Source organism: Pipistrellus kuhlii, unplaced genomic scaffold (genome assembly GCF_014108245.1).
Source record: "Pipistrellus kuhlii isolate mPipKuh1 unplaced genomic scaffold, mPipKuh1.p scaffold_m20_p_10, whole genome shotgun sequence".
NCBI lineage: Eukaryota > Metazoa > Chordata > Mammalia > Chiroptera > Vespertilionidae > Pipistrellus > Pipistrellus kuhlii.
The window spans coordinates 16,623,805-16,767,565 of record NW_023425405.1 but is presented as its reverse complement, the minus strand read 5'-3'; the positions used below and the strand labels follow the sequence as shown (position 1 = coordinate 16,767,565).

Here is a 143,761-nt window from a genome sequence, read left to right as displayed (position 1 = left end):
AAGCACTAATTAGATTGCCAGGCCATTCATAATGCTGGTGTGAGACTGCAGACCACGGGGCGGGAGGGAGGGGGTGTCGGGGGGCAGTCAGCCCAGAGCCTACTTCTCAGAGAAGAGGGGAGAGAAGGGCTGGAGCGCCAGCTCTGGGCCTGCTCGGACCCAGCTGGTGCTCTCTCAGTTTCTTCAGCAGACACATCAGCTGTGTGGAGGGCACTGCCAGGGCTGCCCATCTAGCTTGGCCCTGTCTCTGGCCACGGCACTGGCCCCCCTCACCCTCTTCCAGACTCCTGGGGAGACCCCAATTCCTTGCTTTGCTTAAACCCCCTTCGCCAGCCCTTGGATATCAGAGCAGGAACAATGCATGGACCCATTCGCTCCAATCCCCCTCTTCAGACCTGGCAGGAGGTCAGCCTGACACCACAAAAGCTCCTTGTCACAGCCAGGCATTGCTCTCCTGTCAAATCCCTGTTGCCAACAGACAGGGGATGAGAGGGAAGAAACATCTCCAAGTGGCCTTCTGTCCGGAGAAGGCTGAAAGAGAGCCAAAGGTGACATCGCTGATATTAAAACCGAGGCAAGATCATAAACGCCAACCTAACGCTGGGAGCAGCTGTCAGTCACTGTCCTCTGTCCCCTCTACGATCTGACAGGGAGATGTGCCCCCTGGCGCTGACTGAAGGATGCTGGGAGACACCCCAACTCGGCTCCATTTGGCAGTCATTGTAAAGTGAACCTCACTAACAAGGGGATGTCTGAGACCTGTCAGAGGCTGCTTCTTGCTCCTACACACACACACACACACACACACACACACACACACAAGCACTGATCACAAACCCAGACATATGCACTGATTTTCTGCTTTGCAGGTATCATCAAGGACTCAATATTCAAAAAGACTGTGTTTTGGGTTGTTGGTTGGTGTTTTGTTTGTTTGTTTGTTTGTTTTTTTGGGGAGAGGGCATTTGGTTGCTTTCGAGTAGAATCTAGGCAATATCTTGAAGGTACTTTATATGACAAATGCAAACTCTATTACAAGCACTGGGGGCAGGAGGATAGACAGAGAAAGAGAGAAAGAATTGCAGACTACCTTGCTCCCCAGCCCACCCAGGAAGTCCCCACAGGCCTCCAACAATGCGAGAAGCTCTCAGTGCTGACATAGGGTAACCAACTGCTCCTGTTTGCCAAGGCCTGAGAGGCAGAACTTGTAGCCCTAAAACTAAGACAGTTCTGGACAACTGGGACAGCTGGTCACCCTAAGAGCAGGATTCCTGTGTTTAGAGATTCTTCTCTTTGGGTGAGACCATATTTACTAGTAAAATACGGCAAAATTATAGAGGCCTATGCGCTCGTTCCTGTACACCATCTGCTGAACATTACTTTCCGCATTAACATTCATGCCACATAACGTGGTCCAGGATTTTACACTCATGGTAACACCGGAGATTTTTTTTCAAGGACGGTTTTGAACTATCTGATGACACTGAAACCCATATTGATGCAAGCCCCCTGTAGAGGGTCTGAGCCACCAATAGCTCAGGGCTCAGAGTGAAACCTCCAGGCAAAGCCCCTCGTCTCTGCCCCACCCCAGCATCCAACACAACAGTGCTCACCATCACGCAGGTCTACTACTTATGAGGGGCAGGGAAGAATTGGGTCTGCAAAGTGAAGATAAGATCCAGGTGAACAGGGAAGAGCCAGGTCTGGAAGGTGGAGATGAGGCCCAAGATGGGTCTGCTCAAGACGCAGAGCTCCTGCCTATCTTGGGAGGGGGAGAGCTCGGCCGGCACCCGGCAAGTCCAAGGTGAAATATCCCGTGGCTCTAAGAAATCCTTTTGTGTGGAGCAGGTATATCTGAGCTTCATTCTGAAGACCAGGCATGCTTACTTAGCACATGGGATCTGAGAGACGAAGCATATTTGAGACAGAGCGACAGAGTGGCTAAAGGCAGGAACAACAAACATGTATGGAGTGTCACTCTGAGCAAGGAGGCTGTGCCAGGCTCTGGGGTAAAAGAAAGGGCATGGAGCTGTGCCGGACCAGGGCAGCTAATTGGCTTTGATTTATTTATTTATTTATTTATTTATTTATTTACCAAATGTGACCTCAGCCCAGCACAGCCCCTGCTCAGCTGCTCTCCCTGTACCCCTGAACGTCACCCACACTCTCACAGGAGCATTTTCTCCATTTGGTGGGTAATTAAGAGGCAGAGAAATGGGGGTGAGGGAAGGAGGAGGGGGACCCTGGGCTCCACGCTTCAGGGAATTGCGTTAGGACTCGACTCTGGGGCCCTTGTGTCCTCCTCCACGGGGAGTAGGGCAGCCTTCACTGAGCACTCAGTTCAATGCCCTGGACACATTGTTCCCATCCCTTCACTGAATCCTCACAAAGTCCTCCTGAGGTGGATGTGTCTGACTCACTGTGGCCACGAGGGGCTTGACTTACTTGATCTCCAGAGGTCCTTTCAGTCCTCATATCTGAGATTGCATGAAAGAGTTTCCTTCTGAGGATCGGTAACAGGGAAAGAACAAGAATCATGGTGCGTTAGTTATCTGTTGCTGCATAACAAGTAGCTCCACGGGTCGGGAGTCTGGGAGCAGCTCAGCTGAGAGGCTCTGGCTCAGGGTCTCTGGGGAAGCTGCTGTCCAGCAGGGACTGGGCCAGTGGCCTGGAGCTGGGGTCCCTCCAAGCTCTCAGCTGGCCTCAGTTTCTCACTGACTGTGGGACGGAGGCCTCAGTGCTTTGCCGCATGGAGTTCTCCAGCAAGCTCCTCACAACCTGGCCGCCTGCCCACCTCAGACTGAGCGAGCAACCCAAGAAAAGAGAGAACGTAAGAATCCCCTCTGCCTTTTATGATCTATCAGCACCCACATTACCACTCACGCCTCGTTCTGTTCATTAGAAGTGAGTCTCAGGCCCAGTTCTAGCCTTGAACATGTGCCTTGAACTCAGCCTTCAGTCTGAATCCTGGTTCCCAGCCAGTTAACAAACGTACGACCTTGGGCGAGTCCCTTAGCCTCTCTGAGCTTTAATGTCCGTGTCCTCGCCTGTAAAATGATGGCAATAATGACGTCCTCACATGGTGGTTGTGTGCGGAAAGTGAAATGATGGAGCATAATGAGCTGTCATGAAATAGTACAATAGTTGTTATCATGCTCACCTCATGGTGATTCTTGCCCAACTTTAGCAACAATAGGAAGTCACAGAAGAACAGGAGGCACTAGAAGAAATATTGAGAAATTTGGGAGAAGGGTGAAGAACCCAGAAAATCAGGAGTTTGATGAGTAAGCACCTTAGTTTTTGCTGGTGGTGGCAATTTCAACAGGATTATTGCATGTTCTTTGCTTCCACTGTAAGTGTATTTGTGTTATTTTAAATAGCACAATGAGGTGATTTATTAGTTTTCTATTGCTGCCATAACAAATTACTGCAAATTGCGTGGCTTAAAATAACACAAATTTTAAGTGTTATTTTATCTCACAGTTTCTAAAGGTCAGAAGCCCAACACAGTTCCAACTTCACTAAAAGTAAGATGTCAGCAGGACTGTATTCCTTCTGGAGACTCAGAGGAAAAATCGGATTCCAAACTCATTCAGGCTGTTCGATATGTAAGCACCACTCCTTGCAGGTGTCGGGCTGGGCTCCCTGCTTCTCGCTGGCCAGGAGCGGGACTGCACCTGCCCCCTAAGGCCTTTCTCGGGGCTGTGCCTGGACACCGAGGTCCCACAACAGCAGCTGGGCATCAACTCCTCCTCTGGCTCAGAATCTCTGCCGACCCCTTCCTCTGCCACTCTCTAGCTGCAGCCAGAGAACATTTTCTGCTTTTACCTAGGTATGGGTATGATTAGATTGGGCTCAACTGGGCCCAATTATGCATACTAATCTCCCTATTTTAAAGTCTAAAATCTTAATTACATCCGCGAAGTCCCCTTTGCCCTATAATCAGTCACTCAGAGGTCTCAGGGACTCGGGCATGGCCATCTTTGGGGACATTATTCAGCCCCCCCGCAGAGACTAAATCCCTGGTCTGTAATATTGTAGAACAACCTAGGTTGTCAACGGGTATAATAACCAAGAGATCTAGACAGAGGGACAGGATCCCGACCCTGAGAAGGACTGACAAGCGTGCCTCAGATCCCCTGAGACAAGTCTAGCAGGTAAGTGAGCCAGGTAGAAATTTTTGACCGAGGCCACTAGACAGAAAACCAGCTCCAGGCATGGTACATGTGTAGTTCTCTGCACAGGCGTGGGGTTACTCCACCCATGAAGTCAAAGGGGCCTGGGGCAAGGTTGGCTAGACATTGGAGCTGCTGGGCTCCTTAGCATGTCCTGACTGCAAATAAGGTGGCCTGGCCTTATAAACTGCCTTCTAGAGCTTCCAGCTGGAAAGTGTTGGGTTTGAAGGTAGAGAGCTAGGCAAATCCTCACAGCCCTTTCCTGAGTTCGCATCTGGAAATGCAACAGGGAGAGGAGGTGAGACTCACAGACAGCCTTGTCTGAGCACTGCTCCTCGGCATGCATTCCAATACCAAGAGGTGCAAGAATGCCCATTGGCTTTCTTTGTCTTTGATGTATGTGTTTCCTTCATGTTTAAAGCTACACCAGTTCCTTTCAGCCCCTAGACTACAGATGTCTATTACATTGCTGAACATTATCAAGGGGAGAAATGTAAAGTCCATAATTCAATGGAAATAGAAGCAGCAGGGCCCTCCCGAGACCGTATCACCTTGGTGTAATTGTTTTGGGTCGCATCACTCAAGGCAGCAGCAGCAGGTAGGTGGAGGAGATAATGAAGAGAACCCGCAGCCTGCACAGAAAGAGATTCAAGAGAAATCCCATCTCTTATCTCCCTCTCCTCTGTCACCAAAGAGAAAGGGGAGGCAATTGTTCAGGCTTCCAAAAACAATGCTGTTTCTTCTTTTCCATACTCCCTTCCTCCTCCCTGAGGATGCTTTTCCTCCAGCTTGCCTCTCCCCACACACAGTTCCACTGATGCCCTGGGATGGCTCTAGAACCCCAGTGTGCGGTGCACTTTGCCATCATTTCAGGTGGCAAATCTGGCTCTAACTGCCCACGTGCAATGGCTCTTCCTGTGCTTTTTCTCATCTCTGCAGCTACGAGTGGTGAGGGTGGGAAGAAATGAAGCCCAAAGTTCCAGAGTCCTATGGATCCACTGAGCAGGGTGGGTGAGGCTTTTAGAGATGGGTTCTGTGAGAAAGCTCTCCACTCTGCTCCCTCTCAGAGATGAAGTCGCTGGTGGTGTGCTGAGCTTGCCTCTCGCCAGTTACCAGATGCTACGACTCCAGCATGAGCACAAGACCCCCGCCCACTCTGCCAGGAGCCTGCGGTGTGACCTCTCACAGTCTCTCTGGAATTCAGTGTCTCCGTCTACAACGGAAGGGGCTTGGGTTAGATAACCCCCTTTGCAGCTCAGTGAACCTCTGAGCCCAGCAGGATCCTCACTCTCTCCACTCCTCAACTAAGATGCTTCACCTAGTAAGACTGAGAAATAAGTGGATTTCGCATCTTACCCTACAAACAGTCCCTGTGGGAGGACTCGCCTCTCTCCTCCTCCTTTCATGTTTTCTAATGTGGGCTCTATATTACTCTTACTACTGGATGGAGCGTGATGCTTCAGTGTCTGCTAGGCCTGTCCCCAGCTAGACTATGAGCTCCTGAAAGGCAAGAGTGGTGTCATGATCCTTTTGTATTCCCACAGCACTTACCACGGTGTAGAACTATAATTCCCAAATGCATCACAACAAAAAAGGCAGATGCCCGGGCCCCATCCCAGACTGACTGGATCAGAGTCCCCAGGGGTAGAAAACTACCTTCCAAATCTCTGTGGGTGATTCTAAGGGGAAGCCAGCTTCGGAAGCCACTGGTAGTGGAGAGCATGCAGTAGGTACTCCAGTTATTGAAAGCACATTGAAATCCAGCAGCCTAGTAGGCCCGATCAGAAAGAGAAATGTGTAATACCCTTGTGTCTAAGGGTAAGAAATGACAGCTGTCCTGGCCCACAAGAGAGCCTGGCCCGCTGTCTTCCTGTCCCCTTCATCACCGGGTTAGCTTTCTCTGGAATGGCTGCATTTGCCCTTCAGGATAATAATTACTAGCTAGAGGCCTGGTGCACAAAATTCAGGCAAGAGTAGGCCTCCTTCTTCTCTTTCCTCCCCTCCCCACGCCCCAGCTTCCAGCACTGGCTTCCCTCCAGCACCTGGGACCCAGGCTTCCCTCACAGCCCTGGCTTTGTCCGGAAGGTTGTCCAGAAGAATGTCTGGTCTAATTAGCATATTATGCTTTTACAATTACAGATGGAATAGCGATCTCACTAAATTAAGAGCATGATAATGTCAAAGCTCTAAGGCCCTGGAAAGGGGGCTCAGCTATTAAGCAAGAGCAGCCTGAGAAGGGAAGGTAAAGCTATCAGTGCCCTTTGCCAACCCAACTTTCGTGCTGCATACTTTCTAGATTCAATTGGGTCCTAAATGCTGTGATGTGAGGAGGGAGTGGTAGGAGGGGAGCACTACAAGGGAGACAGAAGCAGGAAGAAGAGAGGACAGAGAATTCCTGTGTACAGTTTCCTAATCTCCCTCTCTGCCTGAGTCAGTACCAGAGAAGGGAATCATCATTGGCCCTCTGCCCTTGACCTGCTAACACTGGTAATAGTTCCCTTGATCTAGACCAGCCTCACAGCTCATAACACGGGCAGGTTATCGCAGCCACGTTAGTTCTTTTCTCTCCATGACCGACACGTGATTGCCACAAAGGAGAGGGTAGCGCAGCCGCCCGCTGCAGAGGGCAGGAGTTGGCCAGGAGGAAAGGGCCTTGTTGTGATTAGGATACTGTAAAGCGGGAACGTGAGACATAAATGTCAGAGCAGCTCAAATCTTGATGGCCTGAAAGACAGCAGGGGCAGGGGACCAAGGTTGGGTGAGGTGTGTGTTGGTTGAGGTGTGTGATGTGGGCCTGGAGAGAAGTCAATGGGCCAGGACTCAGTTCCCAGACCAGTGACATCTGAGATGGCACTTCCCAGGAAAGGGGAGGACTTGTGAACTTGAGCCAGGCAGGCAGGGACAACTGCATTGCGGGCCTTAATAAACTCAGCAGTTCTCTGACTGTAGTGTGCATTAGCATCCCCTGCAGATCTGGTTTAAATTCAGATTCCTGGGCCCCACCTTCAGCTGTGTTTGCCCTACCACCCTGGAGTGAACTCCAAACTGGATTCCGGTGGGTGGGGGAAGCCAGATTCTCCCTTGAAAATAGCACTGAGCCCACTTCTTAGCTCCCACCAGGCATGCCACCAGGGCCTGTACAGCCCTCAACTGCCAGTGGGGCCTGGACGTCTAGCAGCTGCCCACGGTTTGGGTAGCTAAGCCCACACCGGCAGGAGTTGTGCTCTTGCTCTGAAGTGCTTGGCCCACTGGGCGAGCTCTGGGGAAATTCAGCCCCGGGGATGTATCAGGAAGGTGCTGATACCTGAGAGCGCAGAGAAAATGTGACCAGGATTACGTTACCCCCTTTGAGCTGGTCAGGTCAGATTTCCAGATGCAGGGAAGGCCTTCTGGGGACAAGGCTTCACATGGCCAATATCATCACAGTGCTCTACTTTGGACCCTCACACTGCCCTACAAAGAAAGTAAGAGTGTGTGTGTGTGTGTGTGTGTGTGTGTGTGTGTGTGTGCCCAGCAGCAGTGGATTCCCTGAATGTGCATGTCCAGAACTCTAATGAGACTATTTACTTTTTTTCTTCCTTTTGCCAAGGATAAAACCTTTTTACTTTATAAGCATTAACTGAACACTTCCTCTGCATTAGCACCATGAGAGATGCAAAGGCCCTTACCTTATCAGCACTTTCAGCCTCACCAAGGAATTTTGCAAGATGGGAATGCATTTCACTCCATTTCTTTCTAATCCATTTCCAATCAATGTCCCTCCACTCACAGAGCCCAGATCATTCCCATTTGGGCAGTATTTGCTGACCAGCTATAACCTGCCCAGTGTTGTGCCAGGTGATGTGTAGTATACCAAAGAAGCATGATAACTAGTTGGGGGACCACATTTATCATGCATCCAGCTAATTGGAGAAGAATAGGAGATAAATGTATAATGCCAGTAACATGTACATGACTCCAGGATCTTTCTCCCAATTCAGTTTTTCTCAAACTAGAGAAAATTAATATCCCCTACAAGAAAAAAAAAATTTCAAGGGCCTTCCATTTTGACTTAAAATTTTTATAGCCTTACTTGCACATGTATAAACATAAAACTTAGTGTAAAGTTTTAAAATGTATAAACAAATACCAAAACAAATTTATCAATTACATACCAAGAAAAATTCATGAAAAAAAAACCCAGTAATATTTGCATTAACAAAACCAATTTAGTTCATCCTGTTTTGCTGAAACCCAATTAGCGGTGTTGACTTCAATAACAGAAAGTGATAGCCGGAGGGCCGGTTCTTTATTTAAAGGTTTGGCTTTGTGGTTTGGCTTTCAGAATACTAATTCAGAGAGGGCCTGTTTACACAAGAGTGCTGTTCAAAATGATGCTCGTGGTTGCAAGGCTTTGTCTGCTCCTTCAGAATCATCAGACCTTGCACTTGACCCAAACTTGCCAAATGCTATTCTCAAATGACTATTTTAATGATGTATATCATCTGATAACACTGTAAAACTGTCTAATTCCACTGAAGTTAAGATTAACATTGTGACGCTCTCGTCTCATTAAATGTAATCCCATTATTGCCTGTTTTAGGAAAGAAACAGTTTTTTTGTTTAATGTTTTGTGTGTGTGTGTGTGTGTTTTTTTTTTTAATTTTTCTAGTTTTTCTCAAACTAGAGTAATCAATATCCCCTAAAAGAAAAAAAATTTTTTCAGGTACCTTCCATTTTGACTTAAAATTTGAGCCAAACTGACAACATATGCCAGGGAGCAAGATCTCAAATGCGCCGAAACCGGTTTGGCTCAGCGGTAGAGCGTCGGTCTGCGGACTGAAAGGTCCCAGGTTCAATTCTGGTCAAGGGCATGTACGTTGGTTGCAGGCACATCCTCGGTAGGGGGTGTGCAAGAGGCAGCTGGTCAATGTTTCTCTCTCATCGATGTTTCTAGTTCTCTATCTCTCTCCCTTCCTCTCTGTGAAAAATCAATAAAATATATATATTTTAAAAAGATCTCAAATGCTCCAGAAAATCAGGAAAAAAATCTTTATTATAAATTTATCATTATACTTACTTTTAATGAACTGCAAGTTACAAAGTAGTCAACTCAACTGAGCCACACAATGTATCTGCTTATATCTTTTGATGGTTAATTTCCTGTGTCAACTTGACTAGGCTGAGGGGTGCCCACACCGCTGGTAGAACATCATATCTGAGTGTGTCTATGAGCGTGTCTCCAGAAAAGATTAGCATTTGAATCAGTAGATTGAATAAAAAATTGCCCTCACCAACACAGGGGAGCATCATCCCATCCATTAAGGGCCTGAATAGAAAAACAAAAGGTAAAGGAAGCAGAACTGGACTGTCCCTCTTCTGCCTTTGGACATTGGTGCTCCTAGTCTTGGTGCCTTTGGGTTTGGACAGGAACTACCACCGGTCTCCCTGGGCCTCCAGCTTGCAGAGGGCAGACCATGGGACCTCTCAGGGCTCCATAACCATGTGAGCCAATCCCTCATAATAAATCTCTTTCTATATGTCTCTATATATCCCCATTGGTTCTATTTCTCTCCAAAACCCTGACAAATGCTATATTAAAAATAGGTAATATGCAAATTAATCCTCGTGCCATCACAAGATGGCTGCCTATGATCAGGCCGGCAGGGGGATTAGTGAGAGATAACCAAACAACTAAACATCAGGCTGCATGGGGTGACCAGGCCAGCAGGGGGTGTTAGTGAGGGACAACCAAATGACTGTACAGCAGGCTGTGTGGGGCAACCAGCTGGCAGGGGGGGCTGTGAGGGGTGACCAGGGCAGTGGGGTGGCGAGCAGTTGGGGGCAACCAGGCCGGTGGGGTAGAGGGGATGCAGTTGGGGGTGACCAGGCCAGCAGGGGGGGCAGTTAGAAGCAACCAGGCCTGCAGAGAGGGGACAGTTAGGGGCGACCAGACTGACGGGGGGGGGGCAGTTAGGGGCAATCAGGCTGACAGGGGGGGCAGTTAGGGGTGATCAGGCTGGCATGCAGAGTCAGTGAAGGGTGATCAGGCTGGCAGGGAGGGAAGTTAGGGACAACCAGGCAGGCAGGCAGGTGAGCGATTAAGGGACTGTGATGCAGGATTGTGAGAAGGATGTCTGAGGGGTCCTGGATTGGAGAGGGTGCAGGCTGGGCTGAAGGCCTCCCCCCATTGTGCATGAATTTCATGCACCAGGCCTCTAGTGTATATATGAAACAGCAAGGATGAGGGTTTAGGCTCTGTGGCCCTCAACAAGTCTGCACATTAGAAGCCATGAGATGGCTTCGTTCGACCACCTCACTTCCTTATCTGAAATTGCAAACCTTCACTCCTATAGCCACTGTGATTTAATTTGGCTCCATCTCAGTGCCAATCAGATTGTATACAAAGTGTCAATGCAAGCACAGAAGTATTCTGACGGTTTTGGTTAAAGGATGGTTATTTAGACAATCTTTGATGAACATTTTTAGATTTTTACCAAATAAAAATCATTAAGTTAAAAAATGTATTGTAACAGAGTCACAAAGCCCTGAGAATGCTCTCAACCCTACCTTTAGGCCTTCATCTCCCCTGTTTATCCATGTCAGGGTACATTCACAAGAACTGGGTCAAGCAAAAGGCTGAACTCAGGGTGCATTCCCATTCACCAGACCTCCCAGGTTGGAATGTCCAATTACTTTTTGGAAAAACCAAACCCCTGTGCACTGAAAGTGACCACATTCCTACCACCATTTCCTTTCCCCCTTAGTAATTTCCCAAGTCTAAATCACTCAGATTGGAGAAGGGTGCTGAGAATTCTCCTAGATCATCACTGATGGCCAACACAGAACAATCCCATGGGAACAGCTTTGGAATTTCTGATTTCTCAGTGCAGTGGTCGGCAAACCGTGGCTCACAAGCCACATGCGACTCTTTGGCCCCTTGAATGTTCTAACTCCACTTCTTCAAAATAGACTCGCCCAGGCCAAAAACCGACTTCTGCACATGGGCCACGAAGTTTCAATCACACTGTACATGCGCGCCCGCACGATGGAAGAGGCACACTCAAGGGGCCAAAGAATCGCATGTGGCTCGAGAGCTGTGGTTTGCCGACCACTGTCCTAGTGGATTCAGAAGGATTTTTAGTTCAGATTGCCTTTGAGATTCTTCACTTAAGTGGGTTAGAAGCATGGCTGTTCCTTTCATTGCTGGACTTGTTGAAACAGACCCATTTACACACACACACACACACACACACACACACACACACACACCAAGCATTAATTTTCAAAGACAGTAGCTTTTACGAGAAAGGAAATATTTCCTAACTCTCTCATAATCTCCAAGGTGCCATCTTCCTCCATGAGGTTAGAGAATCACATTATTGTAAAGAGTACTGTTTGCTTTTTCTTTAGTCTCTTCGGGCTTACAGAATGAGGAAAAGATCACACATTCCTTAGCAGCTGTTCCCTCAGGAATAAGACAGGCTTTGAATTGACCGTCCTCAGTGAGGACTCGTCTACATTCTCCACCAATGGCTTTGTCCTCTGAAGACTGGCCACTGAGGAAAAGGAAGGCTGAGACTCGTTCCCCATTACAAGTATCACCGGGTCTCCAAACAGGCAAACATCAACATTTTCTAAAGTTGCCAAGGAGGCTGCATGGACAAGACGAGGGCTGAGTCAAAACTCGAAGGGGCAGTAGGCTCAGCATAGGTGTTGTGGAGATGGGGGTAGGGTGGGTGGGGAGAGAAATAGGAATGAGAATAGGCATAAAGAGCCTGGTGTGGGAACACGCTGGAGCGGGAGAAACAGTGGAGATGGGAGTAAATGACTCCAATGGGGAAGATTATAGAACTACTCAAATACTAGACTGATTTTAGGCCATCATGAAAGTACTCTATTTCCTTCCGTAGAAAAAAGAGAATTAGAAGTGACATATCAGACAGGCAGTGGCAGGCAGAATGGATTGGTCTGGACATGAAGTAAGAGTTGTTGCAATGCCAAAACCAGTTTGTCTCAGTGGGTAGAGCTTCGGCCTGCGGAATGAAAGGTCCCAGGTTCAATTCCTGTCAAGGGCATGTACCTTGGTTGTGGGCACATCCCCAGTAGGGGGTGTGCAAGAGGCAGCTGTTCAATGATTCTCTCTCATCGATGTTTCTAACTCTCTATCCCTCTATCTTCTTAAAAAATCAATAAGTTAAAAAAAAAACTATGCCTATTTAAAAAAATAAAAAAAAGAGTTATTGCAATAATCCTGGTGATGAAGCCCTGATTGTTAGACTTTAATTCTATAGAGACAAACACTGTCATACTATGATAAATCCAAAGTCAACCAGTGTGTCCCATAAGCAGGAGTTGCTCAACTAGACAGGTTAAATAAAGTCTAGTCACAGGAGGTGTCAGTAACAGAGGCCTGGTGAGGATGACAAAAGTCCCTCTTGCTATTCAGATGATGTCACTCCCATACACTTCCAGCTCAAAGGGCGATGGTCTCCAGTGTTGTTGTTTTTTATTGTTAAAATATGTCACCAGAATCTCCCAGCACTTCCCCAACTTACTCCTACTAGCCAAAAGTGGCAGAGAGAGATGAGGGAAGAAGCAAGCCAAATCGCTCCCAGAATCACATGGGTGGTAGACACTGCTGATGACACTCATACTCTATGGCAGTATCAGTAGTCTATTGTCACAATGCTATTGCATAATAAACAACCAATAAGCCCTAGTGGAGTGCAACAGCAAGCATTTCCTTTTTGCTCAGGTTGGCTAGGCTTTCCTGGTGATCTCAGCAGGCTCACCTGTGTTTGACAGGACTGCTGGGAGCCAGCTGGTTTAAAATGGCCTCACATTGGATGACTCAGTTCTGCTCCATGTGGTCTCTTATCTGCAAGGAGGCTAGTCCAGGTTTGTTCACATAGCAGGAGTGAAAGAAGGCAGCAAACAAGTATTTTGCACGTCTATGCTTTCATCCATTTTGCTCTGGTCCCATTGGCCACAGCAAGTCACATGTCTCAGAGTCAGAGTGAGTGGGAACTGCAAAGCTGCAAGGTAAAAGGCATTCATGGGGCCATTAAGGACATCTCTCTGTCACAGAACCTAAAAGAAGAAAGGCTGGAAGAGATTAGAATCAAGACCTTAGATGGAGGAAGAAAATCTCCATGGCTGTGTTAGGAAGAGAATGGTGGAATTGGTCACCAGGAGAAGTGAGTCTTGAGTGTTAGAAAGACTGATGAGCTTCAAAATTGACCTCCCGGCTTGCCTTCTCCACCCACATCTGTGAGCAGTGCAAGCTTGGGCAAAGGATGGTGATTTTGAAGTTCACAGCAGGTTATCACAAACACTTTTGCTTTCCTGACCAACTGGACCTTTGCCTTCCAACACTCAAACATGAGGTGTTCTCCTTAAATAACCTCTCACTTGACTTCATATGCCTCCCCAGCTACTGGCATTCCTGAAATGTAAACAAGAAGAGGCATCGATGGTTAGCAAGGAATACTGGCAACCATACATGGTTGTTCCCTTCAAACTAACTCAGTGATGCTTAACTTGGGAGCAGAAGGACTTGATCATAACCAGCTGAGGAGAGAAGGGGTGAGATCTTCACCTCTCCCTGTCATTGGCAAAGACTACAGAGGTTAGAATATGAGACCATTGTGTATTTTTAAATCTGGACTCTGAGGTGTGGCATAATCCAACAACATGCCCAGGGTGTCTGCTGCCTCCTCAAAACTTAATGAAGAGAAATTCCCAAAGTTGGTTTCCACTGAAAGGGCCATGCTGGGAGCAGAGGAAGGCTCTGTTTTGTGGAGACATGGAGGAAAGACCTGAGGGGAGCTGATTGAAGCAACGGGCTTGGGAAACAGCACAAGAAACGCCTGGCCTATGAGGGAAGTAGGAGCCAAGAGATGTGAATGGCCTCCAGGGCTAGCTCAGAGACATGGGAGAAGAAATGAGGGGCCATAGTCAAAGAAAGCTCAGCAAACAATGCTGGAGGTGACAGCTGGAGGGGACACTATCCCGGCCTTAGGGACAAGTGACCTCAAGAATGCTGTTCCAGCCCTGGTCAGAGAGTGAGAGCTGGTACCTGTGATCAAAACGGCCCAAAAGGAAAAGGTTGGCCTCAGGCTGGGGTGTTTAGGGATGGTGGACTGGCTACAGAAAACAGGGATTCCAGGACCTGCAAGTGAGCCACGGTGATGAGACTCCGAAAGTAGGAGGAGAGACAAGGAGGACCTACGGTGGACTGGTCAGTGCCTGCATCTGTGTCGAGCTGGGAGAGTAATAAGGGACCGTGTCTGTAATTTATCTGAGCAACATTTGTTCCCTCTAATCCCTGTACTTGCAGTGGGATGTCATTGTGGATGCAAATCGGTGATGTGCAGAGGGCAGGAGAATGGGCCAGCAGAGGCGAGGGGAGCAGGAGGAAACCATGAATTCAGAAGCAGGGCACACAAAGAGATGTCTGACACCTCCTTTGTCCTCTGATTGGAGACCGAGGAACCCTTTGGCGACTAATCAGAAGTAGGGAATCCGTTATAATTTCTTGTCCTTCATCTATGAACATAAAACTCAGCAGCAAGAGGGTTTGCCATAGGGCTGGTTTTTCTACTCCCCTTCCCACGGGAGTGGAATAATTAATGCTGACTCATATGATCACAGAGGCACATTTGCAAGGTAATGAGCCAGGGACTTTGACCTTAATGTTGCTCAGCTCTATCCAATTGCCCTAATGCAATAGATTATAGCATGCAGATGAGTCCAACTGCCTGGCTGCTGGCTCAGCGATTAACACTTTTCTCTTTGTCTCCTTCTCCTGGGAAGAGAGCGCCATCGTGTGTAGAAACACTGAAGTTCAGGCCATGCCAACTTTTTTTTTTTTTTTCTTTTCTTTTTTTTCTTTTTCCTGAGTTGACCGGGTTTCTGCTAAGTCTGTGCTCCCCTGTTTCATTTCCGGACTACACTGAGCATCACACTGCAAGGTGTCCCTGAGCATGTTAAGCTGTTGCCAGGTACAGGAGGTAAGTTGCATCTGGTCCCTGGAGGGCACCTTCCAGCATCGTTTGGAAGACCAGTTAGTTGTCTTCGTGAAGCAGAGAACCTGCCTGAGATTCTCCATGGAAAGCGTGTCTGTGGATTAAATGTTTCCTGCAAGCTCCTCCATTCAAGTCTGAAACGCCTTTTGAGCTTTTCTCTGCAAGTGCGTGGGCTGCCTGAACGGGCTGTGAGTACACAGCTGAGTGATGGGGAACCAGCTCCCCGGGAGGGGTGGTCCTGCTTTGAGCACCTGCTGGTTCTTCTGCTGCAAATACTTCCCTCCTGCCTGGTCTCAGAGGCCCGTGTGGCATCACCGCTGCGAGCGGCGGAGAGATGGCACCGCGGACTCCCGCACTCGCCGCTCCGGGACCCACGTCTTGGGCTCATCTGTGAAGACTGTCTCCTGCGCATGCTCATAGGTAAATAACCTGTTAAGACGGACAGAAGGACTGATGGAAATAAACTTAATTTGAGGACCCAAAACACTGCAGAAGAATCGGGTGATGCCAGGAAAGGAATTGGGAAGCAAAGCAAAGACACCAACATATCTTGATAAATTTATTTTCTTCAATTAAGGTCCCAATGGGATGACTAATTTTTTATTATATATCCTCAGAATTTTTGTAAGGCCCTGAGTGTTTTCACTTGAAAAGGACCAATAGTGAGATTGGCAAACACTTCTCCAACCAGCACAGCCCTCCTGAGAGAGTGGCAGTAACTGAGCACCTACTCTGTGCCAGAGAATTAATACAAGATCGTCCTTCTTTCTCACAGCAGCTCTGTACAGGGCATTCTATCGTTTTCCTTTCATAAATGAGGAAACAGGGGTTTTAAGATGTTCAGAGAGTCATAGCCCCAGCTACTTGGTAAAACGGTGACAGACTAGGGAGATTCAAACCGGGATCTTTGGGGCTCAAAGCATACCACTCCCTCCATACACAGTACCAGCCTGCATGAGAGGAAGCTGAGCTCGCAGAAGGCATTCTGTTGGGTGCAACCCTCATTTTGCACATCACGGGCCTCACGGATTCTGTGACTGGGGCCCTGGGCGTGTGCGGGAAAGACACCCACTTGCACTGGTGTGAAAGACGGAGTGTCTCCTCACCGGCGGAAGGAAGGGAAGAGCAGGGGTTGTGGCCACTGAAGACAGGAGTGGAGGACAGTCTGGACTCCAGCAGGAAGAAAGGAGACTCTTCCATCAGGGGTCCAGGAAGGAAAATATGCCGCCCCCCCCCCCTGCCCCTGAGGAAAATCCTGCCAACTTCTCCCATGAACAACGTCCTGGGTATGGGCACGTCCCCTGGGGTAAGGGACTCCTTCTGTGGGGGCACGAAGGGACAGCTGAGTCCCTGACCAAGGGGTGCCTGGCAGGTCTCAGGGGGCATTTTTCTGTGAGCAGGGATAGCATGGACCCCCTGCTCCCTCTCATAACTGTAAGCCCCGCCAGGGTGGTAGGATACATGCCGTATGAACAGTAGATGTGCTGTTGGGATAAAGTTGTCATCTTAACTAGCTGCCACCAAAACTTCTCTTCAAGGGGAAGCTCCTTGTCTGGAAGAGTAACTTGGTAAATTTGGGGTAAATGGGGAGCCTTAGCGGCATGGACGTGGTGGGCAGGAGAGGAAGTGAGGGGTGCTCTGCTGGAGTGGAGGTACAGTGGGAACAGGGGTGGGAGGAAGTCAGGAGGGGGATGAGAAGTGTGGAGAGGGTGTGAGGCTCCCTCCCTGCCGGCACCTAGTCTAGCATTTACATTCACCTGGTGTGAATGAGGCTTTTGGGCAACTGAATGAGCAGCTGTGGTCACATCTGGGCAGCTGAGGTGTGGGCCAGAGACACATCTAAAGACTTGGGGGCCTGGAGGCTCCAGTGGCCGACTATACCAGTCCTTCTCCGCCCTGGGAATTTGGGAAACCTGGAAGCTCAAGTTTACCTAGTGTGACCCTGTAAGGCCCCAGCAATACCGGGCTCACATAAGATGATGGAAAGAGAAAACACATTCCAGCATAGACAGATTCTGAGAACACTTCCTAGAGCAAGTGTGGGACTTACACTTGAGCTTCCTTGGCCAAAGTGGTGCTCAGAGAGCCTTCTCCCCAATTAGAGGTCACCTCACCTGTGTGGAGGGTCAAGTGCAAGAGGGAGAGAAAGGCACGTTTCCCCCTGGTTCTGAAAGTGTGGAAGCGCTCAGGGAGAAATGGGGGAGGGGAAGAGAGAGAACCATGACCCCCACTCTTAATAAAATAAAAATAAAAAAAAAAGCCTGGCTGCCCAAGCCAGTTTTGCTCAGTGGGTAGAGCACTGGCCTGTGGACTGAAGGATCCTGGGTTTAATTCCGGTCAGGGGCACATGCCTGGGTTGCTGGCTCAATCCCCAGTAGGGGGGTGTGCAGGAGGCAACCCATCAATGATTCTCTCTCATCATTGATGTTTCTATATCTCTCCCTCTTCCTTCCTCTCTGAAATCAATAAAAAATATATTTTAAAAAATTAAAAAGCCTGGCTGAGTATATTTGCCTGCAGTCAGACGAACTCAATGTATGGCTGAGGCTAGAGGATTATTCATTTTGCTGCTTACAAATGATAAGGGGGAAAAAATCCTTATTTAAATTTTGAAGATTTGGGGACTGAAAATGTACTCTTATGCTATTGGAACAATTGGACTTATTTTGGCAATTTCAATATAAATACTTTAAGACTCCCCTCTGCCTGAGGCTAGGAAAATTCTTGTGGTTTACCTATCATTGGAGCCATCAATCCAGAAATGCAACTCCAACCAGTTGGCTGACTGCAAGGTTATCACGTGATTGGCACACACCAAGTGTTTGCAGAGCAAGGGAGGGAGTGCCCATGGGCTGAGAGAGACAGCGATCATGAGCTTTGGGCCTGATAGAAAAGTAGCAGGTTTTTGAAGGCAGGGGGCACTGTGCTATAGGAGAGGGAAGTCGGTGCTTATCCGGACAGCCTCTGGCCTGTGGAAACTGGAGTGGAGGGCTCACATCCAAGCATCCCAGAGGCAACCAAGATCTTCCCAGCCCACACGCAGATCGGTTTCTCTGGTCTGCTTGTTTGCTTTCCTTTGATTCTGCTGTTCAAAGGAAATCGAGTGTGTTGATGTTTTGGATAAGGAATGTGCTTTCTGGGTGATCTAGTTCATCTGACTGTAGAATAAAATAAAAAATAAAAAATAAAAAAAGGAGGACAAAAGGAAGCAAAGCACATGGAATGCCTCACTAGAAATGGAAACATGCAAGGTTTTCATGCAATGTTATATAAACATGGATGTTCCACTGTGCTGTGTCCTCCACCTGCAACTGGTGTGAAGAGGAAGGAAAGTTCTGTAGGGAAGGGATGAAGGATAGACTTGTGGGGAACAATGTTGACACAGAAAAGAACTAACTACGCACCTTATCTCATTTAACCCCCAAAGGTAGCTGGTATAGAAGCAAATAAAAGTAAAACCAAACCAAAACAGGGTCACGGGGAGAAGTCGCATAGCTAGAAAGCATCAGAGCCAAGACCTGAGTCCAGGTTGGTCTAACGCCAAACTCCCCTCTCTTTCCATGGCCTCCCAAAGACAGACAAGGAAGACTCTGAAAATTACAAAGCAGCACAACTTCCTTGTCCATTGGCCTTGGGCCACATGTACTTACTCCTGGGAATCATCAGCTTAATAGGGGTCTCGGTTTTTAAGAATAGACGCCATATAGATGAGCTATTTTTAGCTAGCCTACTTCTATCAGGCTATGAGGCTATATTCTTTCCAGTACAATGGTGGACAAGGTGAGTAATGGGATTTTGTTCTTAAGAAGGTTAAATGCCCACATCTAAGTAGCTGTGGTATGTTGGGATAAGGGAGTTGTTTTGCCTCCTGGGACTGGCCAGAGCTGAGGAAGCAGGCTGAGGAGGCGATACAAGTTGACACATGCCCCTGAGCCCAGAAGCTGGAAGAAGCAGGCAGGAAGGTGAGCCACAGAGGTCAGTGTTAGACTCCGCCCCTCGTTTTCATTTCATTTGACTTGGACCTGACTTTAATCAGAGCCTGTGTTGATATAAGAAATGCTGAGGATCTGTCTACACCAGCCTGAAACAGCATGACGGCCAGTCAGCCATTCAACTCTTCTCTCTACAAATGCCAATGGGCCTCTGCATTTGCTGAGTTCTTCATTCTTCATCCAGATGTTTGGGTGTCCGTATGCTTAATGTACACAGATGCCAAGGTTCCCTTAGAGCCAAACACGTGGGTCACAAAACATTGAGAAGATGCACATGGTTGACTTTTCATTCAGTACTTGGCATCGTGAAAAGACAGTGAAGTTTTAATAATAAAGTCCAGGAATGGAGAGGGCTGGCAAGTGGTAGGAGGGAACAGTGCTTCACCCGGGTCAGTGTGTATTTTAAACGCCAGTGAACATTTTTATTGGACTAATGTTCTGCTTGCTCTGAGCTCTCCCATAACAAAGAGCCAGACGAGGCTCACCACGCGGCCATGATGAGATCACAGCTGCTGGGTTTGAGTCAAACTCAGATTTTACCTGATGCAGCCAGGACCGGAAGACTAAAGGGCAAGGGAAACGGTGTTCCAAGGAGATTAGTGAGCCAGGCTGGAGAAGTCTAATGCTATTGTCATAAACAAAGCCAAAGGATAAGGAATTAAGTAACAATCATCCAAAGATCAGAGGAAGGAGGGAGGCCCAAGGCCATCTCTGTGACTGAGCCTTGTGTTGATCAGATTCGGGCTAAGTGCTGGTTTGAAGACGCAGGTTAGGCAAGGACCATGTAATAGGGCCTAGATTTCCCGGGTCTGTTCAGGAATGGCTTTCTCGGGAGATTTACCTGGTCCCTGAGAATTACAGTCCACAGCTCTTCCCAAGACAATGTCTCTCTGGGTCAGTTTCAGTCTGCCAAGGACAGATGCACAAAATTCCCTGACCGAGTGGATGGTGAGGGTATGAAGAATATGTACAAGTCAGCACCCAAGAAATGGCCAGTCTTGCAGAGGTCGGGAAAGAAATGTAGGAAACCTACCCTGGAAATAGTATAGTTCATTGTTAAAATCATGGACCTCAGATTCAGACAGACCAGCATTCAGACAGAGGGCTAACTTGTTTGAAACCTCAGCTGTCCTGTCTGTGAAGCAAGCATAATAATGGCACCTACTCAATGGAATGATATGAGGCTTGAAGGGTTTGGCAATAGCTGGTGTGTATTCAGCTTTTACAGTGTGCTAAGCATCTTACGAGCATTATCACATGCTTGCGAATGGTAAGAATTTATGTTTGCTATAATAACCATCTATATTCTAAAATATTCTCAAAGGAAATATAAAATGTTTTAATCAACCAATACAAAAGACAGATTTTTAAACTGAAGTCACTACTCATGACTTATTAACAAAGCATTTCTTGAGAGGTTCCTAGTCTAGTGGAGAAGATAAACACAAAAAGAACTGCACATTACCATATAAAAGAATATGTGTGTGCTGAAATCAAGATACAAAGAGCCCTTAGGAACCAGAAGGGAAAAGGGCTCCTTGCATGTGGGTGAGAGAATGTGCCTTCCGGAGGAGAGGTAAGGGAGGGTGTGGCTGACAGTGATGGTGGGCACACCAATAGCCATCCCACCTTCCTTCCTTCTTGCTCACTTCCCAGCTAAATGCTCACTTTCCCAGCCTCCCTTGCAGCTAGAGTAGGGGTGGCCATGTGATACAATGTTGGGCATAAAATGTTGGAGGAAGACTATGGATGCTTCTAAAAATGGTTTATTATTTGATAAAAGATGAATCCACTCTTCTTACCTTGAACATGGACAAAATACTTGGAGCTATAACAGACACTTTGCAACCAAAAGAAGGACTCACTGGAACTGGTTCTTTGATGGCATGACTGAGTTTCTGCAGCAGCCCTGAACTGCCCACCTCCAGATTTATTGTGTGCATGACTAGATGCTTTCTTTAAGGCACTGTTGGTTAGCATGTATGTTACTTGCAGCAAAATGCAATCCTAACTGGTACAGAGGAGCAGAGAGCAAAAGCGCAGAGGTGGGGAAACACAGAGCACTATCAAGGAAAGGGGAATGAGCCCCATTTTGGGGGAGCACAAGAATCAGAAGGGGAAACAGAAAACCAGGCTGGAAGGTAGGCTGGGGGCTTATCTACAATGATAGGAGTTTAGACTTGGCAATCAGAAAGCTAATGAAGTTTTTGTGTGAGATAACGATGTGATAAGAACTGCCTTCTGGCCCAGCCGGTGTAGCTCAGTGGTTGAATAACAACCCATGAACCAAGAGGTCCCCGGTTCAATTCCCTGTCAGGGCACATACCCAGGTTGCAGGTCCCCAGTAGGGAGCTTGCAGGAGTTATTGATGTTTCTATCTCTATCCTCTCCCTTCCTCTCTCTCTCTAAAATCAATAAAAACACTTAAAAAAAAAAGAAGACGAAGACGAAGATGAAGACAAAGACGAAGAAGAAGAAGAAGAAAGAAAGAAAGAAGGAAAGAACTGCACTTCTGAAGGATTAAACTGTGGGTAGTTGGGTTGGGAAGACAGAGGTCCTAGAAGCTGGGAGTGTTGTTGGTTAGCATGCTGCAGAAGCGTTCAGGGGAGAGAACGATGGGGAGTGCCTGGCCAGGTCGGCCCGAGTGAAAAAGGAGCTTTTCCTCAAATCTGGAAACGTTCGGCTCTCAAAATAAAACTTCAAAGGACTGTTTTTTGTGGACTACCTATATCTCATACCAAAGGTGCTCTTATAACTTACTATTCCTCTCACTACACAAAAATGCTTTGATTCTGGCTGACAACTGTGTGCCAGGGTAAATCAAAGAGACTTGAGAGGACCATCGTCTCAGGGATGCCTTCATTTGCCACCTGGGGAGGATCTGTGTTTCAAATGTGTTTGCTGAGGAAAATAAGATGTAGAAAGTGCAAGAGATGTGAGGGAACAAAACTCCACGCTGTTAGCATCCACTTTGTGCTGAACACAGTTCTGGAAACATTCATACACTTTGCCTCATGCTTACCAGCTTTCAAGACTGGTATTACTCTCTCTTCCTTGTACAGCTGACAAAACGAAGGGCTAGAAAGGTTATGCCCCTCGTCCTCATCTACATACCTATGCGCTGGCAGGGCTGAAACAAGCTTTCAAACTCAGAATCCTGTGGCCCGCTTCACAGCATCTGTATGGGCTAATTTGTGAAGACCCAACCCAACATCTCAGAATAGGACTGTATTGGAAAATAGGGTCGTTAGAGAAACATTAAGGTAAAATGAGGCCAATGAATAAGCCTCGATCCCATGTGGCTGCGTCCTTCTAAGAAGAGACGAGGACGCAGGCAGGCACAGAAGGAAGACCATCTGAGACGAAAGGAGAAGACGGCCATCTACAAGCCCAGGGGAGGCCTCCGAGGAGCACAACCTGCCATCGCCTCCATCTCAGAGTCCCGGCCTCCAGAGCTGGGAGAAAACAAACCTCTGTCGTTCCAGCGGCCCAGTCTGGGGTGCTTTGTTATGACAGCCCAAGCCACCTAGCACAGCCTCTTGGCCTTCTTCCCCGGCCGGCCACTTTTCCCGCCACCCCGAGGGCAGGGCTGCCCGAGGACTGGCTCTGGCGGAGGGAGAAGCCGGGGCTCAGCGCTTTCTGCACCACCGGTGTGTGCCAATCTGTGAGGAAGGAGAAGACTACTCCGCTCAGAAGTGCCAGAAGGCCGAAGCCGGTTTGGCTCAGTGATAGAGCGACCCGGGTTCAATTCCGGTCAAGGGCATGTGCCTTGGTTGCAGGCACATCCCCGGTGCGGGAGTGTGCAGGAGGCAGCTCGTCGATGTTTCTCTCCCATCAACATTTCTAGTTCTCTATCTCTCTGCCTTTCTCTCTGTTAAAAATCAATAAAATATATATTTTAAAGAAAGAAAGAAAGAAAGAAAGAAAGAAAGAAAGAAAGAAAGAAAGAAAGAAAGAAAGAAAGAAAGAAAGAAAGAAAGAACCAGAAGGTTCCTTCAAAAGTAAGGGGACCAGACTTCCCGCTTTTAACAAAAATCGGGACTGTCCCACCAAAAGCGGGAAGTCTGGTCACCTTATCCAAAAGGTAAGCATAACATTGGACCCAGCGATTTCACTCCTAGGTGTGTGCCTAAAAGCACTGAAAACAGTTATTCAAACAAATACACACAAACGTTCATAGCTGCACTACTCACAACAGCCCGAACATGAAAGGCCCCCAGTAAACGCCCACCAACAGATGGGTACACAAAGGGTGGTCTCTCCCCGCGGTGGAATATGTTCAGCCATAGCAAAGGGATGGAGTACAGGCACGGACTACTGCGTGGCTGGCCTCTGGAAACACTGTGCTGAGTGAAAGCGACCAGACACAAGAGGCCACGCATTGCATGATTCTATTTATATGAAATGTCCAGAACAGGCAAACCTATAGAGACAGAAGGATTAGGGTCCGGGAATGGGGGTAGGAAGAGCAGGGATGGGGAGTCATTGCCCGATAGGTATAAGGCTTCCTTCCCCTTTCGTTTCCTTCTAGAAACAGAGAGAGGTGATGGTTGCCCAACACTGTAAATGTCCTAAATGCTACTGAATTGTCAAATATACACATTATTGTTTATGTGAATTTGGCCTCAGTTTTTCTTTAAAACGCTGGGGGCATGGAGTCGGGACCAGAGAATAAAGACCTACAGAGACCACTGAGAGAGCAGCAGATGGAGAAGGCACACTCTGCTACCACCAGCTGAGTGACCAGGGAGAGTCACCCCCACACTAGGGCCTCCATTTCTCCTCTGTGAGATGGAAAAGGCTTCCCACAGCCAGCTCTGAGTAAGCACTCTCTAGACGCCAGTACTGCTGTGCACGTAGTGTGCTGATTGTATGGATATATAGATTCTTCTCTTTTGACCTTTTTCCCCATGCATCCCGGCTTTTCAATCAGCTGGCCAGCTCAATCGTCGCCAACTTCTAAGACAAAACCCAGTGTCAGCGAGGCCAGAGAGCCTGCTGTTCTGATAGATGTGTGTGGAAGAGGGAAACGAAAACAAAGCAGTGCCGGCGGCCAGTGAGCTGGGGAGCAGAGGACGCAGAGGCTCCGGGCCAAGGTTGTTAAAGAAATATGCTTTCTTACTTCACCGCCCTGCGAAGCTAATCAACAACCCTCTGCGCATGGTACGACTTGGTGTGGAAATATGGTTTGTAAACTCTGAGACTGTCTGCTCCGAGGGAAGATCTGCTTTGTCACCATCTCAGAGTCAGGACCTGGCTGAGCACATGGCGGTTGTAGAGCCGAAGCCCTGCCCCTATGGGGAGCCCCACGGTGAGGGCTGTGGCAGTGAGGGGGCTCCGGGACCGCTTTGGGGCCAGATGGAAGGGTTTCAGGCCACAGGGGCCCCCAGGACACAGCTCCAGATTCATCCCCAAGGCTGTGGTCTCCAGGGCATGTAGAGCTGTGATGCCAGAGCCTGTTCCACTTGCCAGAGAACAAAGGACCAGCCTCCCTTCCTGCTTCTCTGGGCCAAGCTGCCAGGATTGGCTCCGGGTCCCCCAGAGAGGAGCAAGCAGTGGCAGCAGCAGCAGCAGCCCAGCAGGGCAGGCTCCTAGCTCAGTGGCCTCTGCTCCAGCATTCCCCACCCCTGCTGGCCAGCCTGGGAGCTCCCGTGCACAACAAAGAGAAATGCACAGACTCATGGAGGTACATTCCCCATGCATTCTGATGTTGCCTTGACTAAAAACACTCGTGCAAGAAAAAAGCCCAGCCTTCGCTGGTTTGGCTCAGTGGATAGTGTGTCGGCCAGCAGACTAAAGGGTCCTAGGTTTAATTCCGGTCAAGGCTACATGACTGGATTGCAGGCCTGATCCCCAGTAAGGTGGGAGGGGGCATGTAGGAGGCAGCCAAACAATGATTCTCATCATTGATGTTTCTATCTCTCTCTCCCTCTCCCTATTTGAAATGAATAAAAATATATCTTAAAAGGAAAGAAAAGAAGCCAACCATCATTACCAGGGTCCACACTGCACTGAGCCTTCTCAGTGTGCCAACTTCTATACTGGCAACAATGGTGGGCATGTGTCTATTCCACGCTCATTAGCGCTGGCCTTGTTGCCAGGACTTCTGCTGGGCCAGTCCGAGGTCCGTAGTAAACAGCAGGCACGATCTCAACCATCAGGACTAATTTGTTCATTGATCGGTTCATTCTGTTTTCAAGCCATCTGTCATGTGCCAGGCTCTGATGCCAGCAGTTTGAAATCAATACGGGGGTGTGGGGAGGAGAAATGCTCACATCTAAAATAGCTAGAGAATAATAGCATTGTATGTAGACAAATCGTGACAATTGCCGATATTCCGTAAGCGATCAGCCATTTGAGTTCATCCGGCAGCGAGCAGGGACTTGAGTCACACTGAATCCAATGCTCTCTACCCCATGTTTGTACCAAATCCCGGGGGAGCTCCTTCAGAATGCAAGTTCTCACACGTGTCAAGATGGATGAGGACGTGGAGCAACTGGAACCCCCGCCACTATGGGAAGCAGAGTGGTGGTTCCTCACAGAATTAAAAGTAGGTCTATCGTATGACCCAACAATTCCACTTCTGGGCGTGCATCTCAAAGAACTGAGCGCAGAATCTCACAGAAATACGCGTTTGCCCACGTGCACGGCAACGTTATTCACAATAGCTAAAATATGGAAGCAATCCAAGAGTCTTTGGGCAGATGAATGGACGGGCAAAGTGTGGTGTATACACCACAAGGGAAAATTATTCAGCCTTAAAAGGAAGGAAATCCTGCAATGTGTTACAACATGGATGAAGCTTCAGGACTTACACCAAGTAAAATAAGACAGATACTTGATGAATCCAGTTGTTAGGAGGTACCCAGAGCAGCCACATTCATCAAGACAGAAAGTAAATGCTGGCTGCTGGCTGGCCAGGGAAAGGAGAGAACAGGGCCGCTGTTTAATGGATTCAGAGTTTCAGTTTTGCAAGTGCAAAAGCTCTGGAGATGTTTGCACAATGTGACTATACTAAACGCTGCTTACTGTGCATTAAATTTGTAGAATTTATGGCATGAGTGTTATAATTGAAAGAGAACAGGCTCCTAGGCCCTGTCCACAGAGATTCAGACTCTGGGAGCCAGAGCGAGCAGGACTCGGGACTCTGTATTTCCCCCTGGGAGGTGCTGACTGGCAGCCAGGTGTGGAGACCTCCAAACCCAGTGTTACTTTAGAGATGAGGGAGCTGCAGTCCAAGGAAGTGAAGCGATTTGCCAAAGGCCATCAGCTCCCGAGGGATCGGCTTCTAACCCTGGCTGCACATCTGAGTCCTCACTGGCCCCCACACAGCCCCAGCGAGTCAAGATTTCTGCAGGAAGAGGCCGGAGCAATGGCAGCCCCAGAAGCTCTTCCTAGGCTGAGGCGAGGCCAGAACTGAAGAACTCCTGACCCAAGTCTCCTGGCCCTTTTCCCACTCACACGGTGGACCCCAGATTCAGGCTGAAAACCAGGATCCTGTTCTGCTGTTGGAGAGGGCTGCCACCAGAAAAGCTGCTGGCCAGTTTTGGCGGTTAAGCAGCGTGGTGCTCACCCTCTTGGGAAATAGAGGGTTTTTTTATTTTGTTTTTTTGGTGGTTTTTTTTTTTTATATATTTTATTTATTTTTTACAGAGAGGAAGAGAGAGGGTTAAAAGAGGGATAGAGAGTTAGAAACATCAGCTGCCTCCTGCACACCCCTTACTGGGGATGTGCCCACAACCAAGGTACATGCCCATGACCAGAATCCAACCTGGGACCTTTCAGTCCGCAGACCGACGCTCTATCCACTGAGCCACACCGGTTTCGGCAGGAAATAGAGTTTTGAAGAATCACAAGACCTCATGGCTGCACATGCGTGGTCTCCCCCGTCACCTGTCTCCTTAATGCCACTGAGAATGCGTGCGGGGAGATTCCCCGGAAAGGAAGGGCGCCGTGGGACTTCCGGTGCCTCTGTGTTCACCAGTCTGGGATGCAGAAGAAAGTCAATGTTTTACAAAGTGAAAAATGGCGGTCTTTTTTCATGGCATCTGGATTTTAAGTTATTTTAGAAAAGTTTTACCCATTCAGGGGTCGTACGTGAATTCTTCTTTGTTTTCTGATAGGCTGCATTTGGTCATTATATTTAAATTTATAGATGTGTTTGAAAAATATCCTGGTGCATGACACAAGGCATGGCTTACACACGTTTCCAGATGGCCTACCCAGTTGTAATAGCACTTTTTATTTACACATGCATGTTTTTTTTCACTGATTTCCCACATTTATCACATATCAAATTTATTTATAAATTTCTGAGATAATTTCTGGAATTTCTATTGTTATGTTTAATTATCTTCTTATACACTAGTATCAAACAATTTAACATTTTGAGGCTTAGTGATATTTGTGAATATCACTCATTTGCCTTATGTACTTTTCAGAATTTTCCTACTTTAGTTTTGACAGCGTACTTTAGAGTCATTTTGTCTAGCTCCAGAAAAAGAAAAAAAAGACCTGTTTGTATTTATATTGATATAATGTTAGACATTTGAATTCATCTTAGAGAATATTGACATGTCACCACATAGTATATCTTTCTATTGGTTCAAATCTTATTTTGTTTCCTTCAGAACTGTTTTTAGTTTTTTTTCCTATAGGCCTTGAACTTTTGGGGTTATGATTGTCTTTTCTCTCTCTCTCTCTCTCTCTCTCTCTCTCTCTCTCTCTCTCTCTCTGTTTCCTATTGTAAGTGGAAGTCTTTTTTTCCAATTGTATGTTCTGACTGGTTATTATTTGTTAATTCTATAGCCTGTTACCTTGCTAAATATTCATATGGTTTGAGGTACTTTTTCTGTCAATTGTCTTGGATTGTCTAGCATATCATAGAATCCATAAATAGTACTGTTTTACTTCTTCCTTTTCAATGTTATATCTCTAACTACTTTCTCTTATCTAGGCTAGGGAAGTTAATGGAATGGCTCTTCAGTAACACACATGCAAAGCAAATCCACTTAATAGTTTGGGCACATTGTCATCTGCCACACAGATGTCTCCAAGGAGCCAATGGATTGAGACTCTAATCCCTTTAGAAATCAGGATGGAGTGTAAATTGGTACAGGTATTACAGAGAACTGAGTAAATCAAGCCATGCTCAGAGAGTCATGCTCAGTTACATTTTATTACACACGGGTCCAGAGGAAAATGTCTCTCAAATTCTGGGCCCCAACATGTCTGAATTTTCCCTATTTATATGTTTTTACCTTTTTTGTCTCTCAAATATGGCATGTTTCCGGCCCCTTTTGCAAGTTCTTAAAGAGCCCCTATGTGCTGGGCCTTGAGACCTCAACCAAAGGCCTGGCCTGGTGCCAGCACTGATAATTTTGTCCGGGGAAGGTTTAATGGCCTCTCTGAAGCAGGAGTAGTCTTATTTTCCTTATTATTTAAGCAAGCAAGCATTTACAGAAGCCAAATAGCCGGGTTAAAATTTCAAACAACAGTTTTTGTATAAGACAGATGCTTCACAGGCACCAGGAAAATAATATGGAGGCTGCTCAAAAATGAAAAAATAGGACTGCCGTATGACCCGCAATTCCACTTCCGCATATATATCCAAAGAAAATACAACCAATGTCAAAGAGATATCGGTGCCCCCGTGCTCCTTTACAGCACCATTCCCAACAGCCGAGGCATGGAAACAGCCTCCGTGTCCATGGATAGATGAGGGGATAAAGGAAAGGAGATGTGTTATAACAAAACGGCATTGAACAAAATGACATTTTCATCTTTTATTTCAGTGCTCACTTTTATGTAATATGATTTTTAATCCATTGCTTATAAAATCAGAAAAGGTTTAAAGATTTACTGTAACTTGAAGCTCAGTCTCTTTGAACTCCAAGTGTCATTGAGGTTAACAAACACCAGATGCTCAAACTCTGAACCAGCTGCCTTCAGGCAGCTCTGTCCACCACCGTCATGCCTTGTGAGTTTTAGGCTCTCACGTGTGTGTGTGTGTGTGTGTGTGTGTGTGTGAGACTTCACACCACTGATAGGGACGTGGCCTCTTATGAGTTCAGTTTTGAATCAGGTGATCAGAGTTCATAGTAATCACCTTTTCTTCATGAATGTTTCAAAAAAGAGAAGTGTTTTCAAGTTGTCTTACTCAGAAGGGAAAAGCAGCTCAAGACAGAAATATTATTCTTCCAGAAATACCCTCCCCGTCTCAGACCGAGCACCACGAGCAGGAAGTCCCTGGAAAGCACAGGGCCTAGGATGGGTGGAGGTAAGTGGTAGGCTATTTTGGGGCCTTGATGTCGCCTCCTGACAGCCATGGGCATCCGTGGGCGAAGAAGGACCTGCCCATTGGACCGTGTTCCTCAGCCCACAGTCCAAGAGCTGCTGGCTGATGCACGGCGATTTTCTACAAGGAAAAACACCATCCAGATGAATGGTGGGTCTGTCTGGGCACCTGCTGAAAAAGATCTTGGTGTATTTCAAAAGGAGTCCTGACTCGGGGACTGGAGAGCTTCATTTCCAGGCCTGCCCAGGTCCCCTTCCCTCAGACTCCCCCTTGCCTCCCTTCTTACCTGCCCTCCCTTGCTTCCCCTGGTCACCTGACAGCTCCCTTGTCAGGTAGGGGTGGTGAGAGAGGACAGATGCTTGAGCCCTTTGACAGGAAGCAGAAGTGGCTGCAGACCACCCTGTCGCAGGACCCCTGCCCAGACAGGACATCTGACATCGCCAGAAACGGTGTTTTGCCGTGGCTACAGACAGGCAGGACCAGTACAACATTTACCCTGGTGTAGCCAAAGATTGCCTGGCCCACTTCTCAGATCACATCCTAGTCTTTAAATAAAAACAGTATCATATAGCTCTGATGGAGATGCAAGACAAAGAACCCTGGAGCCAGGGTGATTGGTTTGAACAAGGGTAACTTCACATCAAGGCATCTTGTTTAGAATTTAGGAAGGCATACATTTCCTTTCCCTCACATAGGGCCTGGCTCAGCCCCGAACCTGGCAGTGGGCTGAGAATAAACACAGACACTGTTCACTGGCCCCCTCTGCCAGGGTGGGAGAGCCCGGTCAGCCAGGCTGGTCTGCATGAGTTATAACTGACAACCACCAAGGATAGCAAAGAACATGTGCAGGCCTGGGGGCACCTGCGGTCCTGACTCCGAGTCCCCTCGACTCTTGGAGAAGCAGGTAAAGGTCCTCGAGCCAAAAATTGTAGGCAGCCAATAGCCTCACCTGTGTCTCCTATGAGCAACCTCAACTATAACCCAGCCTGTAGACATATCCCTAAACGAAACCTCGTTTGTTTTTCTCACGATTGCAAACATATGGCCATGGAGTCGTTGGGTATGTGTCCGTTTATTAATGGCTTCTTTCTCCACGTTGTTGCTAAAATTCTTCCCCCCCCCCCCCCAAATAAATGCCTGAGCTGTCATTCCTTTAGCTTTCACTGTATGTATACAATTAACACATTCATTTCCTCCTGGGTGGGCGTTTGTGTCATTTCCAGTTTTTTGTTATTAGCAACAGTTCTGCTATAAAAATAATTATTTTTTAAATGAGAATTCTTGTGCATCTCTCCTAATGCTCAGATGGAAGAGTTTCTCAGAGGTTACAGAGTGCGATTTCTGGGTCATTGTGGTATTCTGCATCTTTTGCTTTTCTAAATAATGCCAGTTTTCCCCCAAAGTACTAATTAATCTGGCACCAACTGTGTTTTGCTACACATCCATGGTATTGGCTGAATTAGTAATTTTGCCAGTCTGATGACAAAAAGAGGATCTCTTTCTTGTTTTAATTAGCATTCCATGATTAATGATGAAGTTGAGCATTTTTCATATGTGCTTATGTGTCTCCTTTCTTTGTATATTCTGTGCGTTAAGGGTTTCCTAATGATTTTTAGGAGTTATTTATGCATTCTGGATAATAATATTTTGTTGTTGATATGTGTTACCAATGTCTTCTCTTTGTTCGAAACTTTTATTCTTACTCTTTTTCTAGAGCAGTGATTTTCAACCTTTTTCATCTCCTGGCACACATAAATTAATTACTAAAATCCTGTGGCACATCAAAAAATCTATTTTTGGCCAAAACCGGTTTGGCTTAGTGGATAGAGTGTTGGCCTACGGACTGAAAGGTCCCAGGTTTGTCAAGGGCATGTACATTGGTCATGGGCACATCCCCAGTGGGGGGTGTGCAAGAGACAGCTGATCGATGTTTCTCTCATTGTTTCTAGCTTTCTAACCCTCTCCTTTCCTCTCTGTAAAAAAAAATCAATAAGATATATATATATATATATATATATATATATATATATATATATATATATATATATTTGGCTGATCTAAAAAAGAATAGGTATAACAATAGCTGGCTATTGTTGTGCTGGCTATTGACATTTTCTTATTTGACATCTAAGGGAAAAGAGGTCAGGGCCCCTGACTAGTCAGGTATTGCCCTAACTGGCTTCCTCAGTGGTTAGAGCATCAGCCCAAGGACTGAAGAGTCACAGGTTTGATTCTAGTCAAGGGCACATACCTCAGTTGCAGGCTTGATCCCTGGTAACAGGTGCAGGCACCTGTGGGATCAATGTGTGTCTTTCTTTCTTCCTTTCTTCCCCCCACTCCCTTTCACTCTCTCCAAAAATCAGTGGGGAAATATATATATATATATATATATATATATATATATATATATACACACACACACACACACACACACACTAGAGGTTGGGGCACGAAATTTGTGCATGGAGGGAGGTGTCCCTCAGCCCAGTCTGCACCCTCTTCAATCTGGGACCACTCTCACAATCCAGGACTGCTAGCTCCCAACAGCTTGCCTGTTTTCCCCTAACCGCTTCTGCCTGCCAGCCTGATCACTCCCTAACCACTCCCCTGCCAGCCTGGTCACCCCTAACTGCCCTCCCCTGCAGGCCTGGTTGCCCCCAACTGCCCTCCCCTGCCAGCCTGGTAACCCCTAACTGCCCTCCCTTGCCAGCCTGGTCATTCTTAACTGCCCTCCACTGCCAACCTGGTTGCCCTCAACCACCCTTCTCTGCTGGCCTGATAACCCCCAACTGCCCTCTCCTGTGTGCCTGGTTCCCCACAACTGCCCTCCCTGCAGGCCTGGTTGCCCCCAACTGCTCTCCTCTGCAGGCCTGGCCCCCTCCAACTGCCTTCCCTTACAAGCCTGGTCCCTGCCAACTGCCCTCCCTTACAGGCCTAGTCCCTTCCAACTGCCCTCCCCTGCTGGCCATCTTGTGGTGGCCATCTTGTGTCCACATGGAGGCAGTCATCTTTGACCACATGGGAGCAGCCATCTTGTGTGTTGGAGTGATGGTCATTTTGCATATTACTCTTTAATTAAATAGTATATATATTTCCTTGGGTGAGGATTAACAACAACAAAAAGAGCATGTATTTTGCCCAACCGGTAAAAAAGACAAAAAAAAACCCTTGCACTTCCCTTTGAAGGGTTCTTTGGTGTGACTCAGTCGAGTGTCATCCATGAGCCAGAAGGTTGCAATCTGATTCCTAGTCAGGGCACATGCCTGGGTTGCAGACTTGATCCCCAGTAGGGGGCATGTAGGAGGCAACTTATCAATGTTTCTTTCATGTTCATGTTTCTCCTTCTCCCTGCCTCTCTGAGATCAATAAAAACATTTTTTTTAAATAGTCAGGTATTGCATGTTTTAAAAATTCTGTGACACACTAGTTGGAAATCATTGGTCTAGAGTCTTGTAATAGTTCTTAATTAAGGTAGCAGCATTATCAGTCTTGTTCTTGATGACATGCACTTTTGTGTAATATTTAAGAAATCCTTCCCTATTTTGAGGTCTTAAAGATGGTCTGTTGTGGGCTTTTTGAAGACTTAAAGTTTTACCTTTCCCTTTGTCAATCCAGACCTGGTTTTTGTACATGGAATGACATAGGACTCCAATTTCATTCAGTTGCCATCTGGATAATTACTAAATACTCTAGCACTCCCTCGCTTTTCTGTAATTGCCATTTCTGTCATTTCATCAAGTTTCCAAATGTGCTCAGGGCTACATCTGGACCCTCTGTTTTTCCCAGTGGTGTTTTTTCTATCCCTATGCTGACACCTCAGTGTCTTAATTATTACTGCTTTATAACGAGGCATGACAGCTCCAAGGGCAAATCCCTCCCTCTGTCCTTCTTCTTCTAGGCTCTCAGCTCCTCCTGGACTTTTACCCTCCACACAACTATTAGAATCAACTTGCCAACTTCCATAAAAAACCATGTTGGTATTTTTACTGGAAATGCTTTCAATCTCCAGCTTCAATTTGGAAAAATAGACACAATTTCCTTATATGTTATTGCTTTTGTAAATGATAGCTTTATTTAATTAAATTTTCCAAATGTTATTGGTGTATAAAAATGCAATTGACTTGGGTTTATAGCTGGCAGCCTTGCTAAGCTCTCTTATGAATTCCAACAACTTGTCTGAGATTCTGTGCAAACAATCAACCATCTATGAATAATGACAGTTTTGTTTCTTCTTCCCTGGATTTTATACCTTATAATTCTCTCTTTTTTTCTGCCTCCTTGTACTGGCTAGGAACTGGAAAAAAGCAGAATTTCGTCTTGTTCTTATTTGCTAAAGGACCTGTTTTTCTATTTCATCATTAAGAATAGCATTTGCTCTAAGTTACTTTTGATACATATTTGTCCTTTATAAAGTTCAGAAAGTTCCTTTCTATTCCTGGTTACTAAGAGTCTTTATCATAAGTTGATATTGGATTTTATCAAGCCATTTTATCAAGATTGTAGGCACTTTAATGTTTCATGAAGTCTACTTATAAAACTACCTAGGACTGGCATTTTCCTAATATAAATATTTTTATTACTAATTTAATTTACTTGATTCAATGTTTCAGTGATTATAAAACTATTCCATTTTTCGTTTACTTTTAAGTCAGTTTTGCTAAATTCTATTTCCCATTAATTTGTCCATTTCTTTTTCTTTTAAATATATTGTTATTGATTTCAGAGAGGAAGGGAGAGGGAGAGAGAGATAGAAACATCAATGATGAGAGAGATTCACTGATCAGCTGCCTCCTGCACACCCCACTCTGGGGATCAAGCCTGCAACCCAGGCATGTGTCCTTGACTGGAATCAAACCCAGGATCCTTCAGTCCACAGGCCGATGCTCTATCCACAGAGCCTAACCAGATAAGGTTAATTTGTCCATTTCTATGTTATTGGTATAAATTTGTTCATAATAGTCTGTTATTTTTATAATTTCCACTGTTTCTGCTACATGTTCCTTTTTTTTATTCTTATTGATTATTTCTGTCTTCTCTTTTTATATCTGTATCAATCTCGCTGCAAGTTTGTTAATTTAATTAGTCACATCAATGAACAAACTTTTTGTATTGATAATCATTTTTAGTCTGTATTCTATATTTGTTTACTACTTCATTAATTTCTTCTCAAATCTTTATCATTTTCTTCATTCTATATTCTCAGGCAATTTTAATGTTCTTTTACTAACTTTTTAAATTAGAAGCTCAATTCCCTGATTTTAGCCATTCTCATTTTATAATACAAGCAATTAAGTCTATAAAATTCCCTCCAAATACAACCTTAGCAGCACATCACAAATTTAGATAAGTAGTATTTTTGTTTTCTTCAAGGCAGCATACAGCTTCGTGATTTATAACAAATTGAACACTCAAGTGCCACCAACTAGGTCAGATGTTAGAATATTACTTGCACCCACCAGCCTCCTAAGTGTCCTTCCCTGACTACACTGTGCCGCCTTCTCTAAAGCTGCTATTCTGGTTTTTATGGTTATTTTTTCCTTTTCTCATAGTTTTAACTCCTAAGTATTTTCCTCTTAAAATTACTGTTTATTTTTATAAATGTTTTAGTTTGATTTTCTATTTATAAATGAATTTATTCAGAATACATTTTTAACCTGTTTTCTTTCACTAAACATTATGCTTGTGAAATGAATCCACATTATTGTTTACTAGTATAGCTCTTTTGTTCATTTTAATTGCTTATCGTTCTCTAGTGCATGGGTATATATTTATTTATTTATCATCCTACTCTTAGTGGACATTGGAGTTGTTGCCAGCCCATGGCCATTGAGAATAATGTTGTTATGAACAATGTTGTAAGTCTCTTAGACTATGTGTGCCTCTATTTCTGTTCATTATGTACCTATTAGTGTATAATTCATTAGCTTAAAGGGTATGAAAATATTCAACATTAGTAAATAATAATTGTTTTCTAAAGGAGTTATTTCAAATTACATTCCCCCTAGCAGTATAACTACTGCTCCATAGTCTAACCAACACCTAGAATTGTCTTTCTTTTCCATTTTAGCCATCCTGATGAAGTATAATAATCTCTATTTGCATTTTCCTGGTTATATGATATTGAACACATTTTCATTTGTTTATTGGATTGAAGAGACTATTGACCACTGCTAAGAAAGAATTAGTAAACTGGAAGATCAATTTGAAGAAATTACCCAGAATGTAATATGGAGGAGGCATGGGGAGAAGGTGATGAAATAAAATTTAAATGACATGAATAATAAAGATTATGTAAGAACCTTCAGTGGTTAAACAAGGCTCCCATATGGCATGGGTATGGCATTGAAAGGGCACGCTCTTCCCTTTTTGTCTTATTTCCAGATTTGAGATAATTTTTCTTAACAAAACAAATCCCTACCTAATGAAATGAAACACAGCAGTAATGTTGATGACACAAAGACATGGCCACAGCTAAGGTACAATTGCTCCAAGCTAGCCTACTCAGCTTCTCTACCAGCTATCAGAAATTGGACATCCTCAAGACTCCCACTTGCACTAGGGAGCAAAGTCTGCTACTTTGTGGCACCTGTGTTTGTCCGTATTCATACTAAAGAAGTAAAAGATGGTCTACAGAGAAAAAGAAGCATGGATTAAACATGGCAAAAAAAAAAAAAAAAAAAAAGCAGTCCCTGTGACCCCAATTGGGTTTTAATAATGAAGGTACTCCAGTATTCTTCCAATAAAGTCTCTTTTGTGTTCAAAGGTAATTAAATAAGTTGAAATAAAAAAAGTAATCCATGATTTGAAAACCCAGAGAATCAAGACAGAGAGTAATGAGAGGCTTTGTTCAATCAATCAACCAGTATATTGATAGCTCTAAGGCTCTAAGTACAAGCCTCTTAGATATGTCAGAAGATCAGTTCTCATGTGTTTCTGTTAACCGGGGTTAGGGTGCTCAGCTCTGCAGTCAAGTGCCACACAGAAAACAGTTAGTTAGGACTTTGAGTCAAGAGCTGCTCTGGGCTAAGCCCATGAACTTATTTCCAATCACTGGTGTCAGATCCAGGAAGAGTGTCACCTGTCTCCTCCTCCAGCTCCGTATCATGCATCCAGTTAGCTCACAGCTAATGTCTCGGTTGTCTGTATTGATATAAAGAGAAACTTTGCAGCCCTTTAGTTTAATTTATCAGGTAAATTTGAGGGGTACAATTGTGGATTTAAAATACTGAGAGTTTACCCTGTTTCTTTTTATACTTCCTCCTCCTCTCATAGGACAGCTGACTGGGACAGGAGTTGGCATCTAACACAGGGGCTGTCAACCCATACTGGCTAACAATCTACGATGTGACCAGCTGCACCAATCAGATTCTTTCTCAGTTAAAAATATAAACTCAGAGAATAAAGCAATGGTAGCAGAAGCTGAAGCTACCAAGTTAATGAATCACATTGAGGACCCACAATGGACCACATAAAAACATATAAGATAGAGAAGAAATGTAATGGAAGAAGGAGGAGGAGACCACAAACTCTTGCTGTTGAATTTCCTACAATAAAATCATTTCTAGAAAAAAAAAAAAATACTGAGAGTTTGAATGGGTATTTTTGCTTTATATTGAATACTAGAGGTCTGGTGCATGAAATTCATGCTCTGGAGGTGGACAGGTGTCCCTCAGCTCAGCCTGTACCCTTTCCAATCTGGGCCCCCTTGGGGGATGTCCCTCTCACAATCTGGGACTGCTGGCTCCCAACCACTCGCCTGCCTGCCTGATTGCCTCTAACTGCTTCTTCCTACAAGCCTGATCACCCCCTAACCACTCCCCTGCCAGCCTGATTGATGCCTAACTGCTCCCCTGCTGGCCCAGTTGCCCCCATCTGTCCTCCCTTACTGGCTTGATCACCCCTAACTGCCCTCCCCTACAGGCCTGATCACTCACAGCTGCCCTCCCCTGCCAGCCATCTTGTGGTAGCCATCTTGTGAACACATGGGGTGGCCATCTTGTATGAGGGCATGAGTGTCAATTTGCATATTACCTCTTTATTATATAGGATTGAATGTTCAAGTTTGCACACCAATACTAGACACTAGGACAACCCTAGAAAGAACCAAGGAAAAAGGAGAGAGACCCACAGGAAAGAGGGGGAGGAAGAGCAGTGATGAATGAATGGGAAGGTGCCTGGGGAAGGATAGGCCCCTGTGAGAAATACAGGAGGGGCCAAGATGAGATGAATTGAATCTGATTATCTATGGGGAACATGGGAAAACCAGCTATTGCCAACGGTTTGCCCGCATAAATAATTCTAAAATGACCCTGGTGCAGGTAACAGCAAACAAGAGACTGGATTTGGGCTTCCATGAGAAAGCTTCTCAGAATGTGTGCAAAAACAAAAGGTCGAATTTCCATCTCAGCTCTTTTTGCAATCACATCAAATAGAAACTCAGCAGGCCTAGGGCCACTGCTGCTTCTAATTAAGGCCCCAAGGTAAGGCAGCCCTTCAGGGGGTCTCATCCCAGCAAAACACATTCCACCTCTGTCTCTAGCAGCGGAAGGCTGACGCCACTCCGTGAGCTGTGTTTGTGCTCAGCGTGCATTAAAAGTGGCAGGTGGCACCTGCCTTCCAGACACCCTGCAAGCAAGTTTACTCAGACACTGGTTCTCTTGTTCAAACAACTTCAAGCGTGGGTAACAGCTGCTACATAGAGGAGGAATGAGAAGAGCCTTTTTCCCCTTCATGTGGATTTGTGTGTGTGTGTGTGTGTGTGTGTGTGTGTGTGTGTGTGTGTGTTTGTGGGGGGGGGGGGGGGAGAAGAGGGGTGTTGTCCATAAAGAATCACTGTTGCTTTTCTTTGCAAAAACATGATATCCCATTCATCACATAGGCGTCAATGCTGAAGTTCTGGGTGCTAGTCTGGGCCTGACTTCAGCCACGTGTCTCAGGGATAGTGGTTCTCACATGTTAGTGATGGTGAGAGTCCCCTTGGAGGGCTTGCTAAAATGAGAAAGCCTTGCCGCCAGAATATCTGATTCAGTGGGTCTGAGGTGAAGTCCGAAAATGAGCATTTCTACCAGGGAATCCCGGTGCTGCCAGCTCAGAGGCCACACTTTGAGATCCACTGTTCTGGAACAAGAAAGAAAAGGAAAGAGGCAGGGAGTCCTCAGCCAGGTCACCTCCGCCCAGCCTGCTGGATTTTTTTGAGACACAGCTGGTGGACAAAGGGACAACTGTGTTTGGGTCTGAGCAGGTGGGTGAAAGGGCAGGCTGAGAGCAGAAGGAGGGGAGTTTGAAAATTATTTCCAAGCGGGAAGCAGTGTTATGAGGAGGGCCCCTGGCCAGAGAGAGGGGGACGCACAGCTTCCTGGGCCTCTATATGGGACCTGGAGGGGGACTGGGAGCCACACATTCTGGGCTTCCTTGTCTAAGGCCAGAGCTGCAGGGAGCCGCCTGCCTCCAGCCCCTCCCAGCCAGGCACCCCTCACACGCTGTGACTCCTGCTGACATGGGCTGCCACCCTAAGCAAACCCCAATCTAAGTCTGTAAATGCTCTAAGGTTGCAAAATCAAAACGCTAAGGACAACTAATCACAAACAGCCAACTGGGCCTTAAGCTACAGCCAATCAAATTGTTTCCTTCCTTTGCCTCTGCGGCCTTTTCTGTATAAGTTTTCCCCTGGGGCCTGTGGGTGGAGTGCCCCTAACCACTTCCAGTCTGTGCTGCCCTATTCTAACTGATTTTTTGTGCATGTAAACTCAACAACTTTATATGCTTCTGCTTCTCTTTTAACAAGGGGAACAGAAATACGGCATTCGTTTTTCCATATGGAGTTTCCTTCCTCACTGACCCACCTCCTCGGTTCTCAGGAAGGCAGTACAGGCTGTACTAACGAAACAGCCGTGACTCCTGGTCTCAACCACAGGGGACCAGCTACCTCACTTCCAAGGCCTGAGGAGGAAACTGGTCTTGCAGAACTTGTGATCTGAATGCAGAGGCCATGGGACTGTGAACAATGCACTGCCCTGGCAGGGGGGTGAGGGTGGGGATTGTTATGCTGGTGCCAGGACCAACCATCGACCATCGGGTGTGGCCTGACATTTGGGGGCCTTCCTGTACGCCCACGAAAGGGGGCAGAACCATATCTGCAAGACAAAGACCCCAGAAGATTATAAAAAGTGAAGCCCTCTGCGTGTTTCTTCACTCTGATTTGGAAATTACTCCCCGAGTCCACTGGTGTTAATAACGGGGTCCCTCCCCTTCTCTAAGAAGCGTGCTTGGTGTTTCTTTGGTCTTCTGTAGCAGGCCTGGTGTGAAATAGAAACGTAGAGCCCCTTGTTACAGGAGTATTACGAATTTCAAGGTGGCAAAGCAGAGCATTGGAGCAAGCATGGGGCTCGTCTGTGTATGGGGCCCTGAGCAACCGCTCTGTCCCAGGCCCGCGGGTGGGACTGGTCCAGGGATCATCTGTGGGAGCCTGAGCATTCACGTGGCAGGCTCCGAGCTCCCTAAGTGGGGCTGGGGAGCCTCCCCATTGTAGACCACGTGGAGGGAAAAGAAGGGGCGGGAAGCCAGACAAACAAGAGATGCAGTCCCTGACCTCAGAGACCCTCCAGGGCCCTGGGCAGGCAGACAGTCGCCAACCACTGAAGAACAGGTTCTCAGAACAACATGACAGGGGCGAGATGATGTGGCCAACCACTCCACACATCTAATTCTGCTTGCTGGCACTTTCCAGCAAGGTTAGCTGGAAAGGTAGGCACAGGAGACCCTTCACGTTCAAGGGCAAACTAATAAGGAGGCTCAGGTCACTGCTCTTTGCAATCAGTTCCTGGAGGCCTCCGGCAACACTGAGAAGTTTTACGTGCAAATCAAGGAGTGAACTACCTGGTCGCTAGGTCCCTCCCAGCCCTATGAACGTGTGTCCACCCTTCTTCACTACAAAGTTCCCAGTGTCTATCACATCCCAAACTATCCTAAAATTGGGCAGCTTAAAACGACCACCTTGTTATTGTAGCTCACGATTTTGGGGGGGTTAGGAATTCAAACAGGACTTGGCCATTCAATTTTTTCAGTTGCACGTGGGATCAGTGAAGGCGGGACCAAGCCGGCTTCCCTCACAGGTCTCCCTCCTTCCTGGGGAGGACGGGGAGGCTGAGCTCAGCTGCAAAGGCCCTCGGGGACAACTGCAGTGGCCTTTCAAGCCTTGGGAACTGGAGGGGGTGAATCCTTCCTCAGCAGCTCCCACGGGCCTCAGAGGTTGTTCCAAAGAGCCCCGCAGGAGTTTCAAACCATGGAAATCCCGGACCATCACTTCGGCTGCCTTCTATTGGTCCAGAAACTCCCGAAGGCGGCCCAGATGGAAGTAGAGGAAGTTGGACTCCACCTCCAATGGGAGGAGCATCAGAGGATTCGTAGTCATTACTGACCCCTTGTGGTTCCAACGAGAAGGAAAGTGGAGAACCTCAATTAGTACATGCATGGTCAAAGAAAAGCCTAGGCTCAACATTAAAGTATTAAGGAATGAATGTACATTCTGTGTTTTAAGTTAAAATGAAATGCTTAAGGTATACATGTCCTATTTTTATATGGATTCCTTAACATTTCTTTCTTTCTTTACCCACTGTGTGGGATAAGAATCTCTCTATCATAATGTGTTTTTTTGTTTTGTTTTTTTAATTTAAGAACTTAGATCCATGATAACTCCTTACTTGTTCTTAAGATTTCAAAGCACAGCACGTGTTTGCTGATTCAGTGGAAACACACATACACACACACACACACACACACAAAGTGAGTGCCCACTCATTTTGCGTTTGGGTGCGTGTGTTTTTCTCATACAATGTGGACAACAGGCCTGGGTTTCACAACATATCCTCTGAAGAGGCATATGAACAGTAAGTGTCTACAATATGTATACCCTCAAAATAAGTTGTGCCAGGCACTGCACTAAGCGCTGTATGCTATTTAATTCTACCTCCTCTCAGTTCGATTTTAACAAAATTTGACCCAAAGGAGAGAATGTGGATGGCCCGCATGGTTCATTATAATGGGATTTGGTGTCTGGTACAAGCACAGCTCAGAATGGCAAATAAAGGCGTGAGCATCGTCAGGTGGGGTCAGCAGCGATGAGTGCCTGGCAGGTGAGCTTGAGTTGCAGTAAGAGGGACATGGCCCTGACTCCAGGCGGAGAATGGAACAGACGAGCCTTAGCCATGGAAACAAGCTATGTCTGACCAATGGGCAAGAAGTAGATTTACTGCCCTGGCCAGTGCGTACAGTGGTTAGAGCGTCGGCCCATGTCCTTAAGGGTCACAAGTTCGATTCCTGGTCAAGGGCATGTACCTGGGTTGCAGTTTGATCCCTGGTCTCAGCAACCAATCAATGTGTCTCTCTCACATCAATGTTTCCCTCTCTCTCTCTTTCTCCCTTCCTCGCCCCTCCCTTCCTCCCTTCCGCTCTCTTTAAAAATGAATGGAAAAAATATCCTCGGGGTGAGGATTAACAACAACAACAAAAAAGTAGGTTCACTGTCCTAGAAAAGATGAACCGCATAGGAGTCGTGGGGAATGAAGTTGTGGAAGTGATGGGTGGGTCCCCAAGCCCACACCCTCAACACAGTCAGACTTTAATCGTTTTAGTTTATTTTTGGCAAAAATTGGAACCAGGGAGCAAAAGAACAAGCCACAGAAATCTGTTCTTGGCTCCTATCGGACAACTGGGCCCTAACCCACGATCTCAAGTCTGTTTGCGATTGAACGGGCAGCTGGGAGACCAGAAGCGCTGGCACGTCCAGTGGGCTCGCTGCTCAGTTGCCAAGTTGGAGGTTTGGGGACATTCGCCAGCAGCCGGCTCTGTACACTCTGTCCCCGCCCAAACCCACTGCAGTGATTAGCTTTGCTCATTAGTTTCAAGTAAATAATCTCCTTGTCACCTCAGGGACCCTTTATCAGAACCGTGGACATCAGGGTTTGCGGAAGCAAATGATTTTTCCCCTGAATTCCCTGGAACACTAAGTCATGACCCAGAGGTCTGAATGAAGGCAAGGGAACTTCCAAAGATGCCTAAAATGTCTAAGGACTAGCTCTGCCTAAGAGGTGGAAGAGCCGGAAATTAAAAACAAACACCAAAAAAATCCTTTCCAGTGAATACTAATCCTTTTTTCCACTCAGTGTAACGGTTCAGATAAACAAGCACGTGTATCTGCTATGCACCGGACTGAAGCACCTGCTGGAGAAATGTCCGTTCGAGGGAAACTGGCCAGCAAACTGGCAATGAATGCACCAGGAGCACCCATGCACTCCATGCACCGAAGAGCATAATGCACAGAGGGAGGGCACCTTACCCATCCAGGAGCAGCCCTGCAGGGTGTGCGGAGTGAGGAGGCAGGGGGCTGGTTCTGAGGCTTTTAAAACAACTGGCAAAAGACGTGTTCTCGTCCTGTTGTCGTTCGGGACCCCATCGTCATGCCCATTTCAAAGAAGGAGTATGTGAGAAGAGACTTCGTCTCTGCTCTGCTCCCTGGATTGCCTGTGGGGGGCAGTGCTGGCACAGTGAGGCAGGACCCTGCCAGCCTCAGGTGGCAGGACACCCTTTCCTGACCCTTTCAGCTCTGCCCCACCAAGAACTGCCAGGGGTCCCTGCAGCACCTTAGCGCAGGGACATGATCCTGGCCAGAGAGGTGACAGCCTGTTTGTAGTGCCCAAGCCTGCCTGGGCCAGAACTCCGCAAGGCATCCCCTTCATTCACCGTGAGCCTCACGGCACCTGAACGCAGGGCTGCCAACAGAAGAAGGGAGACTGGGTGGTTCAAGGGCAAAAGGAATATGTTTTCTCTTGGATTAACTGGAAATCACAAGTTGGGGAGAAACATGAGGCGACGAGGTAAACAATTGCATGGTGGTTAAGAGCAGGGACTTTGGAATCAGACAGTTCCTGGTTTAAGTCCCAGCCCTGCTGCTTCCTAGATGTAGGACACATTTCCTGACCTCTCTGTACCTCAGTTTTCTCATCTATAAAATGGGTGCAATAATAGTCTTACCCCAGTGTGTTGCTGTGAGAATTAAAGGCAGTGATATGTGTAAATACTTGGTGGTGCAGCATCTGGCACACAACAGCCCAAACGCACAGGATGCCTACATCCACCAAGGTTCTTTCCTGAGTCATCTCGATGGTTCTTTGTTGGATCATTTTTGAGACAGCCCATGACTTTTTATACTAATATATTTTTAACCAGAAAATGAAGATACTTTTTAGTAGCCAAGAAGAGTTCCTTAGGGCGGTCAGAGCTAGAACACACATGGGTGGGTACCCACCGGGAAGCAGCTTAGTTGAGACTTGGCCTGATGGTGCCCAGCCCCCACTCAGGGCGCATTCAGTGATGTGTCACGCCTCAGAAGGCACAGTTGCTTCGAACAGGCTGGCTGGAGACAGCCCCCGGGGCCTGGGGTGAGCTGAAGCAGGCCCAACAGGACTTCACCGTGTGCTCATCTGGACTAATCCATGTCGCTCTCACTTTGATTAGCAGCTCCCGTGTTCAAGGCGGTGCTTTAGGCATCACTGTCTCTGCCAGGGCCAACAGGGGCAGGGTTGGCGAATGGGCTGCCCTGGATGATGAAATCAACTCTCTCCACCCACACACATTTAGTTACAGCTCGGCGTTTGAAATGTGCATCCATACAATGACCTCCCTTGAGGCAGGCGACCCCGGACTCCCATCCCTGCTTTAAGGAGAGAGAGAGGTCTGGGAGCCGAGGGACTGGTACAGCGCCACCCACTGGACGAGGAAGGAAACCAGGGCTGCCTCCTGGCCTCCCAGTTCCAAAGCCCTTCTTGTCACTAAATCAGGCAACTTCTGTCCCCCAGGGACACGCTGCACATCCTTTCTCCTTTGAAACCCAGAGAACACGCCTCTGAGTCCGGGTACGATTCCAGGCCCTGGAGCTCCCAACCTTGATGTACGCCATGATCCAGCTACCCATTCAGAGAGAGAGTTTCGCAACTGGCTTTATCACATTCCAAATTCTTCGGTTATCGAAATTAAAAATATTCAGCCAGCTGGCCAAGACCAAGAAGAGGAGGAGGAAACCTCTGGGGCCTGCAGGCCTTCTAAGGGCCCGACTCCTTCCTTCTCCGTGGGGGACTGCACGTATCGCTCAAGGCGGTCTAAGCTCTCTGACCTGCAGGCCACTCGCTGCGTCTGCTCCGGGCCTGGGGCTCAGGAGGAAAGTGAAGCAGCACCCAGTGTAAGACGCTGAGTGCGGGGCGAGGAGGAGCCGTGGCCACTGCTCCCAGGAAGGTGGGTTTGGGGTGGAGGGCTCCGGGAAAGGCCATCCTGTGCCCAGAGAATGTCCTGAGACCCGTGCCCCCAGCTGGACCCCTCCGTGTTCAGGTGCCCTCTCAAGCGGAGGGGAAGCCACAGGTGACGCCTCGACGGGGCCAAGTGGGGAGAAGGAAACACCCAACCGCACATCACGATGGAGGGCACCGGAAACAACATCCAGATGGCGGGCCTTCCTCAGAGGCAAAGGGGCAGGCCCGCCAGGCGGGGCTATGGCATGAGCCCCATTGGCTTGCTTCTTGGGGGGCTGCAGTGGATTAGCAGTGAGGCCAAGCCCTCTGCCCTCCTCAACTGTGGGGCATGTGTTATCTACGTCCGGATGACATGCTGGAGGCCGGGTCAGTCTGCACCGCCAACTCTGGACTTGCTGTCACACGAGAAAAAGAAATCCCTTGAGGTTCAAGCCACTGCATGTGGGTTTGCATTCCCAGCAAGCCGCCCCTCAATGTATTCCATTGGCTCCCAAGGTTTGGGAGAAGGGGGCAAGAAAACATATTAGAACTGATGGGCAGGAGAGAGGACAGGAGTTCAGATGCCCTCCCACCAGCAGTGCCCAACCCAAACTTGCCTGGCAAGTTGGGGACCCTTCTGCTCCATGAGGGGGTGGTGAGTGAGGCAGGCGGCTCCACCACACCCACCTCTCCTCCCATGCCTCCCTCTCCCCACTTCTCCTCGTTCTCCTGAGCTTCCCGGCCCCTTCATTTCCGGGCCTTCTTCCAATCCACTCCCTGGAGATCAGCCTCTCTCTCACGCAGTCCCCACAGGAATTTCCTGTCCTGGGACCCATAACCCCAAGTCCCTGCTCTCAGCCAAACGTGGAGTTAGGAAGGTCAAAAGACAACTCCTTCAAAAGGGATAATGGCTTAAGATGCTGTGCTCCTCGGGGATGTGTGATTTTTAAAGAGAAGGTCATTTACGGGAGCAAAGACTTGCTGCCAGGCCGGGCATCTGGCAGGCGGCGGGGAGCGCTTTGCAGTAAGGGCCGCACCACCAAGCGGGCGGTGGCCTGCTCGGGGGAGTTCTCCTCCCTCTGGCAATAAGGCCAGCCCAGGTCCCTGCTTCTCCCCTGAAATCAGAACGCCCCTCGCCAGCTGCCGGGAAGAGAGACCAGAGCTGCCAGCTGATTACTATTCAGGAGCAAAGCAGGCCATACAGTTCTGCAGGTTCAGAGCCATCATCTCCCGGGGACACGAGCTGCAGTGCGTGTCAGCTCCGTCCTCGAATCCTTAAAAGAGTGTCGTCCCTTCAGCTGAAGCCAAACAAAAGGGAACTGGAGAGAGAACTCTGTGGTGGCAATGACCTCCGAAAGCCCTCTCTCCTTCCTCGGCTGCCTGGACGCCTGGAAGACATCAGATTCCCGGCCTCTTCTAGCAGCTCCAGGCAGGAGGAGGGGAGGGGAGAAGAGGGGAGGAGAGGACGTGGGCAGCTGTCCTGTCTTGCGTTTGAAATCGGGATGGTGCAATGCCCTCAACAGTGCTGCCCTCATCAAAGATCCGTGCTGCTTTGCTGCCGAGAATCTCAAGAAAGGGCCGCCAGATAAAACACAGGAAGCCGAGGGCGATTTGAATTTCAGATGAACAGTGAATATGTTTTTAGTAGATTCCGTGCACTATTTGAGACATACTTTTAAAAACCATTCACTCTTCATTTAAAATTTAAATTGAACTGAGCATCCTGTACTTCTAAGTGCTAAACCTGGCAATCGCATTACATCATCTCACCTCTCTCCACCTCCCCATCTCCTGGACCTTCCCCCACAGCCAGCTCTGGCCACCACACGGGCTGGACTAGTGGCCGGAGGCACAGTGGGTTCCGCGGCTGCAGAGGAGGGTGCATGGGGCCTGCAGCCGGCGCGTGTAGAATGATACCCATGGGCTGGCTTCCCTGGGAGATGCTGCCATCCGGCTGCTTCGGACGCCTTGCCTGAGGCCATGCCCAACACCTAAAAACCAGCAAACGTGTCCTGTGCCCTCAGAGGAAGCAGACTCCTCCCAAGGAGACAGTGATCTGTGTAAGGACAGCCTCCACCTGCAAACATCCATCTCCCGGGCCGCTGAGCGCTGGGAGGTTAGGCTAGACCCGTACAGCCTTTCCTGCTCTATGTTCTGTGAGTCTGTGCACCCCTGCCTCATTGGTGCTGCCCAGACCTGCCAGGTCCCAGGACACCCTGGGGCCCAGCTGCTGCCCCCGCTCCTGCTCTCAATGGAGGTCCCAGGAGGAAACTTCCCCAGCTCTTCCTGAAACACCGGACACTTCACCTGCCAACCCCTCCCCGCATCCTGACGATGGGTCCTGTTTGGAGGTCCCCGCTGGAGTTCAGACCTGAAGCCCTCTGCTCTCCCACTGGTCTTGTTTTTCTCTTACTTCCCCGAGAGCAAGCAGCCAAAGATAAGCAAGCCATTACCCCTGGCAAACCGGCATCTGTCCGAGCTCAGGCTGCAGGGCAGTCCCATGGGCTCTGGCACACTGAGGGCCAGGCAGGAGGGCTCTGCGGCTGAGTCCTCCCTGCACCTCAGCAGCTCGGTAAAATGCACCGTTTCCTTTTTTTAATCGTCCCCTGGGGATAGTTTTTATTGGCTTGAGAGAGAGAGGAAAGGAGAGGGGGAAGGATGGGAAGAGGAAAAGAGGGAGAAAGAGAGAGAGGGAGAAAAACATCGATTGGCAGCCTCCAGCACACACTGGAAGCAGGGATCAAATCTGCACCTTGGGGTCTGTGCCCTGACAGAGCTAACATTCAGTTATTATTAATATTAACCCAGTTCCACCCAGTCAGCCTTCTCACTGCCTTGTCTTTACTTCCTTTTTTGTCCTTACTTCTGTTTCAACTGTATTCTCCATCACCATTTAAGTCCAAATCAATTTGTCTGTTTGAGTTAATTGACCGGTAAAGTCCTTGGAAAAGTCAGACCATCTTTATTTTTAAAATTAATTCTCCAGTAAGACCTATTTAACTGATAGCTTATATTTTCAAGATCCACTGGACTTATATTTTGTGACTTTGTGATACGGTCTGGTTTTCTTTCTTTCTTTCTTTCTTTTTTTTCTTTCTTTCTCTCTTTCTTTCTTTCTTTCTTTCTTTTTTTTACAAAAGAAAACTCTACCCTCTCAAGCATTTTATTGTTTGGAAAACAGACTCGAAGGAGCTTTGTCCTTTGCCCAAAGACAACACTGGTGAAAGTTTCTGGGATTAAGAAAAAACAATGAGATAGGGTTTTGTGGTGGAGATTTTTCCATCTGTGTTTTACTTGTGACTTTCCCAATGCCAACAAGCCGTACTCTATAGCAGTGTCCTCCCGGGGCTTTCATGGCTGCTTTAATGACAGTATTTGGGGGCCTTTTCCTTTTCACTATGAGATTCTCAAAGTTTAATGTTCTAGAATTCTGCCTTTATCTCCAGTGTGAAAAAGCTCTTCGGCGTAGAATCTATTTCTGTTGTTTTGTAAGGATGACAAGCTGAGAAAGGAGCTCAAGGAGAAGATGCCTCTATGGACCATGACAGTGAATGACAGACTGTGGACGAAAAGGGGGTTCTGTGCAAAGTGACCTCACAGGATGCCCTGGTCATAGACGTCTAACTGGGCAGATCCTGGTGCGGTCATGCTCCAGGCATATAACGTTTTTAGTAAAGGGTCTAACTTTGCCTTAAGCAAGCCCTGCTCATTGTTTCTAGACATCTGGGTTAGCAAACTTTTGAAATACCCCTTTCAGACCTTTCTGCTAAAGAGTGACCCTCGCCCACCTGGCTTGGCTCAATGGTTGAACATCGATCTATGAACCAGAAGGTCATGGTTCAGTTCCTGGTGAGGGCACATGCCTGGGCTGCACGCTCAATCCCCAGTTGGGGGCATGCAGGAAGTAGCTGATCAATGATTCTATCTCATCAATTGATGTTTCTATCTTTCTATCCCTCTCCCTTCCTTCCTCTCTGAAAACAATAATAAAAATATATTTTTAATATAAAAAATAAAAAATTCCTGACTGGTGTGGCTCAGTGGTTGAGCATCAACCTATGAACCAGGAAGTCATGCTTTGATTCCAGGTCAGGGCACATGTCCAGGTTGTAGGCTCAATTTCCAGTGAGGGATATGCAGGAGACAGTCAATCAGTGATTCTCATCATTGATATTTCTTGTTTTTGTTTTGTTTGTTTTGTTTGTTTTGGGTTTTTTTGGGTTTTGATTTTTTTTGTTGTTGTTTTTTTACTATTTTATTGATTTGTTACATAGAGGAAGGGAGAGGGATAGAGAGTTAGAAACATCGACCAGTTGCCTCCTGCATATCCCCTACTGGGGATTTGCCCACAACCAAGGTACATGCCCTTGACCAAAATCGAACCTGGGACCTTTCAATCCACAGGCCGATGCTCTATCATTATGTTTCTGTCTCTCTCTCCCTCTCCCTCCCTCTCTGAAATAAAAATATATATTTTTTTAAATAAAGAGTGACTACCCTCAAGAGAGCCCATAATCTTAACTCTCCTATAACCCAATCTTCACCTTGCTTTCTCCCACCTTCACATAATCTCCCTTACCTTCCCTCCTTAATTCCCAATGCACAAAGGAAACTGCAAGCTTACTCTCCAATGCATTTTTCTAGTCTGTTGAGATCGTGCTTCCAAACATATCCTTATTTGACTCAAATAGATTTTTATAAAAATTCTCTACAGGTTTGGACATTCTGACATCAACTGGATGGAGGCGGCCCCCACTTCCCTCAGACAGAAGGTCATGCAGGTAATTCCTTCCTCTCCTCCAGCCTATACCAGACTGATGTTTGGTCTTACACTCAATATCCAGCGATGAAAGTTTATATTTCAGGGTCCCCCAGGGAGTTTGTTCATTCATTCACTCATTCATTCAGCCACTTATCGTATTTTGCTCATATGCCAGGTCCTAAGCAAGACATGAGAAACCTAAAGGTGAATAAGTTCCTATCTGCTACTTCAAAGAATTTACGTACAAACTAATGCATGAGACAGATACTAGTAACAAGTGCATCACAATGCATCTTTATGTGTTGAACTGAAAGAACTGACTCTCTCTTGCAGCAGTTCTTGACCAGGGGTGATGTTGTCCCCCAGGGGGCATTTGGCAATGTCTGGGGTCATCTTTGGTTGTCACAGATGGGGCAAGGGGTGCTACTAGCATCGAGTGGGTAGAGGCCAGGGATGCCTCTGAACATCCTGCCATGCAGAGGACAGTGCCCCACAGCAAACTATCCAAAATGTGAATAGTGCCAAGGCTGAAGAACCCTGGCCTGGGGGACGAATAGGATGTGGTCAGTTCTATCTGATTGGCTGAGGAATTTGAGTCCAGGCAGCTACTGGTTGGTGTTCTTGGTGTCATTGATTGGCTTTTGTTCGTTACTTCACCCTCTAGATTTAAGTTTTTTCATCTATAAAATAAAACTGGAGCCTCTGACCTCCAAACACCTTTCTGTTTAAGAAACTATGGCTTTATTGGGCCAATATTTGTGCTTTCACTGAACCCTGCTCCTGAGAGCAGAACGCCTTGGCAGGGACTGTTTACTCCAGATAAGCTGGTCTCCCTGCATTGATCCTGAGTATAAATCAGGGAGGGCAGGATGGCCTCTGGCCAAGGACTTCCAGTTAGGTCACCTCTGCCTACGTTTTCCCATCAGCAAACAAGAGCCAGGTAATTGGTCCGCCTCCCTGTGTCAGAAGGAAAAATCAAGTAAATGAAACAAGACAGGGAAATTACACAGATGCTGCTCCAGTGACTAGGTCCAAACCAGACACCCCACTTTTCCCCCATTGGGGGTTCAGAGGCAATGAAGGGGCGGGAGAGACCCTGCTCAGGACCAGCTCAGTGGCCTGGGGTGGCGGGCTGGGCTGGGAAGGGGTTAGTAACTCTTTATGTGTCCTTGGAACTGTCTCAAGGAGGTCCTCTGACATTGTCTCCCTGAGCGGAAGTTAGACTTGGAATCTTGACCACATATCTTAGGCACTGAGACTGGTGAGTCAAGTACCCTCAAATATTTCTCTCTCTCTCTCTCTCCTCTCTCTCTTTCTCTCTGGCTTCAAACTCATTCACCAAACAGAAGCGCCTTTAGGATCAATGGGTTGAGGACAAGAGGAGCTTTGGAGCTCAGGAGAAGCAAGGCCCGCAGGAGGGGGGAAGCACCGTCTGGGCCTAAACATAAGGTCTTTTCAGCGCTCCCCGGGGCTGGCTGGATGCAAAAAGGCCGGGGAAGGGAGTCGGGCAGGGCCGGCATTGGCAGCCACATTTATTTCTGTGTAACTGGGCTCCCTGTGCCGGCAGAATAGCATCAAGGTCTGTAATTGGAGTCTCCGTGTTCTTTCCACTGGAGGCCGTGCCGTCTGAAGTGGCAGAGTCTGGGTGCAATGAACAAATGGGCCCTCTCTTTATTTTTCATAGAAGAAAAACTGAAATTCAGAGACACTGAGTAACATGCCCATGGCCTAGTTACTTAAACTGCTAGACAAGGGGACTTCTATTTGTGTTGCTTACTGTTAAATTTGCTTCATTAACCACCTAGTTCCTGTTCTGTGTGCTTGTTGTTGGGTTTTGGTTTGAGTTTTCTTTTTTTGGTCTAATTTACTTTCAGTAAAATGTATAAACCTTAAGTATACAGTTCTGTCTCACACATGCGCGCGCACATGCGCACGCCTGCGCACACATGATGCACCACAAAAGATAAAACATTTCCATCCTTCTAGAAAGTTCTCTCATGCTCTGTTCCAGTTAAATAGCCACCTCCCCAAGAATTAACCACTTTTTGAAGGCCTGGGGTGGGGTGGAAGCTGAGTAAAGGGGGGCAAATTGAGGGAGGGGGAATAAGAGACATCTGTAATACTGACAATAACTAAATAAAAAAAAATTTTAAAGAATTAACCACTCTTTTTACTTCTACCACCATACTGTAGTTTTGCCTATTCTCCAACTTTATATAATGTCATATTATTTTGCTCAATATAATGTTTTTTAGGCTCATTCATGTGGTACCAGTAAATTATTTTTTTATATTGTTGGACTAGTGCCCAGGTGCATAGATTCCTGCATGCAATCGCAGGGTGAGACTGGCTGAACATGCCTGGAGCCAATCTCCCGTGGTCCCTCCCAGGCCTGCCGCTCCTTGGGCAATGCAGGTGGCTCAAAGGACATCTGTGGAGTGAGTAAGGTCCCTCTGGTAGGTGGGATCCCTCAGCCTGGCCTGTGGCAATTGGGCCAAAACCAGCTCTCCAACATCCCCTGAGGGGTCCCGGCCAAAGGATGGTTCTCCAGTGATGCACCCTGGATAGGGCTCCCTCTCCTCTGGTTCTGATGTGCATTACCCAAGAACCGCAGCTGCCAAGTCACCACAGCTCAGCAGCTTCTGCGTTGAGCATCTGCCCCTTGGTGGTCAGTGGGAATCATAGCTATCGGTCGGACAATCGCTTAGCCTTTTACATCTATAGATAATATTCCATTGTATGAACAAAGCACATTTTTATTTATCCTTCTTCCTATTGGTAGATATTTACATTGTTTTCAATTTGGGGCTATTCTGTTTATTTGACATTTTTGTTAGTTTTGTGTGCCTATTTTAATTTGTATTCTGTTAACATACATACAAAAAGGCCAAAATGGAGTCACTTTTTCTAAGTCACCTCAACAAACCAAACTTAATAACTAACCTAACTGCAGTTTTAACCTCTCCAATGAATGGAATTTTAAACCAACTAGCCCAGAGCTTCCTGATCAACACTTGTGAGGCAGTCTGCCCGCTAGACCTTTCCTTCCCCTAAGAGAAGGTGCCTCCCACTCTTTTCACTTTCTAGTCCCACTCTCTGCCTATAAAACCTTCCATTTTGTACAGCCCCTCCGAGCAGCCTAATACTTGCTAGGTGGGATGCTGTCCAATTCATTAACCACTTAAAAAATGCCAATTAGATCTTCAGATTTACTCAGTTGAATTTTGTCCTTTAACATTCAAACAAACTTTAACAAAAGTCACCCTCAGAAGGTCACAGCACGATGAGAGAGAAGGAGGCGCCAGATGATCTCTAACATCCTTTCAGCCACAAGATCCTCTAAATTAGGGGTGTCGAATTCAATCAGAGAAGGGGCCAAAATCTAAAATCCAGCCTAAATCGCGGGCCGAATGGTTTACTGAACAGTCATAAACTGTCATTGTGATGGAAACGCAGCGGAGTGCAGTGATGACAGCGTGGCGCGGGCCACATTGCAAGGCCTGGCGGGACGGATTTGGCCCGAGGGCCTTGTGTTTGACACATGTGCTCTAAATCAACTCTTCTCTCTAAGAGCTGCTATCAAGCACCTACTTGCACACAGACTTATGACAATGTTTCCTCTAAACTGCAGAGCAGAGAGTCCTATAAAAAGGCATGCAACTCCTGCACCTGTGAGTTCACTAACGAAGACTAGAGATCTTGCTCACGTACAAGAAACCCACCCATTTCTCTTTAGCAGATTATGTCTACTCTTCTTCCCCCCCCCCCCCCTATGTTTTTATTTATTTTAGGGAGAGGAAGGGAGAGGGAGAAAGGGATAGAAATACCAATGAGAGAACCATTGATTGGCTGTCTCCTGCAGGCCCCACGTTGGGGATCAAGCTCGGAACCCTGGCATGCAAAGAAAAGACTGGGGGCAGTCATTTGAATGATAATACATTTAAAAAAAAAAAAAAACTTTGCCTTAACATTTCTTTAATAAAGAAATTATTGAACCACAAAGACTTGAACCCCTAAGGGACTCAATTATTACTATTGTGTTACCTCTCGTCCAGTATGGGTACCAACCAATGAAGTCCTCCACCCTCACACAGGACCTGGTGTGGGGTATGGGATGTACCTGGGAAGCTGGGACAACAGAAGTTTCATCCCATCCCTCTCAGTCTTCATCCTTCATAGTCAGTCTTTGACCTCTCCTTTCCCCCACACCCCTCCTATTCTCCTCTCTGTCCTAATCAGTTCTGTCTCCACCGACTGCCACTCTTTATAAATTCACAAGAAAAGGGAAGAGGAAGATGTTGCAACTAAAATAGACTTTACTCAAGCCATTCAAATGCCTATACCACCCCCTCCCCCTTAGGCATTGTTTGTCCCTCAAATTATCCCAAGTGTACCCCAGGAATACTTTACACCAGCTGGCCTAATGCACCCCTGTTTTTCCAGCTCCTTCAGATCAAGATACACACCTCCCACCTCCCACCCAGATAGGGGTGAACTGTTCCCTAGAACCCTAGTGAGCGGGTAGAGGTCTCTGAGCTCACCTCTCTCATCCTTACAACAGGCAGGGCTGGTGCCTGTCTGTTAATTGACTCCTACTTGTTCCTTTCCCTAAGCTGGTCTCACCCTTTTTTGCAAATGACAAGCCCCTCTATAATCAGCTCCTGACAGCCCCCTCCCACCCATCACAATCCCTGGCCAGCACTGGCTCCGACCACACCATCCAAACACCAACGTGTTTTTCTAACCTCTCCCCAACTCTCCACCTGCCTCTCATTCTTTTAAGAACAAATTCTTTCCCCCAGCATTTCTAAATTGAGAGGAAAAAGAAAAAGTTCTTTCATTTTGAAAGAAACTAGTTGTCAGTTATTTACCAAAATCTGATTCAGAAGCGAAACCTGCCCTGGACTGAGTTTGGATTTTAAGGACAAGTTTGAGGTATTTTTTGAAAATTCACCAAAAGTGGTCAGGAGGTGAATTTGCTAAGCTGCGGTTACTGGCAGTGGGACTGCAGAGGCAGGAAATTCTCCGCATAACGAGCCTCTGCTCCTGACGCCTGCTGGGAGCAGGCACCTCCGACTCCGCCCTGGCCATGTCTCCTGGGTTCCCAGCCCAGCCACCCACTGGCTCTGAGCAGGGTGGACTCACCACTTACTGTAAGTTACAGCTTCATCTTGAATGCTCACATCTATTCATCAACCCCTTCCAGGCAGGATTCAGGGGAGATAATGGGATTTAACTGGCAGAGACACCAACCCCTTCCTCTACGAAATCTCAGCAGTGTCTTCTCCTTCTGTGGCATCGAGCCAGAGAGCAGTGAAGAAGCCACAGCACAGCAGAGAACTTTCCATCCTGAGAAATGCCTTCCAGAATCGCCCCACCTCCACCTCCACCTCCACCCCTCTGATGCCGACTCCCACCTCTCCGCACCACACACACACACACACACACACACACACACCCCACACACATACACACCACACACACCACACACACATACACCACACACACACACCACACACACACACACACACCACACACACACACACCACACACACACACACCACACACACACACACACACACCCCCCACACACACATACACACCACACACACCACACACACCACACACACACCACACACACACATACACACCACACACACCACACACACATACACACACCACACACACACACACCCCCCACACACATACACACACCACACACACACCACACACACACACACCACACACCACACACACACACCCCACACACACACACACCCCCCCACACATACACACCACACACACCACACACACACACACACCCCACACACACACCCCACACACACACACCCCCCACACACATACACACCACACACACATACACACACCACACACACACACACCCCCCACACACATACACACACCACACACACACCACACACACACACACACCACACACCACACACACACACCCCACACACACACACACCCCCCACACATACACACCACACACACCACACACACACACACACCCCACACACACACCCCACACACACACACACCCCCCACACACATACACACCACACACACATACACACACCACACACACACCACACACACACACACACACACACACACACACACCACACACCACACACACACACACACACACCACACACACACACACACACCACACACCACACACACACACACACCACACACACACACACACACACACACATACATACACACACCACACACACACACACACACATACCACACACACACACACCACACACCACACACACACACACACACACACCCCACACACACACACCCCCCCCACACACATACACACCACACACACCACACACACATACACACACCACACACACACACACCACACACACACACACACACACACACCACACAGCACACACACACCACACACACACACCACACACACACACACACACCACACACACACACACACCACACACCACACACACACATACCACACACACACATACACACACCACACCACACACCACACACACACACACACACACACCACACACCACACACACACACACACACACACACAGGATATCAGCCAGGGTCAGCCTCACCGCTGTAAAAAGCATCCTCAACATTCAGGGGACTGACAAACTGAAGGGTTCTTTGTCTCTCATATTGAATACCCATTGCACTTTATTAAATATTGCCTTGATGGTGAGTTTTTCTAAATTATTTGTCTTGGCCTTCTAGGTCATAATACTTTCGGGAACTGTGACTTACACATTTTTATGTGACTGAGATGACCTCCTTTACAGTTCCTCATACAAACAGCATACTCCAGCTGAGTCCTGGAATTGACAGTAGCTGAAAATTCTTCCCTAATCCCAAGGCCCCAACTTCTTTGCCTTTATATATCAAGAGATATATGATATGTAGGTATTAGTATGTAGGTAGGGAATAGGGGGGAAATGCAAAGAAAATTAGAAGTTTGGGAGAGGGCCCAGGTCTCGTTTAGTCCCCTCTGGCTGGCCAGCAGCAGGGGCCGGCTGGTAGCTGGAGGAAGTTTCCCTCCCTTGTGTAGTTAAGATAGGCAATGTGTCTCCTGGAAGCCACAGCTGTGATCCCTCAAGGTTATGCTCCGTCAAGAAAGCCACACCCAAGGTCTGAGCTTCTCCCCCCAGGATTCCTTCAGCTACTTCCCCAGGTGAGCCAACCCCAGAAGAACTGGATCAAGATGCGTTCCAGCACGCACCTTTCTGGACCAGAATCCTTGCCCCCTTCTGTATCAGTCAAGTGGATCTATCAGATAACTCATCTATCTATCTATCTATCTATCTATCTATCTATCTATCTATCTATTTTTCTACCTATCTATCTACCTCAAACTTCCCGGTAACTTCGTTTTGAGGGCTCAGCTGCCCACTCCTGTGACTGGTTAGAGCCAGCCTGCTGCCAATCCCAACAGATCTCTAATTCTGAACCTCAGGAGGAGAGTGTAAGTACATGTGTAGACTGTATTAATGTTCAACAAACACTTCACTTTTCCATCCTAGGGGAGAATTATAAAACCTTGCCCTGCTAAACTCAGGGATTGCCCCAGGCCTTGTTTTAGCCATTTAAATGTGGGAGGAATTGAAATGTGGTATGTATGTCACTTTGGAGCTGAAATTGTAAGAACCAAAGTATGATATAGTATATGGCTTTTCCCCTCCGCTATGATGACCAAACAGGGCTTCCTATAGAAGCTGCTCCACTAGCCAGGGTCCCAGGATGAAAACAACATGGAGTGAAGCCATAGCTGACTCATGATGGCTACACTGCCTCAATGACAGACAAACCTTTGTTGTTGCTGCTGCTAATGTTGCTGTAAGCCATTGAAACTTTGGGGTCCTTTTGTTAAAGCAGCATAACCTCGCAAATCCTGATTAATAAAATGAATATCCAGCCCTTCCCTCCCAGAACACCCTGGGACTCCTTGTGCAAATCACACATTTCCTCCCTAGAGATTTTCATATCAAAAGAAGACTCTCAAAGAAATCATTTTGTGTCTTTTCTCCAGGTCTCCCGCCTGCCTTATATCTATTGAGTCTCCACCTCTACACTGAGGTGCCCGTCTAGTTCTGTTTCTGCAGAAGCAGATTGGCGTTTTGTCTGCTAAAGAAAGGAAAAAGAGTAACACCTAAGAGGGAGGTGCCACCACTTACATTTTGCCACAGTGGCTTGCACATGGAAGACTCCTGTGAACGTTTGTTGCCTGAATTCAGCAGAGGTAATTTTGAAACAAATGAGTAGCATCATCACTAAAGTTCAACAGTCTGAGGGATAGATGGAAATAACTAAAATTTAACCCATCTAAGTCTCTACATGTGCTACATCCTGTTTCTACAACCAAATATTAAATTAAAATTTAAAACCAGCCTCGATTAGTTATTATTATTTTTTTTATATTTTATTGGTTTTTTACAGAGAGAAAGAGGGAGGGATAGAAAGTTAGAAACATCAATGAGAATCATCAATCAGCTGCCTCCTGCACACCCCCCACTGGGGATGTGCCCACAACCAAGGTACATGGCCCTTGACCAGAATCAAACCTGGGATCTTTCAGTTGCAGGCCGACGCTCTATCCACTGAGCCAAACCGGTTTCGGCTCGATTGGTTATTTTTAATCTGAGAAATACAAAAATGTCAGGCTAGACCCGTCATGCAAAACCGCAGGCTCTTTCTCTCTGGCCTCCCCCCTAGACAAGGGACCTGCTTTGGAATGGTAGGAAGTAGCCACTTCTCCTCTACAAAGCCAAGCAGCTGAGCTGATTGCACTGCAGATGCTTTAGTGACAGGCAAACCGGCTTCACAGGCTCTGCCAGGGCAGCCTGCTCCGGACAGTGCTTCCACTGGGGGAATGATCTGGTCCATTCTGTTCACTTGTCTCATCAGCTGGTGGGCCTAACCCTTAGTCCCCTGAATTACTGCTCTGGCTAGCAGAGCTGGCAATGGCTGCATGCTGAGGCCGAGCTGAATTATCCGAATGTTCCTCCCCACCAGCCCCCACACCCACCCCCTGCATGGTGGCACTCCACATTACAGGAGGATGTCCTGGCCTGGCCTGGCACACGTGTGTGTGAATTACTGAGTCATTTCTGTTGGCCACCCTTGAGGGCCGGTGACTTTCCTGCGTTGGAGGCTGGCACTTTGTAATTACAGCTGTGTTTCTGTTGTTGGACCCATTACCTCACTTACAGCCTTAAAATAGAATCCGGCCTAAAGGTTCTGGCTGCCTAAAGAGGGAGGCTTCACAGGACTCGGAACCCGGGTGCTGAGCCAGAAGGCAGGGCTTGAAGCTAGACACAAAAGTCCTATTAAGAATCAAAAACCCATGACTCCTCTCTGCTCTTCTCAGGATGGAAACAGAGCAGAGCCAGAAAATTGCCTGCTTCCAAATTAGCAATGAGAATTCACTTGGAGTTCTGTCTCCGTCTCCATCATGCTCCCATTCATCCATCCATTCGTTCAGTATTTACTTACCTACCGGATGGGATCCACTCTGCTTGCCCTCCAGATCGCTCCCCCTTGGCCACTCTACTCTGTACCTAAGAGGCTGACTTCTCTCCCCGCCCCCACCCCCTCTCCCTTTTTAAGAGGCTGACTTCTACAGGCCAGATCACCCAACTCCCTCACCCTGTGGCTATCACAGATTTGGGCTAATGGGAGGCAACAAATGGAAATTAGAAACTGGGAGAGAGGAGAGATCAAGACATTCATTCCCCAGTTTGCTTCCTCCTGGGTCCTAGTGGTCCTCTCACACCTGGGCCACGGCTGCTGGCTGGTGGCCCCTCTGCTACAAACCACTGTGGACAGGTCACTCCCCCACCTGTCCCTTCAGGCCCAGGAGTGGCATCTTAGTCTTCTCAGGCTGCTGGGACAAAGCGCTCCATGTCAGGTAGCTTAGAAGAAAATTCTATGGCCTCACTGATCTGGAGGCCAGAAAGTGAAACGAAGGTGTTGGCATTACTATGTGCCCTCTGAAACACATGGGGGAGAATGCTTCCCTGCCTCTCCTAGCTCTTGGTAGTTGCCACCAAATTTGGTGTCCTTGGCCTCTAGGGGCTTCTCTCCAATCTCATCTCCAGCAGCCCATGGCTGTCTTCTCCATCTGTGTCTCCTCTTCTCTTCTTAGAAGGACACTAGTCATATCTGATGGGGGCCCACCCTAACAACCTCATCTCAACTTGATTGCATCTGCAAAGACCCTATCACCTCCTTACCCCCCTAAAAACAAACAAACAAACAAAAAAACACATTCATGGGAACTGGAGGTTAGGACTTCAAAATATCTTCTTGGAGGAACAAATTGTAATCTATAACAAGTAGGAACTTCCTACCCTGGCTAGTCCAATGCTAGTCCCTGGATTGGTCCCTCCCTTAACCCTTTCACTCCTTGATCAATAGTGAAAATGGAATGAAATAAAGTAAGATCAGAACTTCATTAGAATTTTTCCAATTTCTTTTCAGAATGTGCCACCTGCTTCTGCTGGGACCTTGATCCAGAGCCCTACTGCCTGACCACCTTGCTGGTAGAGCACTTACCAAGTGCCAGAAGGAACGAGGGATACAGTGGTGAGCAAAACTAGCATAATCCTTGCCTTCATGGGGCTTACAGTCTATAGTTTAATAGGCTTCGTGACAATATCACAAAGTTAAATTGCAGCTGGGGTGAAACACAAAGCATAAGTTCGCAGTGCTGTGTACACGCTTAATTGGGGGAGTCTCTCTGGTCAGGGAGACCGGGAAAAGAGACATCTGACAGAATGTGAAGAATGAATGAAGTCAGCCAGATAAAGAGGGGACCTGAAGACCCTCTCTGGGCTAAGGAAAAAGACCCAAAAGAGTTAAGTCACAGCGTCCTCCAAAGGGGGATCTATCAATATTGTCATTCATATACCAATCCATCCCTGAGGGATGCTTCTCTCAAAAAAATAATGTACTGTCTCCCATCCTCACAGCTGTAAATCACAGCAGAGAACCCAGATGCAAAGCAATCAAATTAGAGAGCAAGAAGCCATCCCAGGCCATCAGGTAAAGAGAAGCAGCAGGTCACAGAGGCATAGCGGGGAGCAAGTGCCCTAGAAACCAGGAAACATGACATTGGGGCACACACCTCAGACTCAATACCTCTAGCCCAGAAGTCACAACGTCCATGAAACCAGAGGCTCCTCCTTCTGTGCTCAGTCTCAGCTGGGGTCACCCTGGAACTTCTTGTCTGCTCCCCTCTCTCCCACTCTTAGCTCCTCTTGTGTGTTTCTGACTTCTTCCATCTTCCTCAAGTCCATGCCCTCCTGTCCTTCACCACTAGCTCCTGCCCTGATTCAGGACCTAACCATCTTTCCTAGAACTTGGCATCTGCTCCCTCCTGGAGCAATCTCTACCCTGTCAAGTCCACCCTCAATGGCCCAGCCACTTCAATCCCCTGATGGCAGCCCTCCATGACTCCCTCCTCCCAATAGGCTTTGGTCCAAGTGTGGTACACAAAGCTCTCCACGACTGGCCCTGCCTCCCACTGATGCCTGGCTCATCCTTGACCTTCCCACAGGGAGTTATCTCTCCCCTCTGTGCCATTTTTCATGTTGCCCCATTCCTCTCCCACAATCTAATAAAATCCAACTCATTCCTTAAAAATTCACACATATGTCAACCTCTCCCCACAAGAATGCTTCCCACACACCCCTCCCCCTCTCGTTTTCTACATCAGATCTCCCATATTAAGTCTAACATCATGCATTTACATATGTGTGGCAGTGTCTTTTTCCCCATTAAAATGATGATTCTAGATGGCAGGAATTATGTCTTATTTGGCTGGCACAGATGTTCACAGATGTTCACAAACTAGATGAATGGATGAGCAGAGGCCAAACAAATGGCAGTTGACTGTTCCACTTCAGTGCTGGAGCCCTCAGAAAGAACAGAATGTTCCCCCCACACCTATTGCTATTAAGAATCTTCCCCCTACACACACCTCTGACTATTGCGTGAGGCCAGCCCAGCACCCCATCCACTGCATCAGGCCGCTGGAGTATAGAAGATGCTTTATTGGTGCTCTTCGTTCATCTCAGCCCCTGCAGGCAGTCTATGGGCGTGTTTATCATTTACCCAATAGTAGTTAGTTATCTTTTCTAAGCTTCAGTCGGCCAGATGCAACATGGACTCTACTATAGAACCTCCTGAACAAAACTGCCATGAAAATGGAATGAAATAAAGTAAGGTCAAAACTCAGTAAATGGTAGACATAACTGGAAAATGATTTTTGCTGATGAGAGATATGCACGTAGGCGCAGTGGGAGTTCAGAGGTGAAAATGAGCTTGAAAACTGTTGCCTTAAGTAGCATGTCCCCCCTAAAGTATTCTTTAAATAATCAATAGATCTGGAAAGCTCCACCGTCGTGATTTTACTATGATCTGTTACAAAAGATAGCGTTCTCCATTTAAGTGCATAGAATTTCAGCAAGAACAAGAAAAACATAGAGAGAGAAAGAAAAAAGAAAAAAAAATCAGTGTAGCAGACCAGAGTTTCCCAAGACTCCTTGAGAACGGTAGACATTTGCCTCTAGCTGCCAAGCTGCAGTGGTGGGAGAGACAGCCTGGCTTATCCTCTTATGAAATGAAATTAGTTACAAACACAGTTGTTCCCGGCCCAAATAGGATGATAGTCTGCATCCAGCTTAGTATGCAGTGGGTGACGGTTTGATGACTTGAGCCTGCAGATGAAAGAGTCCAAGACTGGGGCCAAGGCTGTGATTTCTGGTCCAGGTTTCCCCAGGGACAGGTCCATCTTCCCCTCTCAGCTCCTTCACTTACTGGGGTTCTGGCAAAAGTGCGGGGAACTGGGAGCTTTCTCAGCTCCAGCACCAATCAACACATGTTCCGTGGGCACCTACAGGGCACTCAGGCACATGCTAGGTCCTCTGGGCAATCCTTGCGGGTTTATTTTTTTTTAATATATTTTTTGATTTTTTACAGAGAGGAAGAGGGATAAAGAGTTAGAAACATCGATGAGAGAAAATCATCGACCAGCTGCCTCTTGCACACCCCTCACTGGGGATGTGCCCACAACCAAGGTACATGCCCTTGCCAAAACCGGTTTGGTTCAGTGGATAGAGCGTCAGCCTGCAGACTGAAAGGTCCCAGGTTCGATTCCGGTCAAGGGCATGTTTCTTAGATGTGGGCACATCCCCAGTGAGGGGTGTGCAAGAGGCAGCTGGTCAATGATTCTCATCGATTTATCTAACTCTCTATCCCTCTCTCTTTCTCTCTGTAAAAAATCAATAAAATATATTTAAAAAAAAAAAAAAAAAAAAAAGGTACATGCCCTTGACCGGAATCAAACCTGAGACCTTTCAGTCCGCAGGCCAATGCTCTATCCACTGAGCCAAACTGGTTTCAGCTCCTTACAGGTTTAAACAAGAAGTACACAGCACAGCAAAGACAATAAAATGAAAAGGCCACCTACAGAATGGGAGAAAATGTTTGCAAATCATATCTGAAAGAAATTAATATCTAAAACATATGAAGACCTCATATGACCCAATAGCAAAAATACAATCTGGTTTAAAGAATGGGAAGAGAAGCTGAATAGACATTTTTCTGAAGAAGATGTGCAAATGGCCAACAGGTTCGTGAAAAGATGTCCAACATCAGTCATCATCAGGGAAATGCAAATCAAAGCCAAAATGAAGTATCGCCTCACATCTGTTGGAATGACTATCATCAAAATGACAAGAGATAAGTATTGGCGAAAATGAGGAGAAAGGGAACGCTTGGGCACTGCTGGTGAGGATGCAGATTGGTGCACCCACTATGGAAAACAGTATGGAGGTCCTTCAAAAAATTAAAAATAGAACTATCATACGATCCAGCAATTCCACTTCTGGGTATATATTTAAAGGAATCAAAATCACTGTCCTGAAGAGACACCTGTGTAGACACCTCATGTTTATTGCAGCATTGTTTATAATAGCGAACATATGGGAGCAACTTAAGCGTCTGGCAATGGATGAATGAATAAGGAAAATGTGATAAATATATACACACACATATACAGACACTGGAATATTATTCAGTCATAAAAAAGAAGGAAATTTTGCATTAATAGCAACCTGCATGAACCTGGAGGACATTATGCTAAGTGAAATAAGTGAGAAGAGAAAGATGAACACTGTATGACCTCACTTACATGTAGAACCCATAAAACAACAAACTCATAAAAACAGGGATCAGCTAGGTGGTTATGGGGGAAATGGGTAAAGGTGGTGAAAGGATATAAACTTGGAGTTATAAGATTAATAACTTCTGTGGGTGTAATGAACAGCACGGTGAGTATAGGTAACAATACCGTATTGTATATGTGGAAGTTGCTAAGAGAGTAGAATTTAAAAGTTCTCATTACAAGAAAAACATGTGTAACTATGTGAGGTGATGAATCTTAGCTAAACTTACTGTAGTAATCATTGCACAATATATATCATGTATCAAATCAATATGTTATATGTCAATTATATTTCAATGAAACTGGGGAAAAAATAAGAAGAATAAAAATGTTTAAAGATCATTTTTATAAAAGGAACTACAAAAAGAGAACACAACAGAGGCAGAGGAGTCATCAGAGCCAGTAGGAGTAAGGGGAGTGGCTTCCGGAGAACTGATGGTTAAATTATTCACCAAGTTTGCAAGTAGAATGAAATCAGCCATGGCGGGAGTATTTTCACCAGGAACATTGGCAAATGCTACAAATCAGGGCTCCCCTTGCCCCTCCAGAACTGGTTTGCCAGCACTCCACTAAGCAGTTCCCAACGTAAAGCTTCGAGGCAGGTCTGCGTGGGTTAAAAGCCCAGCTCCATCACTTACTAGCTGGGAGACCTTGGGCAGATTATTTAGCCCCTCTGAGCCTTTCTCTTCCTGTGTATGTAGCATACAGGTATGTGCCAGGCATACTAGTAGTCCTCAGCACTTTATACATGTGAATTCACTGATTCCTCACAACGACCCTATGAAGAAGAAACTATTATTATCCACATTCTCTAGTTAAGGGAAATCGAGGCAACAAGTGATTAAGGAATTCTGCCAAGATCTCACAGCTGGTAAGAGGTAGGGCCAGGATGCAAGACAGGCAAGCAGTCTGGCTTCAGAGCCTGCCCTGTCACCTTCCAGCCCTGCAGTAGCCACTGGCCACATGTAGCTATTGAGTAAGTACTTAGAAAGTGGCTGGTCTGAACTGAGCTGTGCTCTAGGTGAAATGCACCCTGAATTTCAAAGACTTAGCATTAAAAAAAAAAAAAAGGAAAAGAATAAACAATATATCTTTAATACGAAAACAGATCACTAGGAGAAATTATAATATTTTGGATATGTTGGTTTGAATAAAATATATTATTACAATTCATTTACTTGTTGCCTTTTACTCTTTTTAACATGGCTACTAGAAGATTTTAAATTACATTTGCTCATGTTATACTTCAACTGGAAAGTATTGTCCTGTGCTGATCTTAGAGCTTGGTGTATTAAATCTTAACAAAGGAGAGCGCTGAGCACAGAGCTTGGAAAAATTAACACCCATTTTATATATATATATATATATATATGGCTAATATGCTAAGTGTCCAACCATTTGACTCTTCAACTGGTAGCTATGATGTGCACTGATCACTAGGGAGCAGACGCTCAATACACAGGCAAGGATATATTGAACAGACTGATGAATCTCAGAGGGAAGGGGTGAGCGGGGAAGGTGAGAAGAGATTAACCAAAGATCTTATATGCATACTAGAAGCCCAGTGCACAGATTTGTGCATCAGTAGGGTCCTGCAGCCTGGTCTGCAGAGATTGGGCCAAAACCAGCTCTCCAAGATCCCCCAAGGGATCCAGGATTGCAAGAGAGCTCAGGCCAGGCAGAGGCACCCTACAGGTCTCTAGTTATTAATATTACTGAGATCAATGGTTTTCAAATTTTATAGTCACAGAGAGGAAGGGAGAGGGAGAGAGAGACAGAAACATCAGTGATGAGAGAGAATCATTGATCAGCTGCCCCCTGCACACCCCCCAACGGGGATCAAGCCCGCAACCCAGGCATGTGCCCTGACCGGGAATCAAACTGTAACCTCCTGGTTCATAGGTCAACACTTAACCACTGAGCCATGATGGCCGGGCCAGTCACTCTTTTTTCAAGCAACTTCTTGTACCAATAAAAGAGGAGTGGCCTGGTCACGCTGGGCAGTACCTCCACAGGCTGGAAACCCCCAAGATTCCCCATCTTCAAGCTGTAGCATCACACATCTGCGATTTCACACAGGGCAAGGAAGTGGACAAAACCAAGGTGTCTATGGCGGTGCTTTGATAATGAACATCGATCTTAAATGTTGCTGCCACAAGAAAGAAGACAATCTTGTGATGTGTCAGGTGTTCGCTAACACCACACTGGCAAGCACATTGCAAATATATATGCGTATCAAAAAACACATTGCACACCTTAAACTTGTTATATGTCAATTATATCTCAATACAAAATAGTTAATTCATTAATTAAAGAAATACCAAAAAAATATTATCTTGGAAAAACACTACCATTTTGCTTGGGAGAATCAAAGTGGTTTGGTCCTAGGTCTAGACACAGCCCAGAAAGCAGGGTGTCATGAATGCAAAGGGAGAAAGGGGTCACTCATGAGCCCCTGGACCATTCCCTGCACATACAGCACCTATGCATGACCCCGGCACCTCTCCACTCTGCTCCCCACAACCTGCCAACTCCCATCCCTGCAGGCCCTGGCGAATGGCTCTGGCTCTGGCTGAAGGTGCCAACATCTCCAGGTCTAGCTCCAGGGAAGGACGTGACACTCAGCCCAGACAGTTCAGTGACTTTGCTGTCCTCAAGGCAACTCTGGGCTCTGCAGCCCAGCTCAGCCCCGCGTCTGGGAGCAGCCTGCCGCCTCCCACTGCAGCCTGCGCCCGGGCTCTGGTATGTGTGCGGACAGGGACAGCAGCCAGCTCTTCGCCGGGCTCTCTAACAAATTCCACGAGTCTGTTTGTTAAAGAAAAATTCCAGTGGGCGCATCCAACACATGGAACTCAAGTGCAGATTTATATTTGTCCAGCCCACTGCCAAGGAGATCACATGCCCCGTGAGTCACTCCAGATGTGCTCAAAAACAGAGTCTCTCTGTGGCCGCCCAGTCCCCCAATCCCAGGGAGAGTCAGACAGACAGGTCCCCCGCCCTCGCCCCCAGGAGGCAGCCTCTGCCTCCACCCTCTGAGGCAGGAGAGGGCGTCGGCTCTTTAGGAGAGGGAAAGGTGGGAAGAACGGTGCCGGCTCCCGGGAGCACCGGGACGGGCACACCTGTAGCTCCTGGGGTCCCCCTGGGTTTGAGGCGACCCCTCACCTGCCTGGAGGAGAAGATGTGCTGGAGGACACTGCTGCTGCTGCTGCTGTGTTACGATGCTCAGGCCACCGTGTCCCACAGATGGAGCAGGGGTGAGTTGCTTTTTACTAACTGTCTGATGCTCATCATTCTTTTTTTTTTTTTTAATACAACTAGGAATTGAGGAGAGGGGATTAAAAACCCCATTTCCTCCTTTAATCTCATCTCTGGGGATGGCTTTGTGCTTCTTGACAAGTGAGAGGTGTTGGGAGGTGATGGGGGACATGACACTGAAGGAGACCAAAGCGCTGAGGGGACTTGGTCAAGGTGGGAAGGCAGAGGGCATCCCTCTCAGCACGCCAGGGCCAAGTCCTCTTTGCTTCATGGAGTGTACACACTCCATCTCAAGCTCCCCTCCCCCAGGCTGCTGCCCTGGGCAGGCGTGCGAAGAGCAGGTGTCCAGGTGAGATGTGCTAACGCCTGGGAGCAGGGGTGACAGCTGCTCCCTGGGGGGCCTGGCTGGAGTGGACTCTCTGCAGCAGGCAGAGCAGGCCCAGCAGCAGGAGAGGAAGGGAAAGTCTTCAGCATCCTTGTGTCTACCTGCCTGCCACCCCCACCAGCACCCAGCCCTTCTCGGACACAGTCCCTCAGAGCCACATACCATCTGCCCAGGACCAGCTCCAGGTGGCAGACAGTGACAGCACCCCCAGCCAGTGGGAGTTTATTGTTGTTAGGAAGCGAGGGACCCAGAGCATTGACCGCTCATGCCGATCTGGACTGACGTCTGCCCACCCAGCCCCTAACGTCAACTAAGGTCTCTCTCCCAGAAAGAATGGGGAAGAGGCAGGCCCAGGTGTTTAGAGAGATCCAAACGAGGCTCAGGACTGGCATTGGGGGGAAAGATGAGCCCCCCGGGTCCCAAGGAGAGTGTCAGGGAGGAAGGCCCGGCCGGCTGTGTGGGGACAGAGGGCACAGAGCAGATGGTCCTGGAATGGAGGGGGCTGGGCACTGCACTTATTTGGGGCTTTATTCCCTCATTTTTACGCCTGAGGCTAGGGACTCGCCAGTTCTCTGAACTGAGCTGTGAAATGAGTGTTGCCCTGGGGTCAATAATTAATGGAACGTTTTCCTTTATTTCCAGTAAGACAACTACACACACACACACACACACACACACACACACACTCACACCACCTTACTCATCGTGTGGACAAACTTTGGGGCAACACTTGGAAGGAAACAGAGAGCAAAGAGACATTGGAGCTATGTCCTGCCACTCTCCCTACTTGACTTTAGGGGCCTTTCTTAATTAGCCTATAAGAAAGGTGATACAGCCGGGACCGGTTTGGCTCAATGGATAGGGTGTCGGCTTGGGGACTGAAGGGTCCCGGGTTGGATTCCGGTCAAGGGCATGTACCTTGGTTGCGGGCATATCCCCAGTAGGGGGTGTGCAAGAGGCAGCTGATCAATGACTCTCTCTCATCGATGTTTCTAACTCTATCTCTCTCCCTTCCTCTCTGTATAAAATCAATAAAATATATTAAAAAAAAAAAAAAAAAAAAGAAAGAAAGAAAGGTGATACAATCCACTCTAGGCTGTTCGAAAGCCCGATGAGATGATCTGATTGCAACAGGCTTGTAAACACAATAAACACGTCAGGAGCTACCCCACGAGGATCTCACAAACTTGGGCTCTGCCTCTGACGGGGCTGTGTGATCTCTGGCCAGTCTCTGAATCTCTCTGAGCCTTTGCTCACTAACAGATACCATAGTAGCAATACCAAAACTTACCTTCCCTATGTGGTTGTGAGACTCAGGTTAAAAATGTACATAAAATGCTTTGTAAACGATAAAGTGCTATATAAATGTTAGCCACTTAAAAATTAAATCATTCTATTAAAGAAAAAAAAAAAAAGAAAAAAACTTGAGATTCTCAACAGACAGTTTTATAGCAACATCCTGAGAGCAACTGCTCCGGCCCCACCCAGCCCTCACTGGGGAAGGGCCACCCCAAAAACAAGACAACCAGGAAGCGGGCCCAGCGACCTAGAAGCGAGAGGCCCAGGCGAGAGGCGGTGAGGCAGCCGGTGCTAACTAAGCACTGGATTAGTGGTGCACGTCAGTGTGCAGTCAACAAAGATACGGAGCCCTCAGGCCCTCATCAAAGCCTTCCACATAGTGCATCTTTCTTCACGTTTAACATTTTTTCCTTACTTATACGAGAATACACAATTGCCGAAATGGGAGTCACACCCAAATGTAAACCATTTTTCCAGATGTACTTACTTTTCCTTTCACCTCCATCCTTACCCCATCCCACCCCAAACCCAGGCCTAATTCCCTTTGGAAACAGCCTCAGGGTGACCACCCCTCTAAGATCCTCCTCCTCCAACAACCCCGCCCCAGCCCTCCTCCTCCCCCACCCTCTCTCCTCCCTCCCGCCTGCGCCCTCTCCCACTCTCCCCACCCGTGCACAACCTCTCTCCCCCCAACCCCCTCCCCCCCACGTGTGGAAATGTAGAGATAAACCCAAAGGGAGCACACCCTGTGGTCAGGACACCCCTTTTCTTACCGGTCACTCCCCTGAGAAGCGCTCTCTAGGATTCGGCCCTAGGAGGTAGCTTTCCATGTGCCAGGTCGCTGTTCCAGCCCCACTAGCGTGATTCAGACCAAGTGACTCACCTGCGGTGAGCGTGGCCCGCCGGCAACTGGGCACACCTGGCCCAGTCCCAGCAGCCCCAGCTCCTGCCGGAGCAATGCCGGGGGCTGGAGACCATCGGCCAGTCTTTGGAGGGGGGGGGGGGGGGGTAGAATATATGCATTAATTACCATGTAAATATATTTTTATTAAATACATATAAATTATTTCTCTTTTAAAAATATATGCTTTTATTGATTTCAGAGAGGAAGGGAGAGGGAGAGAGAGATAGAAACACCAAAGATGAGAGAATCATGGACTGGCTGCCTCCTGCATGCCCCTCATTGGAGATCAAGCCCCAAATCCAGGCATGAATCCACCCATGACCTCTGGTTCATCGGTCGCTGCTCAACCATTGAGCCACACCTCCAGGCAAATTGTTCCTTTTTGAAGCAAGGTCATAGGGAAGGGTGGCCCTCGGGTGCGTGGTGGGATTTGTCATCTCCCGGTGTCCATTGTCGTGGGTTTGCCCTTGCATCAGGATGAAGCCAAGGGCCTGAGGTGGGTGTCTAGCAGGTGCTGACGGATGGGGGGGAGCATTAGAGTGGCCCCGCTTACTCCGCAGTCACTCTGGGAGCGGGAGCGGGTGCTATGCCGACCAGGGACACGTAAGGACACGAGGAAGGGAGGCGCGCCCGGATCACCCCGCGGCAAGGACCCAGCTGGATTCTGACCCCCACCTGCTCTGGCCTCAGAGTCTGGCTGTCACTCACCCTCCCACCCTCCCAGCAGCCCCCAGACCCCTGGGGCGGCAGGACCGTCTGGCCGCGAGGAGCCAGGGAGCCGCCGAGCCGGCTGGGCTCCCAGACGCCCTTCTAGCAGCGCTCCCTCTGGACCCGGCGCCCGGGGCCGAGCACGGCCGCTCAGAAGATCCCTGTTTCTAAAGGGCTGGCCCGGGAGCAGCAAGTAAATGACATCAGTAGGATCTGGCAAACGATCTTTGAAAAACCAGAGCCTCTCCTTTCCACACCCAGGCCTTTTCCACAGCGCGGCTCCCCCTGATGCATTAACAATGTGCCTGTGTTTGGCGTGAAGCGGGCTGCAGCCCCACACCCTCCAGCAAGCCCGGCACCGGCCGGTAAAGCTCCTGGGGACCCAAGGGGTGTTTGATATGGCTCCAGCTCTGGTACACGGAACCTCTTGGGGTGGAGGAAGAGGCGGTTCTTATCCCAGATTATTAAAAAAACAAAACAAAACAAAAAAAACAAAAAAAACGAAGGGAGCCGAAACTGGTTTGGCTCAGTGGCTAGAGCATCGGCCTGTGGACTGAAAGGTCCCGGGTTCGATTCCGATCAAGGGCATGTGCCTTGGTTGTGTGCACATCCCAGTGGGGGGTGTGCAGGAGGCAGCTGATCCGTGTTTCTCCCCCATCGATGTTTCTAACTCTCTATCCCTCTCCCTTCCTCTGTAAAAAATCAATTAAAAAAATATATATTTTTTTTAAATGAAGGGAAGGCCGGGTTCCAAGTCAAAACAGACTCCTTCCTTTAGGGAAGCTTTGGCCCTTGTGTCTGAGCAAGAGGGCTTGGAGGGCTGAGGCCTGGGGACGGTGCCCGCCGTGCCTGAGACCATGTCCTCCCGGCCAGAGCAGGGGCTCCTGGGAGATGCAGGCAGGTCTGGGGCTTCCGGAGACCACACCTGCTCTCTGATAAAGAGCCAGGACCTGCAACTGCGCCTAAGTTCTAAAACCACCGTGTTAGGAAGAGAAAGGCTTAGTGAAGCACATGGTTGGACAAGAATGGAAGATCGCTCATGTGTTTCTATGGAATCACTTATTCATTCAACAAACAGTCCTGGGCAGGAAGCTGGGCACTGGGAATCCAGTGGCCAAAAGGGACAACACCCCATGCCTTGGCAGAGCTGACATTCTAGTGATGGGAAACAGACACGCATAGAAACAAAACATCTGGTTTGTCAGATGGCAATAAAAGTAGGAACAGAGGGTACCCAGGACTGTCATCTTAAATAAGGTAGTCAGGGAGGGCTCCCCGAGGCGGCGACTGAAGACCCGAAGGAACCGTGGGTGTTCCAGGCAGAAGGAACAGAAGTGCACAGGCCTGTAGCAGAAGCGTGCCCGGGGCTTAAGGAGCAGTGAGAGGGCCTGTGGCTGGGGCCATGAGCGGGGAGGGTAGCGGGTGAGTTCAGACGCAGTGAGAAGTCACATCCTGTAGCACCGGCTGGCATTTGAAGAACTGTGGGAAGCCTTCGAGAGTCCTGGGCAGAGGAGTGGCATCTGGCCTGTGTTTGCACAGAATCACTTTAGCGGCTGAGTTAAGAACAGAATGAGGGCGGGAGCCAAGGACGATGGCAGAGGCACCAGCAGGAGAAGCACTCAAGGCTTGGACCGGGGAGCTAGCAAGGATGTGGCAAGAAGTCGCCAGATTCCAGATCCATTCTGAAGGTAGAGCCAACAAGGCTCGCTGATGAGTTAGACTCAGGATGTGAAAGAAAAAGCCAAGGACGGCTCCCAGGTTTGGGGCCCGAGCAACTGAGGGAGATGGGAGGAAGGCAGAGAAGTAGGAGATGTGTGTGTGTGTGTGTGTGTGTGTGTGTGTGTGTGTGTGTGTGGTGTGTGTTGGAGGCTAGGATTGGCCCGGGAATCAGGAGAGATAACTGTAACATATCCAAAAGGAGGTTTCTGTAGGCAATTGCATCTATAGAAGTCTGGCCTGGAAAGAACAAGCTGGGAGTCAGTAGGGAAGTGAGGCTAGAAGAGGAGACACCCCAGATGAGGCCAGAACTCTGCGATCTGAGAGGAGGGAGGAGAGGAAGAGCAGTCAGTGAGGCAGAATTTTTTTTAGTCGAAGAAGTAACACGTTTTCATGTTGACGAGAAAGATCCAGTGGAGAGGGAAAAGGAACCACGTAGGAGAGAAGGGTGGAGAGGTGAGCACCGGTTTTCTCGGAGACTTCACACTTGTGGGAAAGTGGGGTCTAGACAGGAGTGCCCACAGTCACAGAAGCAGTGTCTGGGCAAGAGGCAGGTGGCTGGTGTAAGGAGGAAGCAGATGGGGTGAAATCGTCGTCCATGTCACAGTGAAATGGAGCGAGAAATGGGAGAAATGGTCAGGAAGCATGTCAGGGCCCGTGTGAGAATAACGAGGGATTTCAAGTGAGACCACGCGTGTGCGTCCTCCAGCCACGTTCAGGCACACCGGTGCCGGTGGGAAAGGTGAGGAGGCGGGTTGTGCTTTATGCCAAGTGATTGCGAAGGAGCAAAGAGGGGGCAGAAGAGGGGAGGACATGTGTCAGAGTGCGATCACAGGGCTGTAGGCACTGACATTGCAGAGCACATTATAAATCAAAGTTAGAGGTTTTTTAAATATGTGTGCTTCATTTAAGAATATGTTACATCCCATATCCACTCATTCATTCACTGTGAACATTATCCTTCCCGTAGTGATTCAGAACTGAGGAAGACCCGGTCTTTGGCAGATGTGCCTACAAAAAGATAGCGTTGTTCACTATTGGCAAGTGGGTTTTGGAGCCTGTGAGATCTGGGTTTTCATTTCAGCCCTAGAGCAAGCAAATCCGATGGCCTCGGACAAGTTTCTTTTCTTTTCTTTTCTTTTTTTTAATATATTTTGATTTTTTACAGAGAGGAAGAGAGAGGGATAGATAGTTAGAAACATTGATGAGAGAGAAACATCGATCAGCCGCCTCCTGCAAACCCCCTACTGGGAATGTGCCGGCAACCAAGGTACATGCCCTTGACCGGAATCAAACCTGGGACCTTTCAGTCCGCAGGCCGACGCTCCCACTGAGCCAAACCGGTTTCTGTAATGGACAAGTTTCTTCATCTCCGCACATGCTAGGATACTTACCTCACAAGGTGCACATGGAAAGCACAAAGCACGCTGATGGGCACCTGTAGGCTTGTGAGCTGTTGTTACGTTTGAGCTCACAATTTAACAGCTTCGGTCTGAGGTCCCAATGTGCCTTTCCACAGAAGACAGAGACAGAACATGCTGTGACACATGGTTCCTGCCCGTCTGGGCCCAATTTCTGCACTAACTCAGTGCATGTGGCATGGCCTTCAGCGAATGAATCATTTGTTTTGTGCTGGTCTATCTGACAGTATCATAACCATTCAATCTCTCCCCGAGGCTCAGCGGTACAGGGAGTACAGGAGGCGGAGACAGCTCACAGCCCCACCCCACGGCCAGCCGTGCGTGACACTAGGATTCTGGGAGTCCTTGTGTCCCCTGGTCACACCGCGTGGCCCTCCTGGCAGTCACATCCTGAAGAAATCACTGGAGACTGGGCTGGGCGTGGAGCGCTGAGTGGAGAAAAAAGAAACAAACTGGCCCAGTTTTACACCAAAAAAGTACACAAAGGCAGTGATTTTGACAAAAAGGTGTACCAGCAGCTCAATCACTGTTCAGGTGGTACATAGATGGGCTCGGGGTCCTCCTGCCAGGCCCTGGTCACCCCAGCCTGCCCCCTCTCTCTCCTCCCTCAGAGGAGTCTCTGCCGATGGCAGCTCAGGGCTCCTCCTCTCAGCCCTGCGAAGACTGGACTGCCCCAAAGCCGACAGTGAGAAGGAGCTGAACCTAAAGTGACCTCCATAAATTTGGGAGATGAGACGGCAGGGAAAGGAAGCAAACCCAGCAAAGCATGCATGGAAGGGATGTTGTGTTTGGTTGATGCCTTTTTTTTTTTTTTTTTTTTAATAGCTGGGTTTTTTATAAATCATTTCAAAATACAGGATTGGGCCTGCACTCAGAGCCCAGCTACCGAGTCACGCAGTCACCGAGGACAAGGGCAAGGCCAGCGGTTGCGGGCAGGTGTGGGATGTGTAGGACGGACGCAGACACCACAGGACAGAGGAGGCACCGCGGTGGGCGGCGGGCTCACGGGAAGGCTTCCCGGGGACAGGGCTGTTTTTCCCGCCAAGCGGGAGCGAGGGTAGTTAAAGCTTTTACGCGCCCCTCTGGCAGCTGGCCAGCCTTTGTTTGGCCGCTTACATTCTGGCAGGGTCTAGGCTTCACCTCGATGGGCAAAAACACCTGGAGTGACTGTAGGGTAGCGTTGCGCCTGAATGTTTGGACATGGAGCAGCCAGCCTGCAGCGTGCCCAGGGGAGAGGAAGTTACCTTGTCCCGTTGCTGAGGAGGGAGGCCCGGGCAGTGCTGGGATGGCCACCTAGAGCTCACTGCACCTGTGCCTGCCACAGGCAGTCAAAGCGGCTGCAGCAATTCCAGGGGTGCCTACAGGAGGCTGGGGCACTGGCTGAAGGAGGGAAAAGGGCCAGGCCCCCTTTTCAGATTCCTGTGCTCCCAACATACTTTCTGAAACAATTGTCCCTCCCCTGGCTGGTCTAGAGGCGGAACTATCTCTGGCAATCTTCCCCAAACTCTGTCATTATTTTGAAACGATGAGAACAAGGGCTATTGGGAACAACACTTCCATGATGAACCTTGGTTTTGAGTCAGGAGGTATTTCCTCCCCATCTCTTTGAGGATGAGGGGGCCCTTGGGTGAGCATGCTGGAGTGTCCTGTCCCCAGGGAAATGACTGAGTGAAGAAAGGCAGCTCTAGCGGGTGGATAACCTTCCCAGAGGCAGCCCCGGCCTGACTGACAGGCAGCAGAAAGGCTCCATGCTGGGACACGGGTCTCCCCTATCCCCCTCACCTGCCGGGTGGGAATGTTTTTAAGGCCACCGATACCTCTAGTGCCACAATAAGAGAAAGGCCGGAAGAAGAGTTAAAGAAGTAAACTTGCTCTCAGGTCCTATCCTGAGAAGAGGGTTCATCACACTTTTCGTGGGAGGAGCACCCAGAAACGGGTCACATCTTGGTCTTGGCCCAGCTCTGGTCCTGGTGTCCTCTCCCGCCAACGAGAAAGCAGAGGCAGAGCACAAACCCTCCTGTGTCTTTACTTTGCCTTGATCTCCTCAGAAGAGTCTGCAAGGCCTCCGATGGGAGTGAGCTTTGCATTTGGGCGCCGTTTCTTGGCTGTGGGTCCGGATAGCCCAATGGTTGTCCACCCTGCCTGCCCGTTATAATCACCTAGGAGCCATAAGAAGTCCCGACGCCTACATCCACCCCTGAGACGCCCGTGACAGGGCCTGAGAGGGGCCCTGTGGCATTTGGGTTTTTAAAAACTCCCAGGTGAGTCTAATGCACAGTCAAGGTTGAGAGCCACTGGCCTCACCTGAACGTGGCACCGCCTTCCATGCAGCCTCGGGCAAGCGCCCGCTGGTTCTCACCGTGGCTGCGGTTAGACGCCCCAACATCTCACCGTCCCAGCTGCACCCTCAACTGATTAGATCAGGACCCATGGAGCAGGGACAAGCACCAGCATTTTGTGCTTCTTAATCCTCACCCCAGGATATTGCCCCATTGATTTTGAGAGAGAAAGGAAGAGAGAGGGAAAGATAGAAATAGCAATGTGGGAGGAACACATCCATTGGCTGGGCCGGGAAGGAGCCTGCAACCGAGGTACACGACCTTGATTGGAATCGAACCCAGAACCTTTCAGACCACCGGCCGATGCTCTGTCCCCTGAACCAAACCAGCGAGGGCCGGCACCAGTAGATGGTAAAGCCCTGGCGTGATGCTAATGCGGTCCAGGTTTGGGAGCCAATGCCTAGGAGCCGCCTCAGACTCCTGAGCTCCACCTAAAACTGCAGGCAGAGGCCGCGAGGGAACAGAGGCAAGGCCCTACATCTCTGATTCCATGAGGAAATGGCCAGTTTTCTGGCAATGAGAACAAGTTCTGCTAAAATACGAGGCTCGGAAATACTGCTCTGGTCACGGGCTCCTTCCCACATGGTCTGAGGGAGCAGAGGTCACTGCCGGAGGTCACTGGCTCCCCCAGTGCATGGGTTTCCTCAGCCAACAGCGGGGCCCAGCGCTCGGCCTGGAAGCCTGCCAGAATCTGTGGGGGGCAGAGCCCTACAACCACCTTTATCCTACCCCAAGAGGAGCTTGTGGTATAGATAATAAATGGATGCAGAGAAAGCAATGTTACAGCAAGACTCCACCAACCAGCTCTTCCCAAGGAGTGGAGATTCCTACCAGGGAGCTTTTCAGGAAGTGTCTTTATATCAAAGATGTTTCATTTTTATTATTTCGCATTAATTTTTTTTTTTTCCTAAGATGCTTCTGTAGCCCCCTGCCTTCTCGAACACAGTATCCTGGGCGTCAGTGGACCCGTTCTTGATGGCCCCGGGACACCTGTATCAAGAAGCACAGCTGCCGAAACCGGTTTGGCTAAGTGGATAGAGCGTCGGTCTGCGGACTGAAAGGTCCCGGGTTCGATTCCGGTCAAGGGCATGTACATTGGTTGTGGGCACATCCCCAGTGGGGGATGTGCAGGAGGCAACTGATCAATGTTTCTCTCTCATCGATATTTCTAGCTTTCTAGTCCTCTCCCTTCCTCTCTGTTAAAAATGAATAAAGTATATTTAAAAAAATAAATAAATAAAGCACAGCTGGCATGCATGGTGATGCAAACTGTGCTTTGCCCAACTTCAGGGGGCGCTACTGACCTCAGAGCCTCAGGTTTCTGGGAGGTCCCAATCCAGAGTCTTGGAGAAGCTGTACCTTTTGCTTCCTTTTTTATTTTTTTTTTTTTTTAAATGACATAATTTAAGTGCTTCCTAGATATAAACTCCTCACGTGGTACAATGTGTCCATTCACTGCTCTTGGACTCAAGGTACCAAGCCATATAGAGAATCCTACTTCCTCATTTATGCATTTGGGAAATCTTTCGCTGCAATTACTTATGTTTTGTTTTTCATTGCTGTTCTGGTGGTTCGAGCCCTGTCGGGGCTTGAATAGTTATTTTGGGAGGCAGCACACAGCAGCATAAAGAAGAGTCAGCATCTAAGATCAAGGGGGATCTGACCAATGATTTAATATTTGACGTATCGCCCTGGTCCCAGTTACCTTAGGTGCAAGAAGCCGTGCTTTTTCCTATCAGCTGGCAGCAGGCATAGCAATCATGGGACTGCAGGGGTAGGCACGGCTGTCTGCTCCCGGCCTGATACGACCCAGAGAACTGCAGTGTACAATGATTACTCCTGCACTCCGTAACATTCTGTCTCCTCCTTCACGTGGCCTCATAAGGTTCTCCCTACTCTCTCTACCCGTAGCAGCCCGTCCATCCTCCTCCAGCTGCTGTTTCTAAATGCAATCACCAAGAAACAGCATTAGCGATTGACTTTGTCCCAAATGCATTTCTAAGTCAGCTGGTTCTTGGGGGGAACCCTGAGCCTGGCCCCTCACTCCCCTAGAGCCACATAGAGTCAGGATCTTGGGCAGCTCTCTCCCCTTCCTCTGTCACCTGTGTGCAGATTCTCGGCAGCTGTGTTTCAGACGGCTGGGGAACAGCCAGCAGCCTGATCCTCTGACGAGAAGGGTTTACAATAAATTAAACCAGCCCCTCATACTGACCAGGCGCTAACATGGGCATCACTCTCAGAGAACGGTATCATTAGGGGGCTCAATTGTTCAGTGTGAAGGGGTTTGTTGTTTGCTCATTTCTGTTTGATTTTAATAGAAGTTCCCTCAACATATGGGGTGGGCAAAAGTAGGTTTACTGTTGTGAGTACTTGAAACACAGTTTCAAAAAAGCTATTGCAATAATCATGGCCTGCATGTCTTTCTCCACACAAACAACCATAAACTTACTTTTGCTGACACCTGTACACTACATATAGGGTGTCCAAAAAATGTATGCATACTTTAACTGCGGATGGCTCCACTTTGAAGATGAAATGTATTTTAATAAACACTGCATTTGTAATTATTCAGAGTGTGTGTATACATTTTGGGGGACAGCCTATATTTTCCCAAGCTTTCTTTCTTTTCTTTTTTAATATGTTTTTATTTATTTTTTCAGAGAGGAAGAGAGAGGGATAGAGAGTTAGAAACATCGATGAGAATCATCGATCAGCTGCCTCTTGCACACCCCCCACTGGGGATGTGACTGCAACCAAGGTACATGCCCTTAACCGGAATCGAACCTGGGACCTTTCAGACCGCAGGCCAACGCTGTATCCACTGAGCCAAACCAGTTTCAGTTTTCCAAGCTTTCTGGGCTGGTTCTGGTGAGCAGCCATGTTGGAAATCACTGGTCTGACACAGGAACGTCTGACACACCTGGGGGCTTCCGGGACACATCAGAGCTGCCTGCCACCTCTCCCGCTCACTGACGCCACAGCTCCCAGTCCGTCACGTGCGAGATCGGCTGGCTGACCCCTAGGTTACGGCGGGGAAGGCCACATGCACAGCTGCTGGAGCCTCTTCCTTTGTTTCTTGCAGCCGTGCTGTTCCCTGCCGCCCATCGGCCCAAGAGATCGTCCTCAGTGCCTTTGAACCCTGTCCTGCAGAGCTCCCTGGAGGAAGTAGAACTGCTCTACGAGGTAGGCAGCGGCGCAAGTGGCCATATCACCCCAAAGGCATTGCAACTTTTCTGTTTGTTGGAGGAATGACCGGAGCCCCTGAAAATGAGTGCCCCTCCCACCCACCTTGGGGACTGGCCTAGACTCCCTTTTGAGGCCATCAAATCGTGGCCATCCAGAGTAAGGTATTCCTCGTATCTCCCCTCCATTCCCACGTGCCAAACAGGGAGTGATGGCATCAGGAGCTCACTGGAGACGAAATTAGAGGTTTAAGTTGGGCCGCAGGGTGCCACTCCCAGCACCCTAGCAGCAGAGTCAATAGTCTCGAGCAAATGCCAGGAGGCAGGACTCATCACGGGGTTTAGGCAATGCCAAGCTGCTTGTCTGGCAGAACCCTGTCCCAGGTAACTGCCCACCGTGACAGCCCCGTTTCTGACCACCTGGGCACCCCAAAGGCTCTCTTCCTCTGCCCCTCATCTTCACCACTCAGACCCGCTTCTCCAAACCATGGGTCACTTTCCCAAGGCCTCTTGATCCGATTCAGCAGTAAAATTCCAGGCTCAAGGTCTGAGCGTTAGTTCTGGTCCTGCCACTCATCAGCCATGTGACCTTGATCTCCTCAAATGTTAAATGAGGGATACAGTGATCTCCAAACCCACGCCCCTTGCCTTGGCATGCTCTGGCATCCTCCATGTTCCAGAACTCTCCGGCTAAGAAAGAGCTGCTGCAGCCAGGTCCTACCCCGGAACTCACTGAGAATGCATAGCTCCACTGAGTCTTGGACATGGGAGGCACAGCACAGGGCCCTTTGAGAAGACAGTAGCATGGAGAGGGACGGGGCGGGGGAAGCTGGAAGCAGACACAAGTTAGAACCCCGAGTCCAAGAGATGTTTACCAGGTCCCGAGGCGAGCCCAGCCGCGAGCGAGGGATGCCTGTGGCAGGCCCCGCCCCCCGCGTAAGGAATAGGTGAGAAGTGAGGACAAATCTCTGTATCCCACTTAATTCCTAGCACTGTTCTCTGCATCCTTCAATCCCTCGCTTCTGATTTAAAGTTACCTGAAGTAGTTCATGATTTAGAAGACCTTTGGTGGGTGGGAGGGAGAGAGGAAAGAACAGATCCATCTGGGACACCGGAAATAATAAATAGTCATTTGTGCCAGGGACAGTGTTTGTACCAGGCTGTTCATATTTCTCTTATTTACTTCCCACAATAGCCCTATAAAGTTTTTTTTTTTAATATATTTTATTGATTTTTCACAGAGAAGAAGAGAGAGGGATAGAGAGTTAGAAACATCGATGACAGAGAAACATTGACCAGTTGTCTCTTGCACAGCCCCCACTGGGGATGTGCCCGTAACCAAGGTACATGCCCTTGACAGGAATCGAACCTGGGACCTTTCAGTCCTCAGGCTGACGCTCTACCCACTGAACCAAACCGGTTTCGGCTCTGTAAAGTATTGTTGCTACTAACCGTTTCACAGAGGAGGAAAATGAGGCTCAGAGAAGTTCAGTAAGTCACCCAAGTGGGTGGGAAATGTCAGAACTGGAACCCAGGTCTCTTGGATTCCAAAGCGCTTTCCACAGCGGCCTCCCCACATGAAGGCTGTGTGAGGATGGAAACAATGGTGTCCTCAGCAATGCCCAGATGCTTCATGTGTTTCCGTCCCTCACATCTCTCCCCAGTTCCTGCTGGCCGAGCTGGAGATCAGCCCTGACCTGCAGATCTCCATCAAGGATGAGGAGCTCGCCTCTCTCAGGAAGGCCTCCGCCTTCCGCGCTGTCTGCAACGACGTGATCCCCAAGCGCATCCCGGACATTCGCCGGCTCAGCGCCAGCCTCGCCAGCCTCCCCGGCCTCCTTAAGAAAGAGGACTTTGAAAGGACAGCGCTGACCCTGGCCTACACGGCCTACCGCACGGCCCTGTCCCGAGGGCATCAGAAGGACATCTGGGCCCAGTCCCTCCTCAGCCTTTTCCAGGCCCTGAGGCAGGACCTGCTGCGGTCCTCAGGCTCCAGAGTGTCTGCCTGAGAGGCTGGCCCACCCCAGCACACACAGTAATCCAGAAATTCTTCATTCTCCGCTCCGTTTATAGGGACCAGCAACAAAACACATGCCGCCAGCTCAGAGTAGCAGAGATAAAGTAATTATTCGGCCCCACTCTCTTGACCCGTGGTAGCTTCCTGACAGGCGCACCTGATTCATGTCATAAGGTGACCTGGGCCGGAAGCAAGGGATGGAGTGGTCATTCAAGATGCCTGCTGAGGCCGAATGGTGTGCCTGGTGACATGTAGAGTCTAAGATCGCTTCCACACTGCGTGACTGCCACAGAGCCCCACAAGGGAGGACAGAGCTGGAGGAGACATCATAGAGGTTTGAGCATGGCGGGGAGATGGGGGACAGAGTTCTTTGGTCCTAAGAGATCGGGGTGCTGAGTTAAATGCACATTTTTCTGAAGGTTCTGTAGTAAGAAAGAACAGAGCTAGAGCGACAGGCAAATAAGAACTTTGTTAGCCAAGGATAGACTCCTCACTTTTTCTAAGAGTCACCGAGAAGAGTGAGTTAGAAAATGGGTAACTGTCTGACCTGTATGTCTTGACTCTTCTTATCTGAGGGCTGGTCTACCACCAACAGGCATGCCTTGTCTTCTGAACAGAGAAGCCAAGCTAATGCAGAGAGTCATGCTAGCAAAGAGGGGGCCCCAGATACTCCTTAAGTATCAGACTACTTAGCATCATAAGAGACTCGCTGCTTCAAATACAACTGGTTGTCAGATGGCAGAATTTTACCCTTTCAAGGACAGTTTTTCATGTTAGCGATATTGACCTGATAGCTTTTGAAACTACGCAGCTGGAATGCCTTAAGCAAACTCATTCATCAATAGAGCCAAATATCAACAGTACAATGATTGAAATTTCTTTTGAAAGCCAAATTTTTTAGACTTAAACTTCTTCTGACACCACTTCTTCAAAATAGACTCACTCAAGCCGTGGTATTTTGTGGAAGAGCCACACTAAGTCAAGGGGCCAAAGAGCTGCATGTGGCTCTCGAGCCACAGTTTGCAGACCACTGCCTTAAGCTTTTATTTAGTCGCTCTGAACCATCCAAAGGAAGGAGTTGGATAGCATAATCTCCAAGGTTCTCCAACTCCTGACATTTCCACAGTTGTTTATCTAACTGTGAGGTCTGCTGGACTACTGTGCCAGCCCAGCAGGTCCCAGGCGTGGCTCGTTCGGTCTCGGGGTGAGTTCTGCTGCCTTCCTCGCTGACTGGCGAGAAGAGTGCGCTTTTCTCTGTGACCAACATCACTTGCTTCTTGCATTTTGTTCTTTCTTAGCTTCCGTCACCTGAAAATCGGGAGAGCTGGGCTTGTTATAGCTCTGCGTTAACTGAGAGTTCCCAGATGAAGGCTCTGCTGAGCGAGGCATCTGGGTTCCAGTAAAAAGTCCCCACTCGCTCAGAGACCGCTCTGGCCTCCCCTAACTTTGCAGCCTGGCCCTGGAGGCTGAAGTCCACGTAGTGTGATCCTTGAATGAGGGAGGACTCTTTGGGCTAAATTTGATTTCGAAATTGAAATTTAACAATTGTCATCTGATAATCACAACAGCTGGTCTGGACTTCTTTAAAAGCTTTGAACACATGCGCTTTGCTAGCAGCCTGAGCTGCGTGATCTTTTTGGAGAAAAACTAGAATGCAGGAAGAAGGGGCCAGAGAAAAACGCAGCTTTGCATCCTGATGCTCTCAGATGCAGAAGACAATAACTCATGCCCCTTCCTTCTATCCTCTGATGGCTCTGCTCATTTACCTCCCTCAAATGCACACTGATGAGAAATGCTTTTTTGCTCATTTTTCTTCTTCCTCATATTACCGGTTCTCTTTGACATGGTCGCTCTGCTGGACTCTTTTTAATTTTAGTTTGTGTCTCTGCAGCTCTCTCATTGGGCTTGATTCTGATTCTCTTTGCCCCCATTTCTTGAAGCCGCTCCAGGCGCCCCGGGGTTAACATTTGCACGCTATCTCTGCCGCCCGCATCTACCCTGAGCGCTCTGGCTTTTGGCCTCCTGTGGGTATCACTGCCTGATGAAAACAAAGATCAAAGTAGAGACAGTGTGGGACTGCCCACAGGGCAGATCAACCTCACAATCTACTTTCACTGTACTTCTTGATGTGAGTGAGATTCGAAAGCAGCTAGCAGAGGCCTCGGCCCCAGGCACTGTGCAATTACTACCCTTACAGCAGTCTTGCATCCCATGCTGGGACGCCATGCCATCAGAAGGGGGTCTGAGAGCTTTCAGTCACCAGCTGGACAGACCCGCCAGTGATCCCCTGGTTACCCTGTCATGCTATGCATGGCTGCTCCCAGTCAGGGGCCGTGAGTGGGAGGATGATTCCCAGATCAGGGAGAGCCATCTGTGGTGGTTCATTCACCCTGGAACAAAGCAGTGAAGGCACTTCTGTACTCGTTAATCCGGGTCCATATTTGTGTGGCAATACATGACTGAAAAAAAAAAAAAATAGAAACAAGGAAAGCCTTAAAGACAAGTGAACATTTCATTTTCAGTAACCAGATACTTCAACACTATTTTAGTCTGAATACAAATTGTTTACCCACAGAACCATGACTTCATTTACATACAAAATCAAATGTAATGCTCATGACCGCCACCCCAAACCCCACCTCTCTGCCCCATGCACAAGAAAGCAGAAGACTGGACAGAAACAGCCTTCCATTCTGCCTTGTTCATGCCACACTGTACACACCACAGACACAACCGAGTCACCATGTGTCCCATTTACTCATCAACCGGACAGTTTGGGATAGTGGAAATTTGAGGGTCTAGAAATTCTGGAAGTTTCCTCCGTGGTTGGCATCCTCATGGCTACCTCTGGTGTCACTCAAGAGACTTTGGAAAATGTCTATGGGCTGTCATTGCTCTCTCCCCTCCCCTGGACTCCAGCTGAGAGAAAATCACGTAAGCGATCAGTCAGAAGGTATTGCCACAGGTGAAATGGTCTAAGATCACATGCTTGTTAAATGACTTTACATGGCACCCCTTACTTTCCTAACCCATTTTGATGTCTTATTTTTCTTTATTATAGTAAAAAACAACAATACAAATTTACCATCCCAACCATTTTTAACTGTACGGAGATGTTAAAAGTTAACTATATGCACATTGTTCTGTGAAAGATCTCTTGAATTTTTTCATCCTGAAAAAAAAAAAAAAAAACGGTATCTGTGGAACAATAACACTCCCTTTCCTGTCCCCCAGCCCCTGGCCACAACCATCCCATGTTCCGTTTCTAAGAGTTTGACTACTTTCAATACCTCATATAAGTGGTATTTGTCTTACATTTCTTAAATGCTGTATTCTGGAAAATGCTTTCTGCAACTGAAAAGTGGCTAGACTTCTGAAGAACTACTGGTCTTACTGTGTCACTCACCTTATTTTATTTAACAAATATTCGCTAACGGTGTAATAAATAAGTCATGATGGAGTTATTAGGCTCAATGGAATCTTTGTTATCTCGGATTATCTCTTTTAGTCCAAATACAAATTAATTGTTTCCCCCACAGAAAATTTTATAACCATGACTTCTTTGCATATGAAATTTGAACTGGTTCATGGGGTTAACAGCAACGTTTATTTCCACAGCAACTTATTATTATCCAGTCTCTTTAATATTTGCCACCAAACATCACATGTGTGGCACTGTCCATTCTGAGTTTCAAAATCATCACAAAAAAGGAAAGTTCACAAAAGTGGTAAATACCGTAGTCTTTAATGGGCATTTAAAGAGATAAGCCATCACAGCCCATCCTGTAACAGAAAGATAATCTCTCAGGGGACCTAGACCATCCGCAGTCGCACCTGCCTTAGAAGTCAAGAAGAACTGGTTTTCTGGAGTCAGTTTTCCAGTCCCTTTAACTTTAGCCTGGGGACCATTTCCAACTGGTCCAGCTATTGATCTTGGGACGCCATTCCTTACATTCCATGATTTCACGAGAAGGTGGGTTGCACAACCCTGGACTCTGCTCCGCGTCTTCTCTGGTAAAAAGCATCCGAGAAGGGCATTTGAGCACCTACTCAGGCCAGCAAGACCACTGACATCTGGGCACCGAAGGCCTCTGAGGTGAGACGGGCATCTAGACTTTTCCAGATAGGCAGCTATCCTTCCTATTCTCTCTAGAAAGGTCTGGGCTTTCTTACAGTGACACCCTCTGCTGACCTGGGCACTTTATCAAACGCTCTGTGCCACCTGGGAAGTCTGGAAGGGTTCGTCCTGTGCACTCTGGGGCAAACATCTCCAGAATTAATCATATATATATATATATATATATATATATATATATATATATATATATATATATATAAATTGATTTTGTACAGAGAGGAAGGGAGAGAGATAGAGAGTTAGAAACATCTATGAGAATCATCAATTAGCTGCTTCCCGCACATCCTCCACTGGGGATGCGCCCACAACCAAGGTACATGCCCTTGACCGGAATCGAACCCGGGACCTTTCAGTCCACAGGCCAACGCTCTATCCACTGAGCCAAACCGGTTTCGGCTAATAACTTTTTTCTCCCTGCCACCAGACACATCCTCCTCGGAAGGACTAGGCAGCAGTGGCCCTGCCAGGGCAAAGTCTGTGTCCTAGAGTCCCCTGCCTACGGCAAAGCAGAGCTTGGGGAAGCGGGGTTAGGTTTCCAATGATGGTCATCACTCCAGCCCCTAGGATGTCTGAGAAACAAAAATAAGCTTTGCAAGTTGCCTAAGTTCTGCAGAATCAGCAGGCCCCTGCTGGGTCCAATCAAGCTGCGCTGATTGGCTGTGGGAATGGGCGGGGCTACTGCCTCTGTCCGCTTCCTATAGGTGAGTGGAAGTTAAGGTGGGCCTCCAGCAAGATTTTGTCCCGTGACAACTAGGAATGTCTGGGACTTCTTTTTTTTTTTTTTTTTTTTTTTTTTTCTTTTTTTTTTTCCCCCTGCTCCAGAGGCCCCTGGCTCCAGGCAAATCATAAGTGGAAAGTCAATTTGAAGGAAAGAAAGTTGAACCCAGTGAAGGTGCCAGGTGCCAGGAAAGAAGCTAGCCCTATCTGAAGTCTGCATCCTCTGCTGACGAACTTGGGGGGCCTTGGTTTAAGGAAAGGGGGGGGGGTACTAGGGTTGGCTTGTTTTTTGAGGGAAGAAGAGGTCCAGTGAAGGAGCACAGGTAGGAAGTGAAGCTGGCACTGCCCGAAAGAGGCCACAGAGGAAGACAATGATGAAGGGCATGATGTACTCTTGGTATCTTCAAATTTTTAAAGCCTTTCAATGACTTCTTCAAGGCCAACAGGCTACCGAAGAGGTGGGATTCTGATTGATTAAGGGGTCCTTTGCTGGCCCTGGCATGAAGTTACTCTATTACTGACCCAGCAGAGAGGGGACCCACTATGCCTCGGGGTAGCATCCCTTCCCGGTTCCTTTTGGCTGGTGAAACCATGCTCACCAACCCCACCTAAAACAGGAGCGAGGCGCCCAGCCTTCTGTGCCAGCCGGGGCTGTAACTGCCCTCCCGTTCTGCCCCACGCCGCCGCAGGGCTCCGGGAGGCCGAGAGAGGCGTGCGGAGTCTTCTGGACACGCGAAGGCATCTATCTGGCCGCCCAGCGGGCTCCACTCAGGTCCGGGATGGGGCTGCTGAAGGGCCTTCTCGGAGCGAGGAAGCTGCTGCTGTCCATCCTGGTGCCGCTGCTGCTGCTGCCGCTGCCCATGCTCCACCCCAGCAGCGTGAGTACCCGGTCCACGGGGCCAGGCGGGGGTCAGGCAGGGGAGGCGGTGGAGGGGAGGGGGCGCCTAGGTATCTTCTCCTTGTTTTGTTGTTGGTTTGAAGAAATGGAAGTGTTTTCCTGGAGGAGGCTAGACTACTTTCTTCCTAAAAACTGCCATGCCGGGCCCCCTATCTCATTCCCAGTCCCCCTTCCCCGCGCCCCAGAGGAGGGGCAGCTGAGCGGGCTGATGTGCCACACATCAGTGGCCTTCCTGACCCGGGGCGGCCCGTGTGCTGATAAGGACACCTCGCCCGGTGGCTGTCAGGACTCGCATGTGCCCATCCGTAGGGGAGAGCAGCTGGGATGCTGGACGGCCTTCCCTGGGGGACACTGAGAGGGGGGGGGGCAGGCTTTTGGTGGCGGGTCTCCAGCTCTGATAACCAGGATTGTCCATTTCATCTCCAAAGTTCCCTTTGAACTTTGAATTGAAAGCAGAGCTCAGCATCTTGCCCTGGTCCCCGGCCACCCCCTTTTCATGGTTTGCAACCTCTGTGTGGTCTTCTCTGTGTTCTTGAAGGAGAAATATCAAATGGCATGATAAAAAAATAAATAAATAAATAAAAATAAAAAACACAAGGGCCCCAACTCTAGACCATGACCTAGTGTTGGACCGTTTGTGGGAGCGGAGGAGCCACAGCTTTTTGGCTCTGCACTTGTCTTGCTTCTCAGACCATCGCTTGACTCCCTTCCCTTCCTTGCCCTCTCCTCCTGCCCCTCCTCTCCCTCTTCCTCTTCCTCCCTCTCCCCTCAGTGCCCCCCCCATACACACACACACACACACACACACACCATATACCAATACCCCTGAGACTTTAGGGAAAACAGGCTGAGAGAGGTTAACCGTGTTTGTGGGAGGGAAGCGTACTCTCCACACAGCTTCCTGAGTCGCCTGGTAACCAAGATTAAGCTATGAAGTTCAATAGCGGGGATTAAGATGTTTCTTCTTAATAACAAACCGGCTTAAATGTTTAGTAGAATAAAGGCCCCAGAGTACCGGGGAGACGCTGATTGAAAACGGGCTGGGATCAGCGGGCGGCGATGACTGCTGACAGCTCTCCTGGCCCAGATCCCCTTTCTTTTCACGCTTGTTTACTCAGCATCAAATGGGTTTAATAAGGGGCTGTTAACCAGAGACTCGCTGCCCTCTTCTCCACAGCAGCATCAGGCACCCCCTGTGACCCCTGAAGTTAGCCCCATCCTTGGGGACCTCGCTGTAGGATGCAGTGCCCCCGTCTTTGAGCTTCTTAGTTACCAATGACTAATAAGAAGTGTCCACAAAAAGAAAAATAATAAATTATTGAAGTAGGCAAAATGAGCTACACATTTGAGGGAGAACAGGGTAGTGAGGGGAGAAAGGGAAGGACAGATGAGCTCTGCTCACTTTTTGCAGAGATGTTTTTAAAGCTGGACTTAGACTAATATAGAGACGCGCCCTTTCTTGCCTTGGCCCTTTTTTCAGACTGAGTTTCTCCTTTGGTTGGGACAGGGTTCTCAATAGCCACACTAAGGACATTTGGGGGTAGGGGGTGGGGGTGGGGAAGCTGTCCTGTGCATTGTACATTGATTAGCAGCATCCAATTAGGTGCCAATCACACATACTGTCCGCCCCCCACTATGACATCCAATAGTGCTTCCAGATACTACCAAATATCCCCTGGGGGCAACATCACCCCCAGCTAAGGACCAGTGCCTTAAGGAAATAGAAATGCGCTACTCCTGAGCTTCCCAGCCAGTTCCCTGGTTAGAGGCAGGCAGATGTGTTGGCCCCACAGCCCCCGGGCCAGCTAGATGGAGCCTGGTGGCTGGTGCCCTGAGAGCTGAGGCCGGCGAAGATGACTCTTCCGTGTGTCACAGTGTCAAAAAGGGCCTGCTCTTCTTCCTCTACGATGACAGAAAGGCAGCTGGAGGTCGCCATCCTTCCTACCTTGCACCCAATTTTTAGATTATATTTGGTCCTTCAGATTCCTAAATGGACTTGTTTGCTCGGGGTTGGAGCCAAGGGAAGTGGTCTGGATAGCAGCTCCTCACCTGTGGTTCTGACGGTTCTTCAAAATGACAAGCTACACTTTAGGAAGATTTAGAATGACCTCCCTTTTTCCTGTCCAGCTCTCTAAAACCAGAGCCCAGACTCAGTTTACCATGTTACACAGCTAAGCCCTGCTTCGGGGGTGGAGGGTGGGTAAAAGTTACACCCAGCTCCCAAGGTAGATTTCAAACAGGCCTCCCCATCACTGTGACAGCAAATACATAGACCACAAGCCCCTTCCAGTGAGGTCTGGATGGGATGTCCTGGGGTAGGAGATAACACTGCATGAAAAAAGAGCAAAGACAGCCATGAGGCAGGTCCCAGGAAAGAAGCCAGCCCAGCAGAGGAAACGTCTGATATGCCCACTTTGAACTCTCCCCCGTATTTGTAAACAGGAACAAAAAACCCACAAATGACAACACTTTCCTTTAAAGACACAACCTGAATACGTGCCATGCCCTACACACCTGCCAGCCAGTGGCGGTGATAAGGGGCCTGGAATTCTCAGAACGTTTTCTCTGGTAGATAACAGACAGCTGTTGGCCAACAGAGGGGCCCAATTCAGTTCAACCGACATTGAGTTACCCACCATTTACGGGCCAGATGTGGGGACACAGGACCTCTGTAATCAAACTTCACAGGGTATTTTGGGGTGACTGAATATAAGCTTACTATTGAATTCTGAGGAGGCTGAGAAGGGGCAAAAGGAAGTCTATGTAAATTCCATGGATGAACTGAGTGAGGAATATATGGATAGCCCTCTGAAAGTCCAGGTGACAGTGGTGGTACTTTATCCAGTTCTTCTTATTGATTGATTTTAGAGAGAGGAAAGGAGAGAAGTAGAAATATCGATGAGAATCATCGATTGGCTGCCTCCTGCATGCCTCCTACTGGGGATCAAGCCTGCAGCCTGGGCATGTGCCTGACCTGGAATGGAACCACAACATCCTGGTTCACAGGTAGATGCTCAACCACTGAACCACACCAGACAGGCTTTCCTGTTCTTAACACTGCTGGGGGAAGGTGGCTCCAGTAACCTATTCTAATTCTTAACAACAGTTACAATCAAAACGTTTACCTTGGCTTACTCAAATTCTTCTAATTCAAAGCCAAATGGTGCCTGGCACAGGAAAGTTTCTGTCTCTCATTTTCAGTCTGCTGTCTCCCTGTCTCCCCTCGCTGAACTTGTGGCCCTGACATGACCAGGACAAGAAAGACTGAAGGTTCACAGGAAGGAATAAGCATTTCTCAGTGAGGGATGGTCTGTCCCCTTGTCCCCTTTATCTTCAACAGGAGTTAAGAGCAGCCACGCTGTCTCCTTCCCAGGAAAAGGCTGGGAGTCAGTGGCCTTCAGTGGGCTAAAGGGCTCTGAACTCCTCTGCATAGTTTTATATCTACAACAAAGGAGGTATTTCTCTAAATTGCATTCTTTCCCAAAAGGAGCCTTTTTATTTTTCCACTAGTGGTTCTGTTGTCTTATCAGCCCTTCCAAAAAATTTTAACTTCTCTGCGATCTTTTGGCCCCGGAGGAATTCTCAGTGGGAGCTACAGTCAACAATGGTTGGGATTAGTTCCCATTCCCCGAGCCCCAGCCCCGTAATGCTTGCATGTTAGGAGGGAGCAAGGACCCATCCGGCCACGCTGGGTTCATCACTCCTGGGTTCACTGATCACACGACCTTTTGTAACGTCTGTGCGAGAGGGTGAAGACACTTGTTCTGAACCCAAAGGAGAAATAAACAGAACAAGATTTGTCAGGTTCCTTGATCACCAGCCAGCTTCAGGACAGGTCAGCTCTGAGCTCAGATGGTTTAGAACTAATTATAATTTGAGGAACCCACAGTCAGCGTGGATCTTTTACACAGCGGCCCCCTGAGTCCATTGTTAAGACCCTTGGACAGTGACCTCTCCCAACAGTAAGCCAATGATCGTTAACCATTTCAGGAAGCCAGTATTACTGGAGGCCAAAATGAAGGAGGGCTATTTTTTTTTATAAGAATGTTGCATTAATTTATTCTTTGCAATCAGCAAAACGAGTGGGCTAGGGAGACTGATCTATTTCCAGGTCCTAGCACTCCTTATTTCCTTTCTCAAAAGAACGCTTCCTCCTGTGTCCAGCAGGTGGGATGCAGTCCCAGAGCAATGAGAACCAGACACTTAGGACACTGATCCCCCTTTGCCTGCAAGAGACACTTGGCAATGTGTTGAGACTTTTACATCTAGTGCGTGGAGACCAAGGATCCTGCTAAACATCGTACCATGCACAGGACAGCCCCCCCCCCCCCCCCCCATGGCAGGAATTAGGGACAATGTCAGAGCTCTCATGTGAACCCATCACAGAGATTGATCCCTACTTTCAGCTACCCCCAAGAACCTCTATGATCCGATCAACTTGACATCAAAATATCCTCCTGGGAGCTCCACCTTTATATACATGACCTCAACCCTGAACACTGTGGTTGGTTTTGGCCCCAACCCCGCACAGCTTCAGGAACCGGCAGAGCTACAATGTCCTAACAGCCCGAGAGCCACCCTCTTGGAGGCCAATGCAAACTGCCTGGCAGGCATCTATTCACCTCAGGAGCAGCCATTACTTCACACACCTGTGTTCGGGTCCCACACGTTTCCACCACACTCCCCTGCCAGGCCTGGGTCCCACTACCCACGTCTGAGTCTGGGTGCCTGCTGCCTCTGCCCTGGGTCTCCTCTGGATTCTCAGTGCCAGTGGCTGTCCCTGTGACTCACCACCCACTTTCTTCCCCTTCCAGGAGGCTTCATGTGCGTACGTACTGATCGTGACCGCAGTGTACTGGGTGTCTGAGGCCGTGCCTCTCGGAGCTGCAGCCCTGGTGCCCGCCTTCCTCTACCCGTTCTTTGGAGTCCTCCGATCCAGCGAGGTTAGTCCCCTTTCGTCCCAGCCCCCAGCTTGGGTCAATGCCAGGCCAGTGAAAGAGGGTTCAAGGTTAAGGAAGATGCACAAAGCACTTACGGAAAAGGTTTTTCATCCTCCAGAACACCCCTTAGCACTAAGCCTTTGCACATGCTGTTCTGGACCCTGTTCCTCTCCCTCCACCAGTGACCTTCATCAAACTGCCCATTTAGTAGTTTGGGAGGGAACATGACTTTGGGAGAAGGAAAGGAAGATTGGCAGTGAAGGATGAGGTGTTGTTATGCTGGGGCTGGAGACTGACAACACTGGCAGAGCTAGGGGCAAGTTTTATTATTTGAGGTAAAAAAGCCTATGCTAGCTGAAACCAGTTTGGCTCAATGGATAGAGCATTGGCCTGCGGACTGAAGAGTCCCGGGTTCGATTCCAGTCAAGGGCATATACCTTGGTTGCGGCACATCCCCAGTAGTGGGTGTGCAAGAGGCAGCTGATCGATGATTCTCTGTCATCGATGTTTCTAACTCTCTATCCCTCTCTCTTCCTCTCTGTAAAAAATCATATATATATATATATATATATATATATATATATATATATATATATATAAAGCCTATGCTATCTATATGACCAAGTGGCTTGGTGATATTTAGCAACTGGGCTACGGATAGCAGTGTAGGCCAAATATAGTCTGTTTAATTGGACATCAAACTCAGATGATAAGACAAATGACAATAAGAGCGAGGACATGGGTTAGAGTTCTTAGTGAGTCAGTTAACTGAGCCACAGCCTCCGGCACACCCCTGCACCAGCCTGTGCCACACTCACTGGGAAAAGCTAGCCTGGCATCAGCGGGAGCTCCCTGTTCCAGAAAAAGCATCTACTTGTCACTCCCCAAACTCTCTGTGCCCAGCCCCCTGCCGTGACTCAGACCACTCTTCCTCCCTGAAAAGTTCTCTCTGATTCCCTTAACCTTTAAAATCCTACCCAAGCAGCCTCTTTGGTGAAGCCTCTCCAAAGACTTTGGCTAAAAGAGTTCTCTTTCCTTGGGGCCTATCTGATGTCTTTAGCCTTTAAATGGTGCATGAGACGCACCAACTTTCTGCAGACTTCTCTCTCCACCAAGATTCCCGCCCTCTCAGATGTATGATGTCTACTGCATGTGGGCGCTCAGTTAATGTTTCTTGATTACAATGTTTCTTGATGGTGTTTCCATAGTGTGCTCTCCATAGAAGGCAGGCATGTGGGTAATAGGATCAGTGGGACTCTGGGACTGTGGCCTCGGCCCTCGTGTTACTCACTCAGCATTCAGAAAAGTATTTTCTGAGTTTTGTATCTACCATGAGCGATATAGGATATTGAGGGCACCCTGAGGGTGACAAAAAATGAAACGCTTCATTTCTGCTCTCTTCAATCTCACAGATGAGCTTCTGAACTTCCCGCTGTCAGCTCAATGTGTGCCTGAAGTGGCTCATTTGTAGGGTGACTTGTTGGTTGGCAGGAATTAAGAGTTTGTTATGTGCACAGCTTAGATTGCCTTCTGTCTATGGAACTCAGGTGCTGAAAAAAAGATATGAAATTATAGAAGTGATTCCAGACCTTAAGAGGTTTCTGTTCTAGCAGAGAGGAAGTATGAACCATGTGAAAAACATGGAAGACCCTATGCAATAATGTCTCACTTGCCGAAACCATTTGGCTCAGTGGATAGAGCGTCTGCCTGCGGACTGAGGGGTCCCGGGTTCGATTCCGGTCAAGGGCATGTACCTTGGTTGTGGGCACATCCCCAGTGGGAGGTGTGTAGGAGGTAGCTGATCGATGTTTCTCTCTCATCGATGTTTCTAACTCTCTATCCCTCTCCCTTCCTCTCTGTAAAAAAATCAATAAAATATATATCTTTAAAAATAATGCCTCACTTTCCAACACTGCAGAGTGTTTGCATACTTCCCCAGGAAGGCATGTTGTAGATAAATGAAATTTACCCAGTCAAGTGCCCAGAATTTATGTTGACCATTTTTTGATTGAAGTTTTTCTAAACAGCTTTATAATTTCCCTGGTCTTTTAATAAACAAAAGTTGTTCAACATAAATTCACTTTTTCTTTGGAGCCTACCCAATTTCCCTGGGAAAAAATGTCCCCGTCAGAGGAGCCAATATGGGCTGCACAATAGCACAGAATACTGGTTGACCGGCAGAGCCTAGAGACTCTTGAGTAATGTCTTGGCAGCGGACTGGAGGGAGAGCCCAAGTGAGAATATAAAAGGCATGTTATTGGATTTGCAGATGACTCGGAGATGGATGGGCTAGCTACTGTATGGGGACAGAATCAATGTTGACAGACTAAGACAATGAACTAAATCTGCCAAAATGAAATGTAATAAGGATGAATGTTAACACTGTGTGTGAAAAAGACCCTTGGCTCAGTGTAGCGTACAAACTCAGCATGCATCATCTACCAGTACAATGCGGTGGCCAGAATTTCTAGCATTTACCTTATGCCAAGCACTATGGGAGGTCTTTTACATGCATTCCGTCATTTAGTCCTCTATAAAGTGGCCAATATTTTTATCACTTTACAGAGCAGGAAACTTAAGTTCAAAGAGAGGTTAAGTACCTTGCTGGAGGCTACACAGCTAATAAATAGTAAAGCTTGAACCCAGGATTGAATGATCCCAGAACTTAATGCTCTTAACCATTGGCCAAAATGTATTGAAATCTGCTGAACTGACAAACATATGTGTCCAAAGCATCAGGTTCTGGATAGGAGCTCATTCAGAGGTAGCGAGCCAAGATACCAAAAATCTAGACGTGAGTCACATGAAGAATAAAGAAAACTCAAGAGGAGCACGATTTCTGGCTTCTACAGCTCAACACACCAGCTCACGGGTCAAACCAGAACCTGAGAACCACAGCACGGAAGGGAGATCCCACTGTGTGGGAGGGAAACCTGAGAGGGGCTGCGTGTGTAGTCCTGGTGTCCCTGTCCCTGGAAGTGCAGCCACATGACCATGTTAGGGGTGAGAGAGGTAAACTTTGTGCCTTGGGAGAGGGCTGGACTCTAAGGACCCTTTGACTTTAGGGTTCTGCGATCTTGTGGACATCTGGCCAATACTTCTCTCTACTGGTATACAGAGCTCGGACCTATATTTTAGATTTGCTTTTAGATTTTGCTTTTGCCCCCAGCATGTGCCACTGCTGTCATATCTGCTTCTAACGTCCTCTAAGGCCTTCTAATGGGACAGTACCTGTATCAATCAAGCTAGCTAAGATCTACAGTTTATAGAAGAAAGGCATAGAGGAGGGGCAAAGGAGCCTCTGGGGCAATAAACAGCCTGGTTTGAATGCTGGGTCTTGGAATAGTTGCCAGGATGCCCAGGGTCAGGAATGATTGCTTTCTCTCCACTCCTCCCGAGTGCATACAGACACATACACCCTCCACCGCCTCAGTGCCCCCACCCCCCACCCCCCACAAGTCTTGTTCAGATTCCAGCTCCTGCCGGGTCAAGAGAAGCAGGTCCGGCTGGGGTAACAAAACAGCCGTAACAGCCAAGTGATGCCTGGGTCTGGTGTCATGAATCTGCTTCCCTGTTTGTTCCTGAACGTTCTGACCAATGCCTAGACTCCAGCTTTCTGTTTGTTTAAGCCTGGGGCATGTGATACACCAATCTCCACTCTGTTTTCTGGCCTCCGCTCACCATGGAGGCTGATCCTCCTGCATACAGGCCTGGGCAGATGTAGGCCCAGCACCTGGGCCCGGCCACCTGCCTAACTCCAGGCTGCCTGCCCCCCACAGCCATCCGGACACAGCCCAGAGAGGAGCTCCACACCAGGCCCTAGCAGGGACTGGAAGCAGGAACATCTAGATCTCGTAGCCTTTGAGGCCAAGCTGATGTTTCTGTGGGAAAGAAGGAGCCAGTGCTTTGCCTCTGGGCACAGAGCCCAGCCCAGTTTCCTCCACTGGGGCAGCTCAGACAGCCCTGGAAGAACTGGGGGCTCTTTATGTCAGCAAGTCCAGCAATGCAGGAGCCGGGCCAACTTCGGGGCCAGGTCAGCACCCATCCGGGCTCCCTGCTTGAGCTTCTCTAGGGTACCGTTTGCAAAAAATGTTGTTTTAAGCAACAAAATATTTTCTTTCATCCAATCTCAGGAGACCCAATACATACAGGGATGGAAGACAAAGTCCTACTCAAATTAGGGAGGGAGACCCAAAGCCAAGGCTGCTAGGGCCATTCCCACAGGCAGTGAGTGTGATTTGCAAGCCTCTGCCCTCAAACCAGGTGGCATTCACACACAGGTATCCAGTAGAGGCAGCATCTTGCCGCTGGGAGGGGCTGAGAGCCAGATTCAAAGGACTTGGCTGCTCAGCTCAGGCACCAGCTGCAATGGCGTGGTGGGGGCTCCCTCTCTCATGGAGAACCGTCCAGGCATGGGGTTTACAGGATTTGGCTGCAAAATTGTTCAGATGAACAAAAAAAACCTTCAAAATAGGTCCATTGCCAGAGGCCACTGCTGGCCTCCTGAGGGGTTGTGACATGCCTGCCATTTGCAGAAGCCCACTGACAGCTGACTTGACAAGAGAGCCGGCAGCAGAGTGCTGACTGGCTGAGATTCCCAGGGGGCCCACCATGTCAGGCCCACACGCCCTGCTGGTCCCTGAGCAAGGAGCATGGCCACGTGGAAATGGCCTGGATCCACACCGGAAGTGAGGCAGAATGGAGTGGGAATCAGTGTGGGCACCAACTAGGCTTGAGCAAGTTGAATAACCTCTCTAAACTGCCATGTTCTCGTCTGAAAGCTGCCATGACAGACAGGCCTACCTCCTGGGGAGGCCTGAGGATTGCACACTATTCTGAGTGTGAGCCTGAGGTTAACAGCCAGATTTCTACTCTCCTCAAACTTCTAGCAATAGATCTATAGCTCCCCTCCCCTCTTTATTTTTTAAATTTATCTTTGTTGTTGAATGTATTACAGATGTGCCCCTTTTTCCCCTCATTGACCCTCTCCACCCTACATCCCCATATTCCTTCTCCCAGGCCTTCTGTGTCCATGGGTTATGCACATACGCTTATAAGTTCCCTGGTTAATCTCTCCCCACTCATCCTCCCCCACCTTCCCTCTGAGATTTATTAGTCTGTTCCATGCTTCTATGCCTCTGGATCTCTTTTGTTCATCAGTTTATTTGTTCATTAGATTCCACATATGAGTGAGATCATGTGATGCTTGTCATTCTCTGACTGGCTTATTTCACTTAATATAATATTCTCCGGGTTCCTCCATGCTGTTGTAAATGATAAGAGTTCCTTCTCTTTTTTTACAGCTGCATAGTATTCCATAGTGTAAATGTACCACAGCTTTTTTATCCATTCATCTACTGATGGGCACTTGGGCTGTTTCTGGATCTTAGCTATTGCAAATTGCACTGCTTTGAGTGTAGGGGTACATACATTCATTCTGATTGGTGTATGGGGTTTCTTAGGATATATTCCTAGAAGTGGGATCACTGGGTCAAATGGGAATTCCATATTTAAGTTTTTGAGGAAACACCATACTCCCCACCCCCACCCCGCTTTTAAAAAAACTTTTAAAAAATGTTTGAAAACCCATCTAGAGAGCAATACATAATTGTGTCCTAAGTGATTTTTTAAAAGCTTCTCGCGAACAGATGTCACCTGCAGTTCACTAACGACGAACTGGTTAGTTAAAGGACTACATTCAGCAGCATTTCTCTCCTTGTCCTCTGGATCCCGGCTGGGTCAGAAAGCTCTGGCTGAAGAAATCTGGAGGAATTTTTGTCTTTTAGGTCCACCTGGCCCTTTATCTCACTTATTTCCCTCATTCCTTCAGCTGATCATGCTGGCACCCCTGCTTCCTAACCCTCAATCTCATCTTGGAGCTTTTTCTTACTTCTTTAGTGATCACAATGAGCATTTACTGAGCGCTTCCTCCATGCCAGGCACTGGCCTAAGAGCCTGCCTGTGTGATCTCACTGACGGCCTATGTCATGATGGGTAAATGAGCCACGGATTATTGATCACACTGAAAAGTTTGGAGTGACAGCCCTTTATCCAAGAGCATATAACTCGTCTAGACAATCAAGCAGCCCCTAAAACCAAGCTGCCTGAAGTCCAGAACCCAAACTCTAAATTGTTATATTCGGCTCGGCCTTTTCAAGGCAGCTTCCCCGAGCCAATCCCTTCTTAAACTCAGTCCAGAAACACCTCTGCTCTCCAAATCCAGTGACTTGGCACACTGAGAAAAACCACAGAGCAGAAAGGGCAATAGACCACCACTGAGAATGTCACAAAACCATGCACTCTACTCGTGGGAGGAGACTCATTTTAAAATCTTTCTTCTCCGCGCAAATAATTCTAACAAGCTTCATCATAGAGTTTCCCAACTTACAGAATGTTAATCTTGGAAGTTAGATAGTGGGGGGAAAGACTGCTTAGTGCAAATGTGAGCACCCAACACACTTTAGGAAATGATTAGCGTAATCATTAAGAATCCTAGATAGAACTCCAGTGTTTATTGTAAAAGAAATTCAGTGGGCCAGACAGCTAATAAACACCACCATTGGCCGGGATTTTAATTTATAAAACCGAAAGGCAGTCCTGTGCCTGGGCCTACTCCATGTACAATGGCCTCAGACCCAGCCAGCCATTGTGTGGCCCACTGAGTCACAGGAATCCCGGTGGTCAATGTGGTGGCCATGTGCCATTTAGTCTTCACAACAGCTTTACAAAAGGTAGGAGCTCACATAATCCTCATTTATTTCTAGATTTTTAAAAAAGGAAAATGAAACTCAGAAATGTTGATGTCTTACCCAGAGCCTCACAGACCAGCCTGGCTGACTGCAGAGGCCCCACTCTTTACCGCTTGACCGCATTACTCCCTAATCACGAACTACACCAGAATCATCACCCAAGCAGCCCAAGCACTTCGCATCACTTACTAGGAAGCAGGGAGGGCCCTGGGCAGACCTGAGCCTGCCAAACAAAACCAGAAAGCAGCATAGAGCCAGCATCTTGCTTAAGCTGATCTGGGCCCAGGTATTTAGGGCCAGTGTCAGGACTTCCCTCCTTGGAACACAGAGGAAATTAAACACTGCTTCCACCAGTCACCTCCTAGGCATCCTGGGAAGGGAAAGGAAGGGTGCAGTGAGAAAGGTCCTGGGCCCCCAGCTCAGCAGTTGCCCGCAGGCATCCCTGCCTGCTTCCACCTCCCACTAGGGGGCAGCATGTCCATCCCTGGGCCCAGCCCCGTGGCTTCCCCGCCCTTTGCAGCAGCCACCACCCCAGGAGAGCAGGGAGCCTTCTCCGCCCTCTGGGAGCTCAGGGACAGGGTTAGTGAAGCCTGGGGTTGAGGACAAGAGCGAGTTTAACCAGAAGCAGAGGGCTCTTCCTCCAGAAAATGGTCACAGAGAGGGCAGATGCCGAGTCTCCTACACAAAACTCATCAACCAGACACAAGGACATCATGGGGACAAGCGGGAGAAGGGGGAATGGGAGCCGACTGCCTTTATTTTGACTTTTATGTTATCAAAGTGTCCCATGCTGAGTTTAAAGCTCAAACAATACTGAAACATTCACAATGAAAAACCTTCCTCCACCCTTCCCCACTGCACCTTCCCCAAGCCCCACCTCCCTCTACACTGGGTCAATAACTCTTATTTTTATTTTTCTTAATGTATCTTTATTGTTGGAAGTATTATATGTGTCCCCTTGGGTTAGTAACTTTTAAATTTGCTAACTTCTTCTCCTGGTATGAAGCTCCACATTCCTCTATGTATTCTGATTTTAATTCTTGAGTTAGCCCTATGATATTTTTTAAGATGTACTTTTATTGATTTCAGAGAGAAACGGAGAGGGAGAGAGAGATAGAAACATCAATGATGAGAGAGAATCATTGATAGGCTGCTCCTGCATGCTCCTACTGAAAATTGAGCCTGCAACACAGGCATGTGCCCTTGACCGGAATCAAACCTGGGACCCTTCAGTCCACAGGCCGATGCTCTGTCCACTGAGCCAAACCAGCTAGGGCATGTTATCCCTATGATATTATATAAGGTTAACAACTTAAGCATTTGTAATAGGAAAAAACAAACAAACACCTAAATTAAATATTCAACATAAAGAAAATGGCCAAATAAATGTTATGGTACATTACGCTGCCATTAACATAAAAATTTTCCAATAAATTTAAATCTCATAAGAAAATGAGCAGGGTATGATGTAATAAAAAAAAAAGAGCAGAATATAAAACTGTACATATTGTATAAAGCCAATTATCCATCAATATAGACATTACAAAACTGAAGAACATACCAAAGTACCCTGTTTCCCCGAAAATAAGACAATGTCTTATATTAATTTTTGTTCCCAAAGATGTGGTAGGTCTTATTTTCAGGGGATGTCTTATTTTTCCATGCGCTAGGTCTTATTTTCAGAGGATGTCTTATTTTCAGGGAAGCATGGTATTAACGGAGTTAGGCTTCAGGGTAATTTTATCTTTAAATTTCTATAGTTTTGTTGTTTGATTTTTAATCCTCACCTGGGGATAGTTTTTCCATTGATTTCTAGAGAATGGGAGCGGGGGAGAGAGAGAAAAAAAAACATAGACATGCGAAAGACACATCAATTGGTTGCCTCCCACACACACCCCTAATGGGCCTGGGGAACTTGCAACCAAGGAATCGAACCTGGGACCCCTCGGTCCACAGGCCCACCCTCTAAACCACTGAACCAAACCAACCAGGGCTAAATTTCTATACTTTGAAGTTTTCCATAATGGACATATATTGATTTTCTAACAACAACAAAAAAAAGCCTAAGAAAAAAATGGCAGTTAGGAACAAATCCAGGGTTATTTAACTAATTTTTAAAGATTAAGATAAAATTATAAGCATGATTATTTTTTGAAATCATATTTATAATGTTTTTCTATCTTTAAAAAGGTGAAGAAGAATATTGACCTTATGGGGTTATTGTCAGGTTTAATTAAATAATCTTTGTGAAGTTCTTAAGCTAGAGCCTGCCCAAGGCAGTATGTGTACATGTCTATATAAATTAAAAACAAAAAGTTTTTAAATATATATAACAGTTAGCTACTGTAATAACCCTCCACTCCCTGCTTCTTCTTTGCCTGGTTGAGGATAAGGCTTGTCTGACATGGCTGTGCTGGGGGGGGGAGGGGGGGGGGCGGGAAGGGCAGGCCATGGAGGGGGGGGGACATGGAGGGGAAGTGGACCCTGGGCAGGACGGCGGTGACCTGCTGGCCCCCGCAGGTGGCGGCCGAGTACTTCAAGAACACCACGCTGCTGCTGGTGGGCGTCATCTGCGTGGCAGCGGCCGTGGAGAAGTGGAACCTGCACAAGCGCATTGCTCTGCGCATGGTCATGATGGCCGGGGCCAAGCCGGGCATGTAAGTGGCACTGGGGGCGTCCAGCGGAGTGGGCCACCTGGGCGGCCAGCAAGGCCAGGGGCTCCGCCTCCCCCTCCAACGGCAGGGCCTGGACCCATGGAAGGGGGACTTGAGTGTGTGACTCTGGGGTCACTGTCACCGTCTAAACAATGTATCTGAGCAACCCCTTCTGCGAGGACGGTGGGTTACAAAACGGGAAGGGCTCATGGGGTGAAACAGGACAGACTAACCTAAACTGGCTCCCCACCTTTCTCGGGTTCATGAGGAAACAGGCTGGACAGGAAGTGGTGGCTTCTCCTTTGTCATTAAGGAGACGTGACGGTCTCACTGACCAGGCCACACGTGTTGTCCTGTTGCGTTGGACCACGTCTGCCACACAAGGCCTGCCCTCGCAGCCTGCTCTGTTCTCTGTGCTTCCAGAGGCAGGGAGAGATCGCAGCCTTGGGAAACGTGCGGGAAAGTCAGGTTGACAGTCAGGATAACCTCACCCCGGCTCCGCTGCACGGCTCTCTTGCTGCATTTTATGTAAACTGCCCTGACTCCTTTGGGAGTCAAAGGACCCCTTTAGGGTCTAAACAAATAATTTGGTATTCGTTTCAGTGTTAGGCATTAGATTTTGCCTAAAAGGATGTTCCTGTCTCCCACTTAACTGCAGCTTCATTCAGCATAACTCGCCTCCTCCCACCATCGAGGGACTCTGAGGCCCTTTAAGACCTCTGTGTACTGTCTTCAGGAATTTGTACCCCATCGAGTTCCCACTTGTCTCTATTTACCTCAGTCCCAGCAAGGTGCCACCCCCTGTGGTGCTCTGCGCTGGCATATCCAGGGCAGGCCAACAACACACCATCAGGACCTTGGCCCACCCAGCATGAGTCCAGTGATGCAGGTGCGATCCCGAGTGTGGTCAGTGGTTCCATCTAGAGTAATAAACACGGTCACCTTTATGCTGGCTTGTCTTATGGAAATGAGAACCATGTCTGCACAAACACAACTGCGTGTTTTCAAAGCCAACGGGAGATAACCGGAGAGCTATCTTTGTGTTTTCCTCCAAGTGCTGGCCCTGTCAGACACCAGCTGGGAGGTGCTTCCAGTGACATGGGCTCGTCTGTGACTGCAGCAGGCTGACAGTGGGACAGGATGGCGGGGCTGTAAGCTTTATGTGTTGGTCACTAACCGTGGTGACTTGGCTGCAAAGCAAGGCCTGTCATGGTGCTCATAGCACTGCTGGCTGCAAGGGCAAAAACAGAATTCCTTTCCACACAAAGAACATACTTCATCCCAAAACTAATACCCACAGAGAGAGGAGCAATTGGTAAGGCCATGCCCTCTGACCCCATGACCCAAGCTATCCTTTGATTAAGTTAGGGCTTTTTTCCGGCTCAAGCTGCCAGCCCGTGGAGTGTGATTCATTCATCATTCAACAAGTATCTATTGTTCACTCTGTGCCAAGCCCTGGGAGTACAAAGCCAATGGAAGGCATAAAAAACCAATTTTTTTGATAAATTCCGGCCATGGTTCTCTAGGCCCACACCCTCGGGTCTGTCGGAGGCCCCCCAGGAGCCCTGGGAGATGGGCGGTTGGGGGTTGCCCTGCAGCTGACGCTCTGCCCGCCCTCCCTGCCTTCCAGGCTGCTGCTCTGCTTCATGAGCTGCACCACTCTGCTCTCCATGTGGCTCTCCAACACGTCCACCACTGCCATGGTGATGCCCATCGTGGAGGCCGTCCTGCAGGAGCTGGTCAATGCCGAGGAGGACCAGCTCATGGCCAGCAACGCCGACACCGAGGAGGCCGAGCCCACCAGTACAGTTTGCTGGAGCCCCTCTGCCCTTTGCCCCTCTGCCCTCCTCCTGAGATGCCAGCCCGGTGCCCTCATCTGCTGCTTCCCCCTCCCTCCCTCCATCCCATACCAGTCCTCACAGCTTGAAGCTTCCCTGAGACCCTCCCCCAACTGCCAAGTCTTTATTTCTCCCCCACTGACAGCAGCCACCACTGTTCCTTCCTCCCAACACTCAAGGGTCAGGACAAGCCACAGGTCCCACCACACCTTCAGGGGGGTGGGGGCTCAATGCACCAGGCTCCAGCAGAAGCCCTTATGCCCTATTTCCTCGCTCAGCCCTGAGCCCCTGAGCCCTTCCTGCAGAGGCAGGGCCAGCCTCCCCATCTCATTCCCTGGTTTCCTTTGCTGCTGTAGGTCTTGGTGTAAACAATAGCCAGCCTTCTCTGGAGCTCATCTTTGTCAATGAAGAGTGAGTATGACTGCCCGCCTCCCAGGCAGAGCCTCTCCTTGGCCATTTTAAGGCCAGGAAAGTGGGGACCCGAGCCCGTACACAGCTCTTTCAGGTGCACAGGCCACGCTCACACCTTGCCAGGCCACCACCTGCCCTTGCCCTGATTTCCTCTCCACACCTGGGAGCACCTTGCCAAGATCTTGAAGGCAACTTCCTTAGCACAGGGTATGGCAGTGGTCGGGGAGAGATAAAAAGACAACACTAAATCTGAGGGGGTATATTGATGGTCTATATTTCTACCATGTTGAATTTCTCTACATTGACGTCCCTCTTAGGAGAATAATATGTTTAATCTATCAATGAGAAAATATTCACACAATAGATGTCACTGGACATTAGAGAATCACAAAAATTTATAGATATGGTGTCACTGCATTGGGTCTTGTTAGATATGGCAGAGAAAAACTAGGTGGAAGGTAGGGGAATAGAGGACAGTGGTGAGAGCCACAGAATGATTAAAAAAAAAAAAAAGGAACTAGAAAAAGCAGAAATAGTCTCAAACACTCATGGGAGTTCCATCTATCTATCAACAGCTGATTTCTTCTGGTGATTTGATGTCAAACTGTGGCCCTCAAGGTGTTCCGTGATGAATATCACACTAAAAGCTGGATTTGCACTAGAGCTCAGGCTTGCATTGTTCTTTTCATAAAAAATGGAGAACTCACATGAGTGAAACCAGCGTATGGAATGGGGTAGACTCCCAACATCGCACATTGGGTTCTCCCCACCCCGAGCCTTGGCCATATCTCAGGCAAAGCCCAGAGCTCCTCCGGTTCCCATCAGATATGAGATGACCTGGGTTTCCAGATGTTCAGCAGTCTAGCCCAGACTCATCTGAAAACTTCCCCCCATCATCCACCGCCTCTCCCCATCTCCTCTCAAGCTCACACCATCCCCTTCAGCCAGATCTGCAGAATCAGGGGTAAAAGCAAGTGAGGAAGGGAGTTAACTCTCTCTCCTCCCCAATTCACTCTGCTCTCTGGCTTCTCCAGGGAGCAGGAAAGAAAAGGGGCAAGCAGGTCTGGGCTGGAGGTGTCATAGGGGTGTCCCCTGGCCTGACAGCGGTGAGGTGCTCCCAGACAACCACTCATGCCCCCTTGGGTCTGAGTTCTGGTGGCTCACTCCCCACAGCCCTTTGTTCTGGGGTGGCCTCTGCCTTTTCTGGATGGTTCCAGCCCAGCTACCTTCTGTGTGTGCCCACCCCTGCCAAGACTGGTGAGCACTGAAAGCACAGGCTGGGGTCCTTCTTTTCACTCTGGCTCTGAGGCAGCACCCACTGACCTCTTGCCTTTGTTCTTTTCTAGACAAAAATTGCCCCCAAACTCCAAAGCAGAAGCTCGAGTTGTCCCTAGAACTCTGGTGTGAGGATGCTTCTCTCAGAACTCTAGTCTGAGGGCCCCTTGCCTGCCCTCACCCAATCTGGGAAGGAAGGAGAGGAAACCACACTCCTGGCAGGCTAACGACTCTCTCCAAAGAACACTTCCCTCTGAGCCCTCTCAGCTCCTATCCCTCTCCCAAATAGTCTGGGGATGAGTGATGACCACAGGACCCCGAGCCCTTGAGCACCCCTCATTGTCTTCACAGTGGGAGATATCAAAGCACCCACTGTTCTCAGAACTAAGACAAACCAGAAATATCCATTTAGTGCTCGAGTATGTCAGGAATGCTGACAGTTTGATTCTCACCTTCCTCTCAACTCGAGACAAAGGTTGGCGACCAACAGGTGTATGAGACTCAGCATGTGCAGTTGGCCAGCCACCGCTGAGGAGCAGGTGCCATCAGAAACTCCCCCATCTCCTTGCTCTCGTGTGCCTTTCACCACATGCGGGTGCAGGCCCTCCCTGTTCCCCACACCTCAGATAAGCACCCACAGGCTTCTCTTTCCTGATAGTGTCCTCCAGTCAGGCAGAGACAAGCTCCTGCTTGCAAGCCTCTTACCACCTGCTGCCCTCAGAAAGTTAGAGACCTCTCTCTGCCTAGTTCCCTTCTCTGTGAATACAGGTGGCAATACGAGGACTAACAAAGTCCATACTTGAGTACTCAGCACCAACCAGCACTCCATGTTAGCTATTAGGAATGTCAGTCTCACGTCTAAGAATGGGAACAGCATCTCTGGAAGGTGAGGAAGACTAAGGTGAGATTAGACCTCCCCAAAGAGGTGACGATAAGAGCCGGAGACCTGAGCATGAGTGGGAGTAAACTAGATGAAGGGAGATCTGTGTGTGGGAAGAGTTCCCATCGCATGAAGGCTGGTCCATGCTGATCTCCCCACTGCCTTTGCTTTGTTCCAGCTCCTCACCTACAGACTTCACTTCTCTGAAGCAAAACAAGGTATGGCCTTGGGTTTCCTCTGTGCTTGATGATACCTGAAAGTCCCCCGAGATAACTCAGGGTCAGAGATGCCGGACAGCTCGTCCTAGAGCCCCACGGCCTCCCAGAATGAGAACAGAGGGGTGCCCCCCAGCGTGGCTCCGAGCCCCAGCCCTGAGCGCTGGGCATGGACACATACAGCACAGGTTAGCCTTGTTTCACGGGAACCCAATCATCAGCCACCCAGGTTTTCAAGAGCCAAAGATTCATCTTTTGGATTTCTTTCAGGGGGATTCCATTTACAGCTCAGCCTCCTTCCCTCCCCCAGACCTGATTTTACATCTCATCTCACATCAGTTCCAACCGATGGACCTTGATCCATGCAAACTGTGGGCTTTGTTGTGGTACAGTGTTTTTCATTGTAACATGAGGATTCTTCATTAGCTTATGAAGTTCCAGAAAGCCACGCCCTCCTGTAAGGACAGAGCTATATTCTGCCCAGTTGCAAAATCCTCTTCAAATGGGGTGCTTGACACCAGGCTGGACGGAACCTGGGGGAGAGGCAGGCACATTGGGTGGCGTTCACTGCGTGCTCTCCCTGGGATGCTAAACAGCACTTCTCGAGGCCCACCACAGGCTCCTCCTGACAGTGTCATGGTCTCTGTCCCGACAGAACCTGAACGGTGCGCCCACAATCACCAACCCTGTGAAAACACCAAACCACCAAGACAAGCAGCACCCATCCCAGGTAATTAAGTTGTACCTCCTGACTCTGTTTACCTTATGAAATGCTTTGAGCTCCCCAAGGGGCATTGGTTGCGAGGGCGTCAAGCTAGCGAGATGTCCCCAGACCATCTTTCTCCACATCCCTGTCTGGCCTGCGTGTGCCATGGAGATAAAACATCTAACTCACTGCTGACTGGGCAAGACACTGTAGTGTCAGAGCCCCAGCTTCTCTAAGTATAAAAGCTGAGGCCTGATCCAGATCAGAAGGTGTCCAAACTATTCCATAAAGGTGTTTCAGGGACACTGCAAATATTTGAACATCTGAGATTCTAAGGCAACTGTTTTTCTGTGAGAATAGGATTTTTCTGATACTATACCACTAAACCAAATACACAAGTAAAAGAGATGTTGAAGCTTTATAAAATCACAACTGCCACTTCTAACCTTTGATTCAAATGTGTTTATCAACATGATCACATGATCACAATTATCATCTATCATCATCATAAATAACTGCTGCCATTTATTAAACACTTATTATGCTAAGCATCTTCTCCGTTGTCTTGGCTCAATGAGGTATGAATTTTGAACCTCCCCATTTCAAATGAAGCAGAGAGATGAAATCATGTACCCACGTCCAAGACTCCCTGACCACATGTGTATACACTCGGTCACAAAATAGATGTATGCCAATTAAATGCCACATTTACATTTTATATATTGAAGGTCCATCTAAAATTTCATTAGAAGAAAGGATTGTGGCAAACCACTGGACTTGAGAATCTCTGAGGTCTCTTCCAGCTCTGATAATCAATGAATCTTTCAGGAAGGTCTGGAAAAATCCAGAAGTACCTAGGCCCTCTTGGGAAGATAGGGAAGCAGTTAAGGGCTTTGAGAAATGTGGCAACATGGCCTTGAGCTGGCCTGACATTTGCATATGGCTGTTCCTAATCTCATAAAGACTCATGAGGGACGGCCAGGCTGGAGGGAGATGGGGTCATTGCTTCTATACTTCACACTTGAGGCCAAAGGTCAGCAACCTGTGACCCTGAACAGCCATCATCTGGATCAAGCAGGGCCTGAGAGAACCATGGCAAGACTGAGGCTCATATGCAAGGAGGACGGGGACATTAGGGAGTAAACACCAGTAGGCACGAAGGAGAAATGAGTGAGGAAGGAAAGGAGGAGTCACACACTTTATTTATTTATTTTTAAAATATATTTTATTGCTTTATTACAGAGAGGAAGAGAGGGATAGTTAGAAACATCGATGAGAGAGAAACATCAACCAGCTGCCTCTTGCACACCCCCTACTGGGGATATGCCTGCAACCAAGGTACATGCTCTTGACCGGAATCGAACCCGGGACTTTTCAGTTCGGCCGATGCTCTAGCCACTGAGCCAAACTGGTTTCGGTGAGTTACACACTTTAACCCTCTGGCCAATGAAAGCTGTATTCCTTCTGTAATCCAAGGTTTTTTTTTTTTTTTTTTTTTTTAATGTATTTTATTGATTTTTTTTTTTTTTTTACAGAGAGTAAAGGAGAGGGATAGAGAGCTAGAAACATCAATGGGAAAGAAACATCAACCAGCTGCCTTCTGCAGACCCCCTACTGGGGATGTGCACGCAACCACAATACATGCCCTAGACCAGAATCGAACCTAGGACCCTTCAGTCCGCAGGCCGACGCTCTATCCACTGAGCCAAACCAGTCAGGGCTCAAGGCTTATTTTTTAGTCCTCTCCCAACCAGGGATGTCATTCTAACTCCACACAGATCAATCTTCTTCTATTTGCTATTCAGACACTAAGTGGAGAGCTACCAGTTTTATTGGAGTTTAAGTAACAGGACATATTAATAATAACATTAACAACAACAAAATAATAATAGCTTATCATCCATTAAGTGCCAGGGAATGTTCTAAGTGCTTTATATATATTACTTCATCTATTCTTCCCAACGATCTTGCAGAGAAAATAGAATTTTCCCCATTTTATAGAAGAAAGTGCAATTCTGAGGGGCCGCTGGGTTGGAAATGGTAGAACTGACATTGGGATTTGTCGCTCTGACTCCCAAGTTCAAGCCCTACCCACTGTGCCACGGTGCCCCGTTTCTCATGCTTTATGTGCCAGACAGCCCGAGCTGGGTTGGAGACTCACTGGTTTTCCCTTGGTAGGAAAAGCCTCTAGTCCCAACGTCCGGCCCCAGGAACCAGGAACTGAAGAGAAAGTACAAGTCCCACCACGACCAAATGATCTGCAAGTGCCTGTCTCTGAGCATATCCTACGCTGCGACCATCGGGGGCCTGACCACCATCATCGGCACCTCCACCAGCCTCATTTTCTTGGAGCACTTCAACAAGTAAGTCGTTCACTTCGCCAACCAATTTCTACTAACCGCCCACGTGTCGGGAATGTGACGAGGTGCTAAGGAGATAGCAGAAAATGGGCTAGAACAGGGTCTGTAGCAGGAGGGAAAGAGATGACCAAGTCATGACAGCTGAATGTGACTGGAGAAGGGCAGGGTTCTGCTGGGAGAGCCCCGCTGGGGGAGGCATCCAGTCCCAGTGCCTCCCCGAGGAGGGGACGAGAAAAAGCAGGGACCGAAGCATGAGCTGGAGGGAACCAGATGAAGGGAGATTTTCCAGCCAAAGCAAACAGTGTGTAGGAGGGCTCAGAGCAAGAGAGCAAGCACATAAAAGAAAACGAAAGAGGGCAAAGGAGGCCAGGAAGGTGGACAGACGGACCACAAAGGACCTCCCTCTAAGGAGCTTGACTTCATTCAAAAGGCCAGGAGAACCTTGAAGAATTTTAGACTTGGAGTGAGGTGATGAGGTTTATAGTTGGAAAGCTCATTTTGGATTTTTTTTTGTTTAAAAAGGAGAGTGGGTTGGAAATGAGAAAGGCAGCAGGAAGTCAATGCGGAACGTGGCTGCTGATGCCCGGGAGAAAGCTGCTGGTGGCCTGGTTGACAGTGAGGTGGGGAGGTATTCAGAGGCAGACCTGACAGGCCTTGGTAGGATTAGAAAGAGCCTGAGAGGGGAAGGCCAGGTCTAATTGTCAGGCTCGTGGCTTCAGCAGCTGGGGGAACAGAGTTGCCCTTGACCTAAGTGAGGAAATGTTGATGTAGAAAAGGAGATGTCCGGCTAGGAGACCCAGCTCTAAATCTCGGGAGAAATTTTGAGGCTAACAGCATAGATTTGGTTTGATGTTGGCACAGACTTGCTGTGGCCTGCGCCACTGTCTCCGTGGTGTGCAGCCCATGCCGTCCCAGGGCCGCCCATCCCAGAGGGCCCCATGCTGGGCTCCATGCTGCTGGCACCACCTGGAAATCCTTAATAGTAACTGAATGAGGGGCTCCACGCTTGCAGTTGTACCAAGCCCCACAAATTACATAGTAGTCTGTCCTGGTGGTGCACACGTGGAAATTGAGTTCCACCTCTACAGTAGTTCTGCTGTCTAGCTTCTTAAGGAGCACTTAGCTCATTACCCCTCCGAGATGCCACAAGGAAATCCACGGTTTCTAACCGCTGACCTTGTTCTTTACCCTCTAGCCAGTATCCAGCCGCAGAGGTGGTCAACTTTGGCACCTGGTTCCTCTTCAGCTTCCCCATCTCCCTCATCATGCTGGTGGTCAGCTGGTTCTGGATGCACTGGCTCTTCCTGGGCTGCAAGTGAGTCCCAGGGCCCCTACCAGCGAGGCAGCCCCCCCCCCCCCCCGCCCCGTTCACCCAAGGTCACAGCACAGCCCTGAGGGCACGAGCAAGAGGGAGCTGCTGAGGAGCCACAGAGAATGCCCCCGGAGAACACAGGGGACTGGACGGCCAGCCGGGCATCGTCTGTCCTGGATGCTCCAACATACTTGAGCCCCGCACTTCACTCTGAGCTCTACAACAGGATGTTCTTAATTACAACTAACTGGTTAGGGGGACTGTCATTTTAAAGGAAGTCTGAAATGAAGAATGTTTCATGTCATTTCTTTGCTCTCAAAGCATACAGAGTAATTTCAACTAACTTCTAAACAGGATAACTAGAAGTTGCCTTAGGCTTAATTTTGTAGACACAAGTGATTTATATGTAGTAGTTGTATGGAATTTGCTCATTTCCCTCCAAATATCAAGTTGGGCATTTCTCTTGCAATGCTATTGCTAACATTAATCCACTCAGCAAGTCTTTTCTTCACAACCAGTAGTCAACTTCAAATACCCGCTTCACGCACATAAAGGGGAGATGTATGGAGTTTTGCTATTAGCCCGTGGAATCCAATGCTCCCATTTGTCAGAGAATGCTCTCTGAGCTGACGTACTTATTACTCAGAGACTGCTGTCAAATCAGTGATAACTGTATACTTCCATACCTCCAGCATTGCAAATAAAAAACCAACACTCACTTTCACCCAGACAAGTCTTGTCTCTAGACAGATACACCCACACACACATATCTGTGTGTAACACAAGTATATAAACATCTACACACAAATGCTCCATCACATTCTTAATTATGCAAAAAACAAGTCTGTAGAAGCAACTGCATAAGCCTGTAAGATGTAACTTCAAGTTGATTACATACTAGATGCATGACTTAAACGATGGGAAGAAGGCTAGGGAGAGCTGTGTAACTTGGCAAATGAAAGTCGTATGACAGGTGGGCTGGAGGGGCAGAGCATGTGAGTGGAGAGAAGAGTGAGCAGAGCAAGCCAGTCTTTCAGTATTTGCTGAACACTTGATCTCCTGTGGGCAGAAGTGTGTTGCCTTTATTCTTTTGCTCATTCTCCCTTCTCAGTTTTAAAGAGACCTGCTCTCTGAGCAAGAAGAGTAAGACCAAAAGGGAAGAGCTGTCAGAGAAGAGGATCCGAGAGGAATATGAAAAGCTGGGAGCCATTAGGTAAGAATGGGCCTCTCCTCCGGGAGAGAAAGCATAGCTGGGGAGGCCAGCACAGAAGCAGCCTTGCTTCCGACATTCCTTTGAAGTGGGGGAGGTCCCCTCAACCATAAACCCAGGCATTTAGAGATGCTGCTTACTGCCAGAGTCTAGCTGGCTCAGATTCCAGGTGGCTGCCCTTCCCTTCACTATATCCCCAGTCTGATGTAAGGCCATGGTAAGGGGGTGGAGTGTCATGGGGCACCCGGAGGACAAAGAACAAGGCAAGACAGCACAGCCACCTCTTGGCTGAAATCTCTAAAGTCAGGACTCCCTGCATTGCCCAGACCACCGGGTCAGTGGGACTCCTGGGGAGCTGGGACTTGGTCCTGTACTTACAAAGCATCGGGCAGCATCAAATACAGACTCCAAGACAGAGTCCGAGAAATCACTCACCAACCCTCTGCCATTTATTTCCTTTGTCTTACATTTTAGCTATTTTAGAGCCATTTCTATTACCTGTCCTACAGTGACCTTTTATCGCAATTGGCATTTATAACTTTGGGTAAAAGGATTAAGGTTTAAGCTGTATTTTTGTTGTAGTTGTTGTTGTTAATCCTCACCCCAGGGCTTGGGATCAAACCTGCAACCCAAGTATGTGCCCTTGACTGGAAATCGAACCCGTGATCCTTTGGTCTGTGGGCCAACACTCTTACCACTGAGCCACCAGCCAGGGCAAAGCTGTATTTAAAAAAACTTTATTTCTAAAAGGAATACATGCCCCTGGCCAGTGTGGCTCAATGGATTGAGCATCATCCTGTGCACCAAGAATTGCTGGGTCTGATTCCTGGTTAGGGCATATGCCTGAGTTGCGGACTAAATCACCAGTAGGGGGGTGTAAAGGAGGCAGCTAATCCATGTTTCTCTATCCTCCATGTTTCTATCTTCTCTCCCTCTCCTTTCCTCTCTCTAAAAAAATCAATGATAAAAAAATACTTTTAAAAAAATATTCCATTAAAACAATAAACAATAATAAAGGAAAACATTTCATTGTAGAACACTTTAAAAATACAGGGAAATATAAAGAGAAAGTTAACACTGACTTGTATTCCCAGCATCCCAATGTTAACTGTTAACATGATGGACTGTTACTTCCTTGCTTTCTTTGTGCAAAATCCTATGTATTCTTGGTAAAATTCAGTCCTTACTGAAGTTTTATATTTAGCATTAGATGGTCATTAATGTCGCCCGGACACTCATTCTGCTGTGGAAACTTCTTTATTAGATGCATCTCATTTTAACAGTATTCAAGGTCATGGAATATCACTGGTTGTTTCCTTTTTTAAATGTTTTCAAATAGGTAATGTTTCAATGTGCATTTCTGGTTATTTTCTTAGCTAAAAAGAATGACCGAATTTAAAGCTCCTGAGATATACGGTCATTTTTGGCTCAAAAAAGTTGTGGCAATTCCTGCTCTGACCAACAGTCTGCAGGCTTAGTTACCTTAGAAATGTGTGATGTGGTAAACACGGCTAACATTTCCTGGGCTCATCTCAGCCCCCTTCCGGCTCCGCCCCGGAGTGCAGGGCTGAGCAGTACCTGTGCTCCGTGCTTGCCGTGTGGAGCTCTGAACACAGGCGCATCGCAAAGCAAGTGGCAGGGCTCGCAGGAACATGGTCACCCACGTCACGTTCCGTTTCACAGCTACCCTGAAATGGTGACTGGATTTTTCTTCATCCTGATGACCGTGCTGTGGTTCACCCGGGAGCCTGGCTTTGTTCCTGGCTGGGATTCTTTCTTTGAAAAGTACGTGATACGGTCCCCTCCTTAAGAACGACCCCTCACACAAGCTCTTCGGGCAGTTTCCACTGCCCCTCCCCCGACTCTCAGGGGCAGACACAGGCGTGAAGCCGGCAAGGCCTTTGTCCCAGTGGAAGTCCCTTTCGGGGGAACTGCAGCGGGCTGTGAGGAGGAAGAAGGGATGTGACTGAGTCACTTATCCAGCTGTACGAACTTGGCCTTGTTATGAAAGCTCTTAGAACCTCCACTGTCACTAGGATTTTATGAGAGAGTTAAAGGGGAAAATGGCCAAACAGTAAAGTACTTTAGAGACAATGGCCAGGGAGTGGCTGAGGCCTGTGGAGGGAAAGGCAGACTTAGGCTCCTGTCCCAGCCCTGCATCTTCCCCTGAGGGCCAAGGCCACAGGCCTCAACTCCCCCAACACAGGATCTTACTCGAGAAAAGACACGCATGGGAAGGTGAACCTTACAGGAAAGAGGACCCATCCCCATCTAGTCTCCTTTATCCAAGCAGCTGCGTAACACTTGGGACTCGCCCCAACAGTGGGCGCATAAATTCTCACTAAGTCATCTACCCTCCCCAGGCCTTGCGCCTCCAGACACAAACCACTGCCATTAAATCCACTGCTGCACAGCCAGCACACTGGCAAGAAGGAAGGGTACTGTCCCTGTAGACTGCTACAAAGAGGCTTTGGGTTCAGAGAGGTTGTCCTGAGACCTGGTGCTGCCCGGGGGCGCCCTCCCCTCCACTCCCCTCCGGCTTGCTTGTCTCTTTGCCAGGAAAGGCTACCGCACTGACGCCACGGTCTCCATCTTCCTCGGCTTCCTCCTCTTCCTGATTCCAGCGAAGAAGCCTTGCTTTGGGAAAAAGAAGGATGGTGAGAGTTCCAGGGGAGACTTGGGGCTGGCTCTAATCAAATAACATCCAAGTCAGAATTTTCAGGAGCCTGACCCATGCCCTCTGATTCAGCCCAAATGTAGCAGAGCAGCCTCCCAACCCATCCGATTCCTCAGTTCGGCCCCTTTCTCCACAAATCACACCCTTCCCGCTTCACTGGGCTCTCCCTCCCTGTCCGCCTGCGATTCAGGGGAGGACCGGGAGCCCTCGCTGCGGATGGAGCCCATCATCACGTGGAAGGACTTCCAGAAGACCATGCCCTGGGAGATTGTCATCCTGGTGGGAGGAGGCTATGCGCTGGCTTCTGGCAGCAAGGTAGCTCTTCAGTTCTGTTCTTCTTGGGCTGGATGTCTTTCCAGCTACTTTACCAAGGGAATCAATATGGTTCTGGGTGGGAAGATCCTAAGGAGCCGAGGGAGAGGTGAATGTTCACCCAGTCACTGGGAAGGGACGCAGTACAGCCCGGAACTAATGTCCTGTCCTCGCTGAGCTTCTAAGCTAGTGTTCCTGGAACCAGTGTTACAGATCAACTGGGCCATGGAGTCATGGCACGCGGCATTCACACCTCATTGACAGGCCTGCGCTGTCACAAGCAAAAGGTGTACTGGATCCTGTAGCCATGACCTTCTACAGATTTGACAGGGATGATAGGAGAGGTCTGTAAGGGCCCAGAGATGACCCCAGTGACACCCCTCAGATTGTCCCTCAGTCAGTCCATGTGCATATACTGAGCCCCTTTGGAGAACTGATGCTACAGCTGATGTAGATACCCAACTTCCTGATCAAGAGGACTCGGGATGAGATCTTTTAAAGGGGGATGGTGAGAAAGAAGTAAATTAGGAAGTGTTGGCCCTTCCTAAAATGGAAAACAACCCCAAGAATGAATCAGGCTAAAGGTCACATCTTTTCTCCTTCCAGCCTCTCTGTACACGTTACCAAGCGTCTTCAAACTACGGCCCACGGGCCACATGCGGCCCGCAGAGGAGTCTGATCCGGCCCGCCAGGTTTTTTGGGCAGTGAGCGCAGCCGAGGTGTTACAGTAGGAATTAGTAGTTCATATAGTCCGGCCCTCCAGCTCTCTGAGGGACCGTGATCTGGCCCCCACTTTAAAAAGTTTGAGGACCCCTGAACCCATCCTAAACTTGGCTCACTTATGACGGCCCATTCACTGTGGGCCACTGCTTTCTGCATCGTCAATATGTCACAGTCCTACAATCGGAAGGAACCTTGGAGGACACTGAGCCCCATCTCCCACTCAATGTGATGTTTCCTTCCATGACACCCCTGGTTTGAACACCTCCAGTGACAGGGCAAGTCCTTGAGCAGGGAACAAAGAATATTTATTCTCTACTTTCATCTCAGGTTTTCTGATTGTCTTCTGCTGACAGTTCTGCCTCTGCTCTCTGGAAACCTCTCCTAGGTGATAATTATTAAATTAATATCTGCTAATCCCCTAGATCATTTGTTTTCCAACTAAGACTCCTTAGTCCCCTTAACTATTCCAACAGAAGTACTGACCCCTTACGATGCATGTTCTCTTTTTGGGACTCAAACATGTTCCAGAGGTGGCGAGAATAACTCAATTATATTACCCAAGCCCTATCTCTCACGTCTGACCCAACCACCATCCTGTATTTGTATGGAAGCTTTTACAAGGCTTCACTGGCTCTCCTGTCAATTAAATATAAATGTTGACAGGAGAGCCAGTGAAGTCTCTCCATGTCCCAGAGGCCCACCCACAGCTGGGCGTGGAACACTTGCCTCATTTCCGGGGCAATGACACAAGCACCCACCCCTCCACCCTGCTGCTCCGTGCCCGCTGCCCAGAGGCCCTCCACGTTGATGAGGCAAGTGTTCCACACCAGCCGCGCAGCCCGCTCTCAGCAGCCACCGCCTCCCTCGGGACTGAGGGGACTCCAGCAGGGCTGAAAGGACTGGGTGCCGCCATCTTGTGGCTATGGGCTCTGCCATATTTGTGACAGAGTGACAGTTAATTTGCATATTACCCTTTTATTAGATAGGATTGCAGTAAACTAAAACTCCTCTTTCTTTTAATTATCAGCTACTATTAAGCTTTAAGTCTCCAATCAATGCTGTCAATAGTTCTAATTCCAAATTCAGATGTCATACTTATCTTTACAGAATTTCAATTTTTAGTTTTGGTCACTGAGCCTATCCTGGCAAAATCTTTTTCTTTTTAACCAAAATTATGTGTGTATGACAGTTAGTAGATATTTCTGTAAAACTCTGACTCTACTAGTTTAATATCAATAGTATCATTCAGGCACAATATATGTGATTCTTACTGAGTATGAAATAATTTCAGTCTTGACATTAGTGAGGAAAATACAGTATAAAATATTTTCATACCAAGGATTTAAACAAGACTTCCTTTGTTGTGTGTTTTTTTTTGTTTGTTTGTTTGTTTGTTTTTTCCTAACTGCAGTCTAAATTGTCAATTTATCTCAAATTACAGTGTGAAGTTCTGGAGGAAAATAAATGCCATCAAATTATTTCCCTTTACTTACAAGTGCTATTTGGATAACGTGAAAAGTAAAGCTATTTCTTTATAAAAATGTATGATTTCCACTCAGCTAACTGCTCTCCTCCTATTTTTACCCAGAGAGCAGGGCTTAATGTGTTACAAAAGATAACAATTACAGAGCTCCTGTGGGCCTCAAGGCTCTGTACCAACATGAAACGATTAGTCCCCACATGTTGGATTTGCAATACTCAGTCAGTCGAGGGGAAAAATAAAGGAAAGTGCTCCAAGGTAAAAATAAATAAATGAATAAATAAATAAATAAATAAATAAATAAATAAAGGCTATAACAGAAGGAATTCTGAAGGCTCTAGTCATAAGGTGTCTATGAGCTTGCCACGAGGTGGCCAGGGTGCTGTGAAGATCAAATGAGCTTTCGTTGTACTTGGAGAAGAGGAGGGAAAGTAGCCTGCTGACAATAGAGAGAGGCTGTCTTTAACTGAAATGTGAATAGGACTCACAGCTTGGGGAATCATAAAATGTCTTACCTTGCTTTCTGCCCTACTCCTCATTGCTTTATCGCATTTACAGTCTCCAGGGTAAATAGGAAAAATCAGAGCATGGCAACCACAGAAGGGAGAAGAGGAAGGGAGGGCGGGAGATTGCACATGGCAACCTGCAGTTCTTAGTACAAAAATTAGACAGTGCTCTTCATTCTGGGAGAAAAGGGGGAGAGGCCTCACCATTGCCAAATGAACAGCTTCCATCCCTAAGAATTATTCCAAATGGGAAAATGCATTTCCTGGAGTGGACATGTATTAATGTTGCTAATGGAAAAGGTGCAAGAGTGGCAATATGCTTTCATATCTGTGTCATCAAAAAGCACTGGCAGATCGTAGATCCTGATGTCAGCCTTGATGGGATTTGAACCCACAACAGGTTGCACTGAATGCCTATGCTTTCAGACCAGTGAGGAGAGACTTGTAATCTCTTTTCCTTCATTACTCATGTAAAACGTCTAATGGCTCAGCTCTGCCCACTCACTCCCCCTCAAAATACAGGGAAGGTTACTATCTAAAGATATGCCTAGTTTTTTCCCTTCCTCAGGTGATGAGAGAAATCTTTCAAAAGTAGAAGGATTACACTTGAGGGCGAGTGTCAGAGAGTAATGAGTTTGAAGTTGAGGAGCTGATTGCCCCAAAGATCTTCAACCCCTGCCAAGCCATCTGGCAAAGTCCTAAGGATTATGGCAATCAGGGTGGGTGGCTCTCCATTCCTGTGACAGCAACTACCAGGAAACCCTAAGACTAAATGTTGTACCATCATAAAAAAAAAAAAGGATTTTCTGAGCTACAAAAATGTTCTAATCGTATAAAGGAGGAATGCCGCCAGGTCCGGTCTGCCTGAAAAAACAGGAATTAGGTGACTCCTGTGGTTCCTCCAGCCCCTGCCATCCCTGACCTTCTGGAGCCCAGGAGTTCCACTGGAAATGTTCCTCCTTCTGACTGCATCCCTTGGCCCGCAGAGCTCCGGCCTCTCCACGTGGATTGGGCACCAGATGTTGTCCCTGAGCAGCCTCCCACCGTGGGCTGTCACCCTGCTGGCCTGCATCCTGGTGTCCATTGTCACAGAGTTTGTGAGCAACCCAGCCACCATCACCATCTTCCTGCCCATCCTGTGCAGCCTGGTGAGTGAGCAGAGCTCCCACATGTCTGAAGGCCTGGACCCGAGAGCAGCTTCCACGCTGTCCTCTTGCCTCTGGGCCTTTTCACAGCCTTCATCATGGGTGTTCAGACACTGTTTGAAAAATTGTTTCAAATAGCAACTGTTAAGTAAATAGATAAATTAAAAGCTATAGCGAAAGTTCTAGAAACCCTTTCCCAAAAGAATAGGACTTGTTTAAGGGCAGCCATGAATGGAAATGAGAATGAACAAAAGAACCTTATGAATCTATTATTCCAATTTCCCACAATCATCATCAACCTTTCCTGAGATAGATCTAACTGCAGGTGCAGAGGAGGAACTACAGAAAATGGAGACAAAACACTCCCAGAAGTACACCCAGTCGCAAGGACCAAGACCACAGCTCCACCATCACCTCCACCCAATTTCAGTCTGGAAGGTTCTGAGAATCAGGAGCCAGGCCAGCCTCATTCCACGACCTCAGAACACTTTGTTATTAATAGAACAGGGAGGGGAGCAGCTGTCAGGTCTTAGCCTGGCTAAGCAACCCCAGAGGTAATTCAGCAGACACAATCTGAAATGAGAGTTCCTCCCTGCCCCCAAGGAAACAAAGTCCTCCTGCTCTTCCTAACCCCAAACTCTGCTCATTGTTCAGATGCCTCCCTCCAGCCCTGTCTTCCAGCATCCCATTAGTGTGAGCATGGGAATATACTTAGTTAAAACTTGGCAACACTGAGGGCCAGCCGACAGGTTCAAATCCATACTGAGCAAGCTTACCCAGAAAAAAGGCCCCTTGGTTCTGTACCCTAAGGGTGAGGAATCTCGACTTCGATCAAAGCAGCTTATTCATGAGATGTGTGCTTGAAGAAATAATTTCTCAGCTAAAGAATAAAATTTAAAAACCACTTTCTTGGGCCAGCACCAAGATATAAAACATCCCTCCTGGGAGGAATTCAGAGCCCCATGTTTCCATGGTGAGTGGGTAGCATGAGCACGTTTGGCTTGGTCAGCACTGCATGCCATTGAGAGCAGTGATTTAACCAACCCCAGTACAAGGTGTCCAGCCAAGGTTGGCCAGCACCAAGCTAACGTTGAAAGCACAGGAAATGCAAGTCAAATGTCACTGCTAATGCTTCTGTGAATTCTCTCTTCCTCTAGTCTGAAACGCTGCACATTAATCCACTCTACACCCTGATCCCAGTCACCATGTGCATCTCCTTCGCAGTGATGCTGCCTGTGGGCAACCCCCCCAACGCCATCGTCTTCAGCTACGGCCACTGCCAGATCAAAGACATGGTGAGTCACGGGTGCCTCTTCCCGCCAGGCCCAGCCGCCAGGACGGGAATGACTGGCTCCACAGCCTCTTCTCCTAAGATTTATTATTTTGCAGCAGTTGTCCTTGGACTGTTAACACTTAATCTAGAGTGACAGGAAGAATGGTACTGGTGAAAGGTTTGGGGTTGGTCTATAGTAGGGGTGTCGAACTCAATCAGAGAAGGGGCCAAAATCTAAAATCCAGCCTAAATCGCGGGCCGAATGGTTTACTGAACAGTCATAAACTGTCATTGTGATGGAAACGCAGCGGAGTGCAGTGATGACAGCGCGGTGCGGGCCACATTGCAAGGCCTGGCGGGACGGATTTGGCCCACGGGCCTTGTGTTTGACACATGTGGTCTATAGGCACCAAGAAAAGCTCTACTGTGCTCTCCCTCGCCCTTATCTGGGAGAAAGTGGGGATGTGGACAGAGAGAGCTGGGCCAGACACAGGACATGTCCCAGTTCTAGAAGGCGTGAGCTTGCAGTCTTTGCTTCAGTTTCTTCATTGGACCAGTGGGATAGTCATTCAAACAGCTGGTTTATTCCTAGGAGTGAAGTCTGGGTAACTGCACTGAACTGAAGGTAAAAGATATTTTGAAAACAGGTTCCTTTTGTTGAACACTCCCCCAGACAGGAAACTTCTGAAGCGATGTAACCAAATGAAGCAGCCAGAGCTCATTTCTTAGTTTTCAGCTGGGCTTCAAAGACAGCTGTGAGGGGACATCCTGCTGCTGATTTAGTGTTAGTATATCCACCTTCCACTCCTCAATCTGGACTCACTGCTGTGCTGCTCAGTATTCAGGGCTGATGGGGGCTGGGACAGGATGAAAAAAAATTAATATAGATGACTGGGGCCTGTCTGAAATAGGGTCGTCACCCTTGTTGAGAGCCTCAAAAATCAGAGTCCAAACTCATTCTCGGCAGCCTTTAGGTATCACAGGGAAGAAAGAGAGAGTGAGCTTCAAGCTGGTGACAGATATATGTTCAAACTGCTCACCTGGGTCATCTGTGATACTTCATCCTGGCCACTCCTCTCCCCATCTTACTGCACAACCCTCACTCTCATCCTGAGTGCTGCCCCAACTCTGTACCCCTCACCGAACACCACAGCCTGTTACCCTGGAATCAAATGATCAGAGGCAGTACTTTTCAAAAACACCAGAAGACAAGTGAGCCAGTCTTGGGTTCTATTCTCAGCTGGGGCACTGACTTGAAACTTCAATGTCCTTACTTGCTAAGTGAGAGGTTCAGACTAGATGCTCTATGTGGTCCCCTTCAGCTCTACAGGATCTGAATTTAGCTCCTTTATAACCTGCCCCCCACTCACCTGCTAGGAAGCATGGGCAGTTCCCCACCCCAACAGGCCTAGGGGGCCAGAATGACTAATTCATCCAGGGCTTGCCCCAGAAAGCAGAGAGGGGCACATCTACTCATTTGCTTGGAACAATTTCCTAAGATTCATTTTTCCCTTGCAACCTTCCCAACTCAGTGGGCTTGTTGTGGCTACACCCAGTGTGCTTGGTTACACCCCGGTGGAGTGCCAGCTAGCATTACTGTACACTTTTCCATTCGGCCTGGCTGTGCCATCCATTATGCCTCACATCCCCCTCACCTGGGAGTGTCAAGGCCGTGGCAGAAATGGAAGGGGTCAGAGTCATTGGAGTGATATTCCCTCAGAACAGTGTTTCCCAAACTTTTGACACATGTGCACCCCTTCTATAATTTTTGTAATGCTGAGTACCCCTCGTACTCATGAGAATGTAGAATTAGGTGCAGCTAAGCACGGTGCAGTGCATATCCCCACCAAACTCCAGTGCAACGCGTACCCCCACCAAACTCTTCCCATACCCCTGGGGGTACACCTACCACATTTTGGGAAACACTGCCTCAGAAGAAAGCAAAGCTAGCATGTCATGTCACCTTCCCATGGAAGGACTGAGCAGAGGTAGCTGACCCATTCCCCAGGATAAACCCAAAGTATACAACTTCCATGAACTGTCCCTTGAGGAAAATAAAAAAGGGGAACAGTGGCAAAGGCTCCATGGAACACAGTCCCTCCTACAAGTTCCCCATACTGGTTGGCACTTGAAAGGCTCTGAGAAGTTCTTGCTTTGCAGAGACCTGGGTATTTCTGTTTAACACATTTCCCTATCATGTGTTAGGACCTCTTTTTACTGTAACTCTTAATGTTCAAATCTCTGGTGTCGAGTACACACTTTCAGGCCTCCTCTTTGACAGTGAGAGTTACAAGTAAAGCAGATTCTAACAGGCCTCAGATTCTCCCAGTGGCTCCCCACTCCTATACCACCCCCAGCTCCCCGCCCCCCCCCCCCCCCCCCGCGGGTTTCCTGTCCTTTTACAGTCCTGTGCCACCTACAGGCACTTACAAGGCAACAACAGAGCACCAGGCAGTGTCGGGAACAAAACAGGGTCAAGTGAGTGGGCTGTGATTGATGGTGGCAGGGCAAGGCTTAGGTGGGGGCACAGATGGGGAGCACTCAGGGTTCTGTGCCACTGCCTACTCAGAGTGACCAGGGTGTGCTGGTTTGTGTCCTATAGGTGAAAGCTGGCCTGGGGGTCAATGTCATTGGCCTGGTGATAGTGACGGTGGCGATCAACACATGGGGAATTAGCCTCTTCAACCTGGACACTTTTCCAGCCTGGGCTATGGCCAGTAACATCACTGACCGGACCTAACGCAAGTGAGCACACAGCCCAACCAGAGGCGCCGCAGCACTTAGCAGAATCTGACCAACAAACAGGCCAAGCAAAATGCCAGGAGCACAGCACCCCCACCAGAAGAGTCCGCCATCTTCCACCTCAAGTGCGGTTCAGGACGCCTTGCTTGACCAGGGCCCAAGAAAACCTACCACTTTCTCACTTGTTTGTAGTTAGTCTCTGCAATCAATCTCTGTGGGAGACAGGAAGAGGCGAAAGCCGCCCCAGCTGCCCCTCAGAGGCCAGGCCCCACACACTGACCAGCCTCACAAGTTTGATGTTGTTCTTATTCCCCTTTTAGGAGTTGAAGGAGAAATCCAAATCTCTTGCCCTTGCACAGAACCAGTGGCATCTCTTTCGTAGGAAAATCTCACCTAGAACTTGAGACCTTACATCAGCTTCTTTAAGAGTTTCTGTCCCAAGTTCTCCACAAAAAGGCAATTCTTAGTAAGCCCTCTTTGTGGCAGTCAGAACTCTTATCACTGCTCTGATTCCATTTTAAGCATCTCTCTTCAACGGCTTATCTTTACTTTGGCACCAAATTCCTATAAAGTAACAGTGTTCCCCTTTCCATAAAGGCTGGTGCTGTTCTCTGTGTCAACGGAAAAGGAAGCAGAGAAAGAAGACACACTGCGATTAGCATCTCTCTTCACTCATCTCGAGCCATCAGTACCACTGTGCTGGTTAAGTGTTGGGAAGGAGGAAAATTCTCATTCCTATCTTATTAAGTAGGACAAAACTATAATTACGTCTACAGCACTATTAATGATATCTGACTGGCTTTCTTCTGGATGTAATGAGTAGTTCATTCCTGAGAAGACAGGCCCAGAAAGGCCCAAACCCATTAGTCCCTTTCTACGAGTGGATGAGCCCTTTGAGGGGAGAGATGTCATATGACTCTGAAAATCCCAGCTACTTATACTACCTAGTAAACTGACACTGCTTAATAAATGTTTCCCTTGAGAAAAATCACTTTGAGTCAAGGCCTCCTTCTTCCTCCTGAAAACCAAGCCATTTTCTCCACGACAGATGTCCTTGCTGTCCGATAGGATATAGCTCCCAAACTCTCCATTTCCTGACATTATGTACAATATTTCTAATTTCTACCATAGTTACTTGCTACATGTATTTTATGGGAAAGGCTCCCCTACAGATACTGTTTTCATTGATTTTAAGTTCCTATTATCAGCATGTGCCATTTTTCCGCAACAATAGTTTATCAATGAAGGCACTACCTTGGTTTATCAGGTATCTGTGAATTGTCAAATTTCTTTCATGCCATGCAACACTGTCACACTCTGACCACGGCATATGACTGACCAGGTTTACAAGGAGTATAATTGCTCTGCCCTGTCAATGAGGTTACACCAAATTATTTGGCTACTTTAAAAAGTGACTGACCTAATGAGCCCAAATAAAATACCAGTATAAGGTAACGACAGCTGGTTGGATAGAACCAGCATCTCTGGTTATTTTACTTTAAATGTCGGAAATGTCAGTGTTATCCTACTATCAAGAGTACCATCAAATGCCTGACCCATTACAGAACTGAGACAGTAAGACAAAGTGCAGACCGTGAGAAGACTCTGGGAGTATAAATAACTACAAAGAGAAAGAGAAGTTGACTTAGATTTACTGGCCACTGTTCAAGAACCCGACTCACTCCTACAGGAAAAGCTGTGCAACTCCCCACCGCAGTTGCTGCCAATTGATCTGAGGAGCTCAGGCACTCAATCTAGCCAGTTTAGACAGAGCGTTTATTTCAGTGTGGTCTACTGACTTCTACAGAACAGCACTGTTCTCTCCCCAAACCAAAGGTTCAGGCCAAACAAGATAGCTCATCACAGTGACAGGAAATGTTGAATCTGACTAACAATTCCTTGTCATCTAAAACCACTCCACATTGGACATTAATTAGTAGATCTCCTTAGTTTTGTGTCTCTTGCAAAATGTATTTAATTTGATTATCTTCTATCACAACAATATATCGATGGAAAGTTGTAAATGATCATCTTCTACCAGCTTGACACATGGCGAAACCGAGAAACAAAGGCAGTGAGTAGAGTTGCATCTAATTCTCAAGTCAATCAAATCTGTTTAGTCAAAGTTGCCTTTGAAATTCCTTTAAGTCGCCCATGAACATAATGTTTTACCTTATTAGGGGTGTCGAACTCAATCAGAGAAGGGGCCAAAATCTAAAATCCAGCCTAAATTGCGGGCCGAATGGTTTACTGAACAGTCATAAACTGTCATTGTGATGGAAACGCAGCGGAGTGCAGTGATGACAGCGCGGTGCGGGCCACATTGCAAGGCCTGGCGGGACGGATTTGGCCCGAGGGCCTTGTGTTTGACACATGTGCCTTACATCTATCTACATGGCACAAACACTCATATGCCCATTTTTTAAAACTGATTTGAGAAAGAAAACATTGATCGGTTGCCTCCTGCACATGCCTCAAATGGGGATCGAGCCCACCACCTTTTGGTACACAAGACAACACGCCAACCAACTGAGCTATCCCAGCCAGGGCTCATGTGCCATCTTTTGATAAATAAAATATAGCTAGTTTTCCCTCCAAAATCAGACTAGATTCCTGTCTCTTTAGCTGCATACCAGATAAAGTAGTTGGCTTCATATTTGGGGCCCATGTTTGAAAAAGCGTATCTCAGCACTAGAATCCCAGTACAGCAAGATGTCCAAACCACTAATACACCGAGGGGATGAAGACCACCCACGTTCCCAGGTAGCTCATCCTGGGGCTGCCCTCACCGAACGAATGCTGAGCACAAGTGCCTGCACTATTTACATGGCCCCTCTCTCATCTCAATACCGTGCAACTGTACATGTCAGAATGACACCCACACGGCCCCTTCCCTCAGGCCTCACCAGAGGCAATGAGTAAGCAGGCCCTGGACTCGGGGTTGGCAGTGCCCCACCCCAATGCACTTTCCACAGAACCTGTTTGTTCTCTTGTTCCCATGTGCCTTGCAAAACATGCCATCTATGAAGTCTTCAATGTATGACTACATATGTTGCACCCATCTTTAGAAGAGGTATACACTGAGCATTTGAACATCTAAATGTCACTAACTCCCCTATTAAGACCAGGCAACGTCTCAAAATATTTTCCCTTCGCCGCCCTGTTTCTTTCCACAACGCCCTAGTAGTTAGTAGGGAAAAAAGAACTCATTCATCTGCGTAAGGAATGGAAATGCTATGTGCAAAGTCCAAGACAGGAAGTTTAAGAGAAGCCTAATTTGCTTCAGTACAGTATACAGTGTTCCTTCGGGAGGAGTAACAGAAACAGCATTGAAATGTGGGAGACCTCAGCAGAAAAACAAACCCTGGCAGTGTCTATGGAGGGAGCTGTTTGGTGGAAATGAAAACACCATGCGTGTGTACATATGCTCTATGAACCCGTACATACAGACAACCAGAAAAAAACACTTTAGAGTCACAAAAATGAGTTAAAAAATAGAAACAAAATTCTTATTTAAATCAGAAGCAGATACCTGCTTACTTGTGTAAAATACCAAATCAGAAGAAAAGTCTATTAAGACATCAAGTAACTAAAATACATAAAATAAACTACAGACTCTTTTGATGATTTTAAATAAAGTGGTTTTGGTTTTATTCTCCCTTTGGTTGTTTGGGAGTGTTACCATTTAAGGATAAGCTTTTCAAGTTCAATCTGTTTATTAGATTCCCAACATCAATCCTGAAAGAATTATTTTTCACATATGAGTAACCTTCCTTTTACGGCCCAGGGTGGCAATACATTTTCTTAAATCACATCAACAGAAGTTTTCGTACATTTTTAAAGGAAAAAAGGGCATGTGGTGCACTGATTCTTCCATCCCTCCTTTAGGGAACGTAACTTCCTGTGTCACGACCACAACCACTGCCACCTCATCCACAAATGCACCCGAAAGTCAGTGCTGGTTTGGACTCCTCGTCTGTCTCAGGGAGGATGATCTTGCCTGAGAACTCTGAGCCCCTTTCCACTGCAGCAAGACATTAACACAAGGAGAGGGTATGTGACCAGTGTCTGCTAAGGTGGCCTGTTCACTGTGCAGCAGCTGGATGGCTCTCACTAGTAGAAATGATCCCATGCGGGGGTAATCCTAATTCCAGAGGAGCTTTGTGACAAGCTATAGTACAGAGAGACCTTCTCCTAACATCTAAGTGACCTCCCGCCCCAAAGAAACCACTCTGGGAGACACACACAAATAACAATGCTACCATGACTGATAACAAGGGACCCCTAAGCTTGTAGCACTATGAATACCCTCAGGAGTAGTAAACCTTTATCCTTAAGGCTTTAATTCATCCTGCCAACAGTTCAGTCATTTAAGATAAAATCTGGGAAGCCAGGTGGTACGATCAAGGTGGATATTGTAGAGTTGCAACAACCAAGAGCATGACCATAGAATAATGACAAATTTTGTATGGTTCATAATCTGGTTCCAAAAGTGACTGCAAAGAAATGAAAGTATTTGGAGCAAAAGCAGTATGTTTGGACTAAAGTCTGCTATTTATTGGGCAAATCTGCAAAGCACTGTGCATCACATACATTAGTGCAATTGTTTCTCTTGGAAGCCCTATGAGGTAGGTATTATGTCCAGATCTTACAGAAAATACAACAGTTTCCGACAAATAAGGTGTTTGCCCATGATCACACTGCTAGGGAGAGAAGCCAAATCATAATGTGATCCTAATCTGTCTCACACAGCAGGATGAACTGATGGATTAAACTTATCTCCATGTATAAGAGACACATAGTCTCAAAGAGAAGCAGAATCACTTCATTTTATAATCACATGTAGTATCAGTGCCATCGCTGTCTGAACAAAGGTGTCTCTAAGTAATCTTGCAGTTTACTGATTCTGCTAAAATGTCCTCAGACGTGGCATTATCAGTGAAGCTGCCCAACAAGCAAAACACACAATAAAGTGGGACTTTACCTATATTTAGTGCAAATTAGTTTTAGAACGTTATCTTATGGCTATTCCCTGCATTGATACGTATGATAACATCAGGTTCAAAAGTTATCGCTTGACAGGAAACAACTATTCATCAATGACAGGTTAAATAAATTATGGTATATTCATCCAATAGAATCTTATCCAGCCAAAAAAGGAAACAGTTTCCTTATTCCTTACATATTGATATTCAATGGGGAGGGAAAAGGCCAGAGCAAAGTCTATGTGCAGTTTGTCATTTGTGTAAAAAGCCCATGCACACATGGTTAGGCGCAGAATCTTGTTCAATAGTGTACGGTGAACTGCTGGCAGTGCTGGGCTCCAGGAAGAGGATCAGGAGCTAGAGGTGGAAGAGGCCCTTCATTCTAAATCACTTTTGTATCTTGACTCACGGGAAAAGTGACATCATCAAACATTTTTGTTTAATTTTTTCAAATGAACTAATTTGACAAATTACAATAATTTCTGATTGCAGCAAAAGAAGTTTTCTTTGAGAATCACTATAAAGTTATAATGTTGATACATTTCTTTTAATGTGAGAAGGCATAAAATTTCCTTTATGGACAACTTGTCAGTTATCCATCATGTAATGTCAAATGCACCTATAATCCTTTAAGATAAGTATGATTCTTTTGAGGAAAAAGAGCCAGATCAAATGGATCATTAAGGAAAAACATGCATACTGGACTACGGAGAACAAAGGCCATTATTTTTTAATTCCCCAATTCCTGATGGAATTCTCAGAATATAGTTTCTCAGTTGATGAGTAGCAAATTGATTTACTGGTTAAATTAGCAACTATATATGTTAGTTATACTGAGAAGAGTATAAAATAAATGGATAATTCATAAGAAACTGGCTTCTAGATTTTAATTTTAGTGACCTTGAAATAACATAATTTAGTACCAAATGTTTAAACACCCATTATAACTGCTAACTTGTGAAGTCAGCATTATTTATATCTGATCAGCTATACAAAACTCATTAATTTTTCTTTTGAAAAAGGCAATAAAAAAAATCCCAAAGAATAAGGGAGAGACTACTAATTAAAGGTCATGTTTACTAATCTAGCACCATAATTCCAGTCTGAGGACCTCCCAAGCTGCGAGGAGGAAGGGAAGAGGTGAGGATGTTGGGAAAGTAAGCACAGTTCTTAACTTGTGGCCCCATTTGTGCTCGAAGCAAAGGCTGAGACTGGACAGAAGACAGAAGCTTTGGTTCAGGTGTAAAGGAGCCCTGGCGAAGAGCAGAGACAGGATTTCCTGGAGCCAGTGCTGGAGATGGCCTCATGGACTAGGGGGTTTCTTCTTGGCATCCATGTCCTTTTTAATTTCTTCAAGTTTTTTAGCCAGGTTTGGCATCTTTAAAGAGAAAAGACATTATTATAATTTTGCATCTAACTAATCAATATGCTTTGGCTTCTCTTCCTCCAAAGAAGGAAAAATTTGTTGTACAAATTTTTATTTTCCTCTGAAAGTGGCCTGTTAAACAGTAGTGTCTTTAACCTCCTGACTGCAACAAAAGGATTTCAGAAGTTGTCAGTTAAAGTATGATTCCCTTCCTGGAAGCCAGACCCTGATTTTGACTTTTATAGACTCACTTAGCCCCTCAATCCAGTGCCAAGTGAAAGTTGTACTTACAAACAATAAATGTGATACAGTTGGATAAAATACCATAAGACTCAAATGAAAGTTGACAGAGGGAATTCCCTTTGTCATCCTAAAAGCTTCACTACAAAAGTTAGTGTCATGTTTCATTCCTTGTCTCTTTAAAACAATCATTACCTTTCCAGAATCCCCATTCATAGGCAGTTTGCCACCTGTTTTTTTTCACTTCCCCATCTATAAAATGAGGCTAATAATGTCGCAAAACTCTGTCCTCCTTGAATGTGCAAAATGATACAGACTCACCTCCAAAATTCTGTCATCTCTACTCCTGAGTATGGGGACTGAAAAGATAATCCCATTAATTTTTAAATTTCCACTGATCACATCGTATGCCGTAGAACTATTAAGAATCTAACCTATTAGTCTGAGCTAACAAGCACAGCTCAGCATCACCATGAAACCATCTAAAGTGATGGGATTTTGCCCCCTTGTGGTGATATAGAGGACAGATAGGCTTCTGTGACTGGAAAATCTTTCTCCAAAATTCAAGACTTTACCTCAGATCAATGGACCCCCATCTATGTTGGAAGGCTCACCTTACTTCAACAAAGACAAGTCACTACAAGTCAGTACATGGAATCATGGAGAAAGTAAATGGTCACTTACGTCATAATTTTGAGCCAGATACATTCCAACCAGGTTGCCAAAAGTAAATCCAATCTGAAAGAACAGAACAGGAAGAGTTACCCTGGATATTGAGCTCAGAACCAGCTGATAGCCTCCCAAAAGCTTAGAGACTATACCAAAAAAATGGGAGCACTAACAAATCTACCCTAAATTCTCCTTATCCCCTCAGCACCTCCATAAACACTTGATTGTAAATTCTAGAAACCCAAATTAAAGTTCTGCTTAAAAAAAATGTTTTTATTGATTTCAGAGAGAAGAGAAAGGGAGAGATAGAAACATCAAATATGAGAGAGAATCAATGACTGGCTTCCTCCTACACACTCCCTACTGGCGTGATCAGGCCCGCAACCTGGGAATGTGCCCTGAGCAGGAACCACGACCTCCTGGTTCATAAATTGATACTCAACCACTCCAGCCAAGCAAAGTTCTGCTTTTTGTTGTTAAAAGCTGCAATTGTTTTTCTTTTTCTTTTTCTTTTCTTTTCTTTTTTTTTTAATGAGTATTGTTATTCCTCATTGTTAGGTCCCAGCCAACAGTTTAAGAAATTTTATTGCATTTTCTCACAGTGGGCTGAGACCAGTGTGTCATGTCAGCCCCGAGGGGATGGTTAGGTTGTCTTATAAAGGGTAAAAATATGCAATATAGGGTCAGGATGGGAGTGCAAGAGTCAGCCAAGCACATGAGAGGGCAGGAGCTGGTTAAGGGAGGCAAGGGAGGAGTGCACAGGTCAGTCAGGCAGAGGGGAGTTGTTCTTATCTTGCTTCTGCAGGCACTGGCTATCTGCCTCAAGCTATGGGAAAAGACTTTTAACAATACTAGCGGCCAGGTGCATGAAAATTCGTGCACTGGGGGTGGGGGGTCCCCTCAGCCCAGCCTGCCCCCTCTCACAGTCCAGGAGCCCTCAGGAGATGTCCTACTGACAAGGAGCGGGCCTAAGCCACAGTCTGGCCTCCCTCTGCGGGAGGCGACTGGGCCGATCAGGGGAAGGTACCGCCCTCATCACCCTGCCACTGCTGGCTGCTGCAGCTGCCTGCCTTGTCTGGAAGGACATCTGGCTATCCTGTTTAATTAGCATATTACGCCTTTATTATTATAGATATATTTCAGAAAATATATCCAAGCAGGAGAGATTAAGAGTCATTCACCCTAACACTCATGACATCAAATAAAAAGTATTCAATTTTTAAAAAGTGTTCTGTTAAATCATAGGATTTCAGAAAATGAAGGAACTTTCACAGTTCAAAAACATGAGGCCCAGCTGAGCTGGCATGACTCAGTGGTTGAGCATATACCTATGAACCAAGAGGTCATGGTTCGATTCCTGGTCAAGGCATACGCCTGAGTGGTGGGCTCGATCTCCATTATGGGGCACGCAGGAGGTAGCCAATCAATAATTCTCTCTCCTCACTGAAGTTTCTCTCTCCCTTCCTCTCTGAAATCAATAAAAACATTTTTAAAACTTTTTGAAAACAAACAAGCATGAGGCCCAGGATAGTAAAGTGACTTGTCAGAATCATTCACAACAAAGAACACAGGACAACCTAAATTAAATACAAATACGCACTCAAAAACTGAAATACATGATGATAGAAAGGAATGGACATACCACCGAGAGAGCAGAGGGCTTGACACTGTGCCATGGGTGGCGTCAAATAGAAAAGTCACTTAAGACCTGCAGGGAACACAGGTCCCCTAACCAGCGCTTACTCAGTGACAAGACAGAAAGGCACACGTTTGAGAGAACTACCGTGTTTCCCCGAAAATAAGACATCCTCCGAAAATAAGACCTACTTACAGGTTTCCTTCTGAGTGAAATATAAGGCATCCCCCTGAAAATAAGGCCCCCCTAAGCTAAACATGAGAAATTTGGTCCACTGATTCTGAAAGAAATGGAGTAACAAGAAATTCACCAGGAAGCCGAAACCGGTTTGGCTCAGTGGTAGAGCGTCGATTTGAGGACTGAAGGGTCCCAGGTTTGATTCCGGTCAAGGGCATGTACCTTGGTTGCAGGCACATCCCTGGTAGGGGGTGTGCAAGCAGCAGCTGGTCAATGTTTCTCTCTCATCGACGTTTCTGGCTCTCTATCCCTCTCTCCTCCTCTCTGTTAAAAAAAAAAAAAAAAAAAAATCAATAAAATATATTTTAAAAAAAGAAAGAAATTCACCAGGAAATTCAGGAATTGGATTGTTATGATGATGTTCCAGGGATGATGACATGATTGTCATTGAATAAATGAGTAAATTATTGATACTGTAGGATTCACAGTTTGGTTTGTGTTGACAACTACTGTTATTACCATATACAGGTAATAAATTTCTTTTATTTTCATTTAACAATAAATGTGTACCGTATTCTTCTTCATGGAAAAATAAGACATCCCCTGAAAATAAGACCTAGCGCATCTTTGGGAGCAAAAATTAATATAAGACACTGTCTTTTTTTTTCGGGGAAACAGGGTACAAATGCTTATCCTGTTGGATGACTACTTTCCCAAACAAAAGTGCTTCATGAAAATTTAAAGCATTCCCTTCACTCCAAAAGTGCCAACTTTTATAATTAATCATCTCCAACTGGACACCTATTTTCTAATTTCATAAATCTGAACTGGCATCTGATTCCCCTCTCCCCCCAATAATTTTCTTTAATCAGAGTTGTTCCTATTCACACAGCAGAGGTGAACTTAGAAAAACAAAGTGCGACACTTAAGGTCATCAGTGATACATGCAGTGGTCTAACCTTGAATTCAAGTTGGATATGGGAACAGAATACAACAGGGTTCTTACTAAACTTTAGGCTTACCTAACTTTAAATACCAAAAGCATAATTTAAATTAGTTAGTAAATTAAGCACAAAAAAGGCTATAGTCTCTAACCACAGACTATTTTTATTTTTTAATTAATCAGACACATCAAGGGGGCACTCAGAAGCAAAATATTTTTTTCACAACTATGGGTTGAAATCAGGTAGACAGAGGTTTTCCAAATCCAAAAAGAATATTAACTTTGCTTGGGGGGAGGGGGGTAAGATTAACTGAGAATGTTAACTCTGATACCAAACAAAAAGAACATAGGACCGAAAAAAATTCCACAAAGAAGTAAATGAGCCTGGCCTGTGTGGCTCAGTGGTTGAGCATCAACCCCATGAACAAAGAGGTCACTGGATAGATTCCAGTCAGGGCATATGCCTGGGTTGCAGGCTCAAAACCCAGTAGGAGGTGTGCAGGAGGCAGCCGATCAATGTTTCTCTCTTATCGATGTTTCTATCTCTCTAACCCTCTCCCTTCCTCCCTCCCTCCATCCCTCCCTCCTTCTCTCTCTCCCTCCCTCCTCCTCCCTCCCTCCCCCCCCCCCTCTCTCATCATAAAAACATTTTTTTTAAAAAAAGAAATAAACTAGATTTGGTTCTACCATTATCTAAGTGCACCTGTAGGCAAGATACTTAACCTCTTTGGAGTTTTGCTGATCTAAATTTCCTGTTTCATAAAAACATTAAACTAACAATGTTCCTTCCAAGTGCAACATTCCAGGGTTTCTGGTTATTACCATGGTATCTCAAGATAAATATGGTATATTTAATGTGGCTTCATTTTGGCAACTTCATCAGACATTAAGGTGCATTAAAATACAGCAGTTATTTAAAAATACAAAATAAAACAACCCTGGGCCTCTACATAAGTCATATCCAGCTCCAGTTTCAGAGTACTGCCAGGTATACGAATGAGATTGTATAAAATAAAATACACAACATAATAAGATAAATGTTGCACATTAAGAGATGTGTTGAGAAAAATGCATGAGTCCAAAAAGCATCCATGTATTGTTCCTGGGATACTCCATAGGCAACTTTAGACAATAATAATAATAATAATAATAATAATAATAATAATAATTTGTTTTTAAATCTAAATAAATAAGAACCTAAGAAAGTAAAATCTAAATCTGAAAAATGGTAAGTTATTAGTATGAAAACTTAGCCTGAGCCAGAGTATAGAAAGTTTTGATTGAGTTGGAAATTCTCTGCAGGGCAAGAATGCTTTTAACATCTTCCAGGCCAAGACCTGGAAGCCTAATCAATAGTCCATCCAGATGGCTGGATGTTATCCCCATGGTCCCCCTCCACATCATAGGCCAAACCCTAGGTTCCCCTGCAGAGAACGTAGCAAGCAAACATGAATAATTTTTTCTTCTTCTTAAAAATCAATGAAGATCAACAGCATAGAATGGAGAGTCCAGGAATGAATGTTAACATGTATGGTCAAGAAATTGTCCACAAGGGTGCTAAGACATACATTCAGTGGTTTCAAAAAATGATGCTGAGACAACTGAGTATCCACAGGCAAAAGAATGAAGTTAGATTCTACTTCACATCATAAACAAAACTTAATTGAAAATGGGTTAAAGAGCTAAATATAAGAGCTAAAATTATAAATCTCTTGGGATAAAACATAGCAGTACACTTTCATGACTTTGGGGTAGGCAATGGTTTCTTAGATATGCCACCAAAAGCACAAGTGGCAAAATAAATTAACAAATTGGACTTCATCAAAATTAAATGTTGTGTTTCAAAGAATACCATCAAGAGTGAGAAGTCAAGCCACAGAATGGAATATAATATTTGTAAATCATGTCTCTGATAAGGGATTTGTATACAGAATATATAAGGGATACTTATGACTGAATGATAAGAAAAAAATTTACCCAATTTTAAAATGGGCAATGGATTTGAATAGACCCTTCTCCAAAGAAGACATACAAATAAATGGCCAATAAGAAAATAAAAAGATGTTCAACATCATTATTCATTAACAAAATGTAAATCAAAACCACAATGAGGTGCCATGACACACCCACTAGATGACTTTCACTGAAAAGGTGAACAAGTGTGGGCAAGGATGTGGAGAAATTGGAACCTCCATGCATTGCTGGTGGGAATGTAAAATGGTGCAGCCACTGTGTAAAACAGTCTGGCAATTCACACAAAGTTACCATATGATGCTGTAATTCCACTTTAGAACATATATCCAAGAGAACAGAAACATACATCCACACAAAAACTTGTATATAAATGTTCACAGCAAAATTATTCACAGTAGGCAAAAGGTGGAAATTACCCAAATGTCCATCAACTGGGAATGGATTAACAAGATGTGGTATATCCATACAATGTAATATTAATCAGCCATAAAACAAAATGAAGTTCTGAATCATATTACATGGATAAACCTTGAAAACATTATGCTAAAAGAAAAGCAGCCAGAAAAGACCATGTACTGCATGATAGTCAAATCCATAGACTCTCAAAATAAATTAGCAATTTGTCCAGGGCTGGGGTGAGAAGGCGAATGATAAATGAATGCTAATGGTATGTGGTTTATTTTAGAGGCAATAAAATGTTGGATAAAAAATCAGTAGTGATAGTTGCACAACTCTGTGAACAACTTAAAAACCATTGATTCTACACTTGAGATGGGTGAATTGTAAGATGTAAAATATACTTCAAAACAATAAAAAAAAATCAGTAAGATTTGGTAAAAATATCAGCTATATGGGGTAAAACTGAGGAAATCAAAGACAACTTCAAGGTTTCCAGGTTGGTTAAATGTTTTAAAAGAATAGAAATGTCAGACTGGAAAAACGAGGACCACTCAGATAAATGGCTGGCTTTGCATATGAGAGTTCCAAGGAAAATTTTGTCAGTTCTTATGGGTGGACACGTAAGCAGGTTAGTCACAACACTGTATTTATTAACATAAGCACTAAGTCAAAAGGAAGAGAGCCAATTCCAAAGCAATCTGACATCTGATCATTTGCTGCTCAACTCCTTCCCCAATCAAAAAGTTGTTATGTGCTCAGCCGGTGTGGCTCAGCTCAACCACTTCCACCCAGGAACCAAGAAGTTGCTGGTTCGATTCCTGGTTCAGGGCACATGCCCAGGTTGCAGGATTGATCCCCAGTAGCGGATGTGCAGAAGGCAGCCAATCAATGATTCTCTCTCATCAATGTTTCCACCTTCCTTCCTCTCCCTTCCTCTCTCTCTCTCTCAAAAAAAATTTTTTTTTTCAATAAAACACATTAGAAAAAGAAAGTTGCTGAGCCAGCATGGCTCAGTGGTTTAGCGGCCACCTATGAACCAGGAGATCATGGTTCGATTCCCGGTCAGGGTATATGCCCAAGTTGCAGGCTCGATCCCCAGTGTGGGACATGCAGGAGGGAGCCAATCGATGATCTTCTCTCATCATTGATGTTTCTATCTCTCTCTCCCTCTCCCTTCCTCTCTGAAATCAATTTTTATATATATTTAAGTTGTTAAGTGTATAAATCAGCAAATGAAGTTACAATTTTTATCTTGGGACAGCTCCTGGCAACAACCCAGAATGAATACTTCTTGACAGATCTGAAATATGACTCATCAAATTGTATTTTCAAAAAGAACACACCCTAACCAAGTTATGACAGAATTATGAACCATCTTATATTTACTAAGAACAGTTTAAGAAATCTAAAAATAGTTGTTTTTTATTTAGCAAATGTAGCTACAACTAGCATTTAAAAGGATACCTTAAAAGTTTTACAGTATCAGGTGAGAAAAGCTACACAATGACAAGAAAACCAAAAATACACATTATCTAACAACAAAGATAAATTGATCATTTTCTCAATTTAGTTTCAGTCACTGTTGTCAGAAGACCACTCCATTACAATGAGGCAGGGAAAACTTCATCCTTTTTTGTGCCTTAGTCTTTAACCACTGAAGATTTTAGTATGGGGAACAATATCAGATGTGCTTAACAACTGCTTCAAGTAATAATAAAACCTACGTTTTGTACATTAAATAAAAAGCTGCTAAGGATATAACCTGTATTCCTTCTACTACCACCAGAGAAGCACATTTTTAATATGTAAGCTAGGGTTTATATTCAATAATTTTCCTTAGAGAATGTAGGGGGGCGGGGGGAAGCTGTTAATTAGTTACTGAGCCAGTACATTAAATAGTGACATTCATTAAAAGTTGGACAATAACACTTTAGAAAGAGGTGCATCAGGTAGAACTGGTTTGCCTGTTCACAAAGAAGCTGACTTAAATATTCAAATACCTTACGAATATCTGAGAGTGGTCATCAGGCGAAAGAAGAATATTTAATTGAATAAATTAAATCAATCACAAAGTACTAAGTGCCATGTGCTTGGGAAATCAAAGTGCAAGGCATGTATATGGCTTCTTCCCATGGAATGTATGATCTATTCTAGGAAGACAAGACTAAACTACATGAAGATGCAGTGAACAAAACAGCATGTCACCACATGATGGTCTGAATGTGCCACATGGTTAAGTGCTTTGTAAGTCATTTTAATGTATTCAAGAAGAAAAACCCTATGATCACTAGGTGAGGAAAGAGCATAGTACAAGTCAGCAGCCAATCACAAGAAAAACTTAAACTAGAATTAGAAGAGGAATCTTGGAAAATATCAAACACAAACATCACATCAAAACCGGAGAAACAGTTCCACTACAAGGAGAAACCAAAGTAGGATATCCACTCTTATTAATTCTGCTGGAAGCTCTAGCTTGAGAAGGGAAGAGAAATAAAAATAAGAACACAAAACTGTCATTTTTGCCTTCATTGGAAATATGACTGCCTTCACAGTATGGCCTTCCCTGATTCACTTCCAAGTGAATCTATAGACAAACTACTGGAGCTAAAAGTCAAGATTGCTAGACACAAAAATAATAGCATTTCCATGCATAAGCAACAATGTGAAAATGTAATTTTAAAATGAATGCCACTAACAAAACAAAACAAAACAAAAAAAAAAACCTCAAAAGTACCTAGAAATTAATATAACAAACCAGGGGCAAGACTATTACTTAAAAGATTGTTTTTTAATGATAAAAGACATGTATGATTTAAGCAAATTGAGAGATGGATCAGAACAGTGTATAGATTTCAAAAACTTAAAGTCATCAAGAAGGCTTGTGAAAAAAGGGTTGGGCCATTAAGAGTATTTGGGAAGGCAAAAAAGAGGGCAAGGGGGGGAGGGGGGGACACATGTGGGAAAATATGAAGACCCGATGGCCCACAGGTTAAGTTTAGCCTAGCCAATCTAAAACAGAGGATGTACACTGACAGGCAGTGGGAAAGGAAAATGGGGCCAGATAAGCAAATCTTGAAAATCAAGAAAAAGTGCTTACAATCTGATGTGGGAGGACACAGGTATGAGCATGTGAATAAAGCATACATTTTGGATGATCACTGGCAGCTGCAAGAGAGGACAGAGCCAAGGGCATCAAGGGAAACATACACAGAATCAGAGGCAACAGCCTTGCTTTTTTCTGTGGCTGATGAGAGCATGTCTTAAAAAGATTTCAAAACTAGAATATTCAGCCGAAACTGGTTTGGCTCAGTGGATAGAGCGTCGGCCTTTGGACTGAAAGGTCCCGGGTTCGATTCCGGTCAAGGGCATGTACCTTGGTTGCGGGCACATCCCCAGTGGGGGGTGTGCAAGAGGCAGCTGATCGATGATTCTCTCTCATCGATGTTTCTAACTCTCCATTTCTCTCTCTTCCTCTCTGTAAAAAATCAATAAAATATATTTTAAAAAAAACAAAACTAGAATATTCAGAGAAGGATAACTTTATCAGCATGAACCTGACATCATAAAGAATGGGTGAAATAAACAGAGATATTTAACCTAAGGACTGATGGTGTGAGTGTGGAATAGAGTGAGAAATACCAACGTAATGCCCTTCAAACATGCAAAGGGTTGTCATATAGATTAGAATTGCTCTTTAACATCCAGGAGTAAAACTAAGTAAGGAGATGTTAACCAAAAATGAAAGCAATTACCTGAGAAGCAGTAAACCTGTGGTAAATGGAGGTGGCTAAGAGTAAGCTGAATACCATCTTTTTTTTTTTTTTTTAATATGTATATTTTATTTTTATTTTTTTATTTTATTTTATTATTATTTTTTTTTTTACAGAGAGGGATAGAGAATTAGAAACATCGATGAGTGAGAAACATCGATCAGCTGCCTCTTGCACACCCCCTACTGGGGATGTGCCCACAACCAAGGTACATGCCCTTGACCAGAATCGAACCTGGGACTTTTCAATCCACAGGCCCATGCTCTATTCACTGAGCCAAACCGGTTTCAACTGAATACCATCTTTGTAGTGGAGATGGAAGCATCAGCATGGTAGCTGACTGGAGAACCTAAACTAACTCTCCCAACTCAAAACCTACATTTCTACACGCACTAGGCTAGAGTAGCTAGTCCAAAGGTAGAGTAAAAATGACCTGCTCTACGAACTTGGCAGTGGGAACATGAATTCAGAACTTTTCTTAAGGTGAGAAATATAGTCAATGGCTTAAAACAATAGCTACACCTACTGTGTGCTTACTATGTGCAAGGTAGCATTCTAACTCTTTCATAAATTAACTCATGATCTTCACAACTTTACAAAGCAGATACAATCATTGTCCAGTTTATGTTGGGGAAACTGAGGCATGGGTCACTTAAGTAACTTGCCCAAGATTATATTGCAGGTAAATATGTGACAGGCCTAGCAGCCAGAGTCTGAGGTGGGGAACCTTTTCTCTGCCAAGAGCCACTTGAATATTTATAACATTATTCATGGGCAAAATTATCAAGTTAAAAATTAGCCTGCCATATTTGGTCAAACATTTAATCACTCACTCTTTTTTTTAAATATATTTTATTGATTTTTTTTTTTTTTTTTTTTACAGAAAAGAGAGAGGGATAGACAGAAGCATCGATGAGAGAGAATCATCAACCAGCTGCCTCTTGCACACCCCCTTCTGGGGATGTGCCCGCAACCAAGGTACATGCCCTTGACTGGAATCGAACCTGGGACCTTTCAATCCCCAGACTGACGCTCTATCCACTGAGCCAAATTGGTATGGCAACTAACTCACTCTTAATGCTTTGGCAGGGCCAGACCAAAGGATTTTGAGGGCCTTATACGGCCCCTAAGCTGGATAATGTGGAGAATGAAGGAGGGAAATAAATAAAAGATTATGTCAATATTTCAAATTTTAGAAAGCCAGGACCAGGGGACAAAGACGAAAGTTGGGTGTGGTTTGCAGGGTGGAGAACTGGTGAGGGGTCCAGACGTGTTGAGTCTGATAGAGGATATGACAAGAGATGTTCGCTAAGCAGCTGACGACAGGCAACTGGAACTCAAGAGTAAAGGACTCAAGGCAGTTTTGCAAGCTGTCAGTACAGAGGTGCAGGTGACAAGGAACACACCCCCTAAGGGTGGATTTGAGAGAAGAGCAGAGTCAGGGATTGAGCCTTGAGAAACACCCAGTAACCAGAAGGGAACAGCAGCCAGGACAAACAGGTGAGATCAGACAAGGACCTTTCCCCATTGGTACCCCAAACACTGATCCCTCAGGCCCCAGCAGCGCCCATCATGTCAGGCTTCTCTTCAAAGCTTCAAGCTTCCTTACAACTGTAGCTAAATTATACTGCAGCCAAGGAAGCTACAGGAGTAACAGGGAGGAGAATCCTGCAGAGCGAGCTCACAGATTGGGATGATGGGCCAGGATTTTCACCCAGGGAGGAATAAACAGTTTATAAGCAACACAATCCCGTGTCCAAACAGTGTCCAGAAAATGACGAATGCAGGAACCATCTTGGAGCGTTCCAGAATGTGTGATGACGGTGCCCACATTAACTTGTGACTGCCCCGGCACTGCCAAAACTTTTCCCTTCACCTACCCTTCCGAGGGTAAACTGATCTCCATTTCAGAGAAGGAATGAAATCAGAACTAGATACCTTGTCAGAGAGAGACGGAACCTGTCTGAGTCCTTAGTGTCACTGCTTTGAGTACTTGAATGTATGAACTCTTGTTCAATCCTCACAAAAAAGCCACAAGACAGGTTTCCGTTTTCGGATGTAGAAACTGCAGCAGAAAACAACTTAGACAAGCAGCCCATGTTCCCACAGCTTAAAAAGGATGCAGCCAGGGTGTAAGCCCGGGGGTCCGACCTCACCAACACGAGGACATGATGGCTGCTCACACGTCAAAAGCCAGAGGGGATCTCAGGGATCGCTGACCTCGGCCCCACTGTCTTATAGATGAAATGGCTAAAAGCAGAAAGACTTGCCCAAGTTCAGGCCTGGGGACTGACTCACTGGGCCGAAGCAGAATCAAGGTGAAAAGTAATTCTACCCACGTCTTTCAACAGACGCGCTTGCAGAGCCAGAGGAGCAGCCCTGTCTTAGTTGGAGACAACTTATGTCAAGGAGACGCCCTCCTTCTGGCCTAGAGAATTAAAAAGTCAACTTCCCAATCTCTTTGGTAAAGAGCATAACCTCAGAGGAAGCCTCTCACCCCCAGAGAACCAGATTCCCGCGGACCACCTGGACTCTATGACAATGCCTGCCCCTCATTAGAGGCTGCAAGCATTGCGTTTTCAAAGCGCAAAGATTTGGAAGAAAGGCTCTCGCTTGGAAACCTGACTGGCAAAACCTTCCCCGGGCAATCTGAAACACACCGAGCTCTGCCAGGAAACCCGTTTCTAACTGAAGTAAAGAAGCCTGAGTTTGCTCCTGGGCCCACTCGTGCATTTGGAAGAATCGCCTTAGACAGGGGCCTGCCGCGAGGAATTCGGTTTATCCCGGCCTCCCGCCCCCTGAGGAACGCCAGGAGCAGGCCTCCCGTCGGGCTGAGGTTCCTGTCCCTGTCGGGGCGGGAGAGCATGAAGGGGGGGAAGGTCCCGAAAAGTCCCGAGGACACAAACGCGGCCGCAGATGGCCCTGGGCGCGCAGGGCGCGGCTCACAGCGCGCAGCTCTCACAGCGCATCTTCGGGCTGGAAAGGCTCAGACACCGGCCGAGGGGAGCGCGGCGGACACAGCCCCGCAGCCCACCCCGAGGCCACGGGAGGCGCCGCGGGCCCGCGCCCAGGCCGCCGGCCCCCCCGGGCCCGGAGCCGAGCCCCCGGCCCGCTGCTCGCAGCTCCACTCACCAGGAACTGGAGCATGATGTCAGCGAAGACGGCGCGAAGGGCGGGAGTAGCTCCGTGGGCTGTTCCTCTCCAGCCTCCCCGGAGCGAGGAGCGGAACCCGCCGTCGGCTTCCGGGTCACCCCCCTCCGCCCCGCCCTCCTCGCCTTGCCTCACCCGGAAGCCGCTCGCGGTGCCCGGACGCCCCCTGCCGGAGCTCCTAGGAATTGCCGCCTGAATTGGGCTGACAGGCGAGAAAGCCAGCCAGAAGCAAGTCCCCAAATCCCCAAGTGGGGCTGGACAGTTTTGAACATTCAGAATCCAAGACCCCAAACCCGGAATCACTGGGGCTATTTCAAGAACCCCAGGGATTCTGATGCACAGCCAGGTTTAGATATTTCTTACCTTTATGGACCGCATGAGGCAGAGGTTCCCTTCCCAAGGTGCAAAATAGAATTACTTTGTGGAGCTTTGCAACACAGTGCCCATGAGGAATCTGTGGGAGAGGAGGAGGGCTGTCTTCAGAAGAACCGTCGGTGTGCTATGTAACTTGCCTTGCGCAGCACCTATGATAGAAGTTAGGTGCTTGAGTAGTTAAGATGGTGGATTTGGAGGCTGGCATAGCTAAGCCCAACTCATGGACGACTTTGCCCCTCCTGGCAGCCATGAACCAGTTCCTTAGGCTCTCTGAAGTCTGCTTCCCTTCTCTGCAAATGGGGCTGTCACCAGCTCCCTTGCGGAATTGTTGCAGGGATCAGATGAGACGATGTGAAGCACATGTGTCAAACACAAGGCCCGCGGGCCAAATCCGTCCCGCCAGGCCTTGCAATGTGGCCCACACCGCGCTGTCATCACTGCACTCCGCTGCGTTTCCATCACAATGACAGTTTATGACTGTTCAGTAAACCATTCGGCCCGCGATTTAGGCTGGATTTTAGATTTTGGCCCCTTCTCTGATTGAGTTCGACACCCCTAAGAAGGATCAAAGCTGTTTGTCATATGTCTGGTTTGGACAGTGAGCTCTGGGAGATCCCATCCTCTGTCCACAGGGAGCTACACCCCTATATTCTGTGGGCCCACCATCTGCTCCTGGTATTCCTATTCCTTCATAATCTTCGTCAACACATACTCACACAACGCGACACCCTTTTCTCTTTGCATGCAGCCTTCTCAATTCACTATTGCTGCTACTGAAAGTAGAACTCTGATTCCAGATAATAACAACCAAATCATATGAATGTTAACCACATGGAAGTGTATTATAAAGTGGACGATGGGGAACAGGAAAGCTATCGGGAATTTAAGCATTTTCTCTCCATCTCTGCTTTTCTCCAAACGTCTTCATTGTTCTCTTGGCCTTCGGTTTTCCCTGCTTTCTCCATTATGGCCGCTGTAACACTTGAGCTTACTTACTAAGTGCTCCAACCAAGAGAAAGAGTGGATCGCTCTTTCCTTAGCATTTTCAAATACTTGTAAACGTCTTGGCAGGTTGGTCTAGCTGGTGTCAGATGCTCCCAGGTCAATTATAATTAAAAAGGGCTGTGTCTCTGAACTAACTGAAGTGGCTGCCTGCAGGGAGATGTGATAATGGCTATAATACACTCGACTTTCCGACATGTCGAGGGAAAACCTCATTCATTCCCCTCAAAGACTAAACAGCTAAAAATTGGTGCTATAAGTGGTGGACAGTAAATTAATTTCAAAATATAACAATGGCAAAGCCTTTTTAAAAAGATGCTTAAAAGCCATGGAACCTAGCCAGTGTGGCCTAGTGGTTGAGCATCTACCTACAAACCAGGAGGTCACGGTTTGTTTTTTGTCAGGGCACATGATGGGGTTTTGGGCATGCAGGAAGCAGCCAGTTAATAATTCTCTCTCATCATTGATGTTTCTCTCCCTTCCTCGTTAAAATCAGTAAATATATATTTATGTTTAAAACTATGGGAATGTTATGAGATTAAAGTAAAAGCAACACTTCAGAATTAAGAACTCATTTTCTGCTAGTACAACAGTCAAGACTCATTCCCCTCTCAGCAGTCTCTCCAATATACAAGGCTGAAATAATTGGTGAAAGGGGAAAATGGAATTTCAGATGATACAGTAGTCACTTGAATATAAATACAATAGAGCAAGAAATAGAGATGATTAATTGAATTCTTTTACTGTAATTATAACTATCATATTTTATAAGAAATATAGGCAGATGATTAGAGAAATTTCTCAATCATTTCTAAGGAACAAATGAAAATTATATTGTCATTTAAATGCAGAAAAGAAAAGTTAATTTTAGGAAAGACATGGCTTGACTTTTTGAGACAT

General features: G+C 47.1%; 3 protein-coding genes and 1 long non-coding RNA gene across 4 annotated transcripts; 2 read left to right on the top strand and 2 right to left on the bottom strand.

Annotated features, from left to right (window-relative positions):
* The first annotated feature begins 66,633 nt into the window (after window positions 1-66,633).
* Window positions 66,634-84,474, top strand: FAM180A (family with sequence similarity 180 member A). Its single transcript, XM_036427888.2, has 3 exons — window positions 66,634-67,042; window positions 78,898-78,998; window positions 80,662-84,474. The coding sequence occupies exons 1-3, from the start codon at window positions 66,634-66,636 to the stop codon at window positions 81,004-81,006; spliced, it is 855 nt and encodes a 284-aa protein (XP_036283781.1). The 3' UTR covers window positions 81,007-84,474.
* A 1,491-nt stretch (window positions 84,475-85,965) lies between these two features.
* On the top strand, window positions 85,966-123,162 carry SLC13A4 (solute carrier family 13 member 4). The gene is made up of 16 exons (XM_036427869.2): window positions 85,966-86,747; window positions 91,582-91,710; window positions 100,977-101,113; window positions 102,741-102,913; window positions 103,305-103,359; window positions 105,693-105,732; window positions 106,385-106,459; window positions 108,614-108,798; window positions 109,991-110,110; window positions 111,219-111,320; window positions 113,001-113,102; window positions 113,877-113,974; window positions 114,185-114,309; window positions 118,002-118,163; window positions 119,318-119,455; window positions 122,036-123,162. Exons 1-16 carry the CDS (start codon window positions 86,649-86,651, stop codon window positions 122,171-122,173), a joined length of 1,878 nt encoding a protein of 625 aa, XP_036283762.1. The 5' UTR covers window positions 85,966-86,648; the 3' UTR covers window positions 122,174-123,162.
* On the bottom strand, window positions 104,137-119,494 carry LOC118713398. The gene is made up of 3 exons (XR_004986273.2): window positions 119,365-119,494; window positions 115,543-118,301; window positions 104,137-104,147 (listed from the first exon to the last, which is right to left on the bottom strand). It is a non-coding gene; the product is annotated as an uncharacterized LOC118713398 (long non-coding RNA).
* A 3,548-nt stretch (window positions 123,163-126,710) lies between the features above and the next one.
* On the bottom strand, window positions 126,711-143,059 carry STMP1 (short transmembrane mitochondrial protein 1). The gene is made up of 4 exons (XM_036429935.2): window positions 143,000-143,059; window positions 141,467-141,676; window positions 129,451-129,504; window positions 126,711-128,538 (listed from the first exon to the last, which is right to left on the bottom strand). The coding sequence occupies exons 1-4, from the start codon at window positions 143,057-143,059 to the stop codon at window positions 128,464-128,466; spliced, it is 399 nt and encodes a 132-aa protein (XP_036285828.1). The 3' UTR covers window positions 126,711-128,463.
* Between the last annotated feature and the right edge of the window lie 702 nt (window positions 143,060-143,761).

Coding starts and splice junctions, on each gene's coding strand:
- SLC13A4 (XM_036427869.2), top strand. CDS start 86,649: ATGGGGCTGCTGAAGGGCCTTCTCGGAGCGAGGAAGCTGCTGCTGTCC. Junction 103,360..105,692: donor CTCATCTTTGTCAATGAAGA/GTGAGTATGACT, acceptor GCTTTGTTCCAG/CTCCTCACCTACAGACTTCA. Junction 119,456..122,035: donor ACTGCCAGATCAAAGACATG/GTGAGTCACGGG, acceptor TGTGTCCTATAG/GTGAAAGCTGGCCTGGGGGT.
- FAM180A (XM_036427888.2), top strand. CDS start 66,634: ATGGAACTCAAGTGCAGATTTATATTTGTCCAGCCCACTGCCAAGGAG. Junction 67,043..78,897: donor GTCCCACAGATGGAGCAGGG/GTGAGTTGCTTT, acceptor TGTTTCTTGCAG/CCGTGCTGTTCCCTGCCGCC. Junction 78,999..80,661: donor AAGTAGAACTGCTCTACGAG/GTAGGCAGCGGC, acceptor ATCTCTCCCCAG/TTCCTGCTGGCCGAGCTGGA.
- STMP1 (XM_036429935.2), bottom strand. CDS start 143,059: ATGTCGGAAAGTCGAGTGTATTATAGCCATTATCACATCTCCCTGCAG. Junction 141,677..142,999: donor CCCTGCAGGCAGCCACTTCA/GTTAGTTCAGAG, acceptor AGCCCAATTCAG/GCGGCAATTCCTAGGAGCTC. Junction 129,505..141,466: donor ACATCATGCTCCAGTTCCTG/GTGAGTGGAGCT, acceptor CTGTTCTTTCAG/ATTGGATTTACTTTTGGCAA.